Consider the following 144,179-nt stretch of genomic DNA (forward strand, 5'->3'; position numbering starts at 1 on the left):
AAACACTAATCCAGATTAAGGGATGACTAACCTCAATTAAGAACCCAATAGCAAACTGACACCAACTAAACCAACTTGGGTCCAAAGGTTAAACAACTAACCCTAAACAGCACACTAAAGCACATAAACATTTTAAGAGTGTCAAGCGACACTGAAAGAACATAATTACGAACATTAACATTCACTAAACAAAGAAGATACATACATATATATCACAAGACAATACGTGAATTACGAAAAATAAGGTCTCCAAAATTAGCACAAGGAGATCAGTTCTGTTCCTCCGTAGGGTTTCTCGGCTAAATATTTGCACACTCATTGCACACATCAGTAGTCCCATAAAATCACATGTACATAATGTATATGTATCAGAAATTCACATAAATTAAAACATACATCAATAAGGATTTCTTCATCCTGCTTAATTCTTAATCATTTAAAATCTCTTAAATCAAAGTCTCAATCTTACATTTACTAATTTCATCAACATACATATACATGAAACATTAAATGACAATTATCAAATATATCTAAAAGTAACATCACACAACATGAAATAATAAAGTATGTTCTAAGCATCAGATAATGTCTCGACATCTTGAGTCGTGAATATCAAAATAATAGTAATGTATCACTATGCTACGATGGGTCGGGGCGAGGCCTCACATCCTCCTCCACTAGGCATGAACTTCCTCCTGGAGTTCATCAAAAAGATATGGGTACTGAGATTGCATCTGTGCTGCATCCTCCCATGAAGTCGTGACCTCATCGTAACAATCCCATTGGACCCTAACTTGGTCCAACTCTTGGCCTCGAAGTGCTAGGGTCCGTCGAGAAATAATGTGGATAGGCTCCAGTGTTAGCTGTCCGTCTGAATCTACCTATAAAGCATCCCAATCTATAATATGAGACTCATCAAAAATGTATCCTCTAAGTACTAAAATATGAAACACATCGTGGATGCATGACAGGCTAGGTGGCAAAGCTAAGCGGTATGCAATAGGTCCTATCCTCTCAAGGATCTTGAATGACCCAAAAAAATAGGGTGCCAACTTAGAGCCCTTTTCGAATCGAATCAGACTCTTATGTGGTCACACCCTCAAGAACACTCTATCACTAACCTGATACTCTTGATCTGTCCTCTTCACATCAGCATACTTCTTCTACCTATCCTGTGCCTCTCTCAGGCATTGTCTAATTAGGGTCACCTGCTGCTCCATCTCCTTTACTAATTGGGGACCAATAGATACTCGATCCTCGATCTTGTCCCAACTCAAAGGTGTCCTACATGGTCTCCCGTACAAGGCCTCATAAGGCGGCATACCTATGGAAGAATGATATCCATTGTTATAGGAAAACTCGACAAGATGTAGGTATTCCTCTCATTTGACCTGATGATCCATCACATACATACGTAGCATGTTCTCCAAAACTTTATTCACTCGCTCGATCTGGCCATCGGTCTAAGGATTGTACACTATACTAAAATTGAGCCTAGTGCCCAAAGCCGACTGCAACTCTCTCCAAAATGAAGAAGTGAACAATGAGTCTCTATCAGAGATGATCTTATGGGAAACACCATGATGTCTAACAATGTCCCGTAAGAACACCTAAGCTATATCTCGTGCTGTGAATGTAGTACGCACGAGTGAGAAATGGGCAACCTTGGTCAATGTGTCAACTATCACCAAAATGGCATCATGGCGACGAGATGACATAGGAAGACCAACAATAAAATATATAGATATAGTGTCCCATTTCCACACTGCAATCTCATGCGGCTGGAGAAGCCCACCAGGGTGACGATGCTCTGCCTTCACCCTCTAGCACTCAAGACATCTCACAACTATGCTAGCAATCTCCACTCTCATGCCTAGCCAATGATACAACTCCTTCAATTCTGCATGTAACTTCTTAACACCGGGGTGCACTGTGTAAGGTGCTCTGTGAGCCTCCAGTACAATGAGCTCACGCAAACCCCCAATGGAAGGTACATACATACATCCCCTATGATGCAAAATTCCATCGAACTCCAAGGAATACTCTGTAAACTTCCCTTCCAAGGGTCTCTGAGAAAGTGCTAACTGACTAACTTCTGCATAAAGCTCATCAATTGGTAAGTGCTATAAGATCTGCTCTCTCAAGTCAGTGCAAGTAGTCACAGATAAAAGCTCATGGCACCTTCTGCTTAAGGCATCTGCAACCACATTCTCCTTTCCCTTGATGTAATGAACATAAAAATCATGCTCACACAGGAACTCCATCCACCTTCTTTGCCTAGCATTAAGGTTCGGCTAAAAAAATATATACTGCAAGCTTCGGTGATCGGAATGAAGCTTGAATCTATGACCCAGAAGGAAATGTTGCCATCTCACCAAGGCATGAACCACTACTACTAGTTCTAGGTCATGAGTAGGATAATTGAGTTCATGAGTCTTCAACATTTTAGACTCAAAGGAAATAGGTCATCCTTCCTGCATAAGAACTGGCCCTAAACCATCTAAAGATCCATCGGTGCACACCAAAAAATCTTCAATAGGATCTGCTACTGCAAGAATCAGTACACTCATGAGGGCTCTCTTGAGCTCTTGAAAAGCTCTATCAAACTTTTCTATCCACTCGTACTTCTTTCCCTTTTTTTGAAGAGATGTGATGGGGTGTGACAATCTAGAGAATCCTGAAATGAAGCGTCGGTAATATCTTGCTAGCCCCATAAAGCTCCTCACTTCAGTAACACTAGTGGGTGTTGGCCAATCCATGATAGCCCTAATCTTTGATGGGTCTACTGAGACACCATCACCTAATATGACATGACTCAAATAATGTATCTCAGGTCTGAAGAATGCACACTTCGACAAGCTGCCAAACAACTGATTCTCTCTCAGCCTCTACAATACCTGTCTTAGGTGCTCTTCATGCTCTATCTCATTATGAGAATAAATCATAATGTCATCAAGAAACACAACCACAAACTTATCCAAAAAGGTATGAAATACTCCATTCATGAGGCTCATGAATATAGCTGGAGCATTCATAAGGCCAAAAGGTACCACGGTGAACTCATAGTGGCCATACCTAGTACAAAAAGTTGTTTTGGGGATATCACTATCCACAATCCTCAACTAATGGTAACCTGACTTTAGGTCAATCTTTAAAAATACTTGGGCACACTACAACTGATCAAAGAGGCCATTGATTCTGGGAAGAGGATATTGGTTCTTGATGGTCACTTTGTTCAATTGCCGATAATCGATACACAACCTAAGTGATCCATCCTTCTTCTTGACGAAGATCACTGGTGCACCCCAAGGTGACACACTAGGTCAAATATGCCCCTTCTCTAAGAGTTCCTCCAATTGAGCTTTTAGCTCACTAAGCTCATAAGTATTCATCTTGTACGGTGCTCTCGAAACTGGCTCGACTCCTAGCACTAGGTCTATATGAAAATCCACTAATAGTGATAGCAAACAACTGACAACCCTTTTGCATGCACCATCTAAGCTGCATAGAGAAAATCATACGAAGGGACACTAGCCTCTTCACTCTGAAGATCTCCCTAGAGATACCATCATCATCCACACATTCCACCCTCTTCTGTCGACAATCCATCTTGGCACTGTGGGCATAAACCCAATCCATGCCAAGAACAACATCATAAGAACCTAGAGGGGTAATGCGTAGATCAGTCCTAGTGGACATGTCTTCAATCTGCATCTGACAACTCTGCACCAAGGAACTAACTGACACTCTAGCTCTTGAGGCTAACTCTACCTCCCAACTAACATCCTGTCTAACTGCCACTAGTCCGCAATGCTCCACCACAAATGGAGATATAAAAGAGTCAGTAGCCACAGAATCAAATAAAACTGCAACCATATGGCCCTGTATAATACCTGTAGCCTTGATAACTAGGGCCTGATACTCAGCCTGGCAGTTGTCAACCACTGCAAAAACTCTATGAGATCTACCCATGTCACCAACTATCGGCTCTGAAAAAGCCCTGCTCTGACCACTGGATGCCTATCCCTGCGGACACTCCCTAGCTATATGACCGATGCCACCACAAGTGTAGCATGGTCTACGAGCATAAGATCGTGCACCCTATGACCCAGACTTCTGTGGGCCTCCTAACTTACTAGATCCGCTGTATCCACCCCTAGAAGACTGTTGAGTCTTCACTGACTGTGACTGTGGGGCCTGTACTTTCTAATCCTGCCTAGGTCCCTGTGACTGCCACTGCTTGGGCTTGGAGCCCTGATAACCCTGAGAAGGTTTCTGTTGCTACTACTACTGGGGTTTTAGTTGTTGAGACTGCTGGCCCTTATAGGACCCTGCTGTATAGTTCTAATTCCCATTCAAAGGAGGTTTCTGCTGGGAGGAGTTTCAGTTCTAAGACCGATCTCGTGACTCCTGCCTACCTCGAGTATCCTCAGCAACTAGTGCTATCTCCACTGCCTGTCTAAAGGTGGTAGGGAAGGCCATTTGAACTGGTCCCTGAAGAGAAAAATTCAGCCCCATGATAAAGCGATGCACTCATAGTTTCTCATCCTTCATGTATTTCACATAAGGAAGGAGCTCGAAAAACCTGCTCTTGTACTGTGCCACTGTAAGGCCTCTCTGATAAAGAGAATGGAACTCCTCAATCTATTTCTGTCGAAAATGCTCTGACAAGTACCTCTCTCAAAATCTTTCTAGGAAAGATTCCCATGTGAGGGTGTCCATCCTCACTCCACCTATGATCTCCTCCTGATGCCACCAGTTGAAGGCATCCCCTCTCAACTGATGAACTGCTAGGTGTACTTTTAGATTACTCCCATAAGGGAATAACCCAAAGCATCGTTGTAGGCTTTGCAATCATACCTCTGTTATTGTTCCCTCAGTGGAACCGGTAAATAATGTTGGCCCAAGTCCAATCAATTCCCTAATATCATCTCCTGCATGTCTAGGAGGTCTATTAAATGGGGGTCCTCTCTGGTGTATGGACTCTTCCTCATGTTCACCCTGACCCTCTAACTGCCTCGGTGTAGGAGTCCTAGTCCTCTCTCTGACTCTAGGCCCGCCTCCTCCGGGTCCCTCTGCTTCCACTACTGGAATTTGCTGAACTGGCTGAACTACAAGTACTACTCTCTGTTGAACTACACCGATCAAATTTTGAAGTGCATCTATAATGTCCTGGTTCAGGTTCGGTGGTGGTGGTGGAGATGGTCCATCTTCCTATCCCACTCTACCACCCCTAGCCCTACGACCTCTGCTTCACCAGCTACAAGTAACAGGCGGCATCTACAAAATTAAAAGTTTGAGTTAAGTTTAGGAAGCACAATGGTTTAAAGTTCCTAATGTTTAAAACTATGCTCTGATAGTATATGAATATGAGCAAATGTGAGTATGAATTCCAGCAACAATTCGATGCAAATTCTCATTCAACCTTTAAAAATGAAGAGATGAGGGTCTCTTAAATAGACTTTTCTGGAATTCGTCAACGGTTGAGATCGATTTCAATCAACAGTCAGGATTAAAGGTGAAGTCCAGTCATAAAAGGAGATTTCAAAATTAAAGAGAGTTAACATATTTAATTTGAGTAAAATAAGGAGTTAATTGATTCAATTTGAGTAGAAAAAGGAGTTAACTCATTTAACTCATTTTTTATCAATAGTGAACTAGAAATTTCTCTTTTTGAACTGAAGAGAGATTTTGTTGAGATATTTAATTTAATAAAATGAGATTTGCTCTCATAATTTCTTTTTCTATTTAATTAAATAATCTTTAATTAATTAGAGACACTTTTCTTATTTAATTAAATAACTTCATTTAATTAATTAGGAATGGCTTCTCATTTAATTAAATAAATTTGTTTAATTAATTAGAAGTAAGTACTCCATTTAATTAAATAATTTCGTTTAATTATTTCAAAATTCTTTTCAAAACTAGTCAACTCAAGTCAACCATGGTTAAATCTGGTCAAATTTTGGTCAAACTTGATCTTTGCGTATGTGAATATGAGCAAATGTGAGTATGAATTCCAGCAACAATTCAATGCAAATTCTCATTCAACCTTTCAAAATGAAGAGATGAGCGTCTCTTAAATAGACTTTCCTGGAATTCATCAACGGTCAAGATCAAAGGTGAAGTTCACTCATAAAGGGAGATTTCCAAATTAAAGGGAGTTAACAGATTTAATTTGAGTAAAATAAGGAGTTAACTGATTCAATTTAAGTAGAAAAAAGAGTTAACTGAGTTAACTCATTTTTTTATCAATAGTGAACTGAAAATTTCCCTTTTTGAACTGAAGAGAAATTTTGTTGAGATATTTAATTTAATAAAATAAGATATGCTCCCATTATTACTTTTTCTGTTTAATTAAATAATCTTTAATTAATTAGAGACAATTTTCTTATTTAATTAAATAACTTCATTTAATTAATTAGGAATGACTTCTCATTTAATTAAATAACTTTGTTTAATTAATTAGAAGTAAGTACTCCATTTAATTAAATAATTTCATTTAATTATTTCAAAATTCTTTTTGAAATTAGTCAACTCAAGTCAACTGTGCTTAAATCTAGTCAACTTTTGGTCGAACTTGATCTTTGCGTATGTGAATATGAGCAAATGTGAGTATAAATTCCAGCAACAATTCGATGCAAATTCTCATTCAACCTTTCTAAATGAAGAGATGAGGGTGTCTTAAATAGACTTTCCTGGAATTCATCAACAGTTGAGATCGATTTCAATCAACAGTTAGGATTAAAGGTGAAGTTCAGTCATAAAGGGAGATTTCTAAATTAAAGGGAGTTAACCTATTTAATTTTAATAAAATAAGGAGTTAACTGATTCAATTTGAGTAGAAAAAGGAGTTAACTAATTTAACTTATTTTTTATCAATAGTGAATTGACAATTTCCGTTTTTCAAGTGAAGAGAGATTTTGTTGAGATATTTATTTTAATAAAATGAGATATGCTTTCATAATTACTTTTTCTATTTAATTAAATAATCTTTAATTAATTGGACACACTTTTCTTATTTAATTAAATAATTTCATTTAATTAATTAGGAATGGCTTCTCATTTAATTGAATAACTTTGTTTAATTAATTAGAGGCAAGTACTCCATTTAATTAAATAATTTCATTTAATTATTTTAAATTTTTTTTCAAAACTAGGCAACTCAAGTCAACCGTGGTTAAATCTGTTCAACTTTTGATCAAACTTGATCTTTGCGTATGTGAATATGAACAAATGTGAGTATGAATTCCAGCAACAATTTGATGCAAATTTTCATTCACCCTTTCAAAATGAAGAGATGAGGGTCTCTTAAATATAATATCCTGGAATTCATCATTGGTTGAGATAGATTTCAATCAACGGTCAGGATTAAAGGTGAAGTTCAGTCATAAAGGGAGATTTCCAAATTAAAGGGAGTTAAAAGATTTAATTTCAGTAAAATAAGGAGTTAACTGATTCAATTTGAGTAGAAAAAGAAGTTAACTGATTTAACTCATTTTTTATCAATAGTGAATTGATAATTTCACTTTTTGAACTGAAGAGAGATTTTGTTGAGATATTTAATTTAATAAAATGAGATATGCCCTCATAATTACTTTTTCTATTTAATTAAATAATCTTTAAATAATTAGAGACACTTTTCTTATTTAATTAAATAACTTCATTTAATTAATTAGGAATGTCTTCTCATTTAATTAAATAACTTAGTTTAATTAATTAAAAGCAAGTACTCCATTTAATTAAATAATTTTATTTAATTATTTCAAAATTCTTTTCGAAACTAGTCAACTCAAGTCAATCGTGCTTAAATCTGGTAAACTTTTGGTCAAACTTGATCTTTGCGTATGTGAATATAAGCAAATGTGAGTATGAATTCCAGCAACAATTCGATGCAAATCCTCATTCAACCTTTCAAAATGAAAAGATAAGGGTCTCTTAAATAGACTTTCCTAGAATTCATCAACGATCAGGATTAAAGGTGAAGTTCAGTCATAAAGGCAGATTTCCAAATTAAAGGGAGTTAACAGATTTAATTTGAGTAAAATGAGGAGTTAACTGATTGAATTTGAGTAGAAAAAGGAGTTAACTGATTTAACTCATTTTTTATCAATAGTAAACTGAAAATTTCCCTTTTTGAACTGAAGAGAGATTTTGTTGAGATATTTAATTTAATAAAATGAGATATGCTCTCATAATTACTTTTTCTATTTAATTATGTAATCTTTAAATAATTAGAGACACTTTTTTTATTTAATTAAATAACTTCATTTAATTAATTAGAAATGGCTTCTCATTTAATTAAATAACTTTGTTTAATTAATTAGAAGTAAGTACTAAATTTAATTAAATAATCTCATTTAATTATTTCAAAATTCTTTTCGAAACTAGTCAACTCAAATCAACCATGGTTAAATCTGGTCAACTTTTGGTAAAACTTGATCTTTGCATATGTGAATATGAGCAAATGTGAGTATGAATTCTAACAACAATTCAATGCAAATTCTCATTCAACCTTTCAAAATGAAGAGATGAGGGTCTCTTAAATAGACTTTCTTGGAATTCATCAATGGTTGAGACCGATTTCAGTCAACGGTTAGGATTAAAGGTGAAGTTCAGTCATAAATGTAAATTTTCAAATTAAAGGGAGTTAACAGATTTAATTTGAGTAAAATAAGGAGTTAACTGATTCAATTTGAGTAGAAAAATGAGTTAACTGATTTAACTCATTTTTGATCAATAGTGAACTGGAAATTTCCTTTTTTGAATTGAAGGAAGATTTTGTTGAGATATTTAATTTAATAAAATGAGATATGCTCTCATAATTACTTTTTCTATTTAATTAAATAATCTCTAATTAATTAGGGACACGTTTATTATTTAATTAAATAACTTCATTTAATTAATTAGGAATGGCTTCTCATTTAATTAAATAACTTTCTTTGATTAATTAGAAGTAAGTACTCCATTTGATTAAATAATTTAATTTAATTATTTCAAAATTCTTTTCGAAACTAGTCAACTCAAGTCAACCGTGCTTAAATCTGTTCAAATTTTGGTCAAACTTGATCTTTGCATCTATGAATATGAGCAAATATGAGTATGAATTCCACCAACAATTCGATGCAAATTCTCATTCAACCTTTCAAAACGAAGAGATGAGGGTCTCTTAAATAGACTTTTCTGAAATTCATCAATGGTTGATATCGATTTCAATCAACGGTTAGGATTAAAGATGAAGTTCAGTCATAAAGGGAGATTTCCAAATTAAAGGAAGTTAATAGATTTAATTTGACTAAAATAAGGAGTTAACTGATTCAATTTGAGTAGAAAAAGGAGTTAACTGATTTAACTCATTTTTGATCAATAGTGAACTGGAAATTATCCTTTTTGAACTGAAGAGAGATTTTGTTGAGATATTTAATTTAATAAATGAGATATGCTCTCATAATTAATTTTTCTATTTAATTAAATAATCTCTAATTAATTAGAGACACTTTTCTTATTTAATTAAATAATTTCATTTAATTAATTCGGAATGGCTTCTCATTTAATTAAATAACTTTTTTTAATTAATTAGAAGCAAGTACTCCATTTAATTAAATAATTTCATGTAATTATTTCAAAATTCTTTTTGAAACTAGTCAACGCAAGTCAACCATGGTTAAATCTGGTCAACTTTTCGTCAAACTTGATCTTTGCGTATGTGAATATGGGGAAATGTGAGTATGAATTCTAGAAACAATTCGATGCAAATTCTCATTCAACCTTTTAAAATGAAAAGATGAGGGTCTCTTAAATACACTTTCTTTGAATTCATCAACGGTTGATATCGATTTCAATCAACAGTCAGGATTAAAGGTGAAGTTCAGTCATAAAGGGAGATTTCCAAATTAAAGGGTGTTAATAGATTTAATTTGTGTAAAATAAGGAGTTAACTGATTCAATTTGAGTAGAGAAAGGAGTTAAATGATTTAACTCATTTCTTATCAATAGTGAATTGGAAATTTCTCTTTTTGAACTAAAGAGAGATTTTGTTGAGATTTTTAAGTTAATAAAATGACATATGCTCTCATAATTACTTTTTCTATTTAATTAAATAATCTATAATTAATTGGAGACACTTTTCTTATTTAATTAAATAACTTGATTTAATTAATTAGGAATGCCTGCTCATTTAATTAAATAACTTTGTCTAATTAATTAGAAGTAAGTACTCCATTTAATTAAATAATTCCATTCAATTATTTCAAAATTCTTTTCGAAACTAGTCAACTCAAGTCAACCGTGGTTAAATCCAGTCAACTTTTGGTCAAATTTAATCTTTGCGTATGTGAATATGAGCAAACGTGAGTATGAATTCCAGCAACAATTTGATGGAAATTCTCATTCAACCTTTCAAAATGAAGAGATGAGGGTCTCTTAAATAGACTCTTCTTGAATTCATCAATGATTGAGATCGATTTCAATCAATGGTCAAGATTAAAGGTGAAGTTCAGTCATAAAGGGACATTTCCAAATTAAAAGGAGTTAACAGATTTAATTTGAGTAAAATAAGGAGTTAAATGATTCAATTTGAGTAGAAAATAGAGTTAACTGATTTAACTCATTTTTGATCAATAGTGAACCGAAAATTTCCCTTTTTGAACTGAAGAGAGATTTTGTTGAGATATTTAATTTAATAAAATGATATATGCTCTCATAATTACTTTTTCTATTTAATTAAATAATTTTTAATTAATAAGAGACACTTTTCTTATTTAATTAAATAACTTCATTTAATTAATTAGGAATGCCTTCTCATTTAATTAAATAACTTTCTTTAATTATTTAGAAGTAAATACTCCATTTAATTAAATAATTTCATTTAATTATTTTAAAATTCTTTTCGAAACTAGTTAACTGAAGTCAAGCATGGTTAAATCTAGTCAACTTTTGGTCAAACTTGATCTTTGCATATGTGAATATGAGAAAATTTGAGTATGAATTCCAGCAACAATTCGATGCAAATTCTCATTCAACCTTTCAAAATGAAAAGATGATGGTCCCTTAAATAGACTTTCATGGAATTCATCAACGGTTGAGATGGATTTCAATCAACATTCAGGATTAAAGGTGAAGTTCAGTCATAAAGGAAGATTTCCAAATTAAAGGGAGTTAATAGATTTAATTTGAGTAAAATAAGGAGTTAACTGATTCAATTTGAGTAGAAAAAAGAGTTAACTCTTTTAACTCATTTTTGATCAGTAGTGAACTGTAAATTTCTGTTTTTGAATTGAAGAGAGATTTTATTGAGATATTTAATTTAATAAAATGAGATATGCTCTCATAATTACTTTTTCTATTTAATTAAATAATCTTTAATGAATTAGAGACACTTTTCCTATTTAATTATATAACTTCATTTAATTAATTAGGAATCACTTTTCATTTAATTATATAAATTTTTTAAATTAAGTAGAAGTAAGTACTCCATTTAATTAAATAATTTCGTTTAATTATTATAAAATTCTTTTCGAAACTAGTCAACTCAAGTCAACCGTGGTTAAATCTGGTCAACTTTTGGTCAAACTTGATCTTTCCGTATGTGAATATGAGGAAATGTGAATATGAATTCCAGCAAAAATTTGATGCAAATTCTCATTGAACCTTTCAAAATGAAGAGATGAGGGTCTCTTAAATAGACTCTTCTATAATTCATCAACGGTTGAGATTGATTTCAATGAACAGTCAAGATTAAAGGTGAAGTTCAGTCATAAAAGGATATTTCCAAATTAAATGGAGTTAACAGATTTAATTTGAGTAAAATAAGGAGTTAACTGATTCAATTTGAGTAAAAAAAAGAGTTAACTGATTTAACTCATTTTTGATCAATAGTGAACTGAAAATTTCCCTTTTTGAACTGAACAGAGATTTTGTTGAGATATTTAATTTAATAAAATGAGATATGCTCTCATAATTACTTTTTCTATTTAATTAAATAATCTTTAATTAATTAGAGACACTTTTCTTATTTAATTAAACAACTTCATTTAATTAATTAGGAATGGCTTCTCATTTAATTAAATAACTTTGTTTAATTAATTAGAAAAAAGTACTCCATTTAATTTAATAATTCCATTTAATTATTTCAAAATTCTTTTCGAAACTAGTTAACTCAAGTCAACCGTGTTTAAATCTGGTCAACTTTTGGTCAAACTTGATCTTTGCGTATGTGAATATGATCAAATGTGAGTATGAATTCCAGCAACAATTCGATGCAAATTCTCATTCAACCTTTCAAAATGAAGAGATGAGGGTCTCTTAAATAGACTTTCTTGAAATTCATCAATAGTTGAGATCGATTTCAATCAACAGTCAGGATTAAAGGCGAAGTTCAGTCATAAAGGGAGATTTCCAAATTAAATTGAGTTAATAGATTTAATTTGAGTAAAATAAGGAGTTAACTGATTCAATTTGAGTGGAAAAAGGAGTTAACTCATTTAACTCATTTTTTATCTATAGTGACCTGAAAATTTCCTTTTTTGAACTGAAGAGAGATTTTATTGAGATATTTAATTTAAAAAAATGAGATCTGCTCTTATAATTACGTTTTCTATCTAATTAAATAATCTTTAATTAATTAGAGACACTTTTCTTATTTAATTAAATAACTTCATTTAATTAATTAGGAATGGCTTCTCATTTAATTAAATAACTTTGTTTAATTATTTAGAAGTAAGTTCTCCATTTAATTAAATAATTTCATTTAATTATTTCAAAATTCTTTTCAAAATTAGTCAACTCAAGTCAACCGTGGTTAAATTTGGTCAACTTTTGGTCAAACTTGATCTTTGCGTATGTGAATATGGGCAAATGTGAGTATGAATTCCAACAACAATTCGATGCAAATTCTCATTCAACCTTTTAAAATGAGGAGATGAGGGTCTCTTAAATAGACTTTCTTGGAATTTATCAACGGTTGAGACCAATTTCAATCAACGGTCAGGATTAAAGGTGAAGTTTAGTCATAAAGGGAGATTTCCAAATTAAAGGGAGTTAACAGATTTAATTTGAGTAAAATAAGGAGTTAACTGATTCAATTTGAGTAGAAAAAGGAGTTAACTGATTTAACTCATTTTTTATCAATAGTGAACTGGAAATTTTCCTTTTTGAACTTAAGAGAGATTTTGTTGAGATATTTAATTTAATAAAATAAGATATGCTCTCGTAATTACTTTTTCTATTTAATTAAATAATCTTTAATTAATTAGAGACACTTTTCTTATTTAATTAAATATCTTCATTTAATTAATTAGGAATGACTTCTGATTTAATTAAATAACTTAGTTTAATTAATTAGAATTAAGTACTCCATTTAATTAAATAATTTCATTTAATTATTTCAAAATTCTTTTCAAAACTAGTCAACTCAAGTCAATCGTGATTAAATTGCAATGGCCCCCCAAGGGATTCAAAGAATTAACCTAGATTTTCACTAAGTTTGGTAACATTTTTTTTTTTTATAACATGAAAGTAAATTCCACATATAACTTGTACATAATAACGGAAGCAATAGCAATGTCCATCTAAAAGTAAACATAACATATGGAACCAATTTCATTCTTTAAGAATCCCTTAACGTTGAGTTACATTTAAACTAACTAACATATGTGAATCCATCTAGTAAAACATCCACCTGAATAATAATCATAAGTCCAATGTTCATACATTACATTTCCAAATGCTCAATCATCCACTGTACATGTCACAGGGTATGAAGGCTTAAAAAAAAAAAAACATATGTTAAATAAGGTACATCATCCTATTGCAATCCATGATACATCAAAGTAGAGATAATCACATGATACATCATCATAGAAGACATATACATCTATCATAAAGATCAAACAAAATAAACTAAGTGCACGGTTCCTCTCAACTGTTAATAGCATCATTAGACCATCATGGGCCCTAGCCATCCTTCCATGCGTAACATCCCAAATCACCGAATAGATCATCGGTATGAACATAGTAGGAATGTCACTCCTAAAACATCCTACTAACATACAAAGTAAAGCGTAGGATACCATCATCTAACATATGCAAATCATCAATATAGGAAACATACCAGCAAATACATCCATCATGAGGTAAATCATCTATCATAATGCTCCAAGAACATAATGAATATAAATACCAACCAAGAATGCTCCAGCCACGGTGTTTTCGATGGATCTCAAATAATAAGAATAGAAAATACACTACCACCCGACTGCGTGGAACCTAAGTGGTCTACTCCGACCATGCTGAGGAGATAATCTCAAGTCCCAAACAGACTATCAATCTACAAAGCATAAATCTCTATAAGTTTAGGAATCCTAAAAGTATACGAACTCAAAAGTTTCCATCACACACAAAATCGACATCTAATTCCCAGAGGCACACAAAGACATGTATGAAACCTACTATGCAAGCGAGAAAGTGACATCGTATTTATCACATACAAGTTACCCTGATAGTTAGCTAAACTCCATGGGTCCATATTGATCTCATGCGGCCACTAGTATCCTCTCATACTGACGAGGCATACTACGGAATGCATGATCGCAACCATGCGTTCTCACTACTCCCATCCTAGCCTGTACAAGCACTCAAGGCATGGGCGAGAACATCAAAACAATTATCTTTTTAGGTTCACTTAATCTCCATTTAGTGTGTAAATATTATCACTTATTAACCAAACTTACAATGAGTTACCCTGGTAGCCACTTAGGGCCCCGGCCCCCATTGCAAGCCACTTCTTGACACTACAAGTAGATAACCTACCCTAAGCTCATGGAATCATAAATCTCAAAATCAAAAAAGATAATCCATAATAAAATCATCAAATATGCATAAAAGCATCAAATATTCACAATAAGAATTATCAAATCTCCAAGATAAGAATCATCAAATCTTCATGAGCATCCGAAAAGCATCCATAGAAAATCATGACCACAACAATTCTCTATTGGCATCTGAAAATATCACTGATAATCATAAGTATCAATTGGTTCTCAATAACCAAAATACATTTCAAAATAAATCACCATATCCATTGGTTCTTCAACAAGCAACCAAGAATATCTCAAAATCATATTGATCAAGGACTCCAAAATGGTTGAGTCAAACATGTCACAACATGACATCATCAAAAAATAAATCAACACTTTAGTCCCATCATGGCGACTACAAAGCAATCCAAGGATAACTGATCGATGACTCAAAAATGGTTAGTTCAAGTGTCTCATACACATACCTCTCAACTTCACACATGAAGACTGATGAACAAATACAAATATTTCATAGAGCATACGATCACATAACCATGGTTGGGCTTATAAAGATCGAGACCAAATAAGATTAGCATGCCATCACATCTCATAACCCCTGAGCCTTTGGTAACAACCTAGGACTGGTCAACACTAGTCAACCCAAAACCCAAAACAAGAAGCATAGAGAATACACGATGCAAACACATGTTTTGGTTTTGCTAAAATCTCATAGTTGAATCAAGTGTAGGGGTTTCCAGTTTTCTGTTTGCAAGTATACTTTCAAGTGTCTTAAGTTTCATCATTTGACCTACAAGTCAACCCAATTGTTTCCCGATAGCATTATCCTTCCATTATTAAGAATTACATTCTAAGAATAACTTAAGGATAACTATTTAATCATTAAATTGATCATCACTAAATTTTCTTAATTTATCTATGATCCATATTCTAATTGATGATGTTGCTTCTGGATTCGATTGTGTAAGTTTTTTTATCATCAACGTTTCGGATCACACTTTGTGATCCATCATCAGGATGAGAGAAGGAAGTAAAAAGTATGCAGACTAGCCAAGCCAAGCAGAATAAAAAGAAGAGAGGGGGAGGAGGAGCACACAACACGAGGCAGAGGAAGAAGGAAATGAGAAGAAAGAAAAAGAAAAATTAAAAAAGGGGACAAGAGAAGGCAAAAACAAGATAGAAGAAACAAAAGAAAGAGGGAAGAGTATAAAAATAATTGAGAAAAAGAGAGAGTATATATATATATATATATAAAAGACATTTTTAATATAAGATAACGAATGTATATAATATATAACTATATATATGAATTAAGAAATTGTATATATATATATAAGATGACTTGTGCATATATATCCTAATATAATAGTATATGTATGTATAAAATATATATGCACAATGAATATATATAAATTATATATATATATATATATATATGAAATAATAAAAATAAAAGAAAAATAGAGAATGAAAATAAAAATAAAAATATATATAAACAGGAACAAATGCTAAAGGTCTCCCAAAAACAAGACCCACCCGACACAAGAGAAAATTAAAAATAAACATAAATAATTGAAAATAAATAAATTAAATCAATCTAAAAATAAAAATAAAAGAACCAAATGTATATATATATATATAAAGGAGAGATCGCAAAAGAATACAAGACCAACTCGAAACACGAGACAAAATAAATGAAAGCAAAAAATAAGAAAATAAAAACAATAAAAATACTAATTATTAAAAAATAACTAATGAATAAATTAATAAAATTAAAAAACTTAGAAAAAATAATAAAATTAGAAGACCAAAAACATAAAGAAAAGCAAGCCGCACGAGAAAAGAAACAACCAAGAGACAGAAAAGAAGAGGACAGAAAGGAAGAAGAAAAAACAAGACAAAGAAGAGCCAACGAACAAGGACACCAAACCACAGACAGGGGAGGGGGCTATCCATGTTGTTGCCGGCAATCGAGTGAGCGAAGCAAAGGTTGCCACGAGGGGTTCAAGGACCACCCATCATCTCGATTAAGGTTGAGGGGGTGGTGGCTAATTTCAATGGCTTCTTTGAGCTTTCTCTTGAAATAATTGCTCTCTTTGCAAAGGATTTGCGCTTGCTCCAAACAAATGTAATGTTTGGTGGTGACGGAGTGCTCTGCTAAGGCAGATTTTTGGACCCTATCATGCATGATGTCTGCCCCGTGCTCACGTATCCTGGTACGAAAAGAACGACCAGTTTCTCCAATGTAGGGGGTGCCACATGAGCACACAATCTTGTAGACTCCTGAGTCAAGAAATGAGTCTTTGGAGTCCTTGAGCTGCGGGACAAGATTACTTAACTTTGAAAGGGGTTTAAATGCAACTCGGAGGCCCCTTTTTGTTAAGATTTTGGCAATCTTTTGGGAGATGCCATCCACAAAAGGAATGAAAACATGCAAAGTGGGGAGGTTCAAGGACGGGGTAGGCCTAGAGCTAGAAAGAAAGAAGGATTTGGCTTGGCGAAGAGCCCTAGAAATTTGCTTGCACGGATATCCATTCAAGGAGAAGACCTGACAAAGATGAGATAACTCACTATCTAAGTGTTCTTCATCACAGATTCTGAAGGCTCTCAGGGCAAGGGTTCTAAGGATGCTGGCTTTATGGCTGGGGTGGTGGTGGGAAGAAGAGTGGAGATATAAGTCAGTGTGGGTGGATTTACGATAAACCTGCCTACCAAAGGTGCCATCTCGCTTCCTGATGAGAAGAACATCAAGAAAGGATAAGCGGTTGTCTGACTTTAGCTCCATGGTAAACAATATGCAAGGGACCAAGTTGTTGATGTGCTTGTGAAACTCCTCAAGTTTTTCAAGCCCATGTGGCCAACACACATTGGTGTCATCTACATATCGTTTCTACCATCTAGGTTTCAGGGGAAAGAAGTGGATGGCTGCCTCCTCAAAATGTTCCATAAAGAGGTTCGCAATGATCGGAGAGAGAGGGGAACCCATGGCAACCCCTTCCACTTGCTCATAGATAACATTTTGGAAGGAGAAGTACGTGGATCTTAAACAGAATTCAACCAAGTCTTCCATCTCATCACCAATCTTGCTCTTTACAATAAGAACAGACTCCTTCTCTCATCCTGATGATGGATCACAGAGTGTGATCCGAAACGTTGATGATAAAAAAACTTACACAATCGAATCCAGAAGCAACATCATCATTAACAATGGATTGTGGAAATTTGACATATTCTAATTGATTAACCTTTCAACTTTTCTAGGATCATTATTCGTTATATTATAAGAGGACCAATTATCATTCTTCGAATAAGAGATTATAATTTTATTTATCTCAATCCATTAACATAGGTACACCATCCATGATCTATTAACATCTTATTAGTTTTCAATAAGAAATTTAATTAAGTATTACTAAAGTTTGAGTCTTTGAATTTAATCATCACCATTGTTGACAACCATACAATATCTAAAGTCATAATTCAAGTCATAAGAATAAGACCTATCAACTTCAATATAGATAATCTACAATCTCGTTAAAAAAATTATATCAAATAAATCTCTATTACATAACTTAATTATTAATTAAATCTAATTAACTCTCATTAATTGATTTAATTAATAATTGTATAACCATAGCAACATTCTAATTAACATCAGTTGACTAATAACTAACTAGAATTCTGTAAGTCAAAAGTAAACTATAATTCAATACTCAAACTATCATATTAATAATTCAATAATAATAACTTGTTAATATTTAATGACAAGCTATATTGGGAATTTTATTATTAAATCTTTAATGATCACATACACCACTCTGCAACAATGTTCTCATTTATATTTTAATAATAACAAGTTATAATAAATCCTCAATACCAAGTATTATTATCTCAAATAAGTTTTTCCTACGTACGTTGATTCAGTTAACTAATAATCCTCCAAATTATTAACCAATTCAATTTGATTAATATCTTTTACAGTACTTCAATTATTAACTAATCTCCTTCAGAGTAACTCTGTTTGTATTAGTTGATAACTATTTAAACTATTTATACTATTATTTATTAATAGTTTGTTAGACCCAACAAACATTAGTAAATAATAAATTTATCACAACTATAAATAATCAATCTAGAAAACTTTTACATTGAACTTCATTAGCTAACTCTTAATACCATTAAGGTATTCAAACGTATTAACCAATAACATAATAATTCAATTTTAATCCAATATCATTTAGAGTTTCTAAATTTAAATCAACATAATATAAATTATCATCTTACAATTATTTAATTAATATTAAAATTAACCATTAGATTCCATTTTCTAATTGTTCTAATAATATTTTGTCTATATAAAAGTTGTTTGAAAAAGATCCCTATCACAAACCAATAAGACTCATTATAGATTTTAACATGAATAATTTTCAAATTCTTAGCATTATCATCTTTATTAAACAACTCTAAAATTATTTAATAGTATTCAATATACATTATAAAAAGTCCACTATATAAACTATATTAAAATATCTTTTCTTTTAGTTTTCTCTCATTTAAAAATCCATTTACTTAGATTGGCTAATAATTAATTACACTTCTTCTACTATTAAATAATCTTAATTAAATTTGATTTAATTAGATTAGATAACAAACTATATAAAACTAATGCATATTAATAAAATTCTAATAAGAGAAAATTGCAATAATATCTTTAATTCATTTCATGCTTTGATATATATATATTATTTTTGTGAAGTTTAAGCATAAAGAACTCTTAGTTAAGAGAAATGAAGAAATATCTGTCCTTGAATAAAATAGTCCCAGTACGACGGTCATATCTCCCTAATGAACAGTTGGATCGGGCTGAAATTTAAATATGTTGGAGAGGGTCAAGTTGCGCCGATTCTGACTGGAGCGATCGAATAAATTAGATCACGATAAAAAGTTATGAATGACTGAATTTGGGTCTATCCAAGGGGCAGCGATAGGACAATTTGTGATGAATCAAGAATTTTCTCTTAAAATAATTGTTCTCTAAATTTACCCATTCATCCATCTAATAGGTTTGTCCATACACATCTGAAAATACAATTTGATAGAAAGATTACATCTAATCATTTGAATTTTCAACTTAGAATTTTTATTTTTATTTCAAATCTTGTCTATCTAATTTCACAATATAAATTCGAACCCAAACTCGATTAAGATCTAATTTCTTTCTCATTTAGAACTAGAGTTTTTTCTATTATTTTCTTCTCATCCAAATAAAATATTTAGATTCCAATTTCAAATAGTAGATTCAATCACAGAGAGTATTCAGACACATAAAATAGATATGATGAAGACAGGAAGAGAAAGAGTGCAAAGGGAATATGAGAATATCACGAGTGCACCTGGACACTGATGCTAATTTTCCATGCCTCAGAAGTCCATAGAAAATCCCTTCATTCTCCATCATTCGGAATTCTTCCAAGAATCCAAATCGATCGAATCCTTCAAGTGATTAGAAGTGCTAGAAGGAGCATAGAAGCAAGTAAAAAATATATGAGCATATGAATCTTCTCTTATGCATGTAAGCTTTGAAACTTCTATTTTAGCTTGTAGTTCGTGGCTTCCATTAAGCTTGTAGCTTCCATTAAGCTTTTCTTTTAAGCTTCTATGAATGCCTGAATATAAAGAGCTCTCAAGAAACCTTTGCAATGCTTCTTGAAACCGCTGAAAGATGTCACCAACTAAGCATGGGTCTTTTCCAATCCTTTTTGGTGAGTCATAGAATTGTAGACACCTTGTGCTTAATTGATGCACTAACTCCCGTGTTGTTAACACATGTTAATTCTCATGCAAGCTTATAACTCCAATTTACTTTACTCTTTCCAATTTAATTAATTTATTTATTAAGTCTCATGCACTAACTTTAATATCTCCACTTTTCAATCTTAATATATTTATATTTTAATCGTATTAGGTTTAGAATCTTTTAACAATTTATAATATATTTTTCACTTTCCAAAACTTTATTGCTAAAATATTTATTAGCTTTAATAATAATATTATTTAGTCATTTATTTAATAATAATAATAATATCTTTGCGTATGTGAATATGAGCACATGTGAGTATGAATTCCAGCAACAATTCGATGCAAATTCTCATTCAACCTTTCAAAATCAAGAGATGAGGGTCTCTTAAATAGACTTTCTTGGAATTCATCAATGGTTGAGATCAATTTCAATCAACGGTCAGGATTAAAAGGTCAAGTACAGTCATAAAAGGAGATTTCAGAATTAAAGGGAGTTAACAGATTTAATTTGAGTAAAATAAGGAGTTAATAGATTCAATTTGAGTAGAAAAAGGAGTTAACTAATTTAACTCATTTTCGATCAATAGTGAACTGAAAATTTCCCTTTTTGAACTAAAGAGAAATTTTGTTGAGATATTTAATTTAACAAAATGAGATATGTTCTCATAATTACTTTTTCTATTTAATTAAATAATCTTTAATTAATTAGAGACACTTTTCTTATTTAATTAAATAACTTGATTTAATTAATTAGGAATGCCTTCTCATTTAATTAAATAACTTTGTTTAATTAATTAGAAGTAAGTACTTCATTTAATTAAATAATTATGTTTAATTATTTCAAAATTATTTTCGAAACTAGTCAACTCAAGTGAATCGTGGTTAAATCTGGTCAACTTTTTGTCAAATTTGATCTTTGCGTATGTGAATATGAGCAAATGTGACTATGAATTCCAACAACAATTCGATGCAAATTCTCATTCAACTTTTCAAAATGAAGAGATGAGGGTCTCTTAAATAGACTTTTCTAGAATTCATCAACGGTTGAGATCGATTTCAATCAACGATCAAGATTAAAGGTGAAGATCAGTCATAAAAGAAGATTTCCAAATTAAAGGGAGTTAACAGATTTAATTTGAGTAAAATAAGGAGTTAACTGATTCAATTTGAGTAGAAAAAGGAGTTCATTGATTTAACTCATTTTTTATCAATAGTGAATTGAAAATTATCTTTTTTGAACTGAAGAGAGATTTTGTTGAGATATTTAATTTAATAAAATGAGATATGCTCTCATAATTACTTTTTCTATTTAATTAAATAATTTTTAATTAATTAGAGACACTTTTTTTATTCAATTAAATAACTTCATTTAATTAATTAGGAATGGCTTCTCATTTAATTAAATCACTTTGTTTAATTAATTACAAGTAAGTACTCCATTTAATTAAATAATTAAATTTAATTATTTCAAAAAAAAATTTGAAACTAGTCAACTAAAGTCAACCGTGGTTAAATCAGGTCAAATTTTTGTCAAACTTTATATTTGCGTATGTGAATATGAGCAAATATGAGTATGAATTCCAGCAACAATTCGATGCAAATTCTCATTCAACCTTTCAAAATGAACAGATGAGGGTCTCTTAAATAGACTTTCCTGAAATTTATCAACGGTTGAGATCGATTTTAGTCAACAGTCAGGATTAAATGTGAAGTTCAGTCATAAAGGAAGATTTCCAAATTAAGGGGAGTTAACAGATTTAATTTGAGTAAAATAAGGAGTTAACTGATTCAATTTGAGTAGAAAAAGGAGTGAACTCATTTAACTCATTTTTTATCAATAGTGAATTAGAAATTTCCCTTTTTGAACAGAAGAGAGATTTTGTTGAGATATTTAATTTAATAAAATGAGATATGCTCTCATAATTACTTTTTCTATTCAATTAAATAATCTTTAATATATTAGAGACACTTTTCTTGTTTAATTGTATAACTTCATTTAATTAATTAGGAATGGCTTCTCATTTAATTATATAACTTTTCTTAATTAATTAGAAGTAAGTACTCCATTTAATTAAATAATTTCATTTAATTATTTTAAAATTCTTTTCAAAACTAGTCAACTCAAGTCAATCGTGGTTAAATTTGGTCAAGTTTTGGTCAAACTTGATCTTTGCGTATGTGAATATAAGCAAATGTGAATATGAATTCCAGCAACAATTCGATGCAAATTCTCCTTCAAACTTTCAAAATGAAGAGATGAGGGTCTCTTAAATAGACTTTCCTGAAATTCATCAATGGTTGAGATCGATTTCAATCAACAGTCAAGATTAAAGGTGAAGTTCAGTCATAAAGGGAGATTTCCAAATTAAAGGGAGTTAACAGATTTAATTTGAGTAAAATAAAGAATTAACTGATTCAATTTTAGTAGAAAAAGGAGTTAACTGATTTAACTCATTTTTGCTCAATAGTGAACTGAAAATTTTTCTTTTTGAACTGAAGAGAGATTTTGTTGAGATATTTAATTTAAGAAAAAAAGATATGCCCTCATAATTACCTTTTCTATTTAATTAAATAATCTTTAATCAATTAGAGACAAATTTCTTATTTAATTATATAACTTCATTTAATTAATTAGGAATGACTTCTCATTTAATTAAATAAATTTCTTTAATTAATTACAAATAAATACTCCATTTAATTAAATAATTTCATTTAATTATTTCAAAAAAAATTCGAAACTTGTCAACTCAAGTCAACTATGATTAAATTTGACCAATTTTTGGTCAAACTTGATATTTGCATATGTGAATATGAGCAAATGTGAGTATGAATTCTAGCAACAATTCGATAAAAAATCTCATTCAACCTTTCAAAACGAATAGATGAGGGTCTCTTAAATAGACTTTCTTGGAATTCATCAAAGGTTGAGATCGATTTCAATCAACGGTCAGGATTAAAGGTGAAGTTCAGTGATAAAGGGAGATTTCCAAATTAAAGGGAGTTAAGAGATTTAATTTGAGTAAAATAAGGAGTTAACTGATTCAATTTGAGTAAAAAAAGGAGTTCATTTAATTATATAACTTTATTTAATTAATTAGAAGTAAGTACTCCATTTAATTAAAAAATTTTGTTTAATTATTTCAAAATTCTTTTCGAAACTAGTCAACTCAAGTCAACCGTGGTTAAATCTGGTCAACTTTTGGTCAAACTTGATATTTGTGTATGTGAATATGAGCAAATGTGAGTATGAGTTCTAGCAACAATTCGATGCTAATTCTTATTCAACTTTTCAAAATGAAGAGATGAGGGTCTCTTAAATAGACTTTCCTGGAATTCATCAATGGTTGAAATCGATTTCAATCAATAGTCAGGATTGAAAGTGAAGTTCAGTCATAAAGGCAGATTGTCAAATTAAAAGGAGTTAACGGATTTAATTTGAGTAAAATAAAGAGTTAACTGATTCAATTTGAGTAGAAAAAGGAGTTAACTCATTTAACTCATTTTTTATCAATAGTGAATTGGAAATTTTCCTTTTTGATCTGAAGAGAGATTTTGTTGAGATATTTAATTTAATAAAATGAGATATGCTCTCGTAATTCCTTTTTCTATTTAATTAAATAATCTTTAATTAATTAGAGACACTTTTATTATTTAATTAAATAACTTTATTTAATTAATTAGGAATGGCTTCTCATTTAATTAAATAACTTTGTTTAATTAATTAGAAGTATGTACTCCATTTTATTAAATAATTTCGTTTAATTATTTCAAAAGTCTTTTCTAAACTAGTCAACTCAAGTCAACCGTGGTTAAATCTGACCAACTTTTGGTCAAACTTGATCTTTCCGTATTTGAATATGAGAAAATGTGAGTATGAATTCCAGCAACAATTCGATGCAAATTCTCATTCAACCTTTCAAAATGAAAAGATGAGGGTCTCTTAAATAGACTTTTCTGAAATTCATCAAAGGTTGAGATCGATTTCAATCAACGGTCAGGATTAAAGGTGAAGTTCAGTCATAAATGGAGATTTCCAAATTAAATTTACTTAACGATTTAATTTGAGTAAAATAAGGAGTTAACTGATTCAATTTGAGTAGAACAAGGAGTTAACTGATTTAACTCATTTTTTATCAATAGTGAACTAAAAATTTCCCTTTTTGAATTGAAGAGAGATTTTGTTGACATATTTAATTTAATAAAATGAGATATGGTCTCATAATTACTTTTTCTATTTAATTAAATAATCTTTAATTAACTAAGGACACTTTTCTTATTTAATTAATTAGGAATGGCTTCTCATTTAATTAAATAACATTATTTAATTAATTAGAAGTAAGTACTCCATTCAATTAAATAATTTCGTTTAATTGTTTCAAAATTCTTTTTCGAAATTAGTCAACTCAAGTCGATCATGGTTAAATCTGGTCAGCTTTTGGTCAAACTTGATCTTTGCGTATGTGAATATGAGCAAATGTGAGTATAAATTCCAGCAACAATTCAATGCAAATTCTCATTGAACCTTTCAAAATGAAAAGATGAGGGTCTCTTAAATAGACATTCTTAGAATTCATCAACGGTTGAGATTGATTTCAATCAACGGTCAAGATTAAAGGTGAAGTTCTGTCATAAGGGGATATTTCCAAATTAAATAGAGTTAACGGATTTAATTTGAGTAAAATAAGGAGTTAACTGATTCAATTTGATTAGAAAAAGAAGTTAACTGACTTAACTCATTTTTGATTAATAGTGAACTCAAAATTTCCCTTTTTGAACTGAAGAGAGATTTTGTTGAAATATTTAATTTAATAAAATGAGATATGCTCTCATAATTACTTTTTCTATTTAATTAAATAATCTTTAATTAATTAGAGACACTTTTCTTATTTAATTAAATAACTTCATTTAATTAATTAGGAATGGCTTCTCATTTTATTAAATAACTTTGTTTAATTAATTAGAAGTAAGTACTCCATTTAATTAAATAATTTCGTTTAATTATTTCAAAATTTTTTTTGAAACTAGTCAACTCAAGTCAACCGTGGTTAAATCTGGTCAACTTTTGGTCAAACTTAATCTTTGCGTATGTGAATATGAGCAAATGTGAGTATGAATTCTAGCAACAATTCGATGCAAATTCTCATTCAACCTTTTAAAATGAAGAGATGACGGTCTCTTAAATAAACTTTCGTGAAATTCATCAACGGTTGAGATCGATTTCAATCAACGGTCAGGATTAAAGATGAAGTTCAGCCATAAAAGGAGATTTCAAAATCAAAGGGAGTTAACGGATTTAATTTGAGTAAAATAAGGAGTTAACTGATTCAATTTGAGTAGAAAAAAGATTTAACTTATTTAACTTATTTTTGATCAATAGTGAACTGAAAATTTCCCTTTTTTAACTGAAGAGAGATTTTGTTGAGATATTTAATTTAATAAAATGAGATATGCTCTCATAATTACTTTTTGTATTTAATTAAATAATCTTTAATTAATTAGAGACACTTTTCTTATTTAATTAAATAACTTCATTTAATTAATTAGGAATGACTTCTCATTTAATTAAATAAATTTTTTTAATTAATTAGAAGTAAGTACTCTATTTAATTAAATAATTTTGTTTGATTGTTTTAAAAAAAATTTCAAAACTAGTCAACTCAAGTCAACCGTGGTTAAATTTGGTCAACTTTTGGTCAAACTTGATCTTTGCGTATGTGAATATGAGCAAATGTGAGTATGAATTCCAGCAACAATTCGATGCAAATTCTCATTCAACCTTTCAAAATGAAGAGATGAGGGTCTTTTAAATAGACTTTCCTGGAATTCATCAATGGTTGAGATTGATTTCAATCAACGGTCAGGATTAAAGGTGAAGTTCAGTCATAAAGGGAGATTTCCAAATTAAAGGGTGTTAATAGATTTAATTTGAGTAAAATAAGGAGTTAACTGATTCAATTTGAGTAGAAAAAGGAGTTAACTGATTTAACTCATTTTTTATCAATAGTGAACTAAAAATTTTCCTTTTTGAACTGAAGAGAGGTTTTGTTGAGATATTTAATTTAATAAAATGAGATATGCTCTCATAATTTCTTTTTTTGTTTAATTAAATAATCTTTAATTAATTAGAGACACTTTTCTTATTTAATTAATTAATTTCATTTAATTAATTAGGAATGTCTTCTCATTTAATTAAATAACTTTATTTAATTAATTAGATGTAAGTACTCCATTTAATTAAATAATTTCGTTTAATTATTTTAAAATTCTTTTCAAAACTAGTCAACTCAAGTCAACCGTGGTTAAATCTGGTCAACTTTTGGTCAAACTTGATCTTTGCGTATGTGAATATGAGCAAATGTGAGTATGAATTCCAACAACAATTCGATGCAAATTCTCATTCAACCTTTCAAAATGAAGAGATGAGGGTCTCTTAAATAGATTTTCCTAGAATTCATCGACGGTTGAGATCGATTTCAATCAACGGTCAAGATTAAAAGTGAAGTTCAGTCATAAAGGGATATTTTCAAATTTAATGGAGTTAACGGATTTAATTTGAGTAAAATAAAGAGTTAACTGATTCAATTTGAGTAGAAAAAGGAGTTAACTGATTTAACTCATTTTTGATCAATAGTGAACTGGAAATTTCTATTTTTGAACTGAAGAGAGATTTTGTTGAGATATTTAATTTAATAAAATGAGATATGCTCTCATAATTACTTTTTCTATTTAATTAAATAATCTTTAATTAATTAGAGACAATTTTCTTATTTAATTAAATAACTTCATTTAATTAATTAGGAATGGCTTCTCATTTATTTAAATAACTTTATTTAATTAATTAGAAGTAAGTACTCCATTTAATTAAATAATTTCGTTTAATTATTTCAGAATTCTTTTCAAAACTAGTCAACTCATGTAATGCCCCGCCAAGGGCTCCAAAGAATAGCCTAGAATTTCGTTAAGTTTGGTAAACATTTTTTTTTTTTTACCTGAATGTAAATACCATACATAACTTATTCACAATAACGGAAGCAATAGCAATGACCATCTGAAAAGTAAACATAACATACATAACAGATTACATTCTTTAAGATCCCTTAACGTTGAATTACATACATGAATCCATCTTGTACAACAACCACATGAAATAATAATGATAAATCCAATGTTTAAACATTACTTTTCCAAATGCTCAATCATCCTCTGTACATGTCACAGGGTATGACAAGCTCAAAGAATATACTTATGTAGAATAAGGTCCATCATCCTATTCCAATCCATGATACCTCAAAGTAGAGATAATCACAGGATACATCATTATAGAAGACATATACATCCATCATAAAAATCAAACAAAATAAACTAAGTGTATGGTTCCTCCCAACCATTAATAGCATCATTAGACCATCGTGGGCCCTAGCCATCCCTCCGTGCGTAACATCCCAAATTATCAAAGAGATCATCGATATTAACATAGTAGGAATGTCACTCCTAACATATACAATATCATATGTAGAAAGTAATCTAACATGCAAATATAAGCATAAGATAACATCATCTAACATATGCTAATCATCAATGATAGGATACATAACCACCATCACGAAGGACGCATCAGCCACGATGTCTCAATGAATCTCAAATGATAAGAGTGGAAAATACACTACCACCCGATCGTGTGGTACCTAAGTGGTCCACTCCCACCGTGCTGAGGAGATAATCTCAAGTCCCAAACAAGTTGTCAAAATCTCATAGCATAAATCTCTATAGTTCAGGAATCCTAAAAGTATACTAACTCAAAGGTTTCAATCACGAAACTGACATTTACTTCCCAAAGGCACACAATGACATGTAGGAACCTACTATTCAAGTGGGAAAGTGTCATTGCATTTATCACATACAAGTTACCCTAGCAGTTAGTTAAACTCCACGGGTCCATACTGATCTCGTGCGGCCACTAGTATCCTCTCATACTGACAAGGCATACTATGGAATGTAAGGTCGCAACCATGCATTCTCACTACTCCCATCCTAGCCTATACAAGCACTCAAGGCATGGGTGAGAACCAAAACTCTTATCTTTTTAGGTTCATTCAGTTAGTATTAGATGTGAATGTTATCACTTATTAATCCAACTTACAATGAGTTACCCTGGCAGCCTCTTAGGGCCTCGACCCCCATTGCAAGCCACTTCCCATCACTACATGCAGATATCCTACCCTGATGCTCATGGAATCATAAATCTCAAAATCACAAAAATAATCCATAATAAAATCATCAAATAAAAGCATCAAATCTCCATGAGCAAACATCCATAAAAAATCATGACCACAACAGCTCTCTATTGGCAACTGAAGCATCACTGATAATCAAAAGTATCCAATGGTTCTCAATTACCAACAATATATCTCAAACACACTGATCGAAGATTCCAAAAATGGTTGAGTCAAACATGTCACAACATGACATCATCAAGAATAAATCCACATTTTAGTCCCATCATGGTGACTAGAAAATAACCAAGGATAACTGATCGATGACCAAAAATAATGGTTAAGTCTCATAAATAAGAATCTCAACTATAACAATCAGTATTCACATCCAATACATAGAGAATTCCATCACATAACCATGGTTGGGTTTATAAAGATTGAGAATAGAACATCATCATGACATCGCAATCACAAAACACCCAAGCCTCTAGTAGACGTCCTATAACTGGTCAAGACTAGTCAACCCAAAACCCAAAACAATAGCATAAAGAATACACAATGTAAACACATGTTTTGGTTTTGCTAAGTTTTCAAATTTGAATTCAAAAGTCTCAGTTTACGTTTTCAAGTTTAGAGAAAGAATCAGAGGAACATTTTGTATGTTTTTTCATGTATTGTTTTTGGATGGATAAAAAGTTTTCCTTTATAAATCCAATTTCCAATTACAATATTTTATTGAAATCGTTCCCCACCAATCTTTTAATTAAATTTCATATACTTTATATATTTTATAATTTAAAAATATTAATTAAATCTTAATAGTTAAATTATAAAATTATAAAATTATTCATCATTATAAAAGATAAATTCTTAAATCTTTTATCAACTAATTTTAAATCTTTTAATAACATATTTACATATTACATATATACATATATATATTTCTATTTAAACATATATATATATATATATATATTTATTGTTTCATAAAATCGAATTAATAAAATTCGATTCATACCATATGAAAATTTATAACAATGAAATTTTGATTTCAAGGAATTCGTATAAACGTTCTTTTTTCGTTTTTCATATAACATAACGTTTTAACATAAAAGTTTTTTGTAAAAATGCATATTAAAATTTCCCCCCCACCTTACTGCGGTACGCAGTACCTACGGTCGTAGGCACTGCATCGATAGTGGGTACGTAGTACCCCTATCGTCGCAGACCTGCGACGGCAGGCCTCTGCCTTTCGCAGGGATGAGGTACGAATATGTGCCAAAGGAAATTTTTATATATATATATTTTTAATGCGATTTTCAATAACATTTTTTTATAAAAACATTCCCATGCGAGAACAAATTCATTAATATGAATTTTCTACTACGATTTGATATTTGAAATCCTTAATATATATACATATGTATATATATATATATATATATATATATATATATATATGCAGATTTAAAGATATAAACATATATATTCACAATATATATTAATTCTAATTTTTGAAGTTTTCCTATAAACTTTTAAATCTCAAATTTATTCAATAAATAGTCTAATGGTTTGGCTACCATTTAAATCCTAGCCCCAGTTTCCTTTTAGATCTATGCATATAAAATTCTCAAATAAATTTAATTGCCCATATTGAGAATGCATACAATAAAAATATGAAATTCTTCAGAAGACATATGGAAGATGCGAAGAAGACAGGGAATACATGATGCATAAATAACATAAGTAAAATCACAAGAATCTACCTAGATTCTGATGCTAATTCGCTCTTCCTCAGAAAATCCGCAGAGCAAGCTCCATTCTTCAGAACTCTCGAATCCTCCAATGCTCCAGTTGCACTCCAAACGCTCTCCCTAAGCTTCTATGAATGCCTGAATATAAAGAGCTCTCAAGAAACTTTTGGAATGCTTCTTGAAACCGTTGAAAGGTGTCACCAACTAAGCATGGGTCTTTTCCAACCTTTTTGATGAGTCATAGAATTGTAGACACCTTGTGCTTAATTGATGCACTAACCCCCGTGTTGTTGACACATGTTAATTCTCATGCAAGCTTAACTCCAATTTACTTTTTAAATAATTTCTATTTAAATTTTATAACTTTCATTTTAATTTTTATAACTTTTATTATTATTATTTTATTTATTACTTTATTATTATTTTATAATTATTATTTATTTTAATTTCTAGTTTTCTTTTATTTAATTCCTTTCCTCAATAATATACATTTAATTAATTACAATCAAAATATCAAAGATCATGATATTTTATTAATTTTCTCAAATAAATAATTTATTAAGTAAATCTATTTATTAAGACTTAATTAATGGAAAATTCACCATAGACCTTCAAGATAAAATATGAAAACCCATCATAGAACAAATCATACAAAATAAATTTAAAGGGTTAAAAATCACGAAATATGTCATCCGACATATTTGGTGGGTATTCAACTTTGATACTTGTCCTAACTCACTAGGACAAATAGTTTTTAGGTTTGGGAATTTGGACTTGAGAATTTATCTCCCTTCTCTTATCATTGAGATAGAATAATAGGGTACCCTCATCCTGGCAATTCAGGGAAGTCGATACCTGGTACCTGCAATCTGCAAAAAAACCATGCATGTACATACAATATATAATGCTAAGCTAAACAAACAATAGTAGGAAGTGGTGCATCCTATAGATCCTGACTAAGCAGGTGACTACGACTCCCTTCCTTAACCACATCAAAAATGCCATACATTAAGAAAACACGCACAACATACACATGCAAGTATGGGGTAAGTAACCATAATAAAACACATGAGATAATAAACCATCTAACTAATCATCATTAACAACTGAAAATAATGTAATGATCATCATACACACATGAAATGTAAAGTCTAAATGATCTCATCATATATTAGTTGAATCCCTATCATAATATCTGATAGTGTCAAAACAACACCACTAAACCATCAATATAAAACTAGTCTACATAGTCTGATAATAATAGCAACAATAAGTCTAGAAAAGATGTGAACGAGGGTAGGCACTACAACTCAAGTCAACCGTGGTTAAATCCAGTCAACTTTTGGTCAAACTTGATCTTTGCGTATGTGAATATGAGCAAATGTGAGTATGAATTTTAGCAACAATTCGATGCAAATTCTCATTCAACCTTTCAAAATGAAGAGATGAGGGTCTCTTTAAATAGAATTTCTTGAAATTTATCAATCGTTGAGATCGATTTCAATCAACGGTCAGGATTAAAGATGAAGTTCAGTCATAAAGGGAGCTAACGGATTTAATTTGAGTAAACTAAGGAGTTAACTGATTCAATTGGAGTAGAAAAAAGAGTTAACTCATTTAACTCATTTTTGATCAATAGTGAATTGAAAATTTCCCTTTTTGAACTGAACAGAGATTTTGTTGAGATATTTAATTTATTAAAATGAGATATGCTCTCATAATTACTTTTTCCATTTAATTAATTAGAGACACTTTTCTTATTTAATTAAATAACTTCATTTAATTAATTAGGAATGGCTTCTCATTTAATTAAATAAGTTTGTTTAATTAATTAAAAGTAAGTACTCCATTTAATTAAATAATTTCATTTAATTATTTCAAAATTCTTTTCGAAACTAGTCAACTCAAGTCAACCGTGGTTAAATCTGGTCAACTTTTGGTCAAACTCGATCTTTGCGTATATGAATATGAGCAAATGTGAGTATGAATTCCAGCAACAATTCGATGCAAATTCTCATTCAACCTTTCAAAATGAAGAGATGATGGTCGCTTAAATAGACTTTCCTAGAATTCATCAACGGTTGAGATCGATTTCAATCAATGGTCAGGATTAAAGGTGAAGTTCAGTCATAAATGGAGATTTCAAAATTAAAGGGAGTTAACAGATTTAATTTGAGTAAAAGAAGGAGTTAACTGATTCAATTTGAGTAGAAAAAGGAGTTAACTCATTTAACTCATTTTTTATCAATAGTGAATTGAAAATATCCCTTTTTGAACTGAAGAGAGATTTTGTTGAGATATTTAATTTAATAAAATGAGATATGCTCTCATAATTACTTTTTCTATTTAATTAAATAATCTTTAATTAATTAGAGACACTTTTCTTATTTAATTAAATAACTTCATTTAATTAATTAGGAATGGCTTCTCATTTAATTAAATAACTTTGTTTAATTAATTAGAAGTAAGTACTCCATTTAATTAAATAATTTTATTTAATTCTTTCAAAATTCTTTGCGAAACTAGTCAACTCATGTCAACCGTGGTTAAATCTGGTCAACTTTTCGTCAAACTTGATCTTTTCGTATGTGAATATGAGCAAATGTGAGTATGAATTCTAGCAAAAATTCAATGCAAGTTCTCATTCAACCTTTCAAAATGAAGAGATGAGGGTCTCTTAAATAGACTTTCTTGGAATTCATCAATGGTTGAGATCGATTTCAATCAATGGTCAGGATTAAATGTGAAGTTCAGTGATAAAGGGAGATTTCCAAATTAAAGGGAGTTAATGGATTTAATTTGAGTAAAATAAGGAGTTAACTGATTCAATTTGAGTAGAAAAAGGAGTTAACTCATTTAACTCATTTTTTATCAATAGTGAACTAGAAATTTCGCTTTTTGAACTGAAGAGAGATTTTGTTGAGATATTTAATTTAATAAAATGAGATATGCTCTCATAATTACTTTTTCTATTTAATTAAATAATCTTTAATTAATTAGAGACACTATTCTTAATTAATTAAATAACTTCATTTAATTAATTAGGAATGGCTTCTCGTTTAATTAAATAATTTTGTTTAATTAATTAGAAGTAAGTACTCCATTTAATTAAATAATTTCGTTTAATTGTTTCAAAATTCTTTTCGAAACTAGTCAACTCAAGTCAACCGTGGTTAAATCTGGTCAACTTTTGGTCAAACTTGATCTTTGCATATGTGAATATGAACAAATGTGAGTATGAATTCAAGCAACAATTCGATGCAAATTCTCATTCAACCTTTCAAAATGAAGAGATGAGGGTCTCTTAAATAGACTTTCCTGAAATTCATCAATGGTTGAGATCGATTTCAATCAATGGTCAGGATTAAAGGTGAAGTTCAGTCATAAAGGGAGATTTCTAAATTAAAGGGAGTTAACGAATTTAATTTTAGTAAAATAAGGAGTTAACTGATTCAATTTGAGTAGAAAAAGGAGTTAACTAATTTAACTCATTTTTTATCAATAGTGAACTGGAAATTTCCCTTTTTGAACTGAAGAGAGATTTTTTTGAGATATTTAGTTTAATAAAAATAGATATTGTCATGCCCACACTACGGGGCAAAAAAACACACACTTTTTTTTAAAATTAATAATTAAAGATACTCTAAATATTAATTAAGCTACCAATAATTTAAAGCTAATTCATAATTAAAATTACAATTGAAACTTAACAAATAAATTAACCAACTAACAAGATACTAAATAACATAAACACTAATATCTAACGATGCTCCATTTAATTAAATCCATTTCATTCTCTTTTATATTAGTCAAATTGATACTCCAATAACATAACTATTATAACACCCTAAAATGTTATTCTTAGTTTACTTAGTTAATAAATCATACATTTCACTATAACTAATAGTCATCAAAACTTAACTTACATAACTATAATAAAATCATAAACAGTCAAAATTAACACTCCTTACAAACTGCAAATCTAAATCTTTTGATATTAAATCAACAAAATAACGTACCAAATAAATTAACATTTATTGACTAGTCACTCGACTGACTTAATAATACATCTTCCAACTATTTTATCATTCTCTAATTTATACTAAGATTGAATGAATGAATTTTTTTAAACTAAAACATACTAGGGTGCTAATATTAAAACGTTCATACTAAGCCAACTTACACTTACAAAATTTCAAACCTAAACTAACATTTCAACACCTATCTTAAATCAAAAATTAATCATATATTATAAACTGACTAATCTTTAATATATATACTAGCTAAATTGATCATATACTATCTAGTTTAATATAAATTAATTAACTAAAACTTAAACTAACTTTCTAACTAATCTATAATCTAAAACTAACCATACAATCTAACATACTAATTTATAGCTTTAATAAAATTAAACTAATTATATTAACAAATTAATATTTCATGAAAAACTACAAATATAGATATCTAAATATTATCTACTCATCAATTCATATTTAAAGTAAATACTAATAAAAAAAAAAACTAATTTACAACTAATGACTAAATAATAACTAACCTAAGATCTTTATTATGTTAAACTAACTTAAATTAGCTAATCAAAATAAACTAATTTAATACTAACCCTATTACTAACACCTAACATCTATCCTAACTAACCTAGCTATCCTTCCCCACCTATCAAATCCACCCATCACCCTAGGTTTCCCTCCCAACAAGCTTGGGCGGATTCCAAGGCTGCTCACGTAGCCCAAGGTCTGCAAAACGCAGTCCACTTGCCTTGGTCAAGGTACGTGGGCAGTACTCATGATCAACTCAATAAAACCAACGCCCAAACTTGCTAGGAAATAAAACAAGGTCAATAAAAACAAATATAAACTTTTCCATGGTCTAGGGAAAATTTGGATGGGATGGGGTGAGGTCATCATTATGATGACCTAAGACATTTCAACCACAAACTTTAATTAAACCTTATTAAATATTCCTTCCAAAACTGACGTCCCCCAAGGTGATGGAAAATGCATTTATGTTATAAAGTTTTATAGATAGCAAGGATAGGATATTTAGGATACTTAATATAACTAAGATAGTTTATTTACTTGATTTTACAAAGGATTTTAAAGGGAATATTTAAACGAGTATTCTCTGTAATGAAAGAGGCATTAAACTTGTTTCCTCATACAAATTCCAGCATCCTGTAGGTAGGTTTTTTTTTGAAATTTTCTTGTTCACTCTTTTTTTTTTGCATAAGAATTTTCTCTTAGGGATGGTATGTAAAGTTAATTTAATCTTCTTTAAGTTGGATCAAAATTTGAAAAAAACTAACATCTTGCTAATATTATCTCAAAGTTTTAATCCCTAAAGTTTCTTATAGCTTACAAAACTAATAGTGCATCCCTTAAATCTATAAGATGATTAAGGTAGGATACATTACAATTTCTATCACATCTAAGGTAGATTAAACCAAGGACTAAATTCATCATTCCATTCACACCTGAACTCATGTAGGAGCATTCACAGGTCATACTTTGAGCAATATCCTTCCATTTTCTATACAAGGGAGTAGAATTGAATGGATTTAAACATGAAATCAATGATCGTGTCACAACAATGCATGATTAAATTGATTTCCTAAACAAACTTGAATTAAATTATATCAACCATATCTATTGTTTATTTTTTTTCTTAACATAATTTCTATTTTGAACATATAAGGAACATAAAAGGAACTTGATTATTTGCTCAATCAAACTGAATCTACACCCATGATATAATTTTCGTTTCCAACATAGAAGTAAACTTGAAATTTGCCTAATTAAATCAACACCATTTCCATCCTATTTGATGTGCATCCAACCAGATTAAAGTTTACAATTAAATCACATGGCAAGCAATTTTACTCAAACACCAATTTTATAGGAAAACCTGATTCAAAGGCTCAGTCGGGAAAGAACCAAGAAGAAAACCCAGCTTCGTTGCCATTTACAACAAAGTTTTGAGATATTAATAACATAGGATTTCAATCCTGAATTACATCACTTAAATTAAATCTCCTTCATGACCCTCATCAAGGGTTCCATATCAAATTTTGCAACACATTCGAACAACCGTGGAGGAAACAAATATCTGATCAGGTGACAACCAAGCATAACCAAGAGACAATCAAACAAGCATAATCATATATGGTTTACACAATGGATTCACAATGAATCAAAACTGGGGAAAGGTGGATTCTTCCAACCAGGAGAAGTCAAGCACAACACCAACAGATGCCCAATCAGGGCCATATACCAAGAACTTCCATTCTTCCATTTCAACATACCAGAATCATACAAGGTTTGTGCTGACAGGTAGGGGCCCATAACACCCTACCCTTTCTCCCTCTTCTCATCTTGCGAAGAGACTCTACACTGGATGGAGTCCGACTAAACAGACCTTTCCCAGAATTGGTCACTTCTGCCCTCTCCAAGGGTGAGTAATACCAAAACACCCATGCAAGAAAATTCTCAAAATTGCAAACATAAACATGAAAGGAGATCAACCAAAAATAACATGGTTTCCAAAGCTTTCCAACATACCCACAAACATACAAACATTGAAACAACAACAAGGTAGCATAAGCATGAAACAAGAATGAAATATGAACAAGGGAGATGAGAATTCCAACCTTCACAAAGAGGTAATGGCAATGAACAAGTTTGAGTAGAGTTTCCTTCTCTTTCCTTCAATCCTCAAGAACTCTTCTCTAAATGTAGAGATTGGGTAACCACTCCACTAGTCCAAGAAAGGCCTCTAAATAAGCCTCAAACTCAACCACCCAAAAGGATCAATAACTTCTTCCACCCACTTAAAATTCTAGAAACTCCTAACTCAACCCATACCATGGTTAAACACTAAGAAGGAGGTGAGGTAAGGCAACTCATGGTAACCACTTGAAATTTCGCGCAAAGGTAAAATGAGACTTTTTGAGTGATCTCCAAAGTCAATAGAAGGGGCTTAGGGGTTGGAAAAGACCCCCAACCCATACCCATACCCCTTAGGTATAATTATTTCATGTTTTAAAGCCTTAGGAATAGGTTTAGAGCCACACAAAGGCTAGGAAATAATTAGGACCAACTAACAACTCTAAAATTGTGATTAAGCACTAATTCGGATTAAGTGATGACTAAACTCGATTAAGAACCCAATTAGCAAACTGAAACTAACTTAAACCAACATAGGTCCAAAGGTTACATAGCTAACCCAAATCAGCACACTGAAGAGCACAGACAATTTACGAGTGTCGAGCGACACTGAAAGAACATAGTTACGAACATTAACATTCACTGAACATGGAAAGATACATACATACATCTCTCAATACAATACTTAAATTACGAACAACAAGGTTTCCAAAATTAGCACATAGAGATTAGTTCTGTTCCTCGTAGGGTTTCTTGGCTAAATATCTGCACACTCATTGCACACATCAGTAGTCCCGTAAAATCACATATACATATGTATATATATACGTATCAGGAATCACAAAAATTAAAACATGCATCAATAAGGGTTTCTTCATCCTACTTAATTCTTAATCATAAAGATTCCAAAAAAAAATGTGTTAATCCTACATTTTACTTAATTCATCATCATACATAAACATAAAGCATTAAATGATGGATATCAAATATTTGAAAATACATCACACAACATGAAATAATAAGATATGTTCAAATATCTGAAAATGTCTTGACATCTCGAGTCGAGAGTAACAAAAAGATAAAGTAATAACTAAGGCTAAAAGGGTCGGGGCGAGGCCTCACATCCTCCCCCACTAGGCATGAACTTCCTCTTGGAGTTCAACAAAAGATAAGGGTATAGAGATTGCATCCGTGCTGCATTTCCCCAAAGAAATTGTGACCTCATCATAACATTCCCGCTAGACCCTAACTTGGTCTAGCTCTCGACCTCGAGGAGCTAGGGTCTGCTGGGCAATAAAATGGATAGTCTCTAGCACTAACTAGCTGATCAACTCCACCTGTAGCCCTAATAGCTATAGCCTGATGCTCAGCCTAGCGGTTGTCAACTGCTGTAAAAACTCTGTGGGACCTGCCCATGTTTCCCACTGTCAACTTTCAAAAAGCCCCTCTCTGACCACTGAATGACTGTCCCTGTGGACACTCTCTCACTATATGACCCATGCCGTCACAAGTATAGCATGGCCCTTGGGTATAAGATTGTGTATCCTGTGATCCAGACTACTATTGGCCCCCTGACCTGCTAGACCCACTGTATCCACCCCTAGAAGACTGTTGAGTCTGCACTGACTGTGACTGTGGGGTATGTACTTTTTGATCATGTTGTGACATCCACTGCCTAGGCTTAGAGCCCTGATAACCCTGTGAGGGTTCCTGTTGCTGCTGCTTAGACTGTTGGCCCTTAGAGGACCCTGGTGTATAATTCTGATTCCCTTTCCAATGGGGTTTCTACCGGGTAGAGTTTCGGTTCTAAGACTGATCTCGTGATTCCTGTCTACCTCGAGTATCCTCTGCCACTAGTGCTATCTCTACTACCTATCTGAAGGTGGTAGGGAAGGCCATCTAAACTGGACCCTGAAGTGAGAAATTCAAACCCATGATAAAATGATGTACCCGTAGTTTCTCGTCCTTCATGTATTCCACATAAGGAAGGAGCTCGAGAAACTTGCTCTCATACTGTGCCACTGTAAGACCTCTCCGATAAAGAGAATGGAACTCCTCTATCTGTTTCTGTTGGAAATGCTCTGACAAGTACCTCTCTTGAAATATTTCTAGGAAAGACTCCCATGTGAGGGTGTCCATCCTCACTCCACCTATAATCTCCTCCTGATGCCACCAATTGGAGGCATCCCCTCTCAACTGATGAACTGCTAGGCATGCCTTTAGATTACTCCCATAGGGTCGTAATCCAAAGCACCACTGTAGGCTCTTCAACTGTGCCTCTGCTACTGTCCCCTCAGTGGAACCCGTAAATAATGGTGGTCCAAGTCAAATTAATTCCCTGATATCATCTCCTACATGTCTAGGAGGTCTGTCAAGTGGAGGTCTTCTCTGGTGTATTGACTCACCTTCATGCTCATCTTGCCCCTCTAACTGTCTTAGTGGGGGACTCCTAGTCCTCTCTCTGCCTCTAGGCCCGCCTCCTCCAGGTCCCTCTGCTTCCACTACTAGAATCTGTTGAACTGGCTGAACTATAGGTACTACTCTTTGCTGAACTACACCGATCAAAATTTGGAGTGCATCAATAATGTCCTGGTTCGAGTTCGGTGGTGGAGGTGGAGGTGGTGGTGGTGGAGGTGGTCCATCCCCCTGCCTCGCTCTACCACCTCTCACCCTATGACCTCTGCCTCATGGGTTGCTTCGACTAACAGGAGGCATCCTACACAATTTAATATTTCATTTTAAGTTTCAGAAGCGTAAGGGTTTAAGGTTCCTAGTGTTGAAACACGGGCTCTGATACCAAAATATCATGCCCACACTATGGGGCAAAAACACACACACCTTTTTTTCAATTAATAATTAAAGATACTCTAAATATTAATTAAGCTACCAATAATTTAAAGCTAATTCATAATTAAAATTACAATTGAAACTTAACACATAAATTAACCAACTAACAAGATACTAAATAACATAAACACTAATATCTAACGATGCTCCATTTAATTAAATCCATTTCATCCTCTTTTATATTAGTCAAATTGATACTCCAATAACATAACTATTATAATGCCCTAAAATGTTATTCTTAGTTTACTTAGTTAATAAATCATACATTTCACTATAACTAATAGTCATCAAAACTTAACTTACATAACTATAATAAAATCATAAACAGTCAAAATTAACACTCCTTACAAACTGCAAATCTAAATCTTTTGATATTAAATCAACAAAAGAACGTACCAAATTAATTAACATTTATTGACTAGTCACTCGACTGACTTAATAATACATCTTCCAACTATTTTATCATTCTCTAATTTATACTAAGATTGAATGAATGAATTTTTTTAAACTAAAACATACTAAGGTGCTAATATTAAAACGTTCATACTAAGACAACTTACACTTACAAAATTTCAGACCTAAACTAACATTTCAACACCTATCTTAAATCAAAAATTAATCATATATTATAAACTGACTAATCTTTAATATATATACTAACTAAATTTTTCATATACTATCTAGTTTAATATAAACTAATTAACTAAAACTTAAACTAACTTTCTAACTAATCTATAATCTAAAACTAACCATACAATCTAACATACTAATTTATAACTTTAATAAAATTAAACTAATTATATTAACAAATTAATATTTCATGAAAAACTACAAATATAGATATCTGAATATTATCTACTCATCAATTCATATTTAAAGTAAATACTAATAGAAAAACTAAACTAATTTACAACTAATGACTAAATAATAACTAACCTAAGATCTTTATTATGTTAAACTAACTTAAATTAGCTAATCAAAATAAACCAATTTAATACTAACCCTATTACTAACACCTAACATCTATCCTAACTAACCTAGCTGTCCTTCCCCACCTATCAAATCCACCCATTCCCCTAGGTTTCCCTCCCCACAAGCCTGGGCAGATTCCAAGGCTGCCCACGTAGCCCAAGGTCTGCAAAATGCAGTCCACTTGCCTTGGTCAAGGTACCTGGGTGGTACTCATGACCAGCTTAATAAAACCAATGCCCAAACTTGCTAGGAAATAAAATAAGCTCAAAAAAAACAAATATAAACTTTTCCATGGTCTAGGGAAAATTTGGATGGGATGGGGTGACATCATCATTATGATGACCTAAGACATTTCAACCACAAACTTTAATTAAACCTTATTAAATATTCCTTCCAAAACTGATGTCCCCCAAGGTGATGGAAAATGCATTTATGTTATAAAGTTTTATAGATAGCAAGGATAGGATATTTAGGATACTTAATATAACTAAGATATTTTATTTACTTGATTTTACAAAGGATTTTAAAGGGAATATTTAAAAGAATATTCTTTGTAATGAAAGGGGCATTAAACTTGTTTCCTCATACAAATTCCAGCATCCTGTAGGTGGCTTTTTTTTTGAAATTTTCTTGTTCACTCTTTTTTTTTTGCATAAGAATTTTCTCTTAGGGATGGTATGTAAAGTTAAATTAATCTTCTTTAAGTTGGATCAAAATTTGAAAAAAACTAACATATTGCTAATATTATCTCAAAGTTTTAATACCTAAAGTTTCTTATAGCTTACAAAACTAATAGTGCATCCCTTAAATCTATAAGATGATTAAGGTAGGATACATTACAATTTATATCACATCTAAGGTAGATTAAACCAAGGACTAAATTTGTCATTCCATTCACACCTGAACTCATGTAGGAGCATTCACAGATCATACTTTGAGCAATATCCTTCCATCATTTATACGAGGGAGTAGAATTGAATGGATTTAAACATGAAGTCAATGATCGTGTCACAACAATGCATGATTAAATTGATTTCCTAAACAAACTCGAATTAAATTATATCAACCATATCTATTGTTTATTTTTTGTCTTAACATAATTTCCGTTTTGAACATATAAGGAACATAAAAGGAACTTGATTATTTGCTCAATCAAACTAAATCTACACCCATGATATAATTTTCATTTCCAACATAGAAGTAAACTTGAAATTTTCCTAATTAAATCAACACCATTTCCATCCTATTTGATGTGCATCCAACCATATTAAAGTTTACAATTAAATCACATGGCAAGCAATTTTACTCAAACACCAATTTTATAGGCAAACCTGATTCAAAGGCTCAGCCAGAAAAGAACCAGGAAGAAAACTCGGCTTCGTTTCCATTTACAACAAAGTTTTGAGATACTAATAACATAGGATTTTAATCCTAAATTACATAACTTAAATTAAATCTCCTTCATGACCCTCATCAAGGGTTCGATATCAAATTTTTCAACACATTCCAACAATTGTGGAGGAAACAAATATCTGATCAGGTGACAACCAAGCATAACCAAGAGACAATCAAACAAGCATAATCATATATGGTTTACACAATGGATTCATAATGAATCAAAACTGGGGAAAGGTGGATTCTTCCAACCAAGAGAAGTCAAGCACAACACCAACAGATACCCAATCGGGGCTATATACCAAGAACTTCCGTTCTTCCATTTCAACATACCAGAATCATACAAGGTTTGTGCTACCAGGTAGGGGCCCATAACACCCTACCCTTTCTCCCTCTTCTCATCTTGAGAAGAGACTCTACACTGGATGGAGTCCAACTAAACAAACCTTTTCCAAAATTGGTCACTTCTGCCCTCTCCAAGGGTGAGTAATACCAAAACACCCATGCAAGAAAAATCTCAAAATTGCAAACATAAACATGAAAGGAGATCAACCAAAAATAACGTGGTTTCCAAAGCTTCCCAACATACCCACAAACATACAAACATTGAAACAACAGCAAGGTAGCATAAGCATGAAACAAGAATGAAATCCGAACAAGGGAGATGAGAATTCCAACCTTCACAAAGAGGTAATGGCAATGAACAAGTTTGAGTAGAGTTTCCTTCTCCTTCCTTCAATCCTCAAGAACTCTTCTCTAAATGTAGAGATTGGGTAACCACTCCACTAGTCCAAGAAAGGCCTCTAAATAAGCCTCAAACTCAACCACCTAAAAGGATCAATAACTTCTCCCACCCACTTACAATTCTAGAAACTCCTAACTCAACCCATACCATGGTTAAACACTTAGAAGGAGGTTGATGCAGGAGCATCCAAAGGTATAAGGGCAATCCTGTGTCACCGAAAGAATGTACTTAGACTTAGTTTCTGTTTCATGTCTTTACATTTTTGGATACCCATTTGGCTCAAATAAAGGTTCCAACTCTCATAGTTCAACTATCAGTGCGTTTGAAAATCCCAAAAAAATAGGAGCATGTATTTGGACCATCATTTCGGTAAACTAGAAGGTGTGAATTGGCCAGATGAATGTAATCATGATTTAGAGCATTCCAAGAAAAGAATCAGGTCAATAGGCCCCACGGTTTGAAAGTTATTGCAATTTTTTGAATTTTGTAGACCTCCTAATAATGCTTCAAAGTCAGGTTTGGGGCATTAAATGATCTCGAAAAGTGTCAAAAAATGGGAGACAAGCTAAGCTCCTCTATAAGGCTATAGAGTGCTTTGAGAGCTTTTCAAAAATGTAAACGGTTCGTCAATCGGAGCTACGGTTCAAAAGTTACGCCTCCCGAAAGTTCGGTTACCATTTCTAGATTCTTCTAGATTCTGGGTCTATTGAAGGAGATTTCTAGCATTGTAAAAGGCAGTTTAGAGTGGAGTTTGAGAGGAGGTGCTAAAAGGAGAAATATTCTCCAGATTTATGCTATTGTAAGCCCTTAGGGCATGTTCTGAAGTTTATTTTCTCTATACTATTTGTACTAGCTTATTTTCTCAGTTAATATAATTTTCCTTTTCTGTTGTGTCCATTCCATTCTTGGGTGTTGTCTCCATCAGAGGTGAGGTAAGGAAACTCATGGTAACCACTTGAAATTTTGCCCAAAAGTAAAATGAGACTTTTTGAGTGATCTCCAAAGTCAACAAAAGGGGCTTAGGGGTTGGAAAAGACCCCCAACCCATACCCATACCCCTTGGGTATAATTATTTCATGTTTTAAAGCTTTAGGAATAGGTTTAGAGCCACACAAAGGCTAGGAAATAATTAGGACCAACTAACAACTCTAAAATTGTGATTAAGCACTAATCTGGATTAAGGGATGACTAAACTCGATTATGAACCCAATTAGCAAACTGACACTAACTTAAACCAACATAGGTCCAAAGGTTACATAGCTAACCCAAATCAGCACACTGAAGAGCACAAAAAATTTACGTGTGTCAAGTGACACTAAAAGAACATAGTTACGAACATTAACATTCACTGAACACAGAAAGATACATACATACATCTCTCAATACAATACTTAAATTAGGAACAACAAGGTTTCCAAAATTAGCACATAGAGATCAGTTGTGTTCCTTTGTAGGGTTTTCTCGGCTAAATATCTGAACACTCATTGCACACATCAGTAGTCCAGTAAAATCACATGTACATATGTATATATATACATATCAGGAATCACAAAAATTAAAACATGCATCAATAAGGGTTTCTTCATCCTACTTAATTCTTAATCATAAAGATTCCAAAAATCAATGTGTTAATCTTACATTTTACTTAATTCATCATCATACATAAAGATAAAGCATTAAATGAAGGATATCAAATATCTGAAAATACATCACACAACATGAAATAATAAGATATGTTCAAATATTTGAAAATGTCTCGACATCTCGAGTAGAGCGTAACAAAAAGATAAAGTAATAACTAAGGCTACGAAGGGTCAGGGCGAGGCCTCACAGATATGCTCTCATAATTACTTTTTCTATTTAATTAAATAATCTTTAATTAATTAGAGACACTTTTCTTATTTAATTAAATAACTTCATTTAATTAATTAGGAATGGCTTCTCATTTTATTAAATAACATTGTTTAATTAATTAGAAGTAAGTACTCCATTTAATTAAATAATTTTGTTTAATTATTTCAAAATTCTTTTTGAAACTAGTCATCTCAAGTCAACCGTGGTTAAATCTACTCAACTTTTGGTCAAACTTGATCTTTGCGTATGCGAATATGAGCAAATGTGAGTATGAATTCAAGCAACAAGTCGATCCAAATTCTCATTCAACCTTTCAAAATGAAGAGATGAAACTCTCTTAAATAGACTTTCTTGGAATTCATCAACGGTTCAGATCGATTTCAATCAACGGTCAGGATCAAAGGTGAAGTTCAGTCATAAAGGGAGATTTCCAAATTAAAGGAAGTTAATGGATTTAATTTGAGTAAAATAAGGAGTTAACTGATTCAATTTGAGTAGAAAAAGGAGTCAATTGATTTAACTCATTTTTGATCAATAGTGAACTGGAAATTTCCCTTTTTGAATTGAAGAGAGATTTTGTTAAGATATTTAATTTAATAAAATGAGATAAGCCCTCGTAATTACTTTTTCTATTTAACTAAATAATCTTTAATTAATTAGAGACACTTTTCTTATTTAATTAAATAACTTCATTTAATTAATTAGGAATGGCTTCTCAATTAATTATATAAAATTGCTTAATTAATAAGAAGTAAGTACTCCATTTAATTAAATAATTTCGTTTAATTATTTAAAAATTCTTTTTGAAACCAGTCAATCGTTGTTAAATCTGGTCAACTTTTGGTCAAACTTGATCTTTACGTATGTGAATATGAGCAAATGTTAGTATGAATTCCAGCAACAATTCGATGCAAATTCTCATTCAACCTTTCAAAATGAAGAGATGAGGGTCTCTTAAATAGACTTTCCTGAAATTCATCAACGGTTGAGATCGATTTCAATCAGCGGTCAGGATCAAAGGTGAAGTTCAGTCATAGAGGGAGATTTCTAAATTAAAGGCAGTTAACAGATTTAATTTCAGTAAAATAAGGAGTTAACTGATTAAATTTAAGTAGAGAAAGGAGTTATATGATTTAACTCATTTTTTATCAATAGTGAACTAGAAATTTCCCTTTTTGAACTGAAGACAGATTTTATTGAGCTATTTAATTTAATAAAATGAGATATGCTCTCATAATTACTTTTTCTATTTAATTAAATAATCTTCATTAATAAGAGACAATTTTCTTATTTAATTAAATAACTTCATTTAATTAATTAGGAATGGCTTCTCATTTAATTAAATAACTTTGTTTAATTAATTAGAAGTAAGTACTTCATTTAGTTAAATAATTTCATTTAATTATTTCAAAAAAAATTTTGAAACTAGTCAACTCAAGTCAACCGTGGTTAAATCTGCTCAACTATTTAGTAAACTTGATCTTTGCGTATGTGAATATGAGCAAATGTGAGCATGAATTCCAACAACAATTCGATGCAAATTCGCATTCAACCTTTCAAAATGAAGAGATGAGGGTCTCTTAAATAGACTTTCCTAGAATTCATCAACAGTTGAGATCGACTTCAATCAACGGTCAGGATTAAAGGTGAAGTTCCGTCACAAAGGGAGATTTCCAAATTAAAGGGAGTTAACAGATTTAATTTGAGTAAAATAAGGAGTTAACTGATTCAATTTGAGTAGAAAAAGGAGTTAACTGATTTAACTCATTTTTTATCAATAGTGAACTGGAAATTTCTCTTTTTGAACTGAAGACAGATTTTATTGAGCTATTTAATTTAATAAAATGAGATATGCTCTCATAATTACTTTTTCTATTTAATTAAATAATCTTCATTAATTAGAGACAATTTTCTTATTTAATTAAATAACTTCATTTAATTAATTAGGAATGGCTTCTCATTTAATTAAATAACTTTGTTTAATTAATTAGAAGTATGTACTTCATTTAGTTAAATAATTTCATTTGATTATTTCAAAAAAAATTTTGAAACTAGTCAACTCAAGTCAACCGTGGTTAAATCTGCTCAACTTTTTGTTAAACTTGATCTTTGCGTATGTGAATATGAGCAAATGTGAGCATGAATTCCAACAACAATTCGATGCAAATTCGCATTCAACCTTTCAAAATGAAGAGATGAGGGTCTCTTAAATAGACTTTTCTAGAATTCATCAACAGTTGAGATTGACTTCAATCAACGGTCAGGATTAAAGGTGAAGTTCAGTCATAAAGGGAGATTTCTAAATTAAAGGGAGTTAACAGATTTAATTTGAATAAAATAAGGAGTTACCTGATTCAATTTGAGTAGAAAAAGGAGTTAACTGATTTAACTCATTTTTTATCAATAGTGAACTGGAATTTCCCTTTTTGAACTGAAGAGAGATTTTGGTGAGATATTTAATTTAGTAAAATAAGATATGCTCTCATAATTACTTTTTCTATTTAATTATGTAATCTTTAATTAATTAGAGACACTTTTCTTATTTAATTAAATAACTTCATTTAATTAATTAGGAATGGCTTCTCATTTAATTAAATAACTTTGTTTAATTAATTACAAGTAAGTACTCCATTTAATTAAATAATTTAATTTAATTATTTCAAAATTCTTTTCGAAACTAGTCAACTCAAGTCAACTGTGGTTAAATCTAGTCAACTTTTGGTCAAACTTGATCTTTGCGTATGTGAATATGAGAAAATGTGAGTATGAATTTCAGCAACAATTCAATGTAAATTCTCATTCAAGCTTTCAAAATGAAGAGATGAGGGTCTCTTAAATAGACTTTCCTGAAATTCTTTAACAGTTGAGATCGATTTCTATCAACGGTCAGGATTAAAGATGAAGTTCAGTCACAAAGGGAGATTTCCAAATTAAATGGAGTTAACGGATTTAATTTGAGTAAAATAAGGAGTTAACTGATTCAATTTGAGTAGAAAAAGGAGTTAACTGATTTAACTCATTTTTGATCAATAGTGAACTGAAAATTTCCCTTTTTGAACTCAAGACAGATTTTGTTGAGATATTTAATTTAATAAAATGAGATATGCTCTCATAATTACATTTTCTATTTAATTAAGTAATCTTTAATTAATTAGGAATGGCTTCTCATTTAATTAAATAACTTTGTTTAATTAATTAAAAGTAAGTACTCCATTTAATTAAATAATTTTGTTTAATTATTTTAAAATTCTTTTCGAAACTAGTCAACTCAAGTCAACCGTGGTTAAATCTGGTCAACTTTTGGTCAAACTTGATCTTTGCATATGTGAATATGAGAAAATGTGCGTATGAATTCTAGCAACAATTCGATGCAAATTCTCATTTAACCTTTCAAAATGAATAGATAAGGGTCTCTTAAATAGATTTTTTCTGAAATTCATCAACGGTTGAGATTGATTTCAATCAATGGTTAGGTTTAAAGGTGAAGTTCAGTCATCAAGCGAGATTTTCAAATTAAAGGGAGTTAACAGATTTAATTTGAGTAAAATAAGGAGTTAATTGATTCAATTTGAGTAGAAAAAGGAGTTAACTAATTTAACTCATTTTTTATCAATATTGAACTGGAAGTTTCTCTTTTTGAACCAAAGAGAGATTTTGTTGAGATATTTAATTTAATAAAATGATATATGCTCTCATAATTACTTTTTTCTATTTAATTAAGTAATCTTTAATTAATTAGAGACATTTTTCTTATTTAACTAAGCCACATCATTTAATTAATTAGGAATGGCTTCTCATTTAATTAAATCACTTTGTTTAATTAATTAGAAGTAAGTACTTCATTTAATTAAATAGTTTTGGTTAATTATTTCAAAATTCTTTTTGAAGCTAGTCAACTCAAGTCAACCGTGGTTAAATTTGGTCAACTTTTGGCTAAACTTGATCTTTGTGTATGTGAATATGAGCAAATGTGAGTATGAATTCTAGCAACAATTCGATGCAAATTCTCCATCAACCTTTTAAAATGAAGAGATGAGGGTCTCTTAAATAGACTTTCTTGAAATTCATCAATGGTTGAGATTGATTTCAATGAACGGTCCGGATTAAAGGTGAAGTTCAGTCATAAAGGGAGATTTCCAAATTAAAGGGAGTTAACAGATTTAATTTGAGTAAAATAAGGAGTTAACTGATTCAATTTGAGTAGAAAAAGGAGTTAACTGATTTAACTCATTTTTTATCAATAGTGAACTGGAAATTTCCCTTTTTGAACTGAAGAGAGATTTTGTTGAGATATTTAATTTAATAAAATGAGATAAGCCCTCGTAATTACTTTTTCTATTTAACTAAATAATCTTTAATTAATTAGAGACACTTTTCTTATTTAATTAAATAACTTCATTTAATTAATTTGGAATGGCTTCTCGTTTAATTATATAACTTTGTTTAATTAATTAGAAGTAAGTACTCCATTTAATTAAATAATTTCATTTAATTATTTCGAAATTCTTTTCAAAACCAGTCAACCGTTGTTAAATTTGGTCAACTTTTGGTCAAACTTGATCTTTGTGTATCTGAATATGAGCAAATCTGAGTATGAATTCCAGCAACAATTCGATGCAAATTCTCATTCAACCTTTCAAAATGAAGAGATGAGGGTCTCTTAAATAGACTTTCCTGGAATTCATCAACGGTTGAGATCGATTTCAATCAGCGGTCAGGATTAAAGGTGAAGTTTAGTCATAGAGGAAAATTTCTAAATTAAAAGCAGTTAACAGATTTAATTTGAGTAAAATAAGGAGTTAACTGATTAAATTTGAGTAGAGAAAGGAGTTAGATGATTTAACTCATTTTTTATCAATAGTGAATTGGAAATTTCCCTTTTTGAACTGAAGATAGATTTTGTTGAGATATTTAATTTAATAAAATGAGATATGCTCTCATAATTACTTTTTTTATTTAATTAAATAATCTTTAATTAATTAGAGACTCTTTTCTTATTTAATTAAATAACTTCATTTAATTAATTAGGAATGGCTTCTCATTTAATTAACTTTGTTTAATTAATTAGAAGTAAGTACTTCATTTAATTAAATAATTTTATTTAATTATTTCAAAATTCTTTTCGAAACTAGTCAACTCAAGTCAACCATGGTTAAATCTGCTCAAATTTTGGTTAAACTTGATCTTTGCGTATGTGAATATGAGCAAATGTGAGCATGAATTCCAAGAACAATTCGATGCAAATTCTCATTCAGCCTTTCAAAATGAAGAGATGAGGGTCTCTTAAATAGACTTTCCTCGAATTCATCAATGGTTAAGATCGATTTCAATCAACGGTCAGGATTAAAGTTGAAGTTTAGTCACAAAGGGAGATTTCCAAATTAAAGGGAGTTAACAGATGTAGTTTGAGTAAAATAAGGAGTTAACTGATTCAATTTGAGTAAAAAAAGAAGTTAACTGATTTAACTCATTTTTGATCAATAGTGAACTAGAAATTTCGCTTTTTCAACTGAAGAGAGATTGTGTTGAGATATTTAATTTAATAAAATGAGATATGCACTCATAATTACTTTTTCTATTTAATTAAGTAATCTTAAATTAATTAGAGACACTTTTCTTATTTAATTAAATAACTTCATTTCATTAGTTAGGAATGGCTTCTCATTTAATTAAATAACTTTATTTAACTAATTAGAAGTAAGTACTCTATTTGATTAAATAATTTCATTTAATTATTTTAAAATTCTTTGGAAACTAGTCAACTCAAGTTAACCGTGGTCAAATTTGGTCAACTTTTAGTCAAACTTGATCTTTGCGTATGTGAATATGAGCAAACGTGAGTATGAATTTCAGCAACAATTCGAAGCAAATTATCATTCAACCTTTCAAAATGAAGAGACGAGGGTCTCTTAAATAGACTTTCCTGAAATTCATTAACGGTTGAGATCGATTTCAATAAACGGTCAAGATTAAAGGTGAAGTTCAGTCATAAAAGGAAATTTCCAAATTAAAGGGAGTTAATAGATTTAATTTGAGTAAAATAAGAAGTTAACTGATTAAATTTGAGTAGAAAAAGGAGTTAACTGATTTAACTCATTTTTTATCAATAATGAAATAGAAATTTTACTTTTTAAACTGAAGATAGATTTTGTTGAGATATTTAATTTAATAAAATGAGATATGTTCTTATAATTACTTTTTCTATTTAATTAAGTAATCTTTAATTAATTAGAGACACTTTTCTTATTTAATTAAATAACTTCATTTAATTAATTAGGAATGGCTTCTCATTTAATTAAATAACTTTGTTTAATTAATTAGAACTAAGTACTCTATTTAATTAAATAATTTCGTTTAATTATTTCAAAATTCTTTTCAAAACTAGTCAACTCAAGTCAATCGTGGTTAAATCTGGTCAACTTTTGGTCAAATTTGATCTTTGCGTATATGAATATGAGAAAATGTGATTATGAATTCCAGCAACAATTCGATGCAAATTCTCATTCAACCTTTCAAAATGAAGAGATGAGGGTCTGTAAAATGGACTTTCTTGGAATTCATCAACGGTTGAGATCGATTTCAATCAACTGTCAAGATTAAATGTGAAGTTCAGTCATAAAGGGAGATTTCCAAATTAAAGGGACTTAATAGATTTAATTTGAGTAAAATAAGGAGTTAACTGATTCAATTTGAGTTGAAAAAGGAGTTAATTGATTTAACTCATATTTGATCAAAAGTGAACTGAAAATTTTCCTTTTTGAACTGAAGAGAGATTTTGTTGAGATATTTAATTTAATAAAATGAGATATGCTCTCATAATTACTTTTTCTATTTAATTAAGTAATCTTTAATTAATTAGAGACACTTTTCTTATTTAATTAAATAACTTCATTCAATTAATTAGGAATGGCTTCTCATTTAGTTAAATAACTTTGTTTAATTAATTAGAAGTAAATACTCCATTTAATTAAATAATTTCGTTTAATTATTTCAAAATTCTTTTCGAAACTAGTCAACTCAATTCAACCGTGGTTAAATCTGGTCAACTTTTTGTCAAACCTGATCTTTGCGTATGTGAATATGAGCAAATGTGAGTATGAATTCCAGCAACAATTCAATGCAAATTCTTATTCAACCTTTCAAAATGAAGAGATGAGGGTCTCTTAAATAGACTTTCTTGGAATTCGTCAACGATTGAGATCGATTTGAATCAACGGTCAGGATTAAAAGTCAAGTTCAGTAATAAAAGGAGATTTTCAAATTAAAGGGAGTTAATAGATTTAATTTGAGTAAAATAAGGAGTTAACTGATTCAATTTGAGTAGAAAAAGGAGTTAACTGATTTAACTCATTTTTGATCAATAGTGAACTGGAAATTTCTCTTTTTGAACTGAAGAGAGATTTTGTTGAGATATTTAATTTAATAAAATGAGATATGCTCTCATAATTACTTTTTCTATTTAATTTAATAATCATTAATTAATTAGAGACAGTTTTCTTATTTAATTAAATAACTTCATTTAATTAATTAGGAATGGCTTCTCATTTAATTAAATAACTTTGTTTAATTAATTAGAAGTAAGTACTCCATTTAATTAAATAATTTTGTCTAATTATTTCAAAATTCTTTTTGAAACTAGTCAACTCAAGTCAACCGTGGTTAAATCTAGTCAACTTTTGGTCAAACTTGATCTTTGCATATATGATTATGAGCAAATGTGAGTATGAATTCCAGCAACAATTCGATGCAAATTCTTATTCAATCTTTCAAAATGAAGAGATGACAGTCTCTTAAATAGACTTTTTTGGAATTCATCAACGGTTTAGATCGATTTCAATCAACAGTCAGGATTAAAGGTGAAGTTTAGTCATAAAGAGAGATTTCAAAATTAAAGGGAGTTAACAGATTTAATTTGGGTAAAATAAGGAGTTAACTGATTAAATTTTAGTAGAAAAAGGAGTTAACTGATTTAACTCATTTTTTATCAATAGTGAACTAGAAATTTTCCTTTTTAAACTGAAGAGAGATTTTGTTGAGATATTTAATTTAATAAAATGAGATATGCTCTCATAATTACTTTTTCTATTTAATTAAGTAATCTTTAATTAATTAGAGGCACTTTTCTTATTTAATTAAATAACTTCTTTTAATTAATTAGGAATGGCTTCTCATTTAATTAAATAACTTTGTTTAATTAATTAGAAGTAAGTACTCCATTTAATTAAATAATTTTGTTTAATTATTTTAAAATTCTTTTCGAAACTAGTCAACTCAAGTCAATTGTGCTTAAATTTGGTCAACTTTTGATCAAACTTGATCTTTGCATATGTGAATATGAGCAAATGTGATTATGAATTCCAGCAACAATTCGATGCAATTTCTCATTCAACTTTTCAAAATGAAGAGATGAGGGTCTCTAAAATAGACTTTCATGGAATTCATCAACGGTTGAGATCAATTTCAATCAACGGTTAGGATTAAAGCTGAAGTTCAGTCATAAGAGGAAATTTCCAAATTAAAAGGATTTAATAGATTCAATTTGAGTAGAAAAAGGAGTTAACAAATTTAACTCATTTTTTATCAATAGTGAACTGGAAATTTTCCTTTTTGAACTGAAGAGAGATTTTGTTGAGATATTTAATTTAATAAAATGAGATATGCTCTCATAATTACTTTTTCTATTTAATTAAGTAATCATTAATTAATTAGAGACACTTTTCTTATTTAATTAAATAACTTTTTTCAATTAATTAACAATGGCTTCTCATTTAATTAAATAACTTTGTTTAATTAATTAGAAGCAAGTACTCCATTTAATTCAATAATTTCGTTTAATTATTTGAAAATTCTTTTCAAAACTAGTCAACTCAATTCAACCGTGGTTAAATCTGGTCAACATTTTGTCAAACTTGATCTTTGCATATGTTAATATGAGCAAATGTGAGTATGAATTCCAGCAATAATTCGCCACAAATTCTTATTCAACCTTTCAAAATGAAGAGATGAGGGTCTCTTAAGTAGACTTTCCTGGAATTCATCAACGGTTGAGATCGATTTAAATCAACGGTCAGCATTAAAGGTGAAGTTCAGTCATAAAGGGAGATTTCCAAATTAAAGGGAGTTAACAGAATTAATTTGAGTAAAATAAGGAGTTAACTAATTCAATTTGACTAGAAAAAGGAGTTAACTGATTTAACTCATTTTTGATCAATAGTGAACCGAAAATTTCCCTTTATGAACTGAAGCGAGATGTTGTTGAGATATTCAATTTAATAAAATGAGATATGCTCTCATAATTACTTTTTCTATTTAATTAAGTAATCTTTAATTAATTAGAGACACTTTTCTTATTTAATTAAATAACTTCATTTAATTAATTAGGGATGGCTTCTCATTTATTTAAATAACTTTGTTTATTTAATTAGAAGTAAGTACTCCATTTAATTAAATAATTTCATTTAATTATTTCAAAACTCTTTTCGACACAAGTCAACTCAAGTCAACATAGGGTAAATCTAGTCAACTTTTGGTCAAACTTGATTTTTGCATATGTGAATATGAGCAAATGTGAGTACGAATTCGAGCAACAATTCAATGCAAATTCTCATTCAACCTTTCAAAATGAAGAGATGAGGGTCTCTTAAATACACTTTCCTGAAATTCATCAATGGTTGAGATCGATTTCAATCAAGTGTCTGGATTAAAGGTGAAGTAAAATAAGGAGTTAACTGATTCAATTTAAGTAGAAAAAGGAGTTAACTGATTTAACTCATTTTTTATCAATAGTGAGCTAGAAATTTCCCATTTTGAACTGAAGAGATATTTTGTTGAGATATTTAATTTAATAAAATGAGATATGCTCTCATAATTACTTTTTCTATTTAATTAAATAATCTTTAATTAATTAGAGACTCTTTTCTTATTTAATTAAATAACTTCATTTAATTAATTAGGAATGGCTTCTCATTTAATTAAATAACTTTATTTAATTAATTAGAAGTAAGTACTCCATTTAATTAAATAATTTCGTTTAATTATTTCAAAATTCTTTTCGAAACTAGTCAACTCAAGTCAACCGTGGTTAAATCTAGTCAACTTTTGGTCAAACTTGATCTTTGCATATGTGAATATGAGCAAATGTGAGTATGAATTCCAGCAAAAATTTGATGCAAATTCTCATTCAACCTTTCAAAATGAAGAGATGAGGGTCCCTTAAATAGACTTTCCTAAAATTCATCAACGGTTGAGATCGATTTCAATCAACGGTCAGGATTAAAAGTGAAGTTCAATCATAAAGGGAGATTTCCAAATTAAAGGGAGTTAACAGATTTAATTTGAGTAAAATAAGGATTTAACTAATTCAATTTGAGTAAAAAAAGGAGTCAACTGATTTAACTCATTTTTTATCAATAGTGAACTAGAAATTTCGCTTTTTGAACTGAAGAGAGATTTTGTTGAGATATTTAATTTAATAAAATGAGATATGCTCTCATAATTACTTTTTCTATTTAATGAAATAATCTTTAATTATTTAGAGACACTTTTTTCTATTGAAATAAATAACTTCATTTAATTAATTAGGAATGGCTTCTGATTTAATTAAATAACTTTATTTAATTAATTAGAAGTAAGTACTCCATTTAATTAAATAATTTTGTTTAGTTGTTTCAAAAAAAATTTTGAAACTAGTCAACTCAATTCAACCGTGGTTAAATCTGGTCAACTTTTGGTCAAACTTGATCTTTGCGTATGTGAATACGAGCAAATGTGAGTATGAATTCCAGCAACAATTCGATGCAAATTCTCATTCAACCTTTCAAAATGAAGAGATGAGGGTCTCTTAAATAGGCTTTCTTGGAATTCATCAACGGTTCAGATCGATTTCAATCAATTGTCAGGATTAAAGGTGAAGTTCAATCATAAAGCGAGATTTTCAAATTAAAGGGAGTTAACAGATTTAATTTGAGTAAAATAAGGAGTTAACTGATTCAATTTGAGTAGAAAAAAGAGTTAACTGATTTAACTCATTTTTTATCAATAGTGAACTAAAAATTTCCCTTTTTAAACTGAAGAGAGATTTTGTTGAGATATTTAATTTAATAAATTGAGATATGCTCTCATAATTACTTTTTCTATTTAATTAAATAATCTTTAATTAATTAGAGACACTTTTCTTATTTAATTAAATAACTTCATTTAATTAATTAGGAATGGCTTCTCATTTAATTAAATAACTTTGTTTAATTAATCAGAAGTAAGTACTCCATTTAATTAAATAATTTCATTTAATTATTTCAAAATTTTTTTCGAAACTAGTAAACTCAAGTCAATCGTGGTTAAATTTGGTCAACTTTTGATCAAACTTGATCTTTGCGTATGTGAAAGTGAGCAAATGTGAGTATGAATTTCAGCAACAATTCGATGCAAATTCTCATTCAACCTTTCAAAATGAAGAGATGAGGGTCTCTTAAATAGACTTTTTTGGAATTCATCAACGATTGAGATCGATTTCAATCAATGGTCAAGATTAAAGGTGAAGTTCAGTCATAAAGAGAGATTTCCAAATTAAAGGGAGTTAACAGATTTAATTTGAGTAAAATAAGGAGTTGACTGATTCAATTTGAGCAGAAAAAGGAGTTAACTCATTTAACTCATTTTTTATCAATAGTGAGCTAGAAATTTTCCTTTTTGAACTGAAGAGAGATTTTGTTGAGATATTTAATTTAATAAAATGAGATATGCTCTCATAATTACTTTTTCTATTTAATTAAATAATCTTTAATTAATTAGAGACACTTTTCTTATTTAATTAAATAACTTGATTTAATTAATTACGAATGGCTTCTCATTTAATTAAATAACTTTGTTTAATTAATTAGAAGTAAGTACTCCATTTAATTAAATAATTTTGTTTAATTATTTCAAAATTCTTTTTGAAACTAGTCAACTCAAGTCAACCGTGATTAAATTTTGTTATGCCCAAGAGTAAGGGCCAAAACACACACACAACAAAAATTTTGAAACAATTAAGATGGTGGGGTCGACAAATGCTCTTATGATTAACTAAGATTAAGCAAGACAACATGGTCGAAAAAGTTTTAGGGTCTTAACTATAATGGAACTAGTCGTGATCAATTGTTACAACCTTAAGGATGGTTTAAAAACTAACCCTTTTTATTTAATCGATAACTTGAAATGTCATTATGGTTTTTAAATCATTTACTTCAGGCTTAGTATCATTAATTAACTTAAAATTTATCTCCAACATACAAATAACAATTTTATTCATATTAATCTATAATTACAATTAAAATTGAAGACTAAGGTTAATTCTATAGATCTATAAGTCAAACTACACTTTATTTAAAACTATGATAAATTCAGGTCCAACATTTAATTGCTAATATAAAGTTAAATCTAACTATTCTCACAATCTACAAAACTAAATAATAACATAAAATAAAATACAACTTATAACAAATGATACTAAATTAAGAACCAACTAATCAAGAACTATCTTAATTAGTACTAACTTAGAACACTAACTACTATCTAATGAGATAAAACAACTACTGATCTAACCATTAACTAATATCCAAAAACATATTAATAGCCTTAAAAGAAAATGGAACTAACTTAAATCCTATCTACCTAACCGTTACATTAACAAGTTCTAACTTAAATACTACTAAGCATTTTAAGACAAACAATGAACTATCTAAATTCTAATATTTAGCTTAAAACTTTTACTAATCGAATTTTAAATAAAAATTAGTTAAATAATTAAATATTAAACATTCCTAACTTATATGGCAATTTATAACTATTAACATTACAAAAAAAAATTACTAACATCTACAGTATGTTAAGGTACTAGCATTACATTGAACTATACTATCCTAAATCTTCCTCTAAAACAAATGTTACCTTCAAACTAATAGTAAACCACACTACCAAATAAATAATTTAATATCAATAAATGTTAGCCCAACTATACATCACCCTAAGCTAACGCACATCAAACAATAATTAAAACACAAAGCTAAAACAACTATCCCAAACCCCCAAAGCAAGTGGCCTATCCTACCACGCGTGGGCCCCGTTATCCCAAAGGTCTGTGCGTTGTAGACCTAGTCCCCCCCCCATTTATGTCCACCTTGCATGCCTCCAGAATCAACAGGGATTGTGCTGGAGAGAAGAAGGGAATTGGGGGTGGATGGAAGAATAAAGAGGGTTGACAATTAACATTCGCAATTCCCCAAGTGCCATTGCTCCGTCAGCACTGCGTAGTACCCACCCTACGTATGTACTTATCTAGCTAGCCAAAAGTACGCTAAGGATGGAAGAGAATAGAGTTCAGATGTTTATGAAGAAATCCAATATAATTGCATGAGACTCGATTGCCCATTTCACCCACTTTTTTGCCCACCCACGGGGTTCGTACCCAAGCTGATGGAGTATGAAATTTATTTTGTGATGATTTCTTTGGCCAACATCCCCATCAACTCCACGCTACCATCTTTGTTTGGGAGGAGGATAGAGTTAATACCAAAAGTTATATAGTTGAATAATATAAAGAAGAATATTTCAAGGAATATTCTCTGTGTCAAGGAAGTGGAAAATAAACTTTCCCATACATTTTCCAGAGAGGTATTTTAGGCCTGGAGGTGCATTTTTTTTTGATAACCAAGATGAGTTAAACATTTCTAGAGGCAAAATGGAGTTACATTCCCCTAAAGAAATTTGTCACACAAGCATGCAAAGGATTATAATCCTCCTATTCAATTTTAATTTTATTCTTTATGAACCTTAACAAGGGATTATGATTCTTTATTCAGAACTCAAAAGGTGATGAATAATTATTTCAATTTCAATTGTATTACTAATGGGGCATAACCATGAATGTACTAACTTGAAATCACAATGTAGGATTTCTAACTCATCAATTACTTACCATACATTGAAACTTCAATATCTCAATTTGCATTGCAATAACATAATTAGAAAACTTGGATATCTATAATTTAGTGTCATTATCTATCAACCTATTTTCTCACAAAATATGCAAATTTTGGAACCACATGAGAGCAATGCAAGAAGAATTTCTTATTCTTTTCTTTCCTCTATTATTCATCCTGGTTCAAGGCTCCATCGGGAAAGAACCAGTAAGAAAACCCGATGTCTTTGCCACTACATCAAATTCAATTTCAATTTACATAATGTTACAATTCATTGAGTATTCTTCAAGACTTTCACAAGAGACTTTTATCAAATGTCTTCATTTCCTCAAGGGTAACCATGGGAGATATAAGAAACAACATGGAGATAATAACACAAGGAGATAAGCAAAATGAGCATACATTCCCACCCGGTTGCACAATAGGTCTAACAATGAACCAATATAGGGGAAAGGTGGATTTTCTCAATAGGAGAAGTCAATCACCATACCTTCACTTAGCCCTTTCGGGGCTTAAAACTTCAAGAATTTCCATTCTTTCTCAAGGCCCTTTCGGGGCTATATCCATAAGGATTTTCATTCTTTTTCACCTTCAAGAATTCTCAATAACAACAAGGTATGGGATGACAAGTAGGGGCCCATACACCCTACCCTTTTTCCCTCCTTTCCCCATGAGAGGAGACTCTACACTATTGAGGTCCAACTAATGCCCTTTCCCCAAGCATGGAAACTTCTTCCCTATCAAAGGGTGAGTGTTGCCAAAAACATCCCCATGAAAATCTCTCAAAAGCAATCAACACTCCAAGAAGGCATAAGAATAACATCAAGGAAAACAAGGTAAAATCCCTCCCAATACCACCCTCAACACACAAGAAAGGAAAGCATATCTACACAATATCTCCAACATGATTCAAAAAGATTCAAAATATGAACACACACAAAGAACCATTCATGGAGTGAAGAACTCCTACCTTCATAAAAGAGTTATGGCAATCGTGGTTTGAGAAGAGCTTCCCTTTCTTCCTTCAATCTTCAAGACTTCCTCCAAAACTAGAGGATTTGGTGACCAAAAAAACTAAAGTTCACCCAAAAGGTCTCTAAGTATGGTCCTTAACTCCAATAGGATTCAAGTAACTCAAGATGGAGGTTGGTTTTACTAACCCAAGTAAAGGACAACCCATTTTCGAAATCAACCTATAATAGGGTTTTTAAGAGACCCTAAGAGTCAACCTAGGAGGCTAGAGGGTTGGAAAGTACCCCCACCCATACCCTTATCCATAGGGGTGCTTAAATTTAGTGTTGCTAAGCCTTTAAAGGCTTATTAGGAACAATTAAAAGTTAGGAGAATAGCAAGATCAAATTACAACATTTAAAGAATTACAATATAAGGATAGCACAAAATTAACAAGTAGTTTAGCTCCGCTTTTTCGTTGAGTTGTCTCGGCTAATTTCCCTGCACACTCATTGCACCCATCAGTAGGTCCAAAACCACATGCATAATGCGAATTATATATTAGAGGAATTACATAAATTAAAGCATCCATTTCTAAGAATTAGTTGTTCATCTAATTCTACTCATATTTCTAACCTTCCGACTTGCATAACCAAATGTGTTAGCGTTGCATACATTTTCCTTCATCATTATACATATTTATAAGCATTAAATGGCAAAATAAAATAACTGAAGTAAGCATCATACATCGCAAAATAGCATAACAATGTTCAGTGTATCCAATAATGTTCTGACATGTCAGCATGAGTATCAAAATAACAATGTGTCATCAGTGCTAGGATGGGTCAGGGTGAGGCCTCACAAATTTGGTCAACTTTTGGTCAAATTTGATCTTTGCGTATGTGAATACGAGAAAATGCGAGTATGAATTCCAGCAACAATTCGATGAAAATTCTCATTCAACCTTTCAAAAAGAAGAGATGAGGGTCTCTTAAATAGACTTTCCTAGAATTCATCAATGGTTGAGATCAATTTAATTCAATGGTCAAGATTAAAGGTGAAGTTCAGTCATAAAGGGAGATTTCCAAATTAAAGGGAGTTAACAGATTTAATTTGAGTAAAAGAAGGAGTTAACTGATTCAATTTGAGTAGAAAAAGGAGTAAACTCATTTAACTCATTTTTGATCAATAGTTAACTGAAAATTTTCCTTTTTGAACTGAAGAGAGATTTTGTTGAGATATTTAATTTAATAAAATGATATATGCTCTCATAATTACTTTTTCTATTTAATTAAATAATCTTTAATTAATTAGAGACACTTTTCTTATTTAATTAAATAACTTCATTCAATTAATTAGGAATGGCTTCTCATTTAATTGAATAATTTTGGTTAATTAATTAGAATTAATTACTCTATTTAATTAAATAATTTTATTTACTTATATCAAAAAAAATTCTGAAACTAGTCAACTCAAGTCAACTGTGGTTAAATCTGGTCAACTTTTGGCCAAACTTGATCTTTGCGTATGTGAATATGAGCAAATGTGAGTATGAATTCCAGCAACAATTCGATGCAAATTCTCATTCAACATTTTAAAATGAAGAGATGAGGGTCTCTTAAATAGAATTTCTTTGAATTTATCAACTGTTGGGATCGATTTCAATCAACAGTCAGGATTAAAGGTGAAGTCCATTCATAAAGGGAGATTTCGAAATTAAAGGGAGTTAATAGATTTAATTTGAGTAAAACAAGGAGTTAACTGATTCAATTTGAGTAGAAAAAGGAGTTAACTAATTTAACTCATTTTTCATCAATAGTGAACTAGAAATTTCCCTTTTTGAACTGAAGAAAGATTTTGTTGAGATATTTAATTTAATAAAATGAGATATGCTCTTATAATTACTTTTTCTATTTAATTAAATAATCTTTAATTAATTAGAGACACTTTTCTTATTTAATTAGGAATGGCTTCTCATTTAATTAAAGAACTTTATTTAATTAATTAGAAGTAAGTACTCCATTTAATTAAATAATTTCAAATTTCTTTTTGAAACTAGTCAACTCAAGTCAATCATGGTTAAATCTAGTCAACTTTTGGTCAAACTTGATCTTTGCGTATGTGAATATGAGAAAATGTGAGTATGAATTCCAACAACAATTTGATGCAAATTCTCATTCAACCTTTCAAAATGAAGAGATGAGGGTCTCTTAAATAGACTTTCTTAGAATTCATCAATGGTTGAGATTGATTTCATTCAATGGTCAGAATTAAAGGTGAAGTTCACTCATAAAGGGAAATTTCCAAATTAAAGGGAGTTAACAGATTTAATTTGAGTAAAATAAAAAGTTAACTGATTCAATTTGAGTAGAAAAAGGAGTTAACTGATTTAACTCATTTGTGATCATTAGTGAACTGGAAATTTTTTTTTTTGAACTGAAGAGAGATTTTTTTGAGATATTTAATTTAATAAAATGAGATATGCTCTCATAGTTACTTTTTCTATTTAATTAAATAATCTTTAATTAATTAGAGACACTTTTCTTATTTAATTAAATAACTTCATTTAATTAATTACGAATGGCTTCTCATTTAATTAAATAATTTTTTTAATTAATTAGAAGTAATTACTACATTTAATTAAATAATTTTGTTTAATTATTTCAAAAAAAATTTTGAAACTAGTCAACTCAAGTCAATCGTGGTTAAATCTGGTCAACCTTTGGTCAAACTTAATCTTTGTATATGTGAATATGAATAAATGTGAGTATGAATTCCAGCAACAATTTGATGCAAATTCTCATTCAACCTTTCAAAATGAAGAGATGAGGGTCTCTTAAATAGACTTTCCTAGAATTCATCAACGATTGAGATCGATTTCAATCAACGGTCAGGATTAAAGGTGAAGTTCAATCATAAAGGGAGATTTTCAAATTAAAGGGAGTTAATAGATTTAATTTGAGTAATATAAGGAGTTAACTGATTCAATTTGAGTAGAAGAAGGAGCTAACTGATTTAACTCATTTTTTATCAATAGTGAACTAGAATTTTCCCTTTTTGAACTGAAGAGAGATTTTGTTGAGATATTTAATTTAATAAAATGAGATATGCTCTCATAATTACTTTTTCTATTTAATTGAGTAATCTTTAATTAATTAGAGACACTTTTCTTATTTAATTAAATAACTTCTTTTAATTAATTAGGAATGGCTTCTCATTTATTTAAATAGCTTTGTTTAATTAATTAGAAGTAAGTACTCCATTTTAATTAAATAATTTCGTTTAATTATTTCAAAATTCTTTTTGAAACTATTGAACTCAAGTCAACCGTCGTTATATCTGGTCAACTTTTGGTAAAACTTGATTTTTGTGTATTTGAATACGAGCAAATGTGAGTATGAATTCTAGCAACAATTTGATGCAAATTCTCATTCAACCTTTCAAAATGAAGAGACGAGGGTCTCTTAAATAGACTTTCCTAGAATTCATCAACGGTTGAGATCGACTTCAATTAACGGTCAAGATTAAAGGTGAAGTTCAGTCATAAAGGGAGATTTCCAATTTAAAGGGAGTTAAAAGATTTAATTTGAGTAAAATAAGGAGTTAACTGATTCAATTTGAGTAGAGAAAGGAGTTAATTGATTTAACACATTTTTTATAAATAATGAACTGAAAATTTCTCTTTTTGAACTGAAGAGAGATTTTGTTGAGATATTTAATTTAATAAAATGAGATATGCCCTCATAATTACTTTTTTTATTTAATTAAATAATCTTTAATTAATTAGAGACACTTTTCTAATTTAATTAAACAACTTCATTTAATTAATTAGGAATGGCTTCTCATTTAATTGAATAACTTTGTTTAATTAATTACAAGTAAGTACTCCATTTAATTAAATAAGTTCATTTAATTATTTCAAAATTCTTTTTGAAACTAGTCAACTCAAGTCAACCGTGGTTAATTCTGGTCAACTTTTGGTCAAACTTGATCTTTGCGTATGTGAATATGAGCAAATGTGAGTATGAATTTTAGCAATAATTCGATGCAAATTCTCATTCAACCTTTCAAAATGAAGAGATGAGGGTTTCTTAAATAGACTTACCTGCAATTCATCAACGATTGAGATCGATTTCACTCAATGGTCAGGATTAAAGGGGAAGTTCAGTCATAAAGGGAGATTTCTAAATTAAAGAGAGTTAACAAATTTAATTTGAGTAAAATAAAGAGTTAACTGATTCTATTTGATTACAAAAAGGAGTTAACTGATTTAACTCATTTTTGATCAATAGTGAATTGAAAATTTCTTTTTTTGAACTGAAGAGAGATTTTGTTGAGATATTTAAATTAATAAAACGAGATATGCTCTCATAATTACTTTTTCTATTTAATTAAATAATCTTTAATTAATTAGAGACACTTTTCTTATTTAATTAAATAACTTCATTTAATTAATTAGGAATGACTTCTCATTTAATTATATAACTTTTTTTAATTAATTAGAAGTACTCCATTTAATTAAATAATTTTGTTTAATTATTTTAAAATTCATTTCGAAAATAGTCAACTCAAGTCAAGCATGGTTAAATTTGGTCAACTTTTGGTCAAACTTGATCTTTGCGTATGTGAATATGAGCAAATGTGAGTATGAATTCCAGCAACAATTCGATGCAAATTCTCATTCAACCTTTCAAAATGAAGAGATGAGTGTCTCTTAAATAGACTTTCCTGAAATTCATCAATGATCGAGATCGATTTTAAACAAAGGTCAGGATTAAAGGTGAAGTTCAGTCATAAAGGGAGATTTCCAAATTAAATGGAGTTCATAGATTTAATTTGAGTAAAATAAGGAGTTAACTGATTCAATTTGAGTAGAAAAAAGAGTTAACTGATTTAACTCAATTTTGATTAATAGTGAACTAGAAATTTCCCTTCTTGAACTGAAGAGAGATTTTGTTGAAATATTTAATTTAATAAAATGAGATATGCTCATATAATTACTTTTTCTATTTAATTAAATAATCTTTAATTAATTAGAGACACTTTTCTTATTTAATTAAATAACTTCATTTAATTAGTTAGGAATGGCATCTCATTTAATTAAATAACTTTGTTTAATTAATTAGAAGTAAGTACTTAATTTAATTAAATAATTTCGTTTAATTATTTCAAAATTCTTTTCGAAAATAGTCAACTCAAGTCAACTGTGGTTAAATTTAGTCAACTTTTAGTCAAACGTGATCTTTGCGTATGTGAATATGAAAAAATGTGAGTATGAATTTCGGCAACAATTCGATTCAAATTCTCATTCAACCTTTCAAAATGAAGAGATGAGGGTTTCTTAAATAGACTTTCATAGAATACATCAACAGTTGAGATCAATTTCAATAAATGATCAGGATTAAAGGTGAAGTTCACTCATTTTTGATCAATAGTGAACTGAACATTTCCCTTTTTGAACTGAAGAGAGATTTTGTTGAGATATTTAATTTAATAAAATGAGATATGCTCTCATAATTACTTTTTTTATTTAATTAAATAATCTTTAATTAATTAGAGATAATTTTCTTATTTAATTAAATAACTTCATTTAATTAGTTAGGAATGGCTTCTTATTTAATTAAATAACTTTGTTTAATTAATTAGAAGTAAGTACTCCATTTAATTAAATAATTTTGTTTAATTGTTTCAAATTTTTTTCAAAACTAGTCAACTCAAGTCAACCGTGGTTGAATCTAATCCACTTTTGGTCAAACTTGATATTTGCGTATGTGAATATGAGCAAATGTGAGTATGAATTTCAGGAACAATTCGATGCAAATTCTCATTCAACCTTTCAAAATGAAGAGATGAGGGTCTGTTAAATAGACTTTCCTGGAATTCATCAATGGTTGAGATCGATTTTAATCAACGGTCAGGATTAAAGGACAAGTTCTGTCATAAAGGGAGATTTCCAAATTAAAGGGAGTTAACAGATTTAATTTGAGTAAAATAAGGAGTTAACTGATTTAACTCATTTTTTATCAGTAGTGAACTGGAAATTTCCTGTTTTGAACTGAAGAGCGATTTTGTTGAGATATTTAATTTAATAAAATGAAATATGCTCTTTTAATTACTTTTTCTATTTAATTAAATAATTTTTAATTAATTAGAGACAGTTTTCTTATTTAATTAAATAACTTCATTTAATTAGTTAGGAATGGCTTCTCATTTAAGCAAATATCCTTGTTTAATTAATTATAAGTAAGTACTCCATTTAATTAAATAATTTCATTTAATTATATCAAAATTCTTGTCGAAACTAGTCAACTCAAGAGAACCGTGGTTAAATCTGGTCAACTTTTGGTCAAACTTGATCTTTGCATATGTGAATATGAGGAAATGTGCGTATGAATTTCAGCAACAATTCGATGCAAATTCTCATTCAACCTTTCAAAATTAAGAGATGAGGGTCTCTTAAATAGACTTTCCTAGAATTCATCAACGGTTGAGATCGATTTCAATCAACGGTCAAGATTAAAGGTGAACTTCAGTCATAAAAGGAGATTTTCAAATTAAAGGGAGTTAACGGATTTAATTTGAGTCAAATAAAGAGTTAACTGATTCAATTTGAGTAGAAAAATAAGTTAACTGATTTAACTCATTTTTTATCAATAGTGAACTGGAAATTTCCCTTTTTGAACTAAAGAGAGGCTTTGTTGAGATATTTAATTTAATAAAATGAGATATGCTCTCATAATTACTTTTTCTATTTAAATAAATAATATTTAATTAATTAGAGACACTTTTCTTATTTAATTAAATAACTTCATTTAATTAGTTAGGAATGGCTTCTCATTTAATTAAATAACTTTGTTCAATTAATTACAAGTAAGTATTCCATTTAATTAAATAATTTCGTTTAATTATTTCAAAATTTATTTCGAAACTAGTCAACCGTGTTTAAATTTGGTCAACATTTGGTCAAACTTGATCTTTGCGTATGTGAATATGAGCAAATGTGAGTATGAATTCCAACAACAATTCGTTGCAAATTCTTATTCAACCTTTCAAAATAAAGAGATGAGGGTCGCTTAAATAGACTTTCGTAGAATTCATCAACGGTTGAAATCGATTTCAATCTCCGGTAAAGATTAAAGGTGAAGTTCAGTCATAAAGGGAGATTTTCAAATTAAAGGGAGTTAACATATTTAATTTGAGTAAAATAAAGAGTTAATTGATTCAATTTGAGTAGAAAAAGGAATTAACTAATTTAACTCATTTTTGATCAATAGTGAACTGAAAATATACCTTTTTGAACTGAAGAGAGATTTTGTTGAGATCTTTAATTTAATAAAATGAGATATGCTCTCATAATTACTTTTTTTATTTAATTAAATAATCTTTAATTAATTCGAGACAATTTCCTTATTTAATTAAATAACTTCATTTAATTAGTTAGGAATGAATTCTCATTTAATTAAATAAATTTGTTTCATTAATTTGAAGTAAGTACTCCATTTAATTAAATAATTTCGTTTAATTATTTCAAAATTCTTTTCAAAACTAGTCAACTCAAGTCAACAGTGGTTAAATCTGGTCAACTTTTGGTCAAACTTTATGTTTGCATATGTGAATATGAGCAAATGTGAGTATGATTTCCAACAACAATTCGATGCAAATTCTCATTCAACCTTTCGAAATGAAGAGATGAGGCTCTCTTAAATAGACTTTCCTAAAATTCATCAACGGTTGAGATCGATTTCAATCAACTGTCGGGATTAAAGGTGAAGTTCAGTCATAAAGGGAGATTTCCAAATTAAAGGGAGTTAACAGATTTAATTTGAGTAAAATAAGAAGTTAACTGATTCAATTTGAGTAGAAAAAGGAGCTAACTGATTTAACTCATTTTTTATCAATAGTGACCAGGAAATTTCCCTTTTTGAATTGAAGAGAGATTTTGTTGAGATATTTAATTTAATAAAATTAGATATGCTCTCATAATTACTTTTTCTATTTAATTAAATAATTTTTAATTAATTAGAGACACTTTTCTTATTTAATTAAATAACTTCATTTAATTAGTTAGGAATGGCTTGTCATTTAATTAAAAAACTTTGGTTAATTAATTAGAAGTAAGTACTCCAGATCAGTAAATAATTTTATATAATTATTTCAAAATTCTTTTCGAAACTAGTGAACTCAAGTCAACTGTGGTTAAATCTGGTCAACTTTTGGTCAAACTTGATCTTTGTGTATGTGAATATTAGTAAATGTGAGTATGAATTCTAGCCACAATTCGATGCAAATTCTCACTCAACCTTTCAAAATGAAGAGATTAGAGTCTCTCAAATAGACTTACCCATAATTTATCAATGTTGGAGATCAATTTCAATCAACGGTCAGGATTAAAGGTGAAGTTCAGTCATAAAGGGAGATTTCCAAATTAAAAAGTGTTAACGGATTTAATTTGACTAAAATAAACAGTTAACTAATTCAATTTTAGTTGAAAAAGGAGTTAACTGATTTAACTCATTTTTTATCAATAGTGAACTGAGAATTTCCCTTTTTTAACTGAAGAGAGATTTTGTTGAGATATTTAATTTAATAAAATGAGATATACTCTCATAATTACTTTTTCTATTTAATTAAATATTCTTGAATTAATTAGAGACACTTTTCTTATTTAATTAAATAACTTCATTTAATTAGTTAGGAATGGCTTCTCATTTAATTAAATAACTTTGTTTAATTAATTACAAGTAAGTACTCCATTTAATTAAATAATTTTGTTTAATTATTTCAAAAAAAAATTCGTAACTAGTCAACCATGGTTAAATCTATTTAACTTTTTGTCAAACTTGATCTTTGCGTATGTGAATATGAGCAAATGTGAGTATGAATTCCATCAACAATTCGATGCAAATTCTTATTCAACTTTTCAAAATGGAGAGATGAGGGTCTCTTAAATAGACTTTCCTGGAATTCATCAATGATTGAGATCGATTTCAATCAACGGTCAGGATTAAAGGTGAAGTTCAGTCATAAAGGGAGATTTCCAAATTAAAGAGAGTTAACAGATTTAATTTGAGTAAAATAAGGAGTTAACTAATTCAATTTGACTAGAAAAAGGAGTTAACTGATTTAACTCATTTTTAATCAATAGGAAACTGAAAATTTCCCTTTTTGAACTGAAGAGAGATTTTGTTGAGATATTTAATTTAATAAAATGAGATATGCTCTCATAATTACTTTTTCTATTTAATTAAATAAACTTCAATTAATTAGAGACACTTTTTTTATTTAATTAAATAACTTCATTTAATTAGTTAAGAATGGCTTCTCATTTAATTAAATAACTTTGTTTAATTAATTAGAAGTAAGTACTCCATTTAATTAAATAATTTTGTTTAATTATTTCAAAATTCTTTTCGAAACTAGTCAACTCAATTCAACTATGGTTAAATCTGGTCAACTTTTGGTAAAACTTGATCTTTGCGTACGTAAATATGAGAAAATATGAGTATGAATTTCAGCAACAATTCGATGCAAATTCTCATTCAACCTTTCAAAATGAAGAGATGAGGGTCTCTTAAATAGACTTTCTTGAAATTCATCAACAGTTGAGATCGATTTCAATCAACAGTCAGGATTAAAGGTGAAGTTCAGTCATAAAGGGAGATTTCCAAATTAAAGGGAGTTAATCGATTTAATTTGAGTAAAATAAATAGTTAACTGATTCAATTTGAGTAGTAAAAGGAGTTAACTGATTTAACTCATTTTTGATCAATAGTGAACTGAAAATTTTTCTTTTTGAACTGAAGAGAGATTTTGTTGAAATATTTAATTTAATAAAATGAGATATGCTCTCATAATTACTTTTTCTATTTAATTAAATAATCATTAGTTAATTAGGGACACTTTTCTTATTTAATTAAATAACTTCATTTAATTAATTAGAAATGACTTCTCATTTAATTAAATAACTTTCTTTAATTAATTAGATGTAAGTACTCTATTTAATTAAATAATTTTGTTTAATTATTTCAAAAAATAATTCGAAACTAGTCAACTCAAGTCAACCGTGGTTAAATCTGGTCAACTTTTGGTCAAACTTGATAATTGCATATGTGAATATGAGCAAATGTGAGTATGAATTCCAAGAACAATTCAATGCAAATTCTCATTCAACCTTTCAAAATGAAGAGATGAGGGTCTCTTAAATAGACTTTCCCAAAATTTATCAACGGTTGAGATCGATTTCAATCAACGGTCAGGATTAAAGGAGAAGTTCAGTCATAAAGGGAGATTTCCAAATTAAAGGGAGTTAACAGATTTAATTTGTGTAAAATAAGGAGTTAACTGATTCAATTTGAGTAGAAAAAGGGGTCAACTGATTTATCTCATTTTTTATCAATAGTGAACTAAAAATTTCCATTTTTGAACTGAAGAGAAATTTTGTTGAGATATTTAATTTAATAAAATGAGATATGCTCTCATAATTACTTTTTCTATTTAATTAAATAATCTTTAATTAATTAGAGACACTTTTTTTATTTAATTAAATAACTTCATTTAATTAATGAGGAATGGCTTCTCATTTAATTAAATAAATTTGTTTAATTAATTAGAAGTAAGTACTCTATTTAATTAAATAATTTTATTTAATTATTTCAAAAAAAAATTCGAAACTAGTCAACTCAAGTCAACTGTGGTTAAATCTGGTCAACTTTTGGTCAAACTTGATCTTTGCGTATGTGAATATGAGCAAATGTGAGTATGAATTCTAGCAACAATTCGATGCAAATTCTCATTCAACCTTTCAAAATGAAGAGATGAGGGTCTCTTAAATAGACTTTCCTGGAACTCATCAACGGTTGAGATCGATTTCAATCAACGGTCAGGATTAAAGGTGAAGTTTAGTCATAAAGGGAGATTTTCAAATTAAAGGGAGTTAACAGATTTAATTTGAGTAAAATAAAGAGTTAGCTGATTCAATTTGAGTAGAAAAAGGAGTTAACTCATTTAACTCATTTTTTATCAATAGTGACCTGGAAATTTCCATTTTTGAACTAAAGAGATATTTTTTTTGAGATATTTAATTTAATAAAATGAGATATGCTCTCATAATTACTTTTTCTATTTAATTAAATAATCTCTAATTAATTAGAGACACTTTTCTTATCTAATTAAATAACTTCATTTAATTAATTAGGAATGGCTTCTCATTTAATTAAATAACTTTGTTTAATTAATTAGAAGTAAGTAATCCATTTATTTAAATAATTTCAGTTAATTGTTTCAAAATTCTTTTCGAAACTAGTCAACTCAAGTCAACCGTGGTTAAATTTGGTCAACTTTTGGTCAAACTTAATCCTTGCGTATGTGAATATGAGCAAATATGAGTATGAATTCCAGCAACAATTCCATGCAAATTCTCATTCAACCTTTCAAAATGAAGAGATGGGGGTCTCTTAAATAGACTTTCTTGAAATTCATCAAAGGTTGAGATCGATTTCAATCAATGGTCAGGATTAAAAGTGAAGTTCAGTCATAAAGGGAGATTTTCAAATTAAAGGGAGTTAACAGATTTAATTTGAGTAAAATAAGGAGTTAACTGATTCAATTTGAGTAGAAAAAGGATTTAACTCATTTAACTCATTTTTAATCAATAGTGAACTGGAAATTTCCCTTTTTGAATTGAAGAGAGATTTTGTTGAGATATTTAATTTAATAAAATGAGATATGCTCTCATAATGAAGTTTTCTATTGAATCAAATAATCTTTAATTAATTAGATACACTTTTCTTATTTAATTAAATAACTTCATTTAATTAATTATGAATGACTTCTAATTTAATTAAATAACTTTGTTTGATTAATTAGAAGTAAGTACTCCATTTAATTAAATAATTTCTTTTAATTATTTCAAAAAAAAATTCAAAACTAGTCAACTCAAGTGAACCGTGGTTAAATCTGGTCAACTTTTTGTCAAACTTGATCTTTGCGTATGTGAATATGAGCAAATGTGAGTATGAATTCCAGCAATAATTCGATGCAAATTTTCATTGAACCTTTCAAAATGAAGAGATGAGGGTCTCTTAAATAGAATTTCCTGGAATTCATCAATGGTTGAGATCGATTTCAATCAACGGTCAGAATTAAAGGTGAAGTTCAGTCATAAAGGTAGATTTTCAAATTAAAGGGAGTTAACAGATTTAATTTGAGTAAAATAAGGAGTTAACTGATTCAATTTGAGTAGAAAAAGGAGTTAAATTATTTAACTCATTTTTGATCAATAGTGAACTAAAAATTTTCCTTTATGAACTGAAGAGAGATTTTTGTGAGGCCTCGCTCCGACCCATCGTAGCATAGTGATACATTACTATTATTTTGATATTCACGACTCGAGATGTCGAGACATTATCTGATGCTTAGAACATACTTTATTATTTCATGTTTTGTGATGTTACTTTCAAATATACTTTAAGATTATCATTTAATGATTCATGAATATGTATGTTGAGGAAATCAGTAAATTTTAGGATTGAGACTTTGATTTAAGAGATTTTAAAATAATTAAGAATTAAGCAGGATGAAGAAACCATTATTGATGTATGTTTTAACTTATTTGAATTTTTGATACGTATACAATTATGTACATGTGATTTTATAGGACTACTGATGTGTGCAATGAGTGTGCAGATATTTAATAGAGAAACCCTATGGAGGAACAGAACTGATCTCCTTGTGCTAATTTTGGAGACCTTGTTGTTCATAATTCACGTATTGTCTTGTGAGATATATGTATGTATCTTCTTTGTTCAGTGAATGTTAATGTTCGTAATTTTGTTCTTTTAGTGTCGCTTGACACTTGTAAAATGTTTATGTGCTTCAGTGTGCTATTTAGGGTTAGTTGTTTAACCTTTGGACCCAAGTTGGTTTAGTTGGTGTTAGTTTGCTAATTGAATTCTTAATCGAGGTTAGTCATCCCGTAATCCGGATTAGTGTCTAATTTGCAAGTTAGAATAGTTAGATGGACCTATTTTATTCTTGGACTTTATTTGGCTCCAAACCTCTTTCCTTAGGCTTAAAACTTGATATTATTATACCCAAAGGGTATGGGTATGGGTTAGGGGTCTTTTCCAACCCCTAAGCCCCTTTTATTGACTTTTGAGGTCACTCAAAAAGTCTCTTTTTGCTTTTGTGCGAAAATTGACCATGGTTATCTTGAGTTACTTCACCACATCTCCACTTAGGGTTTAATCATAGTGTAGGTTGAGTTAAGAGTTTCTAGAATTGAAAGTGGGTGGGGGTAGTTATTGAGCCCTTGGGTGGTTGAGTTGGAGGCCTATTTAGAGGCCCTTCTTGGACTTGTGGAGGTTGTTACCCAATCTCTACATTTAGAGAGGAGTTTTGAAGATTGAAGGAAGGAAGTGGAAACTCTAGTCAAACTTGTTCTTTGCCATTACCTCTTTGTGAAGGTAGGAAATTCTCATCTCCCTTATTCAATTTTCATGTTTTGCTTCATGCTCATGCTACTTTGTGGTTGTTTCAATGTTTGTATGTTGTGGGTATGTTGGGAAGATTTGAAAACCATGTCATTTTGGTTGGTTTCCTTTCATGTTTATGTTTGCAATTTTGAGATTTTTTTTGCATGGGTGTTTTGGTATTACTCACCCTTGGAGAGGGCATAAGTGACCAATTTTGGGAAAGGTCTGTTTAGTTGGACTCTAACCAGTGTAGAGTCTCTTCTCAGGATGAGAAGAGGGAGAAAGGGTAGGGTGTTATGGGCCTCTACCCATTAGCACAAACCTGGTATGAGTATGGCATGTTTAAATGATAGAACAAAAGTTCTTGGTTAATAGCCCTAATTGGGCATCTGATTTGGTGTTGTGCTTGACTTCTCCTAGTTGGAAGAATCCACCTTTCCCTAGTGTTGATTCATTGTAGATCTTTTTGTGAAAACCTTGTATAAATATGCATGTTTTGAATTGTTCTTGGTCATTCTTTTGGTCACTTGATCAGATTCTGTTTCCTCCATGGTTCTAGAAATGAGTTGCAAAAAACATTATAAATCCCTTGATTAGGCTCATGAAGAAAATTTGATTTAATTGTTGAAATTAGGGATTAAGATCCTATTGTAAATTGTATTTTAAACCTTGTTGTAATTGGCAATGAAGCCGGGTTTTCTTCCTGATTCTTTCTCGGCTAAGCCTTTGAATAAGGTTGGCCAATAAAATTGGTGTTGAATATAATTTCTTTTCATGTGATTTAATTTGTAAACTTTATTTTGGATGGATGCACATCAAAATAAGATAGAAATGGTGTTGATTTAATCAAGCAAATTTTCAAGTTCTTTATATGTTCCTTATATGTTTAAATGATAACTATGTTCCGAAAAGGAATTAACGTCTATGGTTGATTTATTGCAATGCAAGTTACATAGGAGTTCATATTAAATATGGTGTTAGGATACCTTAAACTATTGTATCTATGTTTAAAGCCTTTCAAAATATACACCTTAAAAAAAATATACATGGCTTGAAATCTATACTTAGAAAATTTCTTTTTTAAAAAAAAAAAGTGTGTTGCAAGAGAGTAAAACTCTCTGCCTTTTGTATGAGAGAAAATTTAAATTTCTCTTGCAATAGAGAATATTCCCCAGAATATTCTTATTTTTAAAATTTCAAAATAAGACAAATAAAAAAAAAAATAGATATTAGTGTTCAAAATTCAAAAGAAATTCAAGAAAAAAAACATATATATATATATATATATATATATATCTTATTCCTAACAACTAAACTTTATGAAATAACTCTTATAAATATCCCTTTTGCCATCTATAAAACTTTATGTCATTAATATAGTTTCTCCTTGGTAGACATCAGTTTGAAAGGAGGTATTAAAAAAATGTTTAATTTTGTTGCAAAGTCTTTTGTCATCATAGTAGATGATGTCACCTGTCTAGTCTCTCCTTCTTTTGGACGTTGCCTTTGGATGAGTGTAAAATTTGTTTAAAATTTGGTTTTTACTTTATTTTGTTTCCTCCCCCCCTTTCTCTTCCACCAATCACCATGGAGGGGAGGTCTTGTTTTTTATTGGTCTACTGACCCACGTACTTGGGCCAGGTCTTCCTAGGGCTGCGAATTGCAGGCCCTCATTTCCCGTGAGCCATTTTGGGGCAGCGTGGAGAGTGCATGGGGGACCATGGGGGGGCTAGGTTAGTGTGGGGAGTTACGGGTGTAGGGGTTAGCTTAGGTTAGTTTAGGTGATTGTTAGTAATGTTTTGTTAGCATTTTTTTTTGTTATAGTTAGTTAGTGTCATTGTAATTTAATTTAGTTTATGTAATATTGTTATTCTTTTATTTTAGTAAATTTTAGTGGATTTGTTAGTTAGTTAATTCATATCAAATGTGAGGAGTGTTAAATTAGTTTTAGTTTAATATGAGTTATTTTAGTTTGTTTTTAAGATTATTTAATTTAATAAAAAGGGTAGTTAGATAGTTTTATGCTTTAGTTAGTTAGTCTTAATTTTATTTAAGTTTTAAAGTTAAGGTTTATTTAAAATTTAGTCACTTATTCTACTTATGATTAGATCAAATTTAGAGTTAGTTAGTTGTAATTGAATTTCAGTAGGATTTTGTTAGTTAATTATTATGTTAAAGTAGTCAAAATATTTAAAGTTAATAGATTTTATATATATATATATATATATATATATATATATATATATACTTGATCTAGTCGAACTTGATTAAAATTTCTTTCTTATAATGTTAACTTTATATGAGATAAAAGATGTTATGTAATAAACGTTAAATCTATCTTAATTATATTGTTACAGAGGAAATTTTAAATTTATTGTTTCAAGATTATATGAAATGAAGGAAATGTCAATATTATTGTTATATCGAGAGCTTCAGTTTAACAATGTATTCCTCCACGAGAGTTTATAAACTTATGATTGTAACGCCCCGCCAAGGGATCCAAAAGAATTAACCTAAAGTTTCACTAAGTTTGCTAAACATTTTTTTTTTTTAAAGTAAGAAAGTATGACATACACATCAAACAAATAGTAGCGGAAGCAATAACATGTAATCATCGACAAACATACATTGCAAGTTACATTTCTTAAAGATCCCAAGACGTTGAGTCACGTTTAAATTTAATTAATTCTAAGTCTAACAACTATCACATACATATAAAAGAATAGTCAGAAACTCCAATGTCCGTAATATACATTTGTTCCGAATGCTCCTTGGCAAATTAATTCGGAATGCTCATTCATCCACTGTACATGTCACAGGGTATGAAAGGCTTAAAAGAATATACATATGTAAAGATCAAGATACAACATCCTCAAATCCATGATACAAAGTACAGTAAAAATATATGAAACTATTCACCATACATGATACATCCATACATCCATAATGATAAAACATCTATCATAAAATCTAACCATCTATCATAATAATCCAAGAACATAGTGAAGGTAAATGCCAATCACGAAAACTCCAGCCACGGTGACCACGGAACGGATCTCAATGGTAAGAGTAAAAGCACTACCACCCGACCGCGTGGAACCTAAATGGTCCACTCCCACCGCGCTGAGGAGATAGTCTCAAGTCCCAAATAGGATAACAAAACCTATAATCATAAATACTCTCTAAGTCCAGGAAATCCTATAAGTATGCTAACTCAAGGGTTCCTAAAAAGATCGACATCTAAATCCCAGAGGTACCACAAGACACGTAGGAAACCTAATATGCAAGCGATAAAGTGTCATCGCAAAAGTCATGTAGAAGTTACCCGAGCAATCCCTTAGGAATCCCGGGTCCCTACTGATCCTGCGGCCACTAGTATCCTCTCGTACTGACGAGGCATACTATGGAATACAAGGTCGTAACCAAGCGTTCTCTCTACCCCATCCTAGTCTGTACTAGCACTCATGGCATGGGAGAGAACATACAATTATCTTGTTAGGTTCATTTTCTCTCATTTAGTGTAAATGTTTTCACTTATTAAAAATGACTTACAATGGGTTTCTCAAGGCAGCGTCTTAGGGCTCCGACCCCCATTGCAAGCCACTTCCCAACTCTACACATAGATAACCTACCCTAGCTCATGAACTCGTAAATCAAAGAATCATAAAAAAAACTACCTCAGTCCTATACAAGCAACTGAAAAACATCATAAAAAGATAATCCACAAATTTATATCAGTTCTTGATGAGCAACAGATAACATCAAATAGTAATCATATAACCACGACAGATCTTTATCAGCAACTGAAGGCATCAATGATAAGTCACAAAATCCAATGGTTCTCTAATGAGCAACCAGAAAGTAATACAAGTATAACTGATCGAGACTTAGAAATGGTTAAGTTAGGTATTCTCAAATACATACACCTCAGCTTCACACAAGGAAACTGGAAAGCAATAACAAACAGTAACACGATCAGGTCATAGAGCACTTCATCACATTACCATGGTCAAGTTAAGAAAGATCGAGACCAAATCATCATGACATCACATTCACAACCCCGAGCCTCTGGTAACAACCTGAACTGGTCAACGCTAAACCAACCCCAAAACATTCAAAGTACAAAGACAACATCAAAGTCTCAGAGATTGGATCTAAAAGTATAATATTTAAGTTAAGGTAAGGTTTGTGTTTTAGTTTAATGTCAAATTCAAGTAACTAGATTTTCACAACTACCCTTTACGATTAACCCTTTCTATAATAACTTTCATTAAATCAATAATCCAAATTTATAATGTAGTCAAATAAAATTCCTTATTAATTAACTTAATTAAACTAATTTTAATTAAATTAATCAATAATTATTTGATCTAACTACTTATTTAAATCTAACCATTAATTGTTAATTTATTAATATTTAAGCAAAATTATTAATAAATTAAATTTACAACTATGTTAAATGCATTATTATTTAACTAATCGATATCAATCAAGATTTAAAAAAAATATTTATTAATTTAAATATATAAAAAAAAATTTATAAATTTAAAATTTTAAAAAGTAATAAAATTTATACATAATAAAAAAATGAATTAAAAAAAAAACTTTTTAAAAAAAATACGTTTTAAAGCCCGTCGGCTAGAAAGGACCCTGCAGTCTGCCGCAGGCCTGCGGTTGTAGGGCCTGCGGCGGCAGGTACTCTGTACCTACCGTCGCAGTACCTACGACGCAAGTACTATTAGCTCGCTGACAGTGGGGGTGGGTACAGGGTGATTCCCTCCCCCCCACTAAAACAAAATTTTTTTTTTTGTTTTATAATATATTTTTTTTATTTTTTATTTTTTTTTTAAATTTAATTGTGTTTAAAAAATAGATATGCATATATCAAGATATATAGATTTATAAATATACTAATTCAAATTCTTGTTAATATATATATAAACGTATAAATATATATATTAAAGAATTGCCCTTCTTTTTTTTTATTTTTTATTTTTTTATAAACTAGTATAGAAATAAAGTCAACCATCCAAACTTCTAATCTAGAATTTTGGTATTAGATTCAACCCTTTCTATTTAAATCTCATGTATATAGAAGTTTATTGGCAAGCATCTGATAAATTCCAATATCGTAATGTTTTAACATTCATCACAGAGAATTTAGATATACAATCCACAGGCACGAAGAAGACAAGGGATAGAGAGATTGCGTAAATAATCAACGATCAACACACAAGACCCTACCTGATCCTGATGCTAATATACAATCTCCAGGAACTGTATGCAAATTCGCTCCTCTCAATAACCTTCCCCTCGAAGACTTTCTTCGTATCAGCCTTCTGAAATTTGCTTCCAAAAATTGTCCCCCAAAAATTTCCGTCCAAAATCCTCCTCCTCAAAAATGAACCCCCAAAGTTGTGATAAGCAATTTCTCCTCAAATCGGGGCACTAATTGTGCGTTTACCCGAGAAGACTCTTTGCACAACTCAGTTAACTCCAAATTAACTTTTATTATCTTTTCTTATTCTTTTGCATTCAACTTTCATGCACATTAAGTTGAATTATTAAATAACTTTATTTAAAATTTCACTTGACTTCTATTCTTAATTAATTTATTACTTTAATCTTATGTGCACTTTTAAGAAATTAAAATAACATTATTAATTTTTATAATTTAATCTTTTAATTTAATTCTTATATTTAACTCATGTTTAGATCATGCGATCTAGAATTCTTAATAAATTAATATCTTTCAACTTTTTAATTTATTTTAGAACTTAATTGATAACATATTTAATTAATTTAAATAACAATAATATTTAGCATTTATTTAAAAATGAACTCCAAATATATTATTATTAAATTAAATAAATATTATCCTGTTCTAAATATATCTTTGAATTTTAATTTCCAACTTTAATTCTTTTATTTAATTAATTAATTAATTAATTAAATATAAAGATATCATAATAATTCCTTATTAAATTAAATCATTAATTAGTCTTTTTAATTAGACTTAATTTATAGAAAATACACCAAGGACTCATTAAGCAACATACGAAAACTCATCATAGAAAAATACATACCAAATCAAACAAAAGGGTTATAATCACAAAATTACATCATTTGATGCATTCGGAGGGTACTTAACTCAGATACTTGTCCTAATTATCAATTAGGACAATTGGCTAAAGGGTTTAGGATTTGGACTTAAGAGTTTATCTCCCCTCTCTTACCATTGAGACAGTGCGATAGGGTACGCTCATCTTGACAATTCAGGGAAGTTGATACTCGGTACCTGCAACTTGCATAAAATCCATGCATGTACAAACACAATATTCTAAGCTAAACAGGCAATGGCAGGAAGTGGTGCATCGTGTAGATCCCGACTAGCAGGTGACTACGACTCCCTTCCTTAACCATATCAGAAACACAATACATAAATAAAACAACACGCACACCATACACATGCAGTATGGGGTAAGTATCCATAAGAGGCACATGAAATAATAAGCCATCTAACTAATCATCATCGATAACTAAAACCATTGAATAATCATCATACATGCATGAAATATAGAGTACCAAGTAATCTCATCATATAATAAACTGAGTGTAAACATCCTCTGATAATCTCTAAAATAATAATACTACTCATCAAACATAAATTGGCCTAAAAGAGTTTGGCAATCATATCATAAATGTAGCTTGAAAATGTAAACTAGGGGCAAGCACTACAATGATGTAATCAAGTGAATCTTTTCTTGTAATGTGATCGCAAACTTATCAACTTAAGCATTATAATACTTTAGAAAAAGAAGAAAAAAAAAAATTATGTAATTGCTCTCGTAGTTTTGGGCATGACAATTTTGTTGAGATATTTAATTTAATAAAATGAGATATGCTCTCATAATTACTTTTTCTATTTAATTAAATAATCTTTAATTAATTAGAGACACTTCTTATTTAATTAAATAACTTCATTTAATTAATTAAGAATGGCTTCTCATTTAATTAAATAACTTTGTTTAATTAATTAGAAGTAAGTACTCCATTTAATTAAATAATTTTGTTTAATTATTTCAAAATTCTTTTCGAAATTAGTCAACTCAAGTCAACTGTAGTTAAATCTGGTCAACTTTTGGTCAAACTTGATCTTTGCGTATGTGAATATGAGCAAATGTGAGTATGAATTCTAACAACAATTCGATGCAAATTCTCATTCAACCTTTCAAAATGAAGAGATGAGGGTCTCTTAAATAGACTTTCCTGAAATTCATCAACGGTTGAGATCGATTTCAATCAATGGTCAAGATTAAAGGTGTCATGCCCAAAAATTATGGCCCAAAAAAAAAAAAACACACCAAATTTTTTTTTTATTATTTTTTTTTTATTTTAAATGTATTTATTTAAACTTAAGTGCACTAAGTTGATACAGTAAGTTCACATGAAACATGGATGCCAAGAAGGCGGTTACACGAACTCTTAACAATCAATTGATTCAGTTAACAACCCCTCTTATTTAATTAGAAGACCCAATTAATTGATAGATTTAATAAATCCCTTTAAAAGATTTACACTCTAAGAACATTAGTAAATTTCTTAAATACAATTTTATTTAAATTTTACATATGAATTTGTCGTCTACTTCGACAAGGAGTAAAACTAAAATTATCATTCATTTTATGAGTTAATCTGGATTGCATGACCCTCCAATAGACATAGATCAATTTTAAACTATAAAATTCTAATGTTTAAGGCTTATGAATTTAAACCACATTTTACTAATCCCGAAAATAAAACTTCCCATTAGGAACTGCTAATCGACTAATTAAACTTAATTAAGTTATCCTTAACTACATTAAATAATAACTATATTGCATTCACAGAATTTAATAATTAACGTTACAAATTAACGATTAATAAATAAACAGATAAAACTATTTTAGAACGATTCTTTAATTAATAATATTCATTAACTATTAAATTCGCTAAGCTAAAATTACTAAATTTATAAGTTGTTAATGAACTTCATTAATACACATTATCATTTAAACTAATAATTAAATAAAATAAAAAATAAAAACTACTAACAACTATTTTTAACTAATCTATATAAACGAAAATTTAATTTAAACTAAACTATATAAATGAAAATTTAATTTAAACTAAACTATATAAATGAAAATTTAATTTAAACTAAACTATATAAAAAAAATTTAAAAAAAAAATAAATAAAAAAAATTGAAACGCCGCCCCACGCATATATATGCGTGGGGGATCCCACGCAATATATGCGTGGGCCTCACGCATACACATGCGTGGGGATCCCACGCATTTAAATGCGTGGTCCTCACGCATGGGTATGCGTGGGGTCTTCCACGCGTACGTGGACTGGCTGCCGGGTACGAGCCGCAGGCTCTGCCCGAAATTCGAAATTTTTTTTTTTGTTTTTTTTTTTTTTAAATTTTTTTTTGATGGGTTGCATTAAATAAGGTAGGTCGCCCACCCTTTGAAGCCTTATAATAGGAGGGTGATTTACTATAATTTATTGACTGTAATAGAGGGGTCTCCCCTTTTTTTTTTTGCCCATACATTTTCCAGCAAGTTTGAGCACCTACAGGCCTCTATTTTTTTTTTGAAGATTAAGTTTTTATCAAATTTCTCCATTGATCTTGAGACATGGGTGTCAATAGATTGGTGAATCTATACATTGCATATTACATCATGAACACAACCATACATTAATCAAATGATATGCTTATAACATTTTTTTTTTTTTTTTTTTTTAAACTAACTTTAGTTCCTCTTCCTTTGTTGTTGGATCAATACAATTCTATTTTCTTTCACATACAAATGCAACAACTGCATATGAATCCAATTTTATACATAATGCAACTAATTACTCCATGGGAATGGGAAATAGGAAGATCACAATGGGTGTTTAAATTCTCTATAATTTCATATGCATATATTTTCTCCATACCATTCTAATGTCTATTTGAACTCAGCCTTTCCTAACATAATTCCTTCATATACAAGATTAACATTCACCATTCACAATCCATCATACAAGACATAAGGTAACTCAATACCTCTTTCCTTTCTTTCTTCAATACATCCCAAGGTTTGAGAGTAATTAATATAGTTTCACACAACCAACAATTCTCCCTTACATATCCATTTTTTTTTTTTTGTTATACATCCATCACAATAATATGCATGAACAAAAAGGTGGTTGAATTGGCTATAACAAGTTTCACAAAATGAGAAGACCATTTAACTTACATTACGCAAATTTTCCAAAGAACATGGGAGCAATGCAAGGAATTTCTCATAATCTCTTTTTTTTTTGTATTATTCATCCTGGTTCAAAGGCTCCACTCGGGAAAGAACCAGTAAGAAAACCCGAGGTCATTGCCCAATACTTCCAAGTTTCCAATCCATTTTACATCATTTTACAACTCACATAAATCTCTACAAACTTCCAACATGTGCTACCTTCCAAATAACTTCAAAATCACAATAAAGGATAATGGGGAAGACAAAACTAAAACAAGGTGGATAATCACAACAACATCAAATCAAACATACACTCCAAACCCGGTTTGCACAATAGATCTATACATGGAATCAAAACAAGGGGGGAGGTGGATTTTCCCAATGGGAGAAGTCAATCACCATTCCATTACATGGCCCTTTCGGGGCTTGAATTTTAAGAATTTCCATTCTATATAAGGCCCTTTCGGGGCTCCAATCACAAGGATACTCATTTTCTCTTCATACACATGATTTCACAACATCAATAAGGAAGGTGATGACAAGTAGGGGCCCATACACCCTACCCTTTTTCCTTCCTCTCACCATGAAAGGAGACTCTCACCAATGAGGTCCAACTAAAGCCCTACCCCCATACATGGCCACTTCTTCCCTATCCAAGGGTGAGTGATGCCATCACAATCCCCATGAAAACTCAAAGAACAAGGTCTCAACAAAGCAAGAAATGAAATCCAAAACAAGGTAAAATTCCCTCCAATATCCTCCCAATACACACAACATAAAAGGACAAGAACCTTCACAATACTATAACAAGATTCACACATGATCAACAAAAAGGAAAGCTAAGCCCATGAGAGAGAAATTCCTACCTCCACAAGTGTTATGGCAACAATGGAAGTTTTTTTGAGAAGAGCTTCTTTCCTTTCTCCTTCCTTCAATCTTCAAGCTTGCTCTCTCCAAACTAGAGATTGGGTAACCCCCCCTTCACTACTTCCCAAGTGCCTCTAAATAAGAATCTACTTAACTAGGCTTAGGGTAACCCCTTGGTGGAGTCAAGGTCACCAACCTATGAAGTGACAACCAATTTCGAATTCAAGCAAAGATGGAGTGTTTGAGTGACCATAAAGGTCAACCAAGGAGACTTGGGGAGTGGAAAACACTCCCAACCCAAACCCTTACCCTTAGGGTAATTAATTTTGAAGTTTTAAGGCTTAAGGATTTAATAAGGACAATAAAACTAGGGGAAACAAACTACCAAAAGAAATACACTTTAAAGATGGACTAGGTAAAAAAAGAATATAGCACAAAATAAACATGGGGTTCAGCTTTTGTCTTCCCATTGGATTTCTCGGCTAAATTTCCTGCACACTCATTGCACACGTCAGTAATTCGAGAAGCACATGTATATATATAAATATAAAAATACGCATCAACAATTTCATGAAATTTAAAACATCCATTCTTCCATAATCTATTCATTCATCTCATTCTACTCATTAAAATTGGAGATTCAAAGTGTTAGTTTGCATTCATTCATTTTATCAGCATATACGTTATAAAACATTAAACTACAGAAATCAAATATCTGAAATAAAGCATCATACATCATAATTAGCAAAATAATGTTCAGTGCCACAAATAATGCTCTGACATATCGAGCCATAAAAAAAAATAATATATAGTATCATCGAGGCTAGGATGGGTCGAGGCGGGGCCTCACATCCTCCCCCACTAGGCATGAACTTCCTCCTGGAGTTCATCAAAAAGGTATGGGTACTGAGATCGCATCTGCGTTGTATCCTCCCATGTGGCTGTGATCTCATCGTAGCAATCCCACTGGACCCTAACCTGGTCCAGCTCTCGACCTCGAAGTGCGAGGGTCCGTCGGGCAATAATACGGATGGGCTCCAGCGCTAACTGGCCGTCCGACTCCACCTGCAAAGCATCCCAATCTATAATATGAGACTCATCATAGATATATCTTCTAAGTACTGAAATGTGAAACACATCGTGGATGCGTGACAGGCTAGGTGGCAAAGCTAGACGGTAGGCAACTGGTCCTATCCTCTCTAGGATCTCGAATGGCCCAACGAAACGGGGTGCCAACTTAGAGCCCTTTCCGAATCGAATCGGACTCTTGTGTGGCCGCACCCTCAAGAAAACTCTATCCCCAACCTGATACTCTCGATCCATCCTATTTGCATCAGCATACTTCTTCTGTCGATCCTGTGCCTCTTTCAGGCGCTGCCTAATCCAAATCACCTGCTGTTCCATATCTCTAACTAACTGAGGTCCAATGGAAACTCGATCCTCGATCCTGTCCCAACTCAAAGGCGTCCTACAAGGTCTCCCATACAGGGCCTCATAAGGCGGCATACCTATGGAGGAATGGTGCCCATTGTTATAGGCAAACTCAACTAGGTGGAGGTATTCCTCCCACTTGACCTGATGATCCATCACGTACATACGCAACATGTCCTCCAACACTTGATTCACACGCTCAGTCTGCCCATCAGTCTGAGGGTGGTACGCTGTACTGAAATTGAGCCTAGTGCCCAAAGCTGACTGCAACTCTCTCCAAAAAGATGAGGTGAATAGTGAGTCCCTATCAGAGATAATCTTACGGGGAATGCCATGAAGTCTGACAGTGTCTCGCAAAAACACCTGAGCTATGTCTCGGGCTGTGTACATAGTACGCACAGGTGAGAAGTGAGCAACCTTGGTCAATGTGTCAACTGTCACCATAATGGCATCATGACGACGAGAAGACAAAGGAAGACCAACAATAAAGTCCATCGATATAACATCCCACTTCCACTCTGGAATCTCATGAGGCTGAAGGAGCCCACCGGGATGACGATGTTCTGCCTTCACCCTCTGACACTCGAGGCATCTCGCCACTATGTCGGCAATCTGCGCTCTCATGCCTGGCCAATGGTACAACTGCCTCAAATCTGCATGCAACTTCTTAACACCAGGGTGTGCCGCATAAGGTGCTCTGTGAGCCTCAAGTATGATGAGCTCGCGCAAACCCCCGATGGAAGGTACATACACACGTCCTCTATGACATAAGAGTCCATCAGACTCCAAGGAATACTCTAAATACTTCCCCTCCAAGGGTCTCTGAGAATGCACAACCTGACTAACCTCTGTAAAAAGCTCATCTGCTGGCAAGTGCTGTAAAATCTGCTCTCTCAAATCGGTGCTTGTAGTCATAGATGAGAGCTCATGGCGCCTTCTACTTAAGGCATCTGCAACTACATTCTCCTTTCCCTTGATGTAATGTACATCAAAATTGTACTCGCAAAGGAACTCCATCCACCTTCTCTGTCTAGCATTCAGGTTTGGCTGCGTGAATAGGTACTGCAAGCTCTGATGGTCGGAATGAAGTTCAAATCTATGACCTAGTAGGAAGTGTCGCCACTTCACTAATGCATGAACCACCGCTGCAAGCTCTAGGTCATGAGTAGGGTAGTTGAGTTCATGAGTCTTCAACTTCCTAGACTCGAAGGAAATAGGCCGACCATCCTGCATAAGCACTGCCCCAATGCCATCCAAAGATGCATCAGTGCACACCACAAAGTCCGCCAATGGGTCTGGTACTGCAAGAATAGGTGCACTCGTGAGGGCTCTCTTGAGCTCTAGAAAAGCTCTCTCGCACTTCTCTGTCCATTCAAACTTCTTTCCTTTCCTCTGCAGCGATGTAATGGGGTGTGCCAATCTAGAAAATCCTGCAATGAAGCGTCGATAATAGCCTGCTAATCCCATAAAGCTCCTCACCTCAGTGACACTAGTAGGTGCAGGCCAATCCATGATGGCTCTAATCTTCGATGGGTCTACCGAGATACCCTCGCCTGATATGATATGGCCCAAATAATGGATCTCTGATCGGAAGAATGCACACTTCGATAAGCTACCAAACAACTGATTCTCTCTCAGCTTCTGCAACACCTGCCTCAGGTGTTTCTCGTGCTCTTCCTCATCATGGGAATATATCAGGATGTCATCCAGGAACACAACTACGAACTTATCCAAGAAGGTACGAAATACTCCGTTCATGAGGTTCATGAATACAGCTGGAGCATTTGTGAGACCGAATGGCACCACTGTGAACTCATAGTGTCCATACCTAGTACGGAAAGCGGTCTTAGGAATATCACTCCCCACAATCCTCAACTGGTGGTACCCTGACTTAAGATCAATTTTTGAAAATACACGAGCACCCTGCAACTGATCAAATAGGTCATCAATTCTGGGAAGGGGATATCGGTTCTTGATGGTTACTTTGTTCAATTGCCGATAATCAATGCATAACCTAAGTGATCCATCCTTCTTCTTAACGAAGATCACTGGTGCACCCCAAGGTGACACACTAGGTCGAATATGCCCCTTCTCTAGGAGTTCCTCCAACTGAACCTTTAGTTCACTAAGCTCATGTGTAGTCATCCTGTATGGTGCTCTTGATACTGGTTCCGCGCCTGGCACAAGATCAATATGAAAGTCTACTGCCCTAGGTGGGGGTCTACCAGGGAGCTCTGAAGGAAAAACATCTGCAAACTCCTGCAATATAGGAAAGTCATCAAGGGATGGTTCCCCTTCTGAGCCTTCCTCTCTATCACTAATGGTGATTGCAAACAGCTGACACCCCTTCCGCATGCACCGCCTAAGCTGCATAGCGGATATCATACGAAGGGATATGGGTCTCTTAACCCCAAGAATCACTCTACCGATACCATCATCATCCACACATTCCACTGTCTTCTGTCGACAATCCATCTTGGCGCTGTGGGAATAAAGCCAATCTATGCCAAGAACAACATCATAAGAACCTAGTGGGGTAATGCGTAGATCAGACACCGTGAATGTGGCTCCCATCAGAATCGGGCAACTATGCACCATGGAACTAACTGACACTCTAGCTCCTGAGGCTAACTCTACCTCCCAACCGACATCTTGTCTAACTGCCACCAGCCCGCAACGCTCCACAGCAAAAGGAGATATAAAGGAGTCAGTAGCTCCTGAATCAAATAAAACTGTAACCACGCTACCCTGAATGATACCTGTAGCCTCAATGACTGTAGCCTGATGCTCGGCCTGGCGGTTGTCAACTGCTGCGAATACTCTGTGTGATCTGCCTACATCACCAACTGTCGGCTCTGAAAAAGCCCCTCCCTGACCACTGGAGGGTTGTCCCTGTGGACACTCTCTAGCTATATGACCCATGCCACCACAAGTGTAGCATGGTCCCCGTGCATGAGGCCGTGCACCCTGTGAACTAATCTGCTGTGGCCCTCCTGACCTGCTAGACCCACTGAAACCACCCCTAGAAGACTGCTGAGACTTCGCTGGCTGAGACTGTGGAGCCTGTACTTTCTGATCCTGCCTCGGTCCCTGTGAGTACCACTGCTTGGGCTTGGAGCCCTGATAACCCTGTGAGGGTTTCTGGTGCTGCTGCTGCTGAGGTTTCTGTTGCTGAGACTGTTGGCCCTTAGAGGACCCTGCTGAGTAGTTCTGATTCCCCTTCCAAGGGGGTTTCTGCTGGGTAGAGTTTCGGTTCTGAGATCGATCTCGTGACTCCTGTCTACTCCGAGTATCCTCTACAACCAAGGCCATCTCAACTACCTGTCTGAAAGTAGTAGGAAAAGCCATACGCACTGGACCCTGAAGAGAGAAATTTAGGCCCATGATAAATCTATGCACACGCTGTTTCTCGTCCTTCATGTACTCGACATATGGAAGGAGCTCGAGAAACCTGCTCTCATACTGAGCTACAGTGAGACCTCTCTGATGAAGAGAATGAAACTCCTCTATCTGCTTCTGCCTGAAATGCTCAGACAGAAATCTCTCTCTGAATCTCTCCAAAAAGGTCTCCCACGTGAGGGTATCCATGCTCATCCCTCTGATCGTCTCCTCCTGATGCCACCAATTGGAGGCATCTCCTCTCAACTGATGGACTGCAACACGTGCCTTCAGATTACTCCCATAGGAACGTAATCCAAAACACCGCTGGAGGCTCTGCAACCAAGCCTCTGCCACTGTCCCTTCTGTGGAACCGGTAAAAAGTGGGGGTCCAAGACGTATCAGCTCTCTGATGTCATCTCCTATGTGTCTAGGAGGTCTCTCGGGTGGTGGTACTCTCTGATGAATGGATTCCCCCTCGTGCTCACCTTGTCCCTCATCCTGCCTCGGTGGGGGACTCCTACTCCTCTCTCTACCACCAGGATCCTGTGCTTCCCTTTCGGGAACCTGCTGAACTGGCTCTGCTACAGGTGGGGGTAGTCTCTGCTGAACTACACCAATCAGTGTCTGAAGGGCATCCAAAATGTCCTGATTCGGGTTCTGAGGTGGTGGTGGTGGTGGTGGAGGTGGTGGTCCATCCTCCTGTCTGACTCCACTACCTCTCGCCCTACGACCTCTACCTCAGCGGTTGTTCCGTGTAACAGGAGGCATCCTACACAATGAAAGTTTTTAATTAATTTCAGAAGCATAGTGGTTAAGGTTCCTAGTGTTGAAACTAGGCTCTGATACCAAAATGTCATGCCCAAAAATTATGGCCCAAAAAAAAAAAAACACACCAAATTTTTTTTTTATTATTTTTTTTTTATTTTAAATGTATTTATTTAAACTTAAGTGCACTAAGTTGATACAGTAAGTTCACATGAAACATGGATGCCAAGAAGGCGGTTACACGAACTCTTAACAATCAATTGATTCAGTTAACAACCCCTCTTATTTAATTAGAAGACCCAATTAATTGATAGATTTAATAAATCCCTTTAAAAGATTTACACTCTAAGAACATTAGTAAATTTCTTAAATACAATTTTATTTAAATTTTACATATGAATTTGTCGTCTACTTCGACAAGGAGTAAAACTAAAATTATCATTCATTTTATGAGTTAATCTGGATTGCATGACCCTCCAATAGACATAGATCAATTTTAAACTATAAAATTCTAATGTTTAAGGCTTATGAATTTAAACCACATTTTACTAATCCCGAAAATAAAACTTCCCATTAGGAACTGCTAATCGACTAATTAAACTTAATTAAGTTATCCTTAACTACATTAAATAATAACTATATTGCATTCACAGAATTTAATAATTAACGTTACAAATTAACGATTAATAAATAAACAGATAAAACTATTTTAGAACGATTCTTTAATTAATAATATTCATTAACTATTAAATTCGCTAAGCTAAAATTACTAAATTTATAAGTTGTTAATGAACTTCATTAATACACATTATCATTTAAACTAATAATTAAATAAAATAAAAAATAAAAACTACTAACAACTATTTTTAACTAATCTATATAAACGAAAATTTAATTTAAACTAAACTATATAAATGAAAATTTAATTTAAACTAAACTATATAAATGAAAATTTAATTTAAACTAAACTATATAAAAAAAATTTAAAAAAAAAATAAATAAAAAAAATTGAAACGCCGCCCCACGCATATATATGCGTGGGGGATCCCACGCAATATATGCGTGGGCCTCACGCATACACATGCGTGGGGATCCCACGCATTTAAATGCGTGGTCCTCACGCATGGGTATGCGTGGGGTCTTCCACGCGTACGTGGACTGGCCGCCGGGTACGAGCCGCAGGCTCTGCCCGAAATTCGAAATTTTTTTTTTTGTTTTTTTTTTTTAAAATTTTTTTTTGATGGGTTGCATTAAATAAGGTAGGTCGCCCACCCTTTGAAGCCTTATAATAGGAGGGTGATTTACTATAATTTATTGACTGTAATAGAGGGGTCTCCCCTTTTTTTTTTTGCCCATACATTTTCCAGCAAGTTTGAGCACCTACAGGCCTCTATTTTTTTTTTGAAGATTAAGTTTTTATCAAATTTCTCCATTGATCTTGAGACATGGGTGTCAATAGATTGGTGAATCTATACATTGCATATTACATCATGAACACAACCATACATTAATCAAATGATATGCTTATAACATTTTTTTTTTTTTTTTTTTTTAAACTAACTTTAGTTCCTCTTCCTTTGTTGTTGGATCAATACAATTCTATTTTCTTTCACATACAAATGCAACAACTGCATATGAATCCAATTTTATACATAATGCAACTAATTACTCCATGGGAATGGGAAATAGGAAGATCACAATGGGTGTTTAAATTCTCTATAATTTCATATGCATATATTTTCTCCATACCATTCTAATGTCTATTTGAACTCAGCCTTTCCTAACATAATTCCTTCATATACAAGATTAACATTCACCATTCACAATCCATCATACAAGACATAAGGTAACTCAATACCTCTTTCCTTTCTTTCTTCAATACATCCCAAGGTTTGAGAGTAATTAATATAGTTTCACACAACCAACAATTCTCCCTTACATATCCATTTTTTTTTTTTTGTTATACATCCATCACAATAATATGCATGAACAAAAAGGTGGTTGAATTGGCTATAACAAGTTTCACAAAATGAGAAGACCATTTAACTTACATTACGCAAATTTTCCAAAGAACATGGGAGCAATGCAAGGAATTTCTCATAATCTCTTTTTTTTTTGTATTATTCATCCTGGTTCAAAGGCTCCACTCGGGAAAGAACCAGTAAGAAAACCCGAGGTCATTGCCCAATACTTCCAAATTTCCAATCCATTTTACATCATTTTACAACTCACATAAATCTCTACAAACTTCCAACATGTGCTACCTTCCAAATAACTTCAAAATCACAATAAAGGATAATGGGGAAGACAAAACTAAAACAAGGTGGATAATCACAACAACATCAAATCAAACATACACTCCAAACCCGGTTTGCACAATAGATCTATACATGGAATCAAAACAAGGGGGGAGGTGGATTTTCCCAATGGGAGAAGTCAATCACCATTCCATTACATGGCCCTTTCGGGGCTTGAATTTTAAGAATTTCCATTCTATATAAGGCCCTTTCGGGGCTCCAATCACAAGGATACTCATTTTCTCTTCATACACATGATTTCACAACATCAATAAGGAAGGTGATGACAAGTAGGGGCCCATACACCCTACCCTTTTTCCTTCCTCTCACCATGAAAGGAGACTCTCACCAATGAGGTCCAACTAAAGCCCTACCCCCATACATGGCCACTTCTTCCCTATCCAAGGGTGAGTGATGCCATCACAATCCCCATGAAAACTCAAAGAACAAGGTCTCAACAAAGCAAGAAATGAAATCCAAAACAAGGTAAAATTCCCTCCAATATCCTCCCAATACACACAACATAAAAGGACAAGAACCTTCACAATACTATAACAAGATTCACACATGATCAACAAAAAGGAAAGCTAAGCCCATGAGAGAGAAATTCCTACCTCCACAAGTGTTATGGCAACAATGGAAGTTTTTTTGAGAAGAGCTTCTTTCCTTTCTCCTTCCTTCAATCTTCAAGCTTGCTCTCTCCAAACTAGAGATTGGGTAACCCCCCCTTCACTACTTCCCAAGTGCCTCTAAATAAGAATCTACTTAACTAGGCTTAGGGTAACCCCTTGGTGGAGTCAAGGTCACCAACCTATGAAGTGACAACCAATTTCGAATTCAAGCAAAGATGGAGTGTTTGAGTGACCATAAAGGTCAACCAAGGAGACTTGGGGAGTGGAAAACACTCCCAACCCAAACCCTTACCCTTAGGGTAATTAATTTTGAAGTTTTAAGGCTTAAGGATTTAATAAGGACAATAAAACTAGGGGAAACAAACTACCAAAAGAAATACACTTTAAAGATGGACTAGGTAAAAAAAGAATATAGCACAAAATAAACATGGGGTTCAGCTTTTGTCTTCCCATTGGATTTCTCGGCTAAATTTCCTGCACACTCATTGCACACGTCAGTAATTCGAGAAGCACATGTATATATATAAATATAAAAATACGCATCAACAATTTCATGAAATTTAAAACATCCATTCTTCCATAATCTATTCATTCATCTCATTCTACTCATTAAAATTGGAGATTCAAAGTGTTAGTTTGCATTCATTCATTTTATCAGCATATACGTTATAAAACATTAAACTACAGAAATCAAATATCTGAAATAAAGCATCATACATCATAATTAGCAAAATAATGTTCAGTGCCACAAATAATGCTCTGACATATCGAGCCATAAAAAAAAATAATATATAGTATCATCGAGGCTAGGATGGGTCGAGGCGGGGCCTCACAAAAGGTAAAGTTCAATCATAAAGGGAGATTTCCAAATTAAAGGGAGTTAATAGATTTAATTTGAGTAAAATAAGGAGTTAACTGATTCAATTTGAGTAGAAAAAGGAGTTAACCAATTTAACTCATTTTTGATCAATAGTGAACTGAAAATTTTCCTTTTTGAACTGAAGAGAGATTTTGTTGAGATATTTAATTTAATAAAATGAGATATGCTCTCATAATTACTTTTTCTATTTAATTAAATAATCTTTAATTAATTAGAGACACTTTTTTTATTTAACTAAATAACTTCATTTAATTAATTAGGAATGGCTTCTCATTTAATTAAATAACTTTGTTTAATTAATTAGAAGTAAGTACTCCATTTAATTAAATAATTTCGTTTAATTATTTCAAATGTAGTGCCTGCCTCTAGTTCGCATTTTGTATTTGTTGCTAAACTCTTTTATAGCTAGTTTTATGTTGTTGATTAGTAGCATTGTTTTGAGACTAGCAGATATTGTGCTATGGATTCAGTTGATATGTGATGAGATTACTTAGATTTTGCATTTCATGTATGCATGATGATTATTTTCAATATTGCAATTTTTAATGATGATTAGTAAGATGATTTATTATCATATGTGTTTTCTTATGGATACTTACCCCATACTTGCATGTGTATGGTGTGCATGTTTGCTTTTCGTGTTTGCTTTTGTATGGTGTGTCTAATGTTGTTAAGGAAGGGAATCATAGTCATAGTCATAGTCATGCTTTTGAGTTTTATTTCGAGTATTTATAGTTTGAGCAGTTTATTATTTATTAATGTTTGTGAGGACTAGCAGACTATTAATAAATAATGGTTTAAATAGATATCAACAAATTTGATTAGAATTAATCTAGTGAAGATTATTTATTCATTGAAGTTTTGTAAAAGATAATAATTTTTGGAGTTGGATTATAATTGATTTTAATCAATTGATATTCATTGAGTTGTCAATATAATTATTTTATGCGATAGAGTTTTAACTTGAAATGATTATCATTAATACAAAATCATTAAGAAAGATGAATGTAGTCATTATGGATAAGATTTTCAAAACAACTTATTAATATTATTATTATTAAAATATTAATATTTGTGTATTGGATTGAAGTTGACTTTGACGTACAAACTATTGTTAGTCAACTAATACTTATTGGGTTGATGGTTTGGTTGTGAAATTATTAATTAAATCAATGAACTAGAGCCAATTGGATTTTAATTAATAACTAAGTTATGTAATAGAGATTTAATTGATATAATTCTCTTAATAAGATTGTAGAAATACTGATATCAAAGTTGATAGGTCTTATTCCGATAACTTGAATAATGACTTTAGATATTTTAATGGTGTAGACTTAGTAATATATAATTGAGAATTATTAGGATGATAAAAGGTCAAGGATTGTGAACCGATATTAATTGATCGTTCTAATAAAGTTATAATCTCTTATTCGAAGAATGATAATTGGTCCTCTTATAATATAACGAATAATGATCCTTGATTATGTTGAAAAGTTGAAGTAACATTAAAGAAGAGTTAATCAATTAGAATATGGATCATAGTTAAATATAGAGGGAAATTTATTAAAAGTCAATAATGATCAGTTTAGTGAATATTTATCTTTAAGTTATTTTTAGAATGTAATTCTTAATAATGGAAGGATAATGCTACCGGGGAACAATTGGGTTGACTTGTAGGTCAACTGATGAAACTTAAGACACTAGAAAGTATACTTGTAAACAGAAAATTGGAAACCCCTACACATTATTCAACTATGTGAATTTAGTAAACCAAAACATGTGTTTGCATCGTGTATTCTATATGCTTCTTATTTTGGGTTTTGGGTTGACTAGTGTTGACCAGTCCTAGGTTGTGACCAGAGGCTCGAGGGTTATGAGATGTGTTGCCATGTTGATCTTAATTGGTCTTGATCTTTATAAGCCCAACCATGGTAATGTGATCATATGCTCTATGAAATGTTTGTATTTACGAATTGTTATTGTTCATCAGTCTTCATGTGTGAAACTGAGATGTATGTGTATGAGACACCTGAGCTAATTATTTTTGAGTCATTGATCAGTTATCCTTGGATTATTTTCTAGTCACCATGATGGGACTAAAATGTGGATTTATTTTTTGATGATGCCATGTTGTGAATGTTTTGACTCAACCATTTTGGAGTCTTCGATTAGTATGATTTTGAGATATTCTTGATTGTTGGTTGAGAACCAATGGATATTGTGATTTATCTTGAGATATATTTTGGTTATTGAGTACCAATGATTATTATGATTATCAGTGATGCCTTTAGTTGCCAATAGAGAACTGTTGTGGTCATAATTTTTTATGGATGCTTTTCAGATGCTCATGGAGATTTGATGATTCTTATCTTAGAGATTTGACGATTCTTATTATGGATATTTGATGCTTATATTGTGCATATTTGATGATTCTTTTTATATTATCTTTTGAATTTTTTTTATAGTCGCTTGTACAAGACTGTGGTCATTTTATTATTCCATGAGCTTAGGGTAGGTAATCTACTTGTAGTGTTGGGAAGTGACTTGCAATGGGGGCCGGGGCCTTAAGTGGCTGTCAGGGTAACTCATTGTAAGTTTGGTTGATAAGTGATAACATTTACACACTAAATGGGGATTAAATAAACCTAAAAAGATAATTGTTTTGATGTTCTCGCCCATGCCTTGAGTGCTTGTATAGGCTAAGATGGGAGTAGTGAGAACGCATGGTTGCGACCTTGCATTCCGAAGTATGCCTCGTCAGTATGAGAGGATACTAGTGGCCACATGAGATCAGTATGGACCCATGGAGTTTAGCTAACTGCCAAGGTAACTTTTACGTGATAATTGCGATCACACTTTTTCGCTTGCATAGTAGGTTTCCAACATGTCTTTGTGTGCCTCTGGGATTAGACGTCAATTTTGTGCTTGGAACTTTTGAGTTAGTATACTTTTAAGATTCTTAGACTTATAGAGATTTATACTTTGTGATTTTGATAGCCTATTTAGGACTTGAGATTGTCTCCTCAACACGGTGGGAGTGGACCACTTAGGTTCCACGCAGTCGGGTGGTAGTGTTTTATCACTCTTATCATTTGAGATCTGTCAGAGACACCGTGGCTGATGCTTTCTTGATTGGTATTTATCTTCATTATGTTTTGGATCATTATGATAGATGATATACCTTATGATGGATGTATTTATTGGTATGTTTCTTATATTGATGATTTGCATATGTTAGATGATGTTATCTTATGATTTACTTTGCATATTAGTAGGATATTTTTAGGAGTGAAATTCCTACTATGTTAATACCGATGATCTCTTTGATGCTTTAGAATGTTACACACGGAGGGATGGCTAGGATCCATGATGGTCTAATGATGCTATTAATGGTTGGGAGGAACCGTGCACTTAGTTATTATGTTTGTGATATATGGTTATCTTTTATGATGGATGTTTATATCTTTTGTGATGATGTAACATGTATGATATGTGGTTTCATTTATTTTAATTGCATCATGTATTAATATTGGATGATGATGTACTTTACTTACACAGATGTTTATTCTTTTAAACTTTTCATACTTTGTAACATGTACAGTGGATGATTGACCAATCTAAAATGGGATTACTAAAAAGGACACTTGAAATATTTTTTAAGAACATTGGATGAATCATTTTTATTTCATAAGGATGTGATGTTAGATGAATAGTTAATTTAGATGTGATTCAATGTTAAGAGATCTTTAAAGAATGTAATCTGTTATGTTATTTTCAGTTCAATGTTACTATTGCTTCTGCAAATGTTATGAATGATTTTGCTTTTATGTTTAAAAAAAAAAATTGTTTAGCAAACTTAGTGAATTTTTTTTTGGATCCCTTGGCGGGGCATTACATCAAAATTCTTTTCAAAACTAATCAACTCAAGTCAACCGTGGTTAAATCTGGTGTAGTGCCTACCCTCGTTCACATCTTTACTAGACTCATTGTTGCTATTATTATCAAACTTTGATGGACTAGTATTGTGTTGGTGGATTAGTGGTATTGTTTTGACACTATCAGACATTATGTATGGATTCAGTTGTTATATGATGAGATCATTTAGACTTTACATTTCATGTATGTATGATGATCATTATATTGTTTTCAGTTATTGTTGATGATTAGTTAGATGGTTATTATTTCATGTGTTTTATTATGGATACTTACCCCATACTTGCATGTGTATGGTGTGCGTGTTTTCTTATTGTATGGCATTTTTGATGTGGTTAAGGAAGGGAGTCGTAGTCACCTGCTTAGTCGGGATCTACACGATGCACCACTTCCTGCCATTGCCTGTTTAGTTTAGCATTATATATATATTGTATATACATGCATGGTTTTTTTGCAGGTTGCAGGTACCGGGTATCAACTTCCCTAAATTGCCAGGATGAGCGTACCCTATTATACTATCTCAATGATAAGAGAAGGGAGGTAAATTTTCAAGTCCAAATCCCAAACCCTAAAACCATTTGTCCTAGTGAGTTAGGACAAGTATCAGAGTTGAGCACCCACTGAATGTGTCGGATGACATATTTCATGATTTTTAATCCTTTAGAATGATTTTTTATGAATTTTCCTATGATGGGTTTTCATATTTTGTTTTGAAGGTCTATGGTGAATTTTCTATTAATTAAGTCTTAACAAATAGATTTAATTAATAAATTAATTATTTGAGAAGATTAAATATCATGATTTTTGATATTTTGATTATAATTAATTCAAGGAGAATTAATTGAGAGAAAAGAATTAAATAAAGAGGAAATTAGAAAATTAAAATAAATAATAATTATAAATAATAATAAATTAATAAACAAATAATAATAATAAAAGTTATAAAAATTAAAATAAGAGTTATCAAAATTAAATGGGAGTTATAAATATTTAAATGGAAATTATTTAAAAAGTAATTGGAAATATAAGCTTGCTTGGAAATTAATGCAGTTCTCCATTTTTCATGTGTCAACAACACGGGGGTTAGTGCATCAATTGAGCACATGGTGTCTACAACCCTAGGGCTTATCAAAAAGGTTGGAAAAGGCCCATGCTTAGTTGGTGACACATTCCAGCTGCTTCTAGAAGCATTCTAGGGTTTTCCTGAGAGCTCTTTATATTCGGGCATTCCTTAGAAGCTTGGACATAGCATGGATAGTGTGGATAGCGTGGAGAACAGTTGAAGCATTGGAGGATTCGAGAATTCTGAAGAAGGGGAGCTTGCTCAGCGGGTTATCTGAGGAAGAGCGAGTTAGCACCAGAATCCGGGTAGATTCTTGTGTTTTCACTTATGCTACTTTTGCATCTTGTTTTCCCTTGTCTTCTTCGTGTCTTCCATATGTCTTCATTATGCATTTTCAATTTGGGCAATCAAAATTTATTTGAGGATTCTATATGCTTAGATCTAAAATGACACAGGCTAGGGTTGCAATTCATGGACAAACTCGTTAGAATTAGTTATTAGAAAATTTTGAAGAAACAAGTTTCATAGGGAAATTTTGAAAATGAAAGCTTGTATTCATTAATTATCATTTTTATATATATACTATGATTCTGTATATTATATATATATATACATATATATATATATATATATACACATATACCTTTATATATATATATATATATTCATGTGTGATAAAAGTCGAATATCATTAATAAAAAATGTTTTTGGAAAAAATGTTAAACATTATTTACAAACTAAATTGCATCGTGCGGGCGGAAGCGTATTTTTGGAAAATGCTTAAATGTTTATTGAGTTCGGCGGAGCCGTATCACCCCGCGGGTACGCAGAGGGCCTGCCATCGTAGGGACTGTGATGCCAGAGGTACTCTGTACCCGCTGTCGGGAAAACCTGCGATAGCAGGTACCATGTTCTGTGCAGCACCAAAGGTTGCAATATATATATAATTTGTGTTTGACATTTCGACTTTTATAAACTTTTTATGTTATATGAAATCGGTTATCAATATTCTGAATTTTTATATTTCGTTTTCTTGTTAATATTAAATATGTATATATGTATTTATATATATATATATATATATATATATATAAATAGATATATAATATATATATATATATATATATATATATATATATATATAAGTATATATGTATATATGTAATCTATAACAAATAATTATTATATTGATAAAATATGTGAGTTAGTAGAAATATTAATAATTAATTTAATTAAACATTAGTTTTAATTAAGATTAATTATTAGCATATATATAATCGAAGTTTTGATTATTGAAAATGTTATTTTTTTCAAACGAAGTTTTTATAAATAAAATATTATTGGATCAATTAGAAAATTGAATCTAATGGAGGAACTTTTATCTATCAAGTAAATACATGGGTTAGGTAAAACGTGAAATTTCTCCACTTGATATTAATTTTGGGAAAATGTAAACTGAGACATTTGAAATTTAAATTTGAAACTTAGCAAAACCAAAACATGTGTTTACATTGTGTATTCCTTATGCTAATGTTTTGGGTTTTGGGTTGACTAGTGTTGACCAGTTATAGGACGTCTACCAGAGGCTTGGGGGTTATGTGGTTGTGATTTCATGATGATGTTTATTTCTCGATCTTTATAAACCCAACCATGATTATGTGATGGAATGCTCTATGTATTGGTTGTGAATACTGATTGTTATAGTTGAGAATATTATGTTTGAGACCCTTGACTTAATCATTATTTCTGGTCATCGATCAGTTATCCTTGGATATATTCTAGTCACCATGATGGGACTAATATGTGGATTTATTCTTGATGATGTAATGTTGTGACATGTATGACTCAACCATTTCGGAGTCTTCGATCAGTATGTTTTGAGATATTCTTGGTTGCTTGTTGAGAACCAATAGATATGATGATCTATTTTGAGATACATTCTGAACCAATGGATACTTTGATTATCAGTGATACTTCAGTTGCCAATAGAGAGCTATTGTAGTCATGATTTTCTATGGATATTGCTCATGGAGATTTGATGCTTTTATGCATATTTGATGATTTTATCATGGATATTTGATGATTCTTATTGTGGATATTTGATGATTTTATGGACTTTCTTTATGATTATGATACCATGAGCATTAGGGTAGGATATCTGCATGTAGTGTCGGGAAGTGGCTTGCAATGGGGGTCGGGGCCCTAAGAGGCTGCCAGGATAACTCATTGTAAGTTGGATTAATAAGTGATAACATTCACACTTAATACTAACTGAATGAACCTAAAAAGATAAGAGTTTTGGTTCTTGCCCATGCCTTGAGTGCTTGTATAGGCTAGGATGGGAGTAGAGAGAACGCATGGTTGCAACCTTGTATTCCATAGTATGCCTTGTCAGTATGAAAGGATACTAGTGGCCGCATGAGATCTGTATGGACCCGTGGAGTTTAGCTAACTGCCATGGTAACTTGTACGAGATAAATGCGATGACACTTTCCCACTTGCATAGTAGGTTCCTACATGTCATTGTGTGCCTCTAGAAAGTAGATGTCTATTTTGGTGATTGGAACCTTTGAGTTAGTATACTTTTAGGAGTCCTGTACTTTAGAGACTTATTCTATGTGGTTTTGATAGCCTATTTGGGACTTGAGATTATCTCCTCAGCACGGTGGGAGTGGACCACTTAGGTACCACGCTGTCGGGTGGTAGTGTATTTTCCACTCTTATCATTTGAGATTCATTGAGACATCATGGTTGATGCGTCCTTCATGATGGTGGATATGTATCCTTTCATTGATGATTAGCATATGTTAGATGATGTTATCTTATGCTTATATCTGCATGTTAGATTACTTTCTACATATGATTTTGTATTTATTAGGAGTGACATTCCTACTATGTTAATACTGATGACCTCTTCGGTGAATTGGGATGTTACGCACAGAGGGATGGGTAGGGCCCACGATGGTCTAATGATGCTATTAACGGTTGGGAGGAACCGTGCACTTAGTTTATTTTATTTGATCTTTATGATAGATGTAAATGATTGTTATGATGTTGTATCATGAGTATGATGTGATTATCTTTACTTTGATGTATCATGGATTAGAATAGGATGATGTACCTTATTCTACATATGTATATTCTTTTAAGCCCTCATACTCTGTGACATGTATAGTGGATGAATGAGCAGTTGGATATGTAATAATTGAACATTGGACTTATCATTATTATTTCATGTGGATGTTGTATTCATGTATGTAATCCAACGTAAAGGGATCTTAAAGAATATAACCTGTTGTGCATATCATGTTTACTCTTTAGATGGACATTGCTGTTGCTTCCATTATTGTGAATAAGTTTTATGTGGTATTTACTTTTTAAGAAAAAAAAATTGTTACCAAACTTAGTGAAATTCTAGGTTAATTCTTTGGATCCCTTGGCGGGGCATTACATTTGGTATCAGAGCCCGAGTTTCTACATTGAGAGCTCTGGATATTTTGGAACAACTAGAACGTGAACTAATAAGTATATCTTTTCAACTTGAGACTAGGTGAACTGAAATAGAACTTGAACTGTTACTTGTATATTTTTCATACTTCAACACTTAGTTGTCAAAACTGAAATTTTACTTAGACCTAAACATAGAATTGAACTTAGTCTATTGTAACATGTGTCTCTCAATTGTAATAGTGCTCTGTACTATTGCAGGATGGTGTCTGGGACTAGGTCTTCTGTTAGAGGCCGAGGTAGGGGCCATGGAAGAGGCCGTGGTCGTGGCAGAACTATCAGTGCCCATGAGTTTGCCCATGAGGGATCGGCTCGTATAGAGAGCAGGGAAGAGCACTCTAATAGGTAGCAGGAAGAGAGCCGTAGAGAGGACCAAGCTAAGTCTGAAGAGGTTGGTCTACGACAGTTGATGCAGACTATACTATAACGTCTTTCTCCTATTCAAGAATAGCCTAAAGTACACCAAATCGAACAAGAGCATAGACCTAGATCTAAAAGTCCTCGGAAGGATTGTCAAAGGTCAATTGTGTCCACTCAGATGAAGGATCTTTCAAGGTCCAAGGTTAAGCCTTTCAATGGGCAAGGTTCTAGTTATGTGGCTGAGCAGTGGCTTATTTCTCTCGACAGGATTTTTGCTATGCAGGACTTTGACAGCAATGTTAAGGCAAGATTTGCGATCACCAATTTAGAGAATTTTGGGGCCACTTGGTGGACAATTGAGGAGAAGAAGCTAGGGATCGATATGAATAGTGTCACTTGGGAACTATTTTTGGAGATTTTTCATGAATGATTCCTACCAGAGAAATGGAAACAGCAAAGGGCAGATGAATTTCATAATCTCAAGCAGCACACTATGTCAGTGACCGAGTATGAGCGTAAGTTTTATGAGCTCATGTCTTTTTCAAGGTTCAGTGAAAATTCGGCTCAGTTGACACAACACTTTATTAGGGGTTTGAACAATCGTATTATTGGGGGTGTTAAAGTATTTGAGCCAAAAACCCTCAAGGATGCGGTGCATCGAGCAATTCTTGTTGAGCAAAGCGTCAACCTTGGTCAAGGTGGTTTTGTAGGAGCGCCAGCAGTGTCAGGATCTAAAGGCAATTTCAATTCAGGTGGTAACAAGAAACCTTTCTTTTCTAAGGGAAAACAGTTTCAGCAACAATCTCAACAGATGCAACAACAAAAGGGATCAAATTCTTAGGCTCAAGGTGGTGGCAAAGGTTCTAACTTTAAGAACAACCGCAATAATTAACGCAATAAACCAAATCAGCCCAATCAGCCAGCTTAAAGTAGTCAGTCATTTGTCAGTAGGAATAGCCGACAACAATCAAATGTACCACCTATGGGTAGAGGATCTGGCAGGAATACAAAATGTTTTTCATTTGGACAGATTGGTCATTATGCAGCTCAGTGTCCACAGTGAGCACCTCAGTTTTTAGGACCTAGGCCTACAGCTTCAGAGCCTATAGTTGGTGATGCAGGTAGAGCTCACAGAGTATTTGCAGCAGTTGATCACCGTTAGGCGGATCATCAGGGTACAGTGGTTGAGACCACAGGTGCTATTCGAGGTATATCTCTTTCAGTATTATTTGATTCAGGAGCTACAGACTCATTTATTTCACCATCTATAGTTTCTAAGTGTAAGCTGGATGCGGTGAAGCAAGATCATGGTTGGCAAGTGGAACTAGCCTCAGGTATCAAGGTCTCCACAAACTCTGTAGTTCATAAATGTGGGCTTAGCTTAGGAAGCTTTATATCTGTAGTGGATCTTCGAGTCATACCCCTTGGTTCCTATGATGTGGTTTTAGGCATGGATTGGCTTGGAACTCATAAAGCCAGTATAGATTGCAGGAAGAAGATTATTATGTGCCAAGATGACCAAGGGAATGATGTGAGGATAGTTGGGATACCAAGGCCTATATCTCTGCAGATGATTTTTTCTATGCAAATGAAGCAAAGTTTTTGTAAGGGATGTCAAATATTTTTTGTTATTGTAAATGATCTTGATGAGGAAGACTTTAGATCACCCAATTTTACAAGAGTACGCAGATGTTTTTCCAAGTGAGATTCCAAGCATGCCTCCAAAGAGGGATATCGACTTTAGCATTGATCTAGTTCCTGGAACGGAGCCTATTTCTAAAGCTCCTTATTGCATGACTACATAGGAACTGGGAGAGCTACATCTTCAGCTAGAGGAACTTCTGGCCAAAGGGAGCATTCGACCTAGTGTATCACCATGGGGAGCTCCAGTGCTCTTTGTGAAGAAGAAAGACAGTTCCTTGCGCCTTTGTATCGACTATAGACAGTAGAACAAGGTGACCATTAAGAACAGGTATCCTTTGCCTAGGATTGATGACTTATTCGATCAAATCAAGGGGGCTATAGTTTTCTCCAAGATTGACCTTAAGTCAAAATACCACCAGCTTCGTATTAAGGAAGCTGACATTCACAAGACCGCTTTTCGAACTCGCTATGGGCATTATGAGTTCACAGTGGTACCTTTTGGGTTGACTAACGCTCCATTGGTGTTCATGAGTTTGATGAATGGTGTATTTTGATCATATCTTGATAGGTTTTTACTTGTGTTTCTTGATGATATATTGATATATTCTAAGAATCAGAAGGAGCATGAGGAACACCTGCGGTTGGTATTGTAGTGTTTGAGAGACAACCAGCTTTATGCGAATGCAGCTAAGTGTGAATTCATCAAATTGAAGATTCCATATTTAGGGCATGTCATCTCAGGTGATGGTATTTCAGTGGATCCTACAAAGATTTAGGTGATAATAGATTGGTCGACATCGACTAACGTGTTAGAGATTCATAGTTTCATGGGCCTAGCAGGATATTATCACAAATTTGTCCAAAACTTCTCTAGGATAGCACATCCTATCACTTCTCTTCAGAGGAAAGGAAAGAAGTTTGTGTGGATAGAGAAATGTGAGGAAGCATTTCAAAAGCTCAAAGAACTTTTGACTAGTGCACCGATTTTAGCAGTACCTGATCCAGAGGGAGATTTCATGGTGTGTACAGATGCTTCTCTTGAAGTGATTGGGGCAGTGTTGATGCAGAATGGATGGGTGATAGCGTATGAATCATGCAAGATCAAGGATCATGAGTTAAATTATCCTATGCATGATCTTGAGTTAGCAGCAGTAGTTTGTGCTTTGACAAGATGGAGACATTTCTTGTTGGGGCACAGATTCGAGCTACACAGCGATCATCGCAGTCTTCAGTATATTTTTACTCAGCCTAATTTGAATGCTCGCTAGAGATGATGGATGGAGTTTCTATGCGAGTATGATTTTGAGGTTAAGTACATTCAAGGTAAGGAGAATGTGGTGGCGGATGCTTTGAGTCGCAGGAGACATGTGGTAACATCTATGACTCTTAGTGTCGATTTGAGGAGTCGGATTCTTCAGGCACTTCCTACAGATTCATGGTATCAGGAAGTGTGTAGAGAGATAGATTCAGGAAGACCCTTGGAAGGAAACTTTGCAGGTTACGTTCGAGAATCAAATGGTCTTTTGAGACATTTGGGGAGGATTTATGTGCCATTACTGGATGAGCTTCGCACCTTGATTCTAGCAGAAGCCCATCGTACACCATACTCAGCACATCCAGGTGTCAAGAAGATGCATGCTAACTTGAGATGTTTGTTCTTTTGGTCTGGGATGAAGCGAGATATTGTTGATTTTGTGGCTAGGTGTCTTGAGTGTTAGAGAGTCAAGGCAGAACATCAGCACCCGGCTAGACTTTTGTAGCCAAATCTCATTCCTTCTTGGAAGTGGGATATCATTTCCATAGATTTCATTGTAGGATTACCTATGACCATTCGTTGTCATGATGCTATCATGGTCACCGTTAATCGGTTGACTAAGGTGGCACATTTTTCACCTATCAGGTCTTCCTACACAATAGCTTCTGTAGCTAATGTCTTCATGCGTGACATTGTGAGATTACATGGTATTCCTAGAAAGATCATTTCTGACAGGGATCCTGTATTCACATCTGCATTCTAGACATCGTTGTAGCATGAGCTTGGAGCGTAGTTAAACTTCAGTTCGGCATATCATCCAGAGACTGATGGTCAGACAGAGAGGGTGAATCAAGTTTTGGAGGATATGTTATGGATGTATGTGATGGATAGGTAGACATATTGGGAGGACTATCTCTATCTAGTGGAGTATACTTACAACAATGGGTATCACAGTTCTTTTGTCTTGGCACCTTTTCAGGCGTTATATGGTCATCCTTGTCGTACACCATTGAGTTGGAACAACCTTGAGGATCGCATTCTGTTGGGTCTTGAGATGCTTCGTGATATGGAGCAATAGGTAGTGCGTATCCTCAAGCATTTGACTATGGCACAGGATAGATAGAAGAAGTATGCTGATGCTCATAGGACTGATAAGCAGTTTGCAGTGGGAGATAAGGTTTTCTTGAGAGTGCGACCGTGAAAGAGTCCGATCCGTTACAGAAAGGGTTCTAAACTAGCACCTCATTTTGTGGGACCATTTGGGATTCTAGAGAGGATTGGCCCGGTTGCTTACCGCCTTGCTCTACCACCCAGCCTAGCTCACATTCATGATGTTTTCCATGTTTCAATGCTTAGATAGTATATTCCTGATATTGTGCATGTTCTTGATTGGAATGCGTTGCAGGTAGAGGACAGGCAGCTGGCTTTGGAGCTGGTTCGTATTCTGGAGCAGCGAGAGATGACCCTTAGGGGTCGAACCATTGAGCAGGTAAAGGTCCAATGGGACCCTACTGATGATTCTTCAGCTACTTGGGAGGATGCAGCTAGATTGAGGGAGTTATATCCCTACTTGTTTGTAGGCTTCCAGGAGTAAGCCTAATCAAAGGGGGGGTGGATGTAGTGCCTACCCTCGTTCACATCTTTTCTAGACTCATTGTTGCTATTATTATCAGACTTTGATGGACTAGTATTATGTTGGTGGGTTAGTGGTATTGTTTTGACACTATCAGACATTATGTATGGATTCAGTTGTTATATGATGAGATCATTTAGACTTTACATTTCATGTATGTATGATGATCATTATATTGTTTTTAGTTATTGTTGATGATTAGTTAGATGGTTATTATTTCATGTGTTTTATTATGGATACTTACCCCATACTTGCATGTGTATGGTGTGTGTGTTTTCTTATTGTATTGCATTTCTGATGTGGTTAAGGAAGGGAGTCATAGTCACCTGCTTAGTCGGGATCTACACGATGCACCACTTCCTGCCATTGCCTATTTAGTTTAGCATTATATATATATATTGTATGTACATGCATGGTTTTTCTGCAGGTTGCAGGTATCGGGTATCGACTTCCCTGAATTTTCAGGATGAGCGTATCCTATTATACTATCTCAATGATAAGAGAAGGGAGGTAAATTTTCAAGTCCAAATCCCAAACCCTAAAACCATTTGTCCTAGTGAGTTAGGACAAGTATCAGAGTTAAGCACCCACTGAATGTGTCGGATGACATATTTCGTGATTTTTAATCCTTTAGAATGATTTTTTATGAATTGTCCTATGATGGGTTTTCATATTTTGTTTTGAAGGTCTATGATGAATTTTCTATTAATTAAGTCTTAACAAATAGATTTAATTAATAAATTAATTATTTGAGAAGATTAAATATCATGATTTTTGATATTTTGATTATAATTAATTCAAGGAGAATTAATTGAGAGAAAAGAATTAAATAAAGAGGAAATTAGAAAATTAAAATAAATAATAATTATAAATACTAATAAATTAATAAACAAATAATAATAATAAAAGTTATAAAAATTAAAATAAGAGTTATCAAAATTAAATGGGAGTTATAAATATTTAAATGGAAATTATTTAAAAAGTAATTGGAAATATAAGCTTGCTTGGAAATTAATGCAGTTCTCCATTTTTCATGTGTCAACAACACGGGGGTTAGTGCATCAATTGAGCACATGGTGTCTACAACCCTAGGGCTTATCAAAAAGGTTGGAAAAGGCCCATGCTTAGTTGGTGACACCTTCCAGCTGCTTCTAGGAGCATTCTAGGGTTTTCCTCAGAGCGCTTTATATTCGGGCATTCCTTAGAAGCTTGGACATAGCGTGGATAGTGTGGATAGCGTGGAGAACAGTTGAAGAATTGGAGGATTTAGGAATTCTCAAGAAGGGGAGCTTGCTCAGCAGGTTATCTGAGGAAGAGCGAGTTAGCACCAGAATTCGGGTAGATTCTTGTGTTTTCACTTATGCCACTTCTGCATCTTGTTTTCCCCTGTCTTCTTCGTGTCTTCCATATGTCTTTATTATGCATTTTCAATTTAGGCAATTAAAATTTATTTGAGGATTCTATATGCTTAGATCTAAAATGACACGGGCTAGGGTTGCAATTCATGGACAAACTCGTTAGAATTAGTTATTAGAAAATTTTGAAGAAACAAGTTTCATAGGGAAATTTTGAAAATGAAAGCTTGTATTCATAAATTATCATTTTCATATATATACTATGATTCTGTATATTATATATATATATATATACATACATACATACATACATACATACATACATACATATGTATATAATATATATATATATATATATTCATCTGTGATAAAAGTCGAATATCATTAATCAAAAATGTTTTTGGAAAAAATGTTAAACATTATTTACAAACTAAATTGCACCGCGCGGGTGGAAGCGTATTTTTGGAAAACGCTTAAAAGTTCATTGAGTTCGGCGGAGCCGTATCACCCCGCGGGTACGCAGAGGGCCTGCCATCGCAGGGACTGCGATGACAAGGGTACTCTGTACCCGCTGTTAGGTAGACCTGCGATAGCAGGTACCATGTTCTGCGCGGCACCGAAGGTTGCAATAAATATATAATTTGTGTTTGACATTTCAATTTTTATAAACTTTTTATGTTATATGAAATCGGCTGTCAATATTCCGATTTTTATATTTTGTTTTCTTGTTAATATTAAATATGTATATATGTATTTATATATATATATATATATTTATATATTTATATATATATATATATATATTTATTTATTTATATATATATAAGTATATATGTATATATGTAATCTATAACAAATAATTATTATATTGATGAAAGATGTGAGTTAGTAGAAATATTAATAATTAATTTAATTAAACATTAGTTTTAATTAAGATTAATTATTAGCATATATATAATCAAAGTTTTGATTATTGAAAATGTTATTTTTTTCAAACGAAGTTTTTATAAATAAAATATTATTAGATCAATTAGAAAATTGAATCTAATGGAGGAACTTTTATCTATCAAGTAAATACATGGGTTGGGTAAAACATGAAATTTCTCCACTTGATATTAATTTCGGAAAAACGTAAACTGAGACATTTAAAATTTAAATTTGAAACTTAGCAAAACCAAAACATGTGTTTACATTGTGTATTCCTTATGCTAATGTTTTGGGTTTTGGGTTGACTAGTGTTGACCAGTTATAGGACGTCTACCAGAGGCTTGGGGGTTATGTGGTTGTGATGTCATGATGATGTTTATTTCTCGATCTTTATAAACTCAACCATTATTATGTGATGGAATGCTCTATGTATTGGTTGTGAATACTGATTGTTATAGTTGAGAATCTTATGTTTGAGACCCTTGACTTAACCATTATTTTTGGTCATCGATCAGTTATCCTTGGATATATTCTAGTCACCATGATGGGACTAATATGTGGATTTATTCTTGATGATGTCATGTTGTGACATGTATGACTCAACCATTTTGGAGTCTTCGATCAGTTTGTTTTGAGATATTCATGGTTGCTTATTGAGAACCAATGGATATGATGATCTATTCTGAGATACATTCTGAACCAATGGATACTTTGATTATCAGTGATACTTTAGTTGCCAATAGAGAGCTATTGTAGTCATGATTTTCTATGGATATTGCTCATGGAGATTTGATGCTTTTATGCATATTTGATGATTTTTCTATGGATATTTGATGATTCTTATTGTGGATATTTCACGATTTTATGGACTTTCTTTATGATTATGATAACAGGAGCATTAGGGTAGGATATCTGCATGTAGTGTCAGGAAGTGGCTTGCAATGAGGGTCGGGGCCCTAAGAGGCTGCTACGGTAACTCATTGTAAGTTGGATTAATAAGTGATAACATTCACACTTAATACTAACTGAATGAACCTAAAAAAATAAGAGTTTTGGTTCTCGCCCATGCCTTGAGTGCTTGTATAGGCTAGGATGGGAGTAGAGAGAACGCATGGTTACGACCTTGCATTCCATAGTATGCCTTGTTAGTATGAAAGGATACTAGTGGTTGCATGAGATCTGTATGACCGGTGGAGTTTAGCTAACTGCCAGGGTAACTTGTACGAGATAAATGCGATGACACTTTCCCGCTTGCATAGTAGGTTCCTACATGTCATTGTGTGCCTCTGGGAAGTAGATGTCTGTTTTGGTGATTGGAACCTTTGAGTTAGTATACTTTTAGGATTCCTGGACTTTAGAGACTTATGCTATGTGGTTTTGATAGCTTGTTTGGGACTTGAGATTATCTCCTCAGCACGGTGGGAGTGGACCACTTAGGTACCACGCGGTCAGCTGGTAGTGTATTTTTCACTCTTATCATTTGAGATTCATTGAGACATCGTGGCTGATGCGTCCTTCGTGATGGTGGATATGTATCCTTTCATTGATGATTAGCATATGTTAGATGATGTTATCTTATGCTTATATCTGCATGTTAGATTACTTTCTACATATGATGTTGTATTTATTAGGAGTGACATTCCTACTATGTTAATACCAATGACCTCTTCGGTGATTTGGGATGTTACGCATGGAGGGATGGCTAGGGCCCACAATGGTCTAATGATGTTATTAACGGTTGGGAGGAACCATGCACTTAGTTTATTTTATTTGATATTTATGGTAGATGTAAATGACTTTTATGATGTTGTATCATGAGTATCATGTGCTTATCTTTACTTTGATGTATCATGGATTAGAATAGGATGATGTACCTTGTTCTACATATGTATATTCTTTTAAGCCTTCATACCTTGTGACATGTACAGTGGATGAATGAGCAGTTGGATATGTAATAATTGAACATTGGACTTATCATTATTATTTCATGTGGATGTTGTATTCATGTATGTAATCCAACGTTAAGGGATCTTAAAGAATGTAACGTATTTTGCATATCATGTTTACTCTTTAGATGGACATTGATGTTGCTTCCGTTATTGTGAATAAGTTTTATGTGGTCTTTACTTTTTAAGAAAAACAAAAATGTTACCAAACTTAGTGAAATTCTAGGTTAATTCTTTGGATCCCTTGGCGGGGCATTACATCTGCTCAACTTTTGGTCAAACTTGAACTTTGCGTATGTGAATATGAGCAAATGTGAGTATGAATTCCAGCAATAATTCGATGCAAATTCTCATTCAACCTTTCAAAATGAAGAGATGAGGGTCTCTTAAATAGACTTTCCTAGAATTCATCAATGGTTGAGATCGATTTCAATCAACGGTTAGGATTAAAGGTGAAGTTCAATAATAAAGGGAGATTTCCAAATTAAAAAGAGTTAACAGATTTAATTTGAGTAAAATAAGGAGTTAACTAATTCAATTTGAGTAGAAAAAAGAGTTAACTGATTTAACTCATTTGTTATCAATAGTGAACTGAAAATTTATCTTTTTGAACTGAAGAGAGATTTTGTTCAGATATTTAATTTAATAACAAAAGATATGCTCTCATAATTACTTTTTCTATTTAATTAAATAATCTTTAGTTAATTAGAGACACTTTTCTTATTTAATTAAATAACTTCATTTAATTAATTAGGAATGGCTTCTCATTTAATTAAATAACTTTATTTAATTAATTAGAAGTAAGTTCTCCATATAATTAAATAATTTCATTTAATTATTTCAAAATTCTTTTCGAAACTAGTCAACTCAAGTCAACCGTGGTTAAATCTGGTCAACTTGTGGTCAAACTTGATCTTTGCGTATGTGAATATGTGCAAATGTGACTATGAATTCTAGCAACAATTCGATGCAAATTCTCATTCAACCTTTCAAAATGAAGAGATGAGGGTCTCTTAAGAAGACTTTCTTGGAACTCATCAACGGTCAGGACTAAAGGTGAAGTTCTGTCATAAAGGAAGATTTTCAAATTAAAGGGAATTAACAGATTTAATTTGAGTAAAATAAGGAGTTAACTGATTCAATTTGAGTAAAAAACAGAGTTAACTCATTTTTGATCAATAATGAACTCAAAATTACGCTTTTTGAACTAAAGAGAGATTTTGTTGAGATATTTAATTTAATAAAATGAGATATGCTCTCATAATTACTTTTTCTATTTAATTAAATAATCTGTAATTAATTAGAGACACTTTTCTTATTTAATTAAATAACTTCATTTAATTAGTTAGGAATGGCTTCTCATTTAAATAAATAACTTTGTTTAATTAATTAGAAGTAAGTACTCCATTTAATTAAATAATTTTGTTTAATTATTTCAAAATTCTTTTCGAAACTAGTCAACTCGAGTCAACTGTGGTTAAATCCAGTCAAATTTTGGTCAAACTTGATCTTTGAGTATGTGAATATGAGCAAATGTGAGTATGAATTTCAGCAACAATTCTATGCAAATTCTCATTCAACCTTTCAAAATGAAAAGATGAGGGTCTCTTAAGTAGACTTTCTAGGAATTCATCAATGGTTGAGATCGATTTCAATCAACGGTCAGGATTAAAGTTGAAGTTTAGTCATAAAGGGAGATTTTCAAATTAAAGGGAGTTAACAAATTTAATTTGAGTAAAATAAGGAGTTAACTGATTCAATTTGAGTAGAAAAAGGAGTTAACTCATTTAACTCATTTTTTATCAATAGTGAACTAAAAATTTCTCTTTTTGAACTCAAGATAGATTTTGTTGAGATATTTAATTTAATAAAATGAGATATGCTCTCATAATTACTTTTTCTATTTAATTAAATAATCTTTAATTAATTAGAGACACTTTTCTTATTTAATTAAATAACTTCATTTAATTAATTAGGAATGGCTTCTCATTTAATTAAATAACTTTATTTAATTAATTAGAAGTAAGTACTCCATTTAATTAAATAATTTAATTTAATTATTTAAATTTTTTTTTTGAAACTAGTCAACTCAAGTCAATTGTGGTTAAATCTGGTCAACTTTTGATCAAACTTGATCTTTGCATATGTGAATATGAGCAAATGTGAGTATGAATTCTAGCAACAATTCGATGCAAAGTCTCATTCAACCTTTCAAAATGAAGAGATGAGGGTCTCTTAAATAGACTTTCTTGGAACTCATCAACGGTTGAGATCGATTGCAATCAACGGTCAGGATTAAAGGTGAAGTTCAGTCATAAAGTGAGATTTCCAAATTAAAGCGAGTTAACAGATTTAATTTGAGTAAAATAAGGAGTTAACTGATTCAATTTGAGTAGAAAAAGGAGTTAACTCATTTAACTCATTTTTGATCAATACTGAACTGGAAATTTCCCTTTTTGAACTGAAGAGAGATTTTGTTGAGATATTTGATTTAATAAAATGAGATATGCTCTCATAATTACTTTTTCTATTTAATTAAATAATCTTTAATTAATTAGAGACACTTTTCTTATTTAATTAAATAACTTCATTTAATTAATTAGGAATGGCTTCTCATTTAATTAAATAACTTTTTTTGATTAATTAGAAGTAAGTACTCCATTTAACTGAATTATTTTGTTTAATTATTTCAAAATTCTTTTCAAAATTAGTCAACTCAAGTCAACCGTGGATAAATCTGGTCAACTTTTGATCAAATTTGATCTTTGCGTATGTGAATATGAGCAAATGTGAGTATGAATTCTAGCAACAATTCAATGCAAATTCTCATTCAACCTTTCAAAATGAAGAGATGAGGGTCTCTTAAATAGACTTTCCTAGACCTCATCAACAGTTGAGATCGATTTCAATCAACGGTCAGGATTAAAAGCGAAGTTCAGTAATAAAGGGAGGTAACAGATTTAAATTGAGTAAAATAAGGAGTTAACTGACTCAATTTGAGTAGAAAAAGGAATTAACTCATTTAACTCATTTCTAAAAAATAGTGAATTGGAAATTTCCCTTTTCGAACTTAAGAGTGATTTTGTTGAAATATTTAATTTAATAAAATGAGATATGCTCTCATAATTACTTTTTCTATTTAATTAAATAAACTTTAATTAATTAGAGACATTTTTCTTATTTAATTAAATAACTTCATTTAATTAATTAGGAATGGCTTCTCATTTAATTAAATAACTTTCTTTAATTAATTAGAAGTAAGTACTCCATTTAATTGAATAATTTTACTTAATTATTTCAAAATTATTTTCGAAACTAGTCAACTCAAGTCAACCGCGGTTAAATTTGGTCAACTTTCGGTCAAACGAGATCTTTGTGTATGTGAATCTGAGAAAATGTGAGTATGAATTCCAGCAACAATTCGATGCAAATTCTCATTCAACCTTTCAAAATGAAGAGATGAGGGTCTCTTAATTAGACTTTCCTAGAACTCATCAATGGTTGAGATCGATTTCAATCAACGGTCAGGATTAGAGGTGAAGTTCAGTCATAAAGGGAGATTTTCAAATTAAAAAGAGTTAACAGATTTAATTTGAGTAAAATAAGGAGTTAACTGATTCAATTTGAGTAGAAAAAAGAGTTAATTTATTTAACTCATTTTTTATCAATAGTGAACTGGAAATTTCCTTTATTGAACTGAAGATAGATTTTGTTGAGATATTTAATTTAATAAAATGAGATATGCTCTCCTAATTACTTTTTCTATTTAATTAAATAATCTTTAATTAATTAGAGAGATTTTTTTTATTTAATTAAATAACTTAATTTAATTAATGAGGAATGACTTCTCATTTAATTAAATAACTTTGTTTAATTTATTAGAAGTAAGTACTCCATTTAATTAAATAATTTTGTTTAATTATTTCAAAATTCTTTTCAAAACTAGTCAACTCAAGTGAACCGTGGTTAAATCTGGTCAACTTTTTGTGAAACTTGATCTTTGCGTATGTGAATATGAGATAATGTGAGTATGAATTCCAGCAACAATTTCATGCAAATTCTCATTCAACTTTAAAAAATGAAGGGATGAGGGTCTCTTAAATAGACTTCCGTGGAACTCATCAACGGTTGAGATCGATTTCAATCAACGGACCGGATTAAAGGTGAAGTTCAGTCATAAATGGAGATTTCCAAATTAAAGGGACTTAATAGATTTAATTTGAGTAAAATAAGGAGTTAACTGATTCAATTTGAGTAGAAAAAGAAGTTAACCGATTTAACTCACTTTTGATCAATAGTGAATTTGAAATTTCTCTTTTTGAATTGAAGAGAGATTTTGTTGAGATATTTAATTTAATAAAATGAGATATGCTCTCATAATTACTTTTTCTATTTAATTAAATAATCTTTAATTAATTACAGACACTTTTTTTATTTAATTAAATAACTTCATTTAATTAATTAGGAATGGCTTCTCATTTAATTAAATAACTTTGTCTAATTAATTAGAAGTAAGCACTCTATTTAATTAAATAATTTCGTTTAATTATTTCAAAATTCTTTTCGAAACTAGTCAACTCAAGTCAACCATGGTTAAATCTGGTCAACTTTTGGTCAAACTTGATCTTTGCGTATGTGAATATGAGCAAATGTGAGTATGAATTCCAGCAACAATTCGATGCAAATTTTCATTCAACCTTTCAAAATGAAGAGATGAGGGTATCCTAAATAGAAGTTCCTTGAACTCATCAATGGTTGAGATCGATTTCAATCAACGGTCAAGGTTAAAGGTGAAGTTCAGTCATAAAGGGAGATTTCCAAATTAAAGGTAGTTAACAGATTTAATTTGAGTAAAATAAGGAGTTAACTGATTCAATTTGACTAGAAAAAGGATTTAACTCATTTAACTCATTTTTTATCAATAGTGAACTGTAAATTACCCTTTTTGAACTGAAGAGAGATTTTGTTGAGATTTTTAATTTAATAAAATGAGATATGCTCTCATAATTACTTTTTCTATTTAATTAAGTAATCTTTATTTAATTAGAGACACTTTTCTTATTTAATTAAATAACCTAATTTAATTAATTAGGAATGGCTTCTCATTTAATTAAATGACTTTGATTAATTAATTAGAAGTAAGTACTCCATTTAATTAAATAATTTTGTTTAATTATTTTAAATTTTTTTTTGAAACTAGTCAACTCAAGTCAATCGTTGTTAAATTTGGTCAACTTTTGGTCAACCTTGATCTTTGTGTACATGTGAATATGAGCAAATGTGAGTATGAATTCCAACAACAATTCGATTTAAATTCTCATTCAACCTTTCAAAATGAAGAGATGAGGGTCTCTTAAAAAGACTTTCCTAGAATCCATCAACGATTGAGATCGATTTCAATCAACAGTTAGGATTAAAGGTGAAGTTCAGTCATAAAGGGAGATTTAAAATTTAAAAAGAGTTAAGAGATTTAATTTGAGTAAAATAAGAAGTTAACTGGTTCAATTTGAGTACAAAAAGGAGTTAACTGATTTAACTCATTTTTTATCAATAATGAACTGAAAATTTCTCCTTTTGAACTGAAGAGAGATTTGGTTAAGATATTTAATTTAATATAATGAGATTTTCTCTCATAATTACTTTTTCTATTTAATTAAATAATATTTAATTAATTAGAGACACTTTTCTTATTTAATTAAATAACTTCATTTAATTAATTAAGAATAGCTTCTCATGTAATTAAATAACTTTGTTTAATAAATTAGAAGTAAGTACTCCATTTAATTAAATAATTTTGTTTAATTATTTCAAAATTCTTTTTGAAACTAATAAACTCTAGTCAACTGTGGTTAAATTTGGTCAACTTTTGGTCAAACTATATCTTTGCGTATGTGAATATGAGCAAATGTGACTATGAATTCCAGCAACAATTCAATGCAAATTCTCATTCAGCTTTTCAAAATGAAGAGATAAGGATCTCTTAAATAGGCTTTTCAAAAATTCATCAACGGTTGAGATCGATTTCAATCAATGGTCAGTATTAAAGGTGAAGTTCAGTCATAAAGGGAGATTTTCAAATTAAAGGGAGTTAACAGATTTGATTTGAGTAAAATAAGGAGTTAACTGATTCAATTTGAGTAGAAAAAGGAGTTAAGTGATTTAACTCATTTTTGATCAATAGTGAACTGGAAATTTTCCTTTTTGAACTGAAGAGAGATTTTGCTGAGATATTTAATTTAATACCATGAGATATGCTCTCATAATTACTTTTTCTATTTAGTTAAATAATCTTTAATTAATTAGAGACACTTTTCTTATTTAATTAAATAACTTCATTTAATTAATTAGGAATGGCTTCTCATTTAATTAAATAATTTCATTTAATTAATTAGAAGTAAGTACCCCATTGAATTAAATAATTTCATTTAATTATTTCAAAATTCTTTTCGAAACTAGTCCACTCAAGTCAACTGTTGTTAAATCTAGTCAACTTTTGGTCAAACTTGATCTTTGCATATGTGAATATGAGCAAATGTGAGTATGAATTCCATCAACAATTCGATGCAAATTCTCATTCAACCTTTCAAAATGAAGAGATGAAAGTCTCTTAAATAGACTTTTCTGGAATTCATCAACGGTTGAGATCGATTTCAATCAACGGACAGGATTAAAGGTGAAGTTCAGTCATAAAGGGAGATTTCCAAATTAAAGGGAGTTAACAGATTTAATTTTAGTAAAATAAGAAGTTAACTTATTCAATTTGAGTAGAAAAAAGAGTTAACTCATTTAACTCATTTTTATCAATAGTGAACTGGAAATTTCCCTTTTTGAACTGTAGAGAGATTTTGTTGAGATATTTAATTTAATAAAATGACATATGCTCTCATAATTACTTTTTCTATTTAATTAAATAATCTTTAATTAATTAGAGAAACTTTTCCTATTTAATTAAATAACTTCATTTAATTAATTAGGAATGGCTTCTCATTTAATTAAATAAGTTTGTTTAATTAATTAGAAGTAAGTACTCCATTTAGTTAAATAATTCTATTTAATTATTTTTAAATTCTTTTCGAAACTAGTCAACTCAAGTCAACCGTGGTTAAATCTGGCCAACTTTTTGTCAAACTTGATCTTTGCGTATGTGAATATGAGCAAATGTGAGTATGAATTCTAGCAACAATTCGATGCAAATTCTCATTCAACCTTTCAAAATGAAGAGATGAGGGTCTCTTATATAGGCTTTCCTAGAATTCATCAACGGTTGATATCGATTTCAATCAGCGGTCAGGATTAAAGGTGAAGTTCAGTCATAAAGAGAGATTTCCAAATTAAAGGGAGTTAACAGATTTAATTTGAGTAAAATAAAGAGTTAACTGATTCAATTTGAGTAGAGAAAGGAGTCAACTGATTTAACTCATTTTTTATCAATAGTGAACTGGAAATTTCCCTTTTTGAACTAAAGAGAGATTTTGTTGAGATATTTAATTTAATAAAATGAGATATGCTCTCATAATTACTTATTCTATTTAATTAAATAGTTTTTAATTAATTAGAGAAACTTTTCTTATTTAATTAATGAGGAATGACTTCTCATTTAATTAAATAACTTTGTTTAATTAATTAGAAGTAAGTACTCCATTTAATTAAATAATTTTGTTTAATTATTTCAAAATTCATTTCAAAACTAGTCAACTCAAGTCAACCGTGGTTAAATTTGGTCAACTTTTCGTCAAACTATATCTTTGCGTATGTGAATATGAGCAAATGTGAGTATGAATTCCAGCAACAATTCGATGCAAATTCTCATTCAGCCTTTCAAAACGAAGAGATGAGGATCTCTTAAATAGACTTTTCTGGAATTCATCCATGGTTGAGACCGATTTGAATAAACGGTTAGTATTAAAGGTGAAGTTAAGTCATAAAGGGAGATTTCTAAATTAAAGGGAGTTAACAGATTTGATTTGAGTAAAATAAGGAGTTAACTGATTCAATTTGAGTAGAAAAAGTAGTTAACTCGTTTAACTCATTTTTGATCAATAGTGAACTAAAAATTTCCCTTTTTGAACTAAAAATAGATTTTGTTGAGATATTTAATTTAATAAAATGAGATATGCTCTCATAATTACTTTTTCTATTTAATTAAATAATCCTTAATTAATTAGAGACAATTTTCTTATTTAATTAAACAACTTCATTTAATTAATTAGGAATGGCTTCTCATTTAATTAAATAACTTTTTTTAATTAATTAGAAGTAAGTACTCCATTTAATTAAATAATTATGTTTAATTATTTCAAAATTCTTTTTGAAACTAGTCAACTCAAGTCAACCGTGGTTAATTATGGTCAACTTTTGGTCAAACTTGATCTTTGCGTATGTGAATATGAGCAAATGTGAGTATGAATTCGAACAACAATTCGATGCAAATTCTCATTCAACCTTTCAAAATGAAGAGATGAGGGTCTCTTAAATAGACTTTCTTTGAATTCATCAACGGTTGAGATCGATTTCAATCAACGGTTAGGAATAAATGTGAAGTTTAGTCATAAAGGGAGATTTCCAAATTAAATAGAGTTAAAAAATTTAATTTTAGTAAAATAAGGAGTTAACTGATTCAATTTGAGTAGAAAAAGGAGTTAACTGATTTAACTCATTTTTTATCAATAGTGTACTGGAAATTTCCCTTTTTGAACTGAAGAGAGATTTTGTTAAGATATTTAATTTAAATAAATCAGATATGCTCTCATAATTACTTTTTCTATTTAATTAAACAATCTTTAATTAATTAGAGACACTTTTCTGATTTAAGTAATTAGGAAAGGCTTCTCATTTAACTAAATAACTTTGTTTAATTAATTAATAGAAAGTACTCCATTTAATTAAATAATTTCATTTAATTATTTCAAAAAAAATTTGAAACTATGAACTCAAGTCAACCGTGGTTAAATCTGGTCAACTTTTGGTCAAACTTTATGTTTGCGTATATGAATATGACCAAATGTGAGTATGAATTCTAGGATCAATTCGATGCAAATTCTCATTCAAGCTTTCAAAAAGAAGAAATAAGGGTCTCTTAAATAGACTTTTCTGGAATTCATCAACAATTGAGATCGATTTCAATCAACGGTCAGGATTAAAGGTGATGCTCAGTCATAAAGAGAAATTTCCAAATTAAATGGAGTTAACAGATTTAATTTGAGTAAAATAAGGAGTTAACTGATTCAATTTGAGTAGAAAAAGAAGTTAACTCATTTAACTCATTTTTTATCAATAGTGAACTGAAAATTTCCCTTTTTGAACTGAAGAGAGATTTTGTTGAGATATTTAATTTAATAAAATGATATATGCTCTCATAACTACTTTTTCTATTTAATTAAATAATCTTTAATTAATTAGAGACACTTTTCTTATTTAATTAAATAACTTTATTTAATTAATTAGGAATGGCTTCTCATTTAATTAAATAACTTTGTTTAATTAATTAAAAGTAAGTACTCTATTTAATTAAATAATTTTGTTTAATTATTTCAAAATTCTTTTCGAAACTAGTCAACTCAACTCAATCGTGGTTAAATTTGGTCAACTTTTGGTCAAACTTGATCTTTACGTATGTGAATATGAGCAAATGTGAGTATGAATTCCATAACAATTCGATGCAAATTCTCATTCAACCTTTCAAAATAAAGAGATGAGGGTCTCTTAAATAAACTTTCTTGAAATTCATCAATGGTTGAGATCGATTTCAATCAACGGTCAGGATTAAAGGTGAAGTTCAGTCATAAAGGGAGATTTCCAAATTAAAGGGAGATAACAGATTTAATTTGAGTAAAATAAGGAGTTAACTGATTCAATTTGAGTAGAAAAAAGAGTTAACTCATTTAACTCATTTTTGATCAATAATGAACTGAAAATTTCCCTTTTTGAACTGAAGAGAGATTTTGTTGAGATATTTAATTTAATAAAATGAGATATGCTCCCATAATTACTTTTTATATTTAATTAAATAATCTTTAATTGATTAGAGACACTTTTCTTATTTAATTAAATAACTTCATTTAATTAATTAGGAATGACTTCTCATTTAATTAAATAACTTTTTTTATTTAATTAGAAGTAAGTAATCCATTTAATTAAATAATTTCGTTTAATTATTTCAAAATTCTTTTCGAAACTAGTCAACTCAAGTCAACCATGGTTAAATCTGGTCAACTTTTGGTCAAACTTGATCTTTGTGTATGTGAATATGAGCAAATGTGAGTATGAATTCTAGCAACAATTCGATGCAAATTTTCATTCAACTTTTCAAAATGAAGAGATGAGGGTCTCTTAAATAGACTTTCCTAGAATTCATCAATGGTTGAGATCGATTTCAATCAACGGTCAGGGTTAAAGGTGAAGTTCAGTCATAAAGGGAGATTTCCAAATTAAAAGGAGTTAATAGATTTAATTTGAGTAAAATAACGAGTTAACTGATTCAATTTGAATAGAAAAAGGAGTTAACCAATTTAACTCATTTTTGATCAATAGTGAACTGGAAATTTCCCTTTTTGAACTGAAGAGAGATTTTGTTGAGATATTCAATTTAATAAAATGAGATATGCTCTGATAATTAATTTTTCTATTTAATTAAATAATCTTTAATTAATTAGAGACACTTTTTTTATTTAATTAAATAACTTCATTTAATTAATTAGGAATGGTGTCTCATTTAATTAAATAACTTTGTTTAATTAATTAGAAGTAAGTACTCTATTTAATTAAATAATTTCAAAATTCTTTTCGAAACTAGTCAACTTATAGTGCCTACCCTCGTTCACATCTTTTCTGAACATTGATGCTATTATTATCAAACTGTGATAGACTAGTTTTATGTTGATGGATTAGTGGTATTGTTTTGACACTATCAGATATTTTGATATGGATTCGGTTGATATATGATGAGATCATTTAGACTTTACATTTCATATATGTATGATGATCATTATACTATTTTCAATTATTAATGATGATTAGTTAGATGGTATATTATCTCATGTGTTTTATTATGGATACTTACCCCATACTTGCATGTGTATGGTGTGCGTGTTTTCATATTGTATGACGTGTTTGATGTGGTTAAGGAAGGGAGTCGTAGTCACCTGCATAGTCGGGATCTACAGGATGCACCACTTCCCGCGATTGTTTGTTTAGCTTAGCATTATATATTGTATGTACATGCATGGTTTTTCTGCAGGTTGCATGTACCAGGTATCAACTTTCTTGAATTGCCAGGATGAGCATACCCTATTATACTATCTCAATGATAAGAGATGGGAGATAAATTCTCAAGTCCAAATCCCAAACCCTTAAATCATTCGTCATAGTGAGTTAGGACAAGTATCAGAGTTGAGTACTCACTGAATGTGTCGGATGATATATTTCGTGATTTTTAACCCTTTAAACTGATTTTGTATGATTTGTTCTATGATGAGTTTTCATATTTTATCTTGGAGGTCTATGGTGAATTTTCTATTAATTAAGTCTTAATAAATGGATTTAATTAATAAATTAATTATTTTGGAGAAAATTAATAAAATATCATGATCTTTGATATTTTGAATATAATTAATTAAATGAGAATTAATTGAGAGAAAAGAATTAAATAAAAAAAATTAGAAATTAAAAATTAATAATAATAAAGTAATAAATAAATAAAATAATAAAAGTTACAAAAATTAAAATAAAAGTTATAAACATTTAAATAAAAATTATATAAAAATTAAATTGGAGTTATAAGCTTGCATGGGAATTAATGCACTTCTCTATTTCTCATGTATCAACAACATGGGGGTTAGTGCATCAATTAAGCAAATGGTGTCTACAACCCTATGGCTCATCTTGAAGGTTGGAAAAGACCCATGCTTAGTTGGTGACACCTTCCAGCTATTTCTAAAAACATTCTAGATGTTTCTTGAAATCTCTTTATATTCAAGCATTTCTAGAAGCTTAGAGATAGTGTTTGGAGTGCAATTGGAGCATTGGAGGATTCGAGAATTCTGAAGAAGGGAGCTTGCTCTGCAGGTTTTCTGAGGAAGAGCGAATTAGCATCAGAATTCGAGTAGATTCTTGTGATTTTACTTATGCTATTTCTGCATCTTGCATTCTTTGTCTTCTTCGTGTCTTCCATATGTCTTCTGAGGAATTTCATATTTTTATTGTATGCATTTGCAATATGGGCAATTGAATTTATGTGGAAATCTTTATATGTATAGATCTAAAAGAAAACGGGGCTAGGGTTTAAATTTATAGCCAAACCCATTAGATTATTTATTGGATAAATTTGAAGATCAAAGATTTAAAGAAAAATTCTAAAAATTAGAATTTCTAAGTAAACTGTGTATATTCTTGAATCTGCATACACATATACGTATATATCATTATATACATATATATATGTGTGTGTGTGTGTGTGTGTGTGTTGTGATGGTGATAAACTCTGTGGGTATACACACACACACACACATATATATACATATATATACCCATATATATATATACATACATATGTATATATATACATATATATATATATATATATATATATTTATATAATAATCAAATGTCAAATCGCGATAGAGTTTCATGTTAATAGTATTTCATATCGCATAGGAACATTTTTATAAAAAAAATGTTATTGAAAAATTGCGTTAAAAAATATATATATATGATATTGGGCGGGTATTATATACCCCACCCACCGTAGGCTTGCGAGATCGCAGGGTACCTGCGACCGTAGTGTACCTACGATCCGCAGTGTACCTACGATGCGGATGTATTGGACCGTACAATTTTAAAATCGCCTTGCGATTTGAGTTTGTTTTTAAATTATATAAAGTTTTATTTGCAACGTTATTTCATATAAAATTTGGATATGAATCTCGATTTTGTTGCAATATCATTAATTATTAAATGTTATTATATATATATATATATTTATGTATGTATATATATATATGTATATAAGTATATATGTATTATAAATGAATATTATAAAGTTCTAAATTAATGGATCACTCTTTTAATGATTTAAAATATTGATATTGAGCTTGTCAATTATGAAGAGATATTAATAATTAATTTAATTAAATTCAGTTTAATTAAGATTAGTTATTAGAATATATAATCGAAGTTTTGATTCATTGAGAGTGTCAATTTTCAAACAATGTTATATAAACAAAATATTATTAGATCAATTAGAAAATTGAGTCTAATAGTTTTGGGGAGAAACTTTTATCTATCAAACAAATACATGGGTTAGGAAAAACGTGAAATTTCTCCATTTAATATAATTTAGAAAAAAGTAAACTGAGACTTTTAAATTCAAATTTGAAAACTTAGCAAAACCAAAACATGTGTTTACATTGTGTATTCTTTATGCTATTGTTTTGGGTTTTGGGTTGACTAGTGTTGACCAGTATAGGACGTCTACCACAGGCTTGGGGGTTATATGATTGTGATGTCATGATGATGTTTTAATCTTGATCTTTATAAACCCAACCATGGTTTATGATGGAATGCTCTATGTATTGGATGTGATTACTAATTGTTATAGTTGAGATTCTTGTGTATGAGACTCTTGACCTAACCATTAATTTGGTCATCGATCAGTTATCCTTGATTATTTTCTAGTTGCCATGATGGAACTGAGATGTGGATTTATTCTTGATGATGTCATGTTGTGACATGTTTGACTCAATCATTTTTGGAGTCTTCGATCAGTATGATTGAGAAATATATTTTGGTTATTGAGAACCATTGGATATTTGATTATCAATGATACTTCAGTTGCCAATAGAGCGCTGTTGTGTTCATGATTTTCTATGGATGTTTGCTCATGGAGATTTGATGCTTTTATGCATATTTGATGATTTTATGGATTATCTTTTGTGATTTTGAGATTTATTAGTCCATGAGCATTAGGGTAGGATATCTGCATGTAGTGACGGGAAGTGGCTTGCAATGGGGGCCGGGGCCCTAAGATGCTGCCAGGATAACTCATTGTAAGTCAGATTAATAAGTAATAACATTCACACCTAATACTAACTGAATGAACCTAAAAAGCTAAGAGTTTTGTTCTTGCCCATGCCTTGAGCGCTTGTACAGGCTAGGATGGGAGTAGTGAGACGCATGGTTGTGACCTTGCATTCTGTAGTATGCCTCATCAGTATGAGAGGATACTAGTGGCCGCATGAAATCAGTATGGACCAGTGGAGTTTAGCTAACTGTCAGGGTAACTTATAGGTGATAATTTCGATGACACTTTTCCGCTTGCATAGTAGGTTCCTACATGTCATTGTGTGCCTCTGGAGACTAGATGTCAGATTTTGTGTTTGGAACCTTTGACTTAGTATACTTTTAGGATTCCTGGAATTATAGAGATATGTGCTATGTGATTTTGATAGCATTTTTGGGACTTGAGATTATCTCCTTCGCATGGTGGGAGTGGACCACTTTGGTACCATGCGGTCAGGTGGTAGTGTATTCTCCACTCTTATCATTTTGAGATTCATTGAGACATCGTGGCTGATGCGTCCTTCATGATGGTGGATATGTATCATTTTTCATTGATGATTAGCATATGTTAGATGATGTTATCTTATGATTTTATTTGCATGTTAGATTACTTTGTACATATGATGTTGTATATATTAGGAGTGACATTCCTACTATGTTAATACCGATGATCTCTTCGGTGATTTGAGATGCTATGCACGGAGGGATGGCTAGGATCCACGATGGTCTAATAATGCTATTAACGGTTGGGAGGAACCATGCACTTAGTTTATTATATTTGATCTTTATGATGGATGTATATGTTTTCTATGATGCTATATCATGTAATTTACTCTACTTTGATGTATCATGGATTAGAATAGGATGATATACCTTACTCTACATATGTATATTCTTTGAGCTTGTCATACCATGTGACATGTACAGTGGATGATTGAGTTTTTGAAATGTAATGTATAAACATTGGACTTATCATTTCATGAGGATGTTGTACTAGATGCATTTGTGTATGTAATTCAACATTAAGGGATTTTAAAGAATGTAATATGTTATGTATGTTATGTTTACTTTCAGATGGACATTACTATTGCTTCCATTAATGTGCATAAGTTATATGTGATGTTTACTTCTATGAAAAAAAAAATGCTACTAAACTTAGTTAAATTCTAAGTTAGTTCTTTAGATCCCTCGGCGGGGCATTACACAACTCAAGTCAACCATGGTTAAATTTGGTCAATTTTTGGTCAAACTTGATCTTTGCGTATGTGAATATGAAAAAATTTGAGTATGAATTCCAGCAACAATTTGATGCAAATTCTCATTCAACCTTCCAAAATGAAGAGATGAGGGTCTCTTAAATAGACTTTCCTAGAATTCATCAATGGTTGAGATCAATTTCAATCAATGGTTAGGATTAAAGGTGAAGTTCAGTCATAAAGGGCGATTTTCAAATTAAAGGGAGTTAACAGATTTAATTTGAGCAAAATGAGGAGTTAACTGATTCAATTTGAGTAGAAAAAGGAGTTAACTAATTTAATTCATTTTTGATCAATAGTGAACTGAAAAATACCCTTTTTGAACTAAAGAGAGATTTTGTTGAGATATTTAATTTAATAAAATGAGATATGCTCTCATAATTACTTTTTCTATTTAATTAAATAATATTTAATTAATTAGAGACACTTCTCTTATTTAATTAAATAACTTCATTTAATTAATAAGGAATGGCTTCTCATTTAATTAAATAACTTTGTTTAACTAATTAGAAGTAAGTACTCCATTTAATTAAATAATTTTGTTCAATTATTTCAAAATTCTTTTCGAAACTAGTCAACTCAAGTCAACCGTTGTTAAATCTGGTCAACTTTTGGTCAAACTTGATCTTTGCGTATGTGAATATGAACAAATGTGAGTATGAATTCTAGCAATAATTCGAAGCAAATTCTCATTCAACCTTTCAAAATGAAGAGATGAGGGTCTCTTAAATAGACTTTCTTGGAATTCATCAATGGTTGAGATCGATTTCAATCAACGGTTAGGATTAAAGGTGAAGTTCACTCATAAAGGGAGATTTCCAAATTAAAGAGAGTTAACGGATTTAATTTGAGTAAAATCAAGAGTTAACTGATTCAATTTTAGAAGAAAAAGGAGTTAACTTATTTAACTCATTTTTTATCAATAGTAAACAGAAAATTTCCCTTTTTGAACTGAAGAGAGATTTTGCTAAGATATTTAATTTAATAAAATGAGGTATTCTCTCATAATTACTTATCCTATTTAATTAAATAATCTTTAATTAATTAGAGACACATTTCTTATTTAATTAAATAACTTCATTTAATTAATTAGGAATGGCTTCTCATTTAATTAAATAACTTTGTTTAATTAATTAGAAGTAAGTACTCCATTTAATTAAATAATTATGTTTAATTATTTCAAAATTCTTTTCGAAACTAGTCAACTCAAGTCAACCGTGGTTAATTCTGGTCAACTTTTGGTCGAACTTGATCTATGCGTATGTGAATATGAGCAAATGTGAGTATGAATTCCAGCAACAATTCGATGCAAATTCTAATTCAACCTTTCAAAATGAAGAGATGAAGGTCTCTTAAATAGACATTCTTGGAATTCATCAACGGTTGAGATCAATTTCAATCAACGGTCGGGATTAAAGGTGAAGTTCAGTCGTAAAGGGAGATTTCCAAATTAAAGGGAGTTAACAGATTTAATTTGAGTAAAATAAAGAGTTAACTGATTCAATTTGAGTAGAAAAAGGAGTGAATTGATTTAACTTATTTTTTATCAATAGTGAACTAAAAATTTCCGTTTTTGAACTGAAGAGAGATTTTGTTGAGATATTTAATTTAATAAAATGAGATATGCTCTCATAATTACTTTTTCTATTTAAATAAATAATCATTAATTAATTAGAGACATTTTTCTTATTTAATTAAATAACTTCATTTAATTAGTTAGGAATGGCTTCTCATTTAATTAAATAACTTTGTTTAAATAATTAGAAGTAAGTACTCCATTTAATTAAATAATTTCATTTAATTATTTCAAAATTCTTTTCGAAACCAGTCAACCGTGGTTAAATCTAGTCAACTTTTGGTCAAACCTGATCTTTGTGTATGTGAATATGAGCAAATGTGAGTATGAATTCCAGCAACCATTCGATGCAAATTCTCATTCAACCTTTCAAAATGAACAGATGAGGGTCTCTTAAATAGACTTTCCTGAAATTCATCAACGGTTGAGTTCGATTTCAATCAATGGTCAGGATTAAAGGTGAAGTTCAATCATAAAGGGAGATTAGCAAATTAAAAGGAGTTAACAGATTTAATTTGAGTAAAATAAGGAGTTAACTGATTCAATTTGAGTAGAAAAAGGAGTTAACTAATTTAACTCATTTTTGATGAATAGTGAATTAGAAATTTTGCTGTTTGAACTGAAGAGAGATTTTGTTGAGATATTTAATTTAATAAAATGAGATATGCTCTCATAATTACTTATTCTATTTAATTAAATAATCTTTAATTAATTAGAGACACTTTTCTTATTTAATTAAATAACTTCATTTAATTAATTAGGAATGGCTTCTCATTTAATTAAATAACTTTGTTTAATTAAGTAGAAGTAAGTACTCCATTTAATTAGTAATTTTGTTTAATTATTTTAAAATTTTTTTCGAAACTAGTTAACTCAAGTCAACAGTGGTTAAATCTAGTTAGCTTTTGGTCAAACTTGATCTTTGCGTATGTGAATATGAGCAAATGTGAGTATGAATTCCAGCAACAATTCGATGGAAATTCTCATTCAACCTTTCAAAATAAAGACATGAGGGTCTCTTAAATAGACTTTCGTGGAATTCAGCAACGGTTGAGATCGATTTCAATTAACAGTCAGGATTAAAGGTGAAGTTCAGTCATAAATGGAGATTTCCAAATTAAAAGGAGTTAACAGATTTAAATTTGAGTAAAATAAGGAGTTAACTGATTCAATTTGAGTAGAAAAAGGAGGTAACTGATTTAACTCATTTTTTATCAATAGTGAATTGGAAATTTACCTTTTTGAACTGAAGAGAGATTTTGTTGAGATATTTAATTTAATAAAATGAGATATGCTCTCATAATTACTTTTTATATTTAATTAAATAATCTTTAATTAATTATAGACACTTTTCTTATTTAATTAAATAACTTCATTTAATTAATTAGGAATGGCTTCTCATTTAATTAAATAACTTTGTTTAATTAATTAGAAGTAAGTACTCCATTTAATTAAATAATTTCGTATAATTATCTCAAAATTCTTTTCAAAACTAGTCACCTCAAGTTAACCGCAGTTAAATCTGGTCAACTTTTGGTCATACTTGATCTTTCTTTATGTGAATATGAGCAAATGTGAGTATGAATTCCAACAAAAATTCGATACAAATTGTTATTCAACCTTTCGAAATGAAGAGATGAGGGTCTCTTAAATACACTTTCTTGGAATTCATCAATGGTTGAGATCGATTTCAATCAACGATCAGGATTAAAGGTGAAGTTTAGTCATAAAGGGATATTTCCAAATTAAAGGGAGTTAACAGTTTTAATTTTAGTAAAATAAGGAGTTAACTGATTCAATTTGAATACAAAAAAGAGTTAACTGATTTAACTCATTTTTGATCAATAGTGAACTGAAAATTTCACTTTTTGAACTGAAGAGAGATTTTGTTGAGATATTTATTTTAGTAAAATGAGATATGCTCTCATAATTACTCTTTGTATTTAATTAAATAATCTTTAATTAATTAGAGACACTTTTATTATTTAATTAAATAACTTCATTTAATTAATTAGGAAAGACTTCTAATTAAATTAAATAACTTTGTTTAATTAATTAGAAGTAAGTACTCCATTTAATTAAATAATTTCGTTTAATTATTTCAAAATTATTTTCGAAACTAGTCAACTCAAGTCAACCGTGGTTAAATCTGGTCAACTTTTGGTTAAACTTGATCTTTGCATATGTGAATATGAGCAAATGCGAGTATGAATTCCAGCAACAATTCGATGCAAATTCTCATTCAACCTTTCAAAATGAATAGATGAGGGTGTCTTAAATAGACTTTCCTGGAATTCATCAATGGTTGAGATCGGTTTCAATCAACGATCAGGATTAAAGCTGAAGTTCAGTCATAAAAGGGAGATTTCCAAATTAAATGTCGTTAACAGATTTAATTTGAGTAAAATAAGGAGTTAACTGATTCAATTTGAGTAAACTAAGGAGTTAACTAATTTAACTCATTTTTGATCAATAGTGAACTGAAAATTTCCCTTTTTGAACTGAAGAGAGATTTTGTTGAAATATTTAATTTAATAAAATGAGATATGCTCTCATAATTACATTTTCTATTTAATTAAATAATCTTTAATTAATTAGAGACACTTTTCTTATTTAATTAAATAACTTCATTTAATTAATTAGGAATGGCTGCTCATTTAATTAAATAACTTTGTTTAATTAATTAGAAGTAAGTACTCCATTTAATTATATAATTTCGTTTGATTATTTCAAAATTCTTTTCGAAACTAGTCAACTCAAGTTAACAGTGGTTAAATCTGGTCAACTTTTGGTCAAACTTGATCTTCGCATATGTGAATATGAGCAAATGTGAGTATTAATTTCAGCAACAATTCGATGAAAATTCTCATTCAACCTTTCAAAATGAAGAGATGAGGGTCTCTTAAATAAACTTTCCTGGACTTCATCAACGGTTGAGATCGATTTCAATCAACGGTTAGGATTAAAGGTAAAGTTCAGTCATAAAAGGAGATTTCAAAATTAAATGGAGTTAACAAATTTAATTTCAGTAAAATAAGGAGTTAACTGATTCAATTTGAGTAGAAAAAGAAGTTAATTGATTTAACTCATTTTTGATCAATAGTGAACTCAAAATTTCCCTTTTTAAACTGAAGAGAGATTTTGTTGAGATATTTAATTTAATAAAATGAGATATGCTCTTATAATTACTTTTTCTATTTAATTAAGTAATCTCTAATTAATTAGAGACGCTTTTCTTATTTAATTAAATAACTTCATTTAATTAATTAGGAATGGCTTCTCATTTAATTAAATGACTTTGATTAATTAATTAGACATAAGTACTCCATTTAATTAAATAATTTCATTTAATTATTTCAAAATTTTTTTCAAAACTAGTCAACTCAAGTCAACCGTGGTTAAATTTAGTCAACTTTTGGTCAAACTTGATCTTTGCGTATGTGAATATGAGCAAATGTGAGTATGAATTCCAACAACAATTCAGTGCAAATTCTCATTCAACCTTTCAAAATGAAGAGATGAGGGTCTCTTAAATAGACTTTCCTAGAATTTATCAACGGTTGAGATCGATGTCAATCAACAGTTAGGATTAAAGGTGAAGTTCAGTCATAAAGGGAGATTTCAATATTAAAGGGAGTTAGGAGATTTAATTTGAGTAAAATAAGGAGTTAACTGATTCAATTTGAGTAGAAAAATGAGTTAACTCATTTAACTCATTTTTTATCAATACTGAACTGGAAATTTCTCTTTTTGAACTGAAGAAAGATTTGGTTGAGATATTTAATTTAATAAAATGAGATTTTCTCTCATAATTACTTTTTCTATTTAATTAAATAATCTTTAATCAATTAGAGACACTTTTCTTATTTAATTAAATAACTTCATTTAATTAATTAAGAATGGCTTCTCATGTAATTAAATAACTTTATTTAATTAATTAGAAGTAAGCACTCCATTTAATTAAATATTTTTGTTTAATTATTTCAAAATTCTTTTCGAAACTAGTCACCTCAAGTCAACCGTGGTTAAATCTGGTCAACTTTTGGTCAAACTATATCTTTGCGTATGTGAATATCAGCAAATGTGAGTGTAAATTCCAACAACAATTCGATGCAAATTCTCATTCAGCCTTTCAAAATGAAGAGATGAGGATATCTTAAACAGACTTTTCTGGAATTCATCAATGGTTGAGATCGATTTCAATAAATGGTCAGTATTAAAGGTGAAGTTAAGTCATAAAGAGAGATTTCCAAATTAAAGGGAGTTAACAGATTTGATTTGAGTAAAATAAGGAGTTAACTGATTCAATTTGAGTAGAAAAAGAAGTCAACTGATTTAAATCATTTTTGATCAATAGTGAACTGGAAATTTCCCTTTTTGAACTTAAGAGAGATTTTGTTGAGATATTTAATTTAATAAAATGAGATATGCTCTCATAATTACTTTTTCTATTTGATTGAATAATCTTTAATTAATTAGAGACACTTTTCTTATTTAATTAAATAACTTCATTTAATTAATTAGGAATGGATTATCGTTTAATTAAATAATATTGTTTAATTAATTAGAAGTAAGTACTCCATTTAATTAAATAATTTTGTTTAATTATTTCAAAATTATTTTCGAATCTAGTCAACTCAAGTCAACCGTGGTTAAATCTGGTCAAATTTTGGTCAAACTTGATCTTTGTGGATGTGAATATGACCAAATGTGAGTATGAATTCCAACAACAATTCGATGCAAATTCTCATTCAACCTTTCAAAATGAAGAGATGAGGGTCTCTTAAATAGACTTTCTTGAAATTCATCAACGGTTGAGATTGATTTGAATCAGCAGTCAGGATTAAAGGTGAAGTTCAGTCATAAGGGAGATTTCCAAATTAAAGGGAGTTAACATATTTAATTTTAGTAAAATAAGGAGTTAACTGATTCAATTTAAGTAGAAAAAGGGGTCAACTAATTTAACTCATTTTTCATCAATATTGAACATGAAATTTCCCTTTTCGAACTGAAAAGAGATTTTGTTGAGATATTTAATTTAATAAAATGAGATATGCTCTCATAATTACTTTTCTATGTTGTTAAATAATCTTTAATTAATTAGAGACACTTTTCTTATTTAATTAAATAACTTCATTTAATTAATTAGGAATGGCTTCTCATTTGATTAAATAACTTTGTTTAATTAATAAGAAGTAAGTACTCCATTTAATTAAATAATTTCGTTTAATTATTTTAAAATTCTTTTCTAAACTAGTCAACTCAGGTCAACCATGGGTAAATCTAGTCAACTTTTGGTCAAACTTGATCTTTTCATATGTGAATATGAGCAAATGTGAGTATGAATTCCAACAACAATTGGATGCAAATTCTCATTCAACTTTTCAAAATGAAGAGATGAGTGTGTCTTAAATAGACTTTCCTGGAATTCATCAATGGTTGAGATCGATTTCAATTAGCGGTCAGGAGTAAAGTAGAAGTTCAGTCATAAAGGGAGATTTTCAAATTAAAGGGAGTTAACAGATTTAATTTGAGTAAAATAAGGAGTTAACTGATTCAATTTGAGTAGAGAAAGGAGTCAACTGATTTAACACATTTTTTATCAATAGTGAACTCGAAATATCCCTTTTTGAACTGAAGAGATATTTTCCTGAGATATTGAATTTAATAAAATGCGATATGCTCTCATAATTACTTTTTCTATTTAATTAAATAATCTTTACTTAATTAGAGACTCTTTTCTTATTTAATTAAATAACTTCTTTTAATTAATTATGAATGGCTTATCATTTAATTAAATAACATTGTTTAATTAATTAGAAGTAAGTACTCCATTTAATTAAATAATTTCGTTTAATTATTTCAAATTTTTTTTCAAAATTAGTCAACTCAAGTCAACAGTGGTTAAATCTGGTCAAATTTTTGTCAAACTTGATCTTTGCGTATGTGAATATGACCAAATGTGAGTATGAATTCCAGCAACAATTCGATGCAAATTCTCATTCAACTTTTCAAAATGAAGAGATGAGGGTCTCTTAAATAGGCTTTCCTGAAATTCATCAACGGTTGAGATCGATTTCAATCAGTGGTCAGGATTAAAGGTGAAGTTCAGTCATAAAGGGACATTTTCAAATTAAATCGAGTTAACAAATTTAATTTGAGTAAAATATGGAGTTAACTAATTCAATTTAAGTAAAATAAGGAGTCAACTGATTTAACTCATTTTTGATCAATAGTGAACTGAAAATTTCCCTTTTCGAACTGAAAAGAGATTTTGTTGAGATATTTAATTTAATAAAATGAGATATGCTCTCACAATTACTCTTTCTATTTAGTTAAATAATCTTTAATTAATTAGAGACACTTTTCTTATTTAATTAAATAACTTCATCGAATTAATTGGGAATGGCTTCTCATTTAATTAAATAACATTGATTAATTAATTAGAAGTAAGTACTCCATTTAATTAAATAATTTCGTTTAATTATTTCAAAATTATTATCGAAACTAGTCAACTCAAGTCAACCGTGGTTAAATCTGGTCAAATTTTGGTCAAACTTGATCTTTGCATATGTGAATATGGGCAAATGTGAGTATGAATTCCAACAACAATTCGATGCAATATCTTATTCAACCTTTCAAAATGAAGAGATGAGGGTCTCTTAAATAGACTTTCTTGAAATTCATCAACGGTTGAGATCGATTTTAATCAGCGGTCAGGATTAAAGGTGAAGTTCAGTCATAAGGGAGATTTCCAAATTAAAGAGAGTTAACAGATTTTATTTGAGTAAAATAAGGAGTTAACTGATTCAATTTGAGTAGAGAAAGGAGTCAACTAATTTAACTTATTTTTGATCAATAGTGAACTGGATATTTTTCTTTTTGAACTGAAAAGAGATTTTGTTGAGATATTTAATTTAACAAAATGAGATATGCTCTCATAATTACTTTTTCTATTTAATTAAATAATCTTTAATTAATTAGAGACACTGTTCTTAAGTAATTAAATAACTGCATTTAATTAATTAGGCATGGCTTCTCATTTAATTAAATAACTTTGTTTAATTAATTAGAAGTAAGTACTCTATTTAATTAAATAATTTCGTTTAATTATTTCAAATTTTTTTCCAAACTAGTCAACTCAAGTCAACCGTGGTTAAATCTAGTCAACTTTTTGTCAAACTTGATCTTTGTGTATGTGAATATGACCAAATGTGAGTATGATTTCCAGCAACAATTCGATGCAAATTCTCATTCAACCTTTCAAAATGAAGAGATGAGGGTCTCTTATATAGGCTTTCTTGGAATTCATCAACGGTTGATATCGATTTCAATCAGCGGTCAGGATTAAAGATGAAGTTCAGTCATAAAGAGACATTTTCAAATTAAAGGGAGTTAACAGATTTAATTTGAGTAAAATAAGGAGTTAACTGATTCAATTTGAGTAGAGAAAGGAGTCAACTGATTTAACTCATTTTTTATCAATAGTGAACTGGAAATTTTCCTTTTTGAACTGAAGAGAGATTTTGTTGAGATATTTAATTTAATAAAATGAGATATGCTCTCATAATTTCTTTTTCTATTTAGTTAAATTTTCTTTAATTAATTAGAGACACTTTTCTTATTTAATTAAATAACTTCATTTAATTAATTAAGAATGGCTTCTCATTTAATTAAATAACTTTGTTTAATTAATTAGAAGTAAGTACTACATTTAATTAAATAATTTTATTTAATTATTTCAAAATTCTTTTCGAAACTAGTCAACTCATGTCAACAGTGGTTAAATATGGTAAACTTTTGGTCAAACTTGATCTTTGCGAATGTGAAAATGAGCAAATGTGAGTATGAATTTTAGCAACAATTCGATGCAAATTCTCATTCAACTTTTCAAAATGAAGAGATGAGGTTCTCTTAAATAGACTTTCCTAGAATTCATCAACAGTTGAGATCGATTTCAATCAACGGTCAGGATTAAAGTTGAAGTTTAGTTATAAAGGGAGATTTCCAAACTAAAGGGAATTAACAGATTTAATTTCAGTAAAATAAGGAGTTAACTGATTCAATTTGAATAGAAAAAGGAGTTAACTGATTTATCTCATTTTTTATCAATAGTGAACTGGAAATTTCCCTTTTTCAAGTGAAGAGAGATTTTGTTGAGATATTTAATTTATTAAAATCAGATATGCTCTCATAATTACATTTATTATTTAATTAAATAATCTTTAATTAATTAGAGACTCTTTTCTTATTTAATTAAATAAATTCATTTAATTAATTAGGAATGGCTTCTCATTTAATTTAATAACTTTGTTTAATTAATTACAAATAAGTAATCCATTTAATTAAATAATTTCGTTTAATTATTTCAAAAATTTTTTCAAAATTAGTCAACTCAAGTCAACCGTGGTTAAATCTGGTAAACCTTTTGTCAAACTTGATCTTTGCATATGTGAATATGAGCAAATGTGAGTATGAATTTTAGAAACAATTCGATGCAAATTTTCATTCAACTTTTCAAAATGAAGAGATGAGGGTCTCTTAAATAGACTTTCTTTGAATTCATCAACAGTTCAGATCAATTTCAATCAATGGTTAGGATTAAAGGTGAAGTTCAGTTATAAAGGGAGATTTCCAAATTAAAGGGAGTTAACAGATTTTATTTGAGTAAAATAAGGATTTAACTGATTCAATTTAAGTAGAAAAAGGAGCCAACTGATTTAACTCATTTTTTATCAATAGTGAACTGAAATTTTTCCTTTTTGAGCTGAAGAGAGATTTTGTTGAGATATTTAATTTAATAAATTGAGATATGCTCTTATAATTACTTTTTCTATTTAATTAAGTAATCTTTCATTAATTAGAGACACTTTTCTTATTTAACTAAATAACTTAATTTAATTAATTAGGAATGGCTTCTCATTTAAATAAATAACTTCGTTTAATTAATTAGAAGTAAGTACTCCATTTAATTAAATAATTTCGTTTAATTATTTCAAAATTCTTTTCGAAACTAGTCAACTCAAGTCAACTGTGGTTAAATCTGATCAACTTTTGGTCAAACTTGATCTTTGCGTATGTGAATATGACCAAATGTGAGTATGAATTCGAGCAAAAATTTGATGAAAATTCTCATTCAACCTTTCAAAATGAAGAGATGAGGGTCTCTTAAATAGACTTTCTTGGAATTCATCAACGGTTGAGATCGATTTTAATCAGCAGTCAGTATTAAAGGTGAAGTTCAGTCATCAAGGGAGATTTTCAAATTAAAGGGAGTTAACAGATTTAATTTGAGTAAAATAAGGAGTTAACTGATTCAATTTGAGTAGAAAAAGGAGTTAACTGATTTAACTCATTTTTGATCAATAGTGAACTGGAAATTTCGCTTTTTGAACTGATGAAAGATTTTGTTGAGATATTTAATTTAATAAAATGAGATATGCTCTCATAATTACTTTTTCTATTTAATTAAATAATCTTTAATTATTTAGAGACACTTTTCTTATTTAATTAAATAACTTTATTTAATTAATTAGGAATGACTTCTCATTTAATTAAATAACTTTGTTTAATTAATTAGAAGTAAGTACTCCATTTAATTAAATAATTTCATTTAATTATTTTAAAATTCTTTTCAAAACTAGTCAACTCAAGTCAACCGTGGTTAAATCTGGTCAACTTTTGGTGAAACTTGTTCTTTACGTATGTGAATATGAGCAAATGTGAGTATGAATTTCAGCAACAATTCGATGCAAATTCTCATTCAACCTTTCAAAATGAAGAGATGAGGCTCTTTTAAATAGACTTTCCTAGAATTCATCAATGGTTGAGATCGATTCCAATCAGTGGTCAGGATTAAAGGTGGAGTTCAGTCATAAAGAGTGATTTCCAAATTAAAAGGAGTTAACAGATTTAATTTGAGTAAAATAAGGAGTTAACTGATTCAATTTGAGTAGAAAAAGGAGTTAACTGATTTAACTCATTTTTCATCAATAGTGAACTGGAAATTTCTCTTTTTGAACTGAAGAGAGATTTTGTTGAGATATTTAATTTAATAAAATGAGATATGCTCTCATAATTACTTTTTCTGTTTAATTAAATAATCTTTAATTATTTATAGACACTTTTCTTATTTAATTAAATAACTCTATTTAATTAATTAGGAATGGCTTTTCATTTAATTAAATAACTTTGTTTAATTAATTACAAGTAAGTACTCCATTTAATTAAATAATTTTGTTTAATTATTTTAAAATTCTTTTTGAAATTAGTCAACTCAAGTCAACCATGCTTAAATCTGATCAACATTTGGTCAAACTTGATCTTTGCGTATGTGAATATGAGCAAATGTGAATATGAATTCTAGCAACAATTCGATGCAAATTCTCATTCAATCTTTCAAAATGAAATGATGAGTATCTCTTAAATAGACTTTCCTGAAATTCATCAACGGTTTAGATTGATTTCAATCAGCGGTCAGGATTAAATGTGAAGTTCAATCATAAAAGGAGATTTCGAAATTAAAGGGAGTTAACAGATTTAATTTGAGTAAAATAAGGAGTTAACTGATTCAATTTGAGTAGAAAAAGGAATCAACTGATTTAACTCAGTTTTGATCAATAGTGAGCTGGAAATTTCCCTTTTTGAACTGAAGAGAGATTTTGTTGAGATATTTAATTTAATAAAATGAGATATGCTCTCATAATTTTTTTTGTATTTAATTATATAATCTTTAATTAATTAGAGATAATTTTCTTATTTAATTAAGTAACTTCATTTAATTAATTATGAATGGCTTCTCATTTAATTAAATAACTTTATTTAATTAATTAGAAGTAAGTACTCCATTTAATCAAATAATTACGTTTAATTATTTCAAAAAAAAATTGAAACTAGTCAACTCAAGTCAACTCTGGTCAACTTTTGGTCAAACTTGACCTTTGCATATGTCAATATGAGAAAATGTGAGGATGAATTCTAGCAACAATTCGATGCAAATTCTCATTCAACCTTTCAGAATGAAGAGATGAGGGTCTCTTAAATAGACTTTTCTTGAATTCATCAACAGTTGAGATCGATTTCAATCAACGAATAGGATTAAAGGTGAAGTTCAGTAATAAATGGAGATTTTCAAATTAAAGGGAGTTAACAAATTTAATTTGAGTAAAATAAGATGTTAACTGATTCAATTTGAGTAGAAAAATGAGTCAACTGATTTAACTCATTTTTTATCAATAGTGAACTAGAAATTTCCCTTTTTGAACTGAAAAGAGATTTTGTTGAGATATTTAATTTAATAAAATGAGATATGCTCTCATAATTACTTTTTCTATTTAGTTAAATAATCTTTAATTAATTAGAGACACTTTTCTTATTTAATTAAATAACTTCGTTTAATTAATTAGGAATGGCTTCTCATTTAATTAAATAACTTTGTTTAATTAATTAGAAGTAAGTACTACATTTAATTAAATAATTTCGTTTAATTATTTCAAAATTCTTTACAAAACTAGTCAACTCAAGTCAATAGTGGTTAAATATGGTAAACTTTTGGTCAAACTCGATCTTTGCATATGTGTATATGAGCAAATGTGAGTATGAATTTTAGCAACAATTCGATGCAAATTCTCATTCAACTTTTCAAAATGAAGAGATGAGGGTCTTTTAAATAGACTTTCCTGGAATTCATCAACGGTTGAGATCGATTTCAATCAACCGTCAAGATTAAAGGTGAAGTTTAGTCATAAAGGGAGATTTCCAAACTAAAGAGAGTTAACAGATTTAATTTGAGTAAAATAAGGAGTTAACTGATTCAATTTGAATAGAAAAAGGAGTAAACTGATTTAACTCATTTTTTATCAATAGTGAACTGGAAATTTCCCTTTTTCAAGTGAAGAGAGATTTTGTTGAGATATATAATTTAATAAAATCAGATATGCTCTCATAATTACTTTTTCTATTTAATTAAATAATCTTTAATTAATTACAGACACTTTTCTTATTTAATTAAATAATTTCATTTAATTAATTAATAATGGCTTCTCATTTAATTAAATAACTTTGTTTAATTAATTAGAAGTAAGTACTTCATTTAATTATATAATTTCATTTAATTATTTCAAAACTCTTTTCGAAACTAGTCAACTCAAGTCAACTGTGGTTAAATTTTATCAACTTTTCCTCAAACTTGATCTTTGCGTATGTGAATATGAGAAAATGTGAGTATGAATTCCTGCAACAATTCTATGCAAATTCTCATTCAACCTTTCGAAATGAAGAGATGAGGGTCTCTTAAAAAGAATTTCTTAGAATTCATCAACGGTTGAGATCAATTTCAATCAACGGTCAAGATTAAAGTGGAAGTTCAGTCATAAAGGGAGATTTCCAAATTAAAAGGAGTTAGCAGATTTAATTTGAGTAAAATAAGGAGTTAACTAATTCAATTTGAGTAGGGAAAGGAGTCAACTAATTTAACTCATTTTTTATCAATAGTGAACTGGAAATTTCCCTTTTTGTACTAAAGAGAGATTTTGTTGAGATATTTAATTTAATAAAATGAGATAGGCTGTCATAATTACTTTTTCTATTTAAATAAATAATTTTTAATTAATCAAAGACACTTTTCTTATTTAATTAAATAACTTCATTTAATTAATTAAGAATAGCTTCTCATTTAATTAAATAGAATTTTTTAATTAATTAGAAATAAGTATTCCATTTAATTAAATAATTTCGTTTAATTATTTCAAAAATTTTTTCGAAACTAGTCAGAACAAGTCAATCGTAGTTATATCTATTCAACTTTTGGTCCAACTTGATCTTTGCGTATGTGAATATGAGCAAATGTGAGTATGAATTCCAGCAACAATTCGATGCAAATTCTCATTCAACCTTTCAAAATGAAGAGATGAGGGTCTCTTAAATAGACTTTCCTGAAATTCATCAATGCTTGAGATTGATTTCAATCAGCGGTGAGGATTATAGATGAAGTTCAGTAATAAAGAAAGATTTCCAAATTAAAGAGAGCTAATAGATTTAATTTGAGTAAAATATTGAGTTAACTGATTCAATTTGACTAGAGAAAGGAGTCAACTGATTTAACTCATTTTTTATCAATAGTGAACTGAAAATTTCCCTTTTTGAACTGAAGAGAGATTTTGTTGAGATATTTAATTTAATAAAATGAGATATCCTCTCATAATTACTTTTTCTATTTAATTGAATAATCTTTAATTAATTAGAGACACTTTTCTTATTTAATTAAATAACTTCATTTAATTAATTAGGAATGGCTTCTCATTTAATTAATCAATTTTGTTTAATTAATTAGAAGTAAGTACTCCATTTAATTAAATAATTTCGTTTAATTATTTTAAAATTGTTTTCGAAACTAGTCAACTCAACTCAATAGTGGTTAAATTTTGTGAACTTTTGGTCAAACTTGATCTTTGCGTATGTGAATATGAGCAAATGTGAGTATGAATTCCAACAATAATTCGATGCAAATTCTCATTCAACCTTTCAAAATGAAGAGATGAGGGTCTCTTAAATAGACTTTCCTAGAATTCATCAATGGTTGAGATCGATTTCAATCAATAGTGAGCTAAAAATTTCCTTTTTTGAACTGAAGAGAGATTTTGTTGCGATATTTAATTTAATAAAATGATATATGCTCTTATAATTAATTTTTCTATTTAATTAATTAGAGACACTTTTCTTATTTAATTAAATAACTTCATTTAATTAATTAGGAATGGGTTCCCATTTAATTAAATAACTTTGTTTAATTAATTAGAGGTAAGTACTCCATTTAATTAAATAATTTCGTTTAATTATTTCAAAATTCTTTTCAAAACTAGTCAACACAAGTCAACCGTTGTTAAATATGGTCAACTTTTGGTCAAATTTGATCTTTGCGTATGTGAATATGAACAAATGTGAGTATGAATTTCCTCAACAATTCGATGCAAATTCTCATTCAACCTTTCAAAATGAAGAGATGAGGGTCTCTTAAATAGACTTTCCTATAATTCATCAGCGGTTGAGAATGATTTCAATCAACGGTCAGGATTAAAGGTGAAGTTCAGTCATAAAGGGAGATTTCCAAATTAAAGGGAGTTAACAGATTTAATTTGAGTAAAATAAAGATTTAAGTGATTCAATTTAAGTAGAAAAAGGAGTCAACTGATTTAACTCATTTTTGATCAATAGTGAACTGGAAATTTCCCTTTTTGAACTGAACATAGATTTTGGTAAGATATTTAATTTAATAAAATGAGATATGCTCTCATAATTACTTTTTTTTATTTAGTTAAATAATCTTTAATTAATTAGAGACACTTTTCTTATTTAAATAAATAACTTCATTTAATTAATTAGGAATGGCTTCTCATTTAATTAAATAACTTTGTTTAATTAATTAAATATAAGTACTCCATTTAATTAAATAATTTCGTTTAATTATTTCAAAATTCTATTCTAAACTAGTCAACTCAAGTCAACCCTGGTTAAATCTGGTCAACTTTTGGTCAAACTTGATCTTTGCATATGTGAATAAATTCTAGCAACAATTCGATGCCAATTCTCATTCAACCTTTCAAAATGAAGAGATGAGGATCTATTAAATAAAATTTTCAAGAATTCATCAACGGTCGAGATCGATTTCAATCAATGGTCAAGATTAAATGTGAAGTTCAGTCATAAAGGGAGATTTCCAAATGAAAGGAAATAACAGATTTAGTTTGAGTAAAATAAGGAGTTAACTGATTCAATTTGAGTAGAAAAAGGAGTCAACTGACTTAACACATTTTTTATCAATAGTGAACTAGAAATTTCACTTTTTGAACTAAAGAGAGGTTTTGTTGAGATATTTAATTTAATAAAATGAGATATGCTCTCATAATTACTTTTTCTATTTAATTAAATAATTTTTAATTAATTAGAGACACTTTTCTTATTTAATTAAATAATTTCATTTAATTAATTAATAATGCCTTCTGATTTAATTAAATAACTTTGTTTAATTAATTAGAAGTAAGTACTCCATTTAATTATATAATTTCGTTTAATTATTTCAAAACTCTTTTCGAAACTAGTCAACTCAAGTCAACCGTGGTTAAATTTTATCAACTTTTCCTCAAACTTGATCTTTGCATATGTGAATATCAGGAAATGTGAGTATGAATTCCTGCAACAATTCGATGCAAATTCTGATTCAACCTTTCAAAATGAAGAGATGAGGGTCTCTTAAATAGAATTTCTTAGAATTCATCAACGGTTGAGATCAATTTCAATCAACGGTTAAGATTAAAGGTGAAGTTCAGTCATAAAGGGAGATTTCCAAATTAAAGGGAGTTAGCAGATTTAATTTGAGTAAAATAAGGAGTTAACTGATTCAATTTGAGTAGAGAAAGGAGTCAACTGATTTAACTCATTTTTGATCAATAGTGAACTGGAAATTTCCCTTTTTGAACTAAAGAGAGATTTTGTTGAGATATTTAATTTAATAAAATGAGATAGGCTGTCATAATTACTTTTTCTATTTAAATAAATAATTTTTAATTAATCAAAGACACTTTTCTTATATAATTAAATAACTTCATTTAATTAATTAAGAATGGCTTCTCATTTAATTAAATAACATCTTTTAATTAATTAGAAGTAAGTATTCCATTTAATTAAATAATTTCGTTTAATTATTTCAAAATTCTTCTCGAAATTAGTCAACTCAAGTCAACCGTAGTTAAATCTATTCAACTTTTGGTCAAACTTGATCTTTGCATATGTGAATATGAGCAAATGTGAGTATGAATTCTAGCAACAATTCGATGCAAATTCTCATTCAACCTTTCAAAATGAAGAGATCAGGGTCTCTCAAATAGACTTTCCTGAAATTCATCAATGGTTGAGATCGATTTCAATCGGCGGTGAGGATTAAAGGTGAAGTTCAGTAATAAAGGAAGATTTCCAAATTAAAGGGAGTTAATAGATTTAATTTGAATAAATTAAGGAGTTAACTAATTCAATTTGACTAGGAAAAGTAGTCAACTGATTTAACTCATTTTTTATCAATAGTGAACTGAAAATTTCCCTTTTTGAACTGAAGAGAGATTTTGTTGAGATATTTAATTTAATAAAATGAGATATGCTTTCATAATTACGTTTTCTATTTAATTAAATAATCTTTAATTAATTAGAGACACTTTTCTTATTTAATTAAATAACTTCATTTAATTAATTAGGAATGGCTTCTCATTTAATTAAACAACTTTGTTTAATTAATTAGAAGTAAGTACTCCATTTAATTAAATAATTTTGTTGAATTATTTTAAAATTGTTTTCGAAACTAGTCAACTCAAGTCAAGAGTGGTTAAATCCAGTGAACTTTTGGTCAAATTTGATCTTTGCGTATGTGTTCATATGAGCAAATGTGACTATAAATTCCAACAATAATTCGATGCAAATTCTCATTCAACCTTTCAAAATGAAGAGATGAGGGTCTCTTAAATAGACTTTCCTACAATTCATCAACGGTTGAGATCGATTTCAATCAATAGTGAACATTAAATTTCCCTTTTTGAACTGAAGAGAGATTTTGTTGTGATATTTAATTTAATAAAATGAGATATCCTCTTATAATTAATTTTTCTATTTAATTAAATAATCTTTAATAAATTAG

The 144,179-nt window shown here is 30.7% G+C and overlaps 1 protein-coding gene across 1 annotated transcript; it reads right to left on the reverse strand.

Annotated features, from left to right (window-relative positions):
• Positions 1–16,761: 16,761 nt before the first annotated feature.
• On the reverse strand, positions 16,762–17,598 carry LOC149531507 (uncharacterized). The gene has a single exon (XM_089808351.1). It carries the CDS (start codon positions 17,596–17,598, stop codon positions 16,762–16,764), a length of 837 nt encoding a protein of 278 aa, XP_089664477.1.
• Positions 17,599–144,179: the final 126,581 nt, after the last annotated feature.

The sequence above is a fragment of the Cupressus sempervirens genome, chromosome 11, assembly GCF_028749045.1.
Source record: "Cupressus sempervirens isolate cs-2001-9-10 chromosome 11, ASM2874904v1, whole genome shotgun sequence".
Classification (NCBI taxonomy): Eukaryota; Viridiplantae; Streptophyta; class Pinopsida; order Cupressales; family Cupressaceae; genus Cupressus; species Cupressus sempervirens.

Bases quoted from the DNA above. Each gene is read 5' to 3' on its own strand.
- LOC149531507 (XM_089808351.1), bottom strand. From the start codon at position 17,598: ATGGAGCTAAAGTCAGACAACCGCTTATCCTTTCTTGATGTTCTTCTC.